The sequence below is a fragment of the Mytilus californianus genome, unplaced genomic scaffold (genome assembly GCF_021869535.1).
Source record: "Mytilus californianus isolate M0D057914Y unplaced genomic scaffold, xbMytCali1.0.p SCAF_1, whole genome shotgun sequence".
Lineage (NCBI taxonomy): Eukaryota > Metazoa > Mollusca > Bivalvia > Mytilida > Mytilidae > Mytilus > Mytilus californianus.
Window position 1 is genome coordinate 119,203,042 of NW_026262581.1, and position 144,179 is coordinate 119,347,220.

Here is a 144,179-nt window from a genome sequence, read left to right on the forward strand (position 1 = left end):
TTCAATTATCTCCCAAAAGAGCAAATATTAATAAACATTAAACCCTGACCACATACACACCTTCAATATATGTACAAACAGACAGTAAAGAGAAACTTCCTAGGCTTCAAACTAGGAGGAGTTATGCGGAATAACTGTATATTCATAATGGGACGGACAGACGGACGGACGGACAGGGGAAAAACAATATGCCCCCAACTTCCAGTTGCGGTGGCATACAAAACAGTTTCATTTGGCTGACTCAATAGATTGGTATGACTGGGTAATATAAATCCATCGGGGTGATCTCGGATGCTCCAGAAAGGCACCCGTCGTGTTATTCGAGAAAATACAAACCCAGTGATTTGGTTTTATTTGGTAGTTCACATTCAAGGAAAAGATGACTGTATTATGGTTACGACCACTGGAACATGTCCGTCCCCCCGTTTCCCTGTAACTTTAGTGTGAGTTGATTTGAAGTGTTTCATTTGTTAACAATAAAGTTCAAGTCTTTTGATTTGTGTCGAGCCTGCGACATCAATGTAGCGGCAGTGAAACACAACAAACCTATATTTCGTCGTCGGTAGTGACGTCGGCGTCTCCATCTCCATTTTTAAAAATTTCTAATGAGTTAAACCTTTTATTATACATGTTACTAAACATGTATGCCATCATAATTTTGTACTTTTAGAATATCATACTGTATTTGTTTACCTCAACTATACTATCTGTATTTGTATTGTATGTTTCTCTGTAAACTTGTAATTAGTTTTTAGAGAATACAGTATCTATCTATCTATCTATCTATAGATCGTTAGGTTTCTAGTTTTTTACATTTTTCATATTGGGACCTTTTATAGCTTACTATAGGGTATAGGTTTTGCTTATTGTTGAAAACCATACACTTTTGTTTTAGTTAAATAAAACCGAATTAAACTGTTTTGACATGATAAATTTGTAAACCTCCATGAAGTGTTTTAAAACTTGTATAGGAGTTATTCCTCAATTTCAAGAAAAAGCATCTACAGAAAAACATTTTTTTTTAATTTTGTTTTTACCGATAAATGTATAGATAAATGTACAGCCGATCGACATGACGCTTTTACACTTACAGCAGCAATATCAGGCGAGAAACAGGGTTCCGTGGAATATTTTACAAATTTATTACAAAAATACTGCTTCCGTTTGAGAACTTAGGATAAAAACAACAAGACCAAGTGGTTTGGGGATATCCCAATTATGTCCGAAGTACTGTAAACTTTTTAATACTTTTTTTCTTATTATTGTCCGCCGTTCCCCTTTTTCATACCAAATAACTCTGAACAACCACTCGAACTTTAATTTGAACTTTAACTCAATGGATAGCGATACCCATCCAAAGCACATTAAACAAATGATATATTGAAATCTGTTTAAAAAAAGAACATATTTTTTTCCGAATTGGTCACGTGATTTTACCACATCAAGTAATGGGATAACCACATCAAAGAATGACAGGACCACATCAAATAATGAAACAAACACATCATGTAGTGTAAAATCATCAAATTTTGAAACATCATTACGTAATGTTAAAACCATATAAAGAATAGGCAAATCATCATTACAAAATAACAAAACCACATCATATAATGAAACAACTACATAACGTTAAGTCACATTCAAATCAAGTAATGTTAAAACCACATTGACTAATGACACAACCACATTAAATAATGGTGAAACCACATCGAGTAATGACAAAACCATATTGAGTAATGACAAAACTATATCAAGTCAATACGAAACCATATCGAAATATCATTAAGTAATGACTATTCCATATTGAGTTATATCAAAACATCATTACGTAATGTCAAAACCATATTAAGTAAAGACAAAATATCATCAAGTAATAATAAAACAACATAAAGTAATATCAGAGTTCCACATAAGACAGCTGTGGCGTTCCATATAATGCATACTCTTATATTTTATTTGAATACAAAGGTAGGATGAAAGTTTTTGAATGCATTTTTTTTTATTTAAAGCATGAAATTACAGACGGCAGTTACCAAATTAACTAGACGATCGGAATGTTCAGATTAAAATGGCGAGCTAAAACATGTCTACTATTGTTATGCAGATGAATTTAAATGGCGACAAAATTAAGTAGATGTGGTATATTTGCTGAGACATTTATCCACCAGAGTTAAAATGACGTGGATGTAAACTATAGGTCACTGAACGGATTCAAAAATGTCCAGAACCCATACAGTATAGATATAAAAGGCAAATATGAAATAATTCAAACGACAAAACCAACGATTTGATTTATGACAATAGAATCACAGAATTAAGGTTCTGACTTGGAACAGGCGCATATAGAATGCGGCGCGGGGTAAAATATATTTGTGGGCGCTCACTCTCCTGACCTCAGACAGTGATGCACAGCATATAAGAACCAACTGTGAAAAATAACTTGTAATGGCTTGATTTATCTGATTGACACGAAACACAGAAAAAACCCAACTAACTTACATGAAACATAAAGCACCGATCTAAAAGTACTCGCCGTTACTGAAAGCTGTTTCAAAGCTAATTACAACTAATATATAAAGCATGTTCTCCCAGACTTAAGTAACAAATTAGTTCACATCCAACGGATTTAGTTTAAAGACATCATTAACAGTCTGAGAAAAGCGACCTTGTGCAATGCTAACATATAAGTACATAATATCGATGTAGGATCATTAGTTATTACAATAAATAGGAAATTAGAAAAAAAATAATTCTTATTACTCAACTCTTTGAACCAATTTCCATCAGATTGATTGCAGATGGTTTTCTTTCAGAAATCCATATTTCGAAATGATTTTTGTTTTTTATTAATGACTACTTGACAGGACAACCCTGTTTATATCATATGATTTACAACACCAATTTATATTTAAAATAAGAAATGTTGCATCCGGCCACAATTAAAAAAATAGTTTATCCCCTTTGGCGACCATACCAGTGATTCCTGGAATGTAGGAAGATGAAATGATAAACAACTTAAGGACCCAGAAATAAAGGATTAGTAAAAAGGAAAGTAAATATTGATATGATTGGAATCAAAATATAATCTATAAATTTTTTGTACATTTCGGTTCAGGTGAGAGATCTTTGGTTCCTTTATAGAATGTGTAGTATATATGAGCATTTTATTTATATTAGAATTAAAAAGACTAGTGTATACTCGATTACACTTCAACACACATTATCATAACCCAAAAAAAGGCAACTTTGATTCAATATATTGTATTCATATAAAGACAAAAGAGGCGAAAGATATGAAAGGGACATTCAAACTCATAAGTCGAAAATAAACTGATAACGTCATGTCTAAAAAAGAAAAAGACAAACAGACAAATAACAGAACACAAAACACAAAACACAACATAGAAAACCGAAGACTGAGCGACACGAACCCCACGAAAAACTGGGGGTGATCTCAGGTGCTCAGAAAGGGTAAGCAGATCCTGTTCCACATGTGGCACCCGTCGTGTTGCTCATGTTAGTACAAACCCGGTAATAAGTCTAATTCGGTAGGTCACATTCGGGGAAAAGGGGACGGGATTGTTGTTACGACAATTGGAACATTTCCGTTGTCATCTGTGAAACAGATATTCCTTAACGGTCAACCCACTCGTGATGGCGTCCGTCAAATGTACGAAGTGATGATTTCAACTTCACCACTGATTGGTTTAATAGCTTCCTTGTGAGCAGCAACCCTCTATCAAGAAAATCATGATAGGAAATACAAGCCGGGAAATAGCGTATCAACTGGGAAATATATACTCCGTATGCAGGCGCTGTTGGAATGTTGCTTCGTAGAAATGGAGAGTTCACAATTGGGAGGCTGAAATCATCTCTTTTGTCGTAAATTGTTGTTTTCAACCGACATTCATTGTCAATTTCTAGATGTAAGTCTAGATATGAGTCAGACTTAACTGTATCTATTGTATCTTTTATCTCAAGTTCGATGGGATAGATGCGTTTAACATAGTCACCAAATTCTGAATTATTCAGTGAGACAACATCATCTATATAGCGGAAAGTGAAGTTAAAGGATACTGCTAACTTCTTTTCTTTCTTCGTAAGACGTTCCTATATGAAGTCAGCCTCATATGAATAAAGGAACAAGTCGGCAAGAAGAGAAGCACAGTTGGTATCTAAGGGAATGCCGATTATTTGTTGAAAAACACGTCTTCCAAACGTAACAAATATGTTGTCAATAAAGAAATTAAGCATCTTGATGATGTCAGTTTCAGAGAATTTTTTTTTAATCAGAGTGATTTTTTTACAAAGTACGATTTATCCCTCCCTAAGACAAGATACCTGTATCTACGTTGGCCATTCTTTGTTATGAAACAAAGCAGGACCAACTTTTTCAATCTGTCTTTTAGTTTGAAATGGGGAATACTTGTGTAAAGTGTAGAAAAGTCAATTGTTTTAATACTACTGCAAGATGAAAGAGTCTTAGATTGTGTGTACTCTAAAAGATCTTTGGAATATTTTATTATCCACATCTGATTAACGCAACTTCTTGAATAGAAAGTTTCCAATAACTTTGAAGCCCGGCTTTGATTGCTGATACAATTGATGTAAATAATTTAGAAGGAGGTTTCTTGGAGCACTTGGAAGACCCAGCAATATAACGTGGTTTGTAAGGGCACTTATGTAGTTAAGGTATCTAATACAATGAAGGGAGATCCAGTTCTTCATCTTTGGTTCAAATTCCAAAGGAACATAGAACAGACCTACGATTATCCAGGATTTCTTAAAACATTCGGAAAAGTATCTACGTCTTCTTTCTCGCGTTTATTCATTGCCTGGCATAATCCTCAATCGATGAATTTAGGCTCACGATATTTCGGGTCTTTGGATAACACATTTCGCTGAGAAGTGTTACTGACAAGTGTCCATACCAAAATGCCAAGCTCTAAAATGTCCAAACCATATTCCAAAGTCAAATTTGTCAACAGTATAGACAAGTATCCAAAACAAAGGCCAAGTTCTAAGTTATCTAGACAAATGTCCAATTCATATGCCAAGCTCTTCAGAGTCTAGACAAGTGTCAAAACAAAGTGCAAAACTGTCTATAGTCTATACAAGTGTTAAATCCAAATGCCAAGTATTTCATTACCAGGCAGCAATATAGTGCATAGATAAGAGTATAATTCACAAACTAAAATCTAGACACGCTAAGAGTTATTAAAATCAGGGATCAGAAATTTCACATATGCAAATAATTCCCAATATTGACTGTTTTAAAAAAGTTATTGACAGCTTCAGTCATGCAGCTTATTCGATATCACAGCTTGATGACCATGTTCCTGGTTACAGGTTCGGTCTACAATATTTTTTTAACATAATAGACAATGCACTCATCAGTTTCTATCTATCAATTGTTATCAAGAGAGCAGATAACGAAACTAAACATTGATAGGAAAGATTACTGTAGTTTAGTCTTTAATTTTACCAAACCTAACATCCATTGCATCAAGTATGATAATAACACATGAAATAAAGTAAACGTTCAAAAATTTAATATATAATTTTATATGGAGTGGAAAAAAAGATAAAGTTAAACGTACTATATTATGTAAACCATATCTTGACGGAGGATTACAAATGATTGATTTAGATTGCTGTCTAAAATCATTACAAATCAGATTGGTTTTAAAACTAATAAAAAAGGAAAATGATAACTGGAAAATTATTCCAAGATTTTACCTTGATAAATTTGGGAAAGATTTTCTTTTATTCAGAATGAATTTAACAAATGTTAATTTGCTTAATAAAATAAATTTAATGTTTACCTGAATTCTATAAACAACTAATTAAAACATGGGTAGAAGTAAAAGGAGGTCAAACTATCATACCAAGAAACTATCTTGAGGTTAGAAAACAACTTATATGGGGAAATCATCTTATCAAAGACAATGGGAAATGTCTGATCCTTTAAAACTGGATTAATAGTAATATTTTGTACATCAATAATTTATTAGATGAAAACGGATACATCTCATCAGAAACTGAACTAAAAAATTTAAAGAATAACCGAGACTGGATTAGAGAATTTTCATTAGTTTAAAAAGCTATAACAAAGCACTGGCAAAATATTTTAAAACAAGAAAGCTCTAACAAAACTGTTGTCAATATAAAAAAATCGGTGAAGTTAACAAATTTAAAATGTTTAAATGGAAAATAAAACATTATATATTAGCCTGTAATGAATTATTTTATAAATGGACAATAGTACCAAGCGGTTTGTGCTTCCAATGTAAGCAACAGGATGATTATAAACACTTCTTTTTTTCCTGTTCATATAATGTTCATTATTGGCATAAAGTTGACCAGCTATTATCATTTTTAAGAATTGATAAGCATATACTTAGTCTTAAAAGTTTAGTAACCGGCTATAAAATTGAAGATGAAGCTTATTTTGATAGTTTTCTTTTCCATCTATAAAGCATATATAGTATATGTCTGACAAGAAAGATAAGGTCATTGACATCTTTAAAATCTTCAGAAATGAAATCTGGGACATTTAACATAAATAAAATCAGAAGCAAAAAAAAAAAAAAAAACAACAAGAAAATAATACTTAAAACATAGGAATATTTCGAATTCCTTTAAATGAAATGATAATTATTAGATACATGTACATAGTCTAGCTGTGACCTCGTTAATACATGACTGCACATGTGTCCAGTCAGTTGGTGTGCATTAACTGAAATTTGCAATTTTACTCTTTTATAATCTATTACAGCTACACTGAATTAGTATTGTTATTAAATATGTTTATTCCTGTTCACAATGCAAAATTAAAATGAGCAGGAGAGCGAGCAGATTACACAACACAATGCAACGTTAATAGATATAAGAAGATGTGGTATGAGTGCCAATGAGACTACTCTCCATCCAAGTAAAATTTTATAAAAGTAAACCATTATAGGTCACAGTACGGTCTTCAACACGGAGCCTTGGCTCACACCGAACAGTAAGCTATAAAGGGCCCCAAAAAAATACTAGTGTAAAACCATTCAAACGGGAAAACCAACGGTCTAATCTATATAAAACGAGAAACGAGAAACACTTATGAACCACATCAACAAACGACAACTTCTGAACATCAGATTCCTGACTTAGGACAGGTGCAAACAAATGCAGCGGGTTTAAACGTTTTAATGGTACCAAACCTTCACCCTTTTTTTGAAACAATAGTGTAACATCACAACATTGAAAGACACACTATAAAATATCAACTGAAATAGCTTAACTCAATCAAAGGACATATTAACACCATTGAACATACACTGAACAAATAAATTTGACCTATGACACAATGTAAATACAAAATAAATAAACTAAGGGAAGAATAATAAAAGTAACATGTTATATCGGTAAGAAATGTTAAACAATTAAAGAAAAACAATATGCTCGAACAAAAATACCATCCATTTGCAATAACTTTAAACACAGGTAAATGAAAATAATTTTGTTGTTAGGTATACATGTACAGTACCAATAGAGAAAGAAAATATTTTTACAAAATAAATAATTTTGAATACAAAATAAATAAACTAAGGGAAGAATAATAAAAGTAACATGTTATATCGGTAAGAAATGTTAAACAATTAAAGAAAAACAATATGCTCGAACAAAAATACCATCCATTAGCAATAACTTTAAACACAGGTAAATGAAAATAATTTTGTTGTCAGGTAAACGTGTACAGTACCAATATGCATACATGTATAATTTGAAGACCACGTGTACTTTCGATCAACTTTCGATCTTTGGCTTGATCATAGAAATTAACATTTACTGTTAAAAAAGTTGTACACATAATGTGTAAAAAAAAAAAAAAAAAAAGATAAGTTCAAAATTCCATTGTCGGCTGGAGAATCATGCTATCAGTATCAAAGATCATCATCAATTTCGCGGTTCAGTGAAGCTTTAATAAAAAATCATATACAGTATAGGTTAAGAAACGTACCGTATTCCGGTAAAAAATTGTATTACGTAGAACTGTTCTAATGTATTAATATAACTAACTTTATAGATATACTTTATTGAATATTTTCCCCTTGATATTCAATAACTAATTTAAAGGGATACTTAATTGAAGCTGTTGATTGAGTAAATTGTTAACAGTAAAGGTGCAATAAAATTGATTAATTTGTGTTAAAAAAATGAAAGCAGACAAAATGCTTAGATTGTTAAAAACAATCGCCATTTAAAGGTAATGCGTCTTTAAAGGAGTCAATTGATAGTTTCATTTGCTAAGTAATGTATACTCGATATTATATTTCTATGGAAAGGTAAGGTGAAAGTTTTTGAATATATTTTTTTGAAAAGCTTACCCTGTTATTAATATAATTACTTTAATACGACGAAAATACCTCCGTTTTTTTATTCATGGAAAGCTTGAAATGACAGACGACACTCGTCAAGTTATCTGGACGTTGGTCGGAATGTTCAAATTTGCATGGTGATCTTAAAATTGTATACCATTGTTATGCAGATGACCCAAAATGGCGACATAAATAAGGAGATATGGGATGATTGCAATGAGAAAACTATCCAACAGAGTCCAAATGACGTTGATGTATGCAACTATAGACCACTGAACAGCTCTACTTCGTGCAATTACCACATCGTATAGTTCGCTATAAAAGAAAATGTAAAATGATTTAAACGAGAAAACCTAACAAGCACCCAACAAATTAAGACTACTGACTTGGAAAAGAGGGGCGAAAGATACCAAAGGGACATTCAAACTCGAAAATAAACCGACAACGCCATGGCTAAAAAAGAAAAAGACAAACAGGCAAACACATGGGAGATGCACATACAGAATGCGGCGCGGGGTAAACTATGTTTGTTGGCGCTCAACCCCCATTTCCTGGGACAGTGATACACAGTTTATAATAAGAACCATCTGTAAAATAAGTTGGAAATGGCTTGATTTATCAGATTGATACGCACCACAGATAAACCCCAACTAATTTAAAGACATAAGACACAAAAAACGATATTAAAGTACACTCCGTTACTAAAAGTTAATTCAAGGCTAATTACAACTGATATAGAAAGCAGGTTCTCCCAGATTCAAGTACCAAATCAGTACACATCCATCTTTAGTTTAAAGACGTCATAAACAGTCTGGAAAAGCACAACCTTGTGCAATACCTACATATAAGTACATAGTATCAATAGGATGCAGGACCATGAGTTATTACAATGAATAGGAAATTAGAAAAAAAAGAATTCCTATTTCGCAACTCTATGAATTAATTTCCATCAGATTGAGTGAAGGTGGTTTTCTTTCAAAAATCCATATTACGAAATTATTTTTGTCTTTGATACGGTTATTTCTGATCGTCTCCGAGTCATTTCAGTAGTGAGAACTTTGGTACTGACATGATTTAAAGCGAACCATTCTAAAATTGTCCGTATATAAAAATAGAAATTATAAAGAAACTAAGGTTTCAACTCCCTTAGACAAAGTTGACTTCATATTGATTGGATTATGTTTACGTAATGTATATAGTTTACCAACACCAGTTCAGAGATTTTAATGTAGAAACAATGTTACAAAATTGAAAATACTTTGTTTCCTCTATGGCAACCTTACCGGCCGTAACTTTTGGAAGGTGGAAAGATAAACACATTTAGGCCCCAGAAATAAAGGTTGAAGAAAGTTTAAATTGATATGACTGAATTCAAAATGCAACCTATAATTTTTTGACAAATTTCGGTTTAGGTGAGTTGTTTTAGGTTCCTTATAATTTGCAGTATACATGAACATCTAATTTGTATTAGCAATGAGAAAAATTTGTGTAAATTCGATGACACTACAACAAACATTATCATAAACCTAAAAATTAGCATCTTCAATTCAATATATTGTCTTCAAATAAAGACACGTGTCCATACCAAAATGCCAATATCTAAAATGTCCATAGTCTAGTCAAATGTTCAAAGTATATGCCATGGGGTCCAGAGTCTAGACAAGCATCCAAATCAAATGCAAAACTGTTCCGAGTCTAGAAAAGTGTTATTCCATATGACAAGCTCTTAAGTATCCAGAATCTAGACATGTATCAAAACCAAATGTTAATCCCTTAATTGGAAAGTACTAGTATACATACCAAATGCATAGCTCTAAACTGTCAATAGTATAAACAAGTGTCAACACCATATACCAAGATATGAATAGTTCAGAGTCTAAACAAGTGTCTATACCAAATGCCGAGCTGTAAATTGTTCAGAGTCTAAACAAATGCACAAACCAAATGCGAGGTCCATAATCACCAAGAGTCAGTACAAGTGTTCCAGCCATATGACAAGGTCTAAATTGTCCAAGCTGTGTAGAGCCTTGACAAATGCTCATGCCAAATATCAAGTCGTCCAGAGTAAAGACAAATGACTATACCAAATGCCAAGCTGTCCAGAGTATAGACAAGTGTCCAAACCAAATTCCAACCATATAACTTGCTCTAAATTATCCAGTCTGGAAAAGTATCTAACCATATGCCAAGCTCTAAATTGTCCAGAGGCTAGACAAGTGTCCATACCAAATACTAAGCTCTACATCGTCCAGTCTAGACAAATATCCACACCAAATGCCACGCTCCTAATTTTCCAGTCTTGAAACATGTCCAAACAAAATGTTATACTCTGAATTGTCCAGTCTAGACATGTGTTCATACCAAATGCCAAGCATTGAATTGTCCAGTCTAGACAATTATCCAAACCAAATGCCAAGCTTTAAATTTTCAAACGTTTAGACAAATGTTTAATCCGAATTCTAAATTATTCAGAAACTGGATAAGTGTCCATACCAATTGCTGAGGTCTATATTGTCCAGTTCAGACAGATGTCAAAACCATTTGTTAATCTATACAAAGTCTAAAAAACAAGTGACAAAACCAAACGCCAAGCTGTCCAGAGTCTAGACAAATGTCCATACCAAATGGTTAGCTGTCCAGAGTCTAGGCAAGTATTCAAACCGAATTCCAAGCATCTTAATTGTCCGGTCTAGACAAACATCTAAACAGTATGCCAACCTCTAAATTGTCCAGTCTGGACAGGTATCCAATAAATGGCTAACTCTTCATTGTCCAGGGTATAGAAAAATATCCAAACTAAATCCGAAGATTTAAATTGTCCAATTTAGGCAATTATTCGCCAAATGCCAATTCTTAAATTGGCCAGTCTAGACAAGTAATCGAACCAATTGCCAAGCTCAAAATGGTCCACAGTTTACACAAGAATCTAAACCATCGAAACAATTAGTCAAACCAAATACCAATCTCTAAATTATCCAGTCTAGACAAGAACTTGTATCCAAACCTAATGATAAGCTCTTAATTGTCCAGTCTAGACAAGAACTAGTATCCAAACTTATTGCCAGAATCTAGTATCTAAACCAAACATTTAGCTCTAAGTTGTCCACAAGTGTCCATACAAAATGCTAATCTCCAAATTGTCCAGTATAGACAAGGGTTCAACCATATGCCAAGCCCGAAATTGTCCAGAGTCTAAACAAGTGTCCAAACCATGTGCCAAGCTCTAGATTGTCGGAAATCTAGACAAGATTAAAACCAAATGCGTATCCCTTTTTTATCAAGCACCCATCACAAATGCCAAGCTCTAAATTGCCAGGGGTCTAGACAAGTTTAAAACAAAATGTTTACTCCCTAATTGTCAAGTATCAATACGAAATGTCAAGCTCTCAATTGTCAAATCTAGACAAGTGACCAAACCATATGCCAAGCTCTAAATAGTCCAGTCTAGAAATGGTCCAAACCATATGTCAAGGTATCCAGAGTCTTGGTGAAGTGAAAAAAATATTCATCTCATTTAACATTTAAGCTAAGTTTCCAGGTGATCACACAGAATTATTGCATTTTCGAGTATAAAACTAGAAATCTTCCAGGAATACCATAGAAACTGATAATTTTGTAGATTCACAAACTAGAAAATTAACCAATTTAAAAAACAGAAATTTATAATACTAGATATTCCTCTTATATTGATTGCAATACTAGTTTCATTATTGCATGCACTGTCAGAATATGACATTGTAATTCTATATCAGAAAGTGCAAGACATCCATTAACTTATTCAAATAGAAATCAATCAACTTTGATCTATTGTCAAGATATTCATTACAGTTCTTTGCATTCCTTAACACACAAAAAATTAAAAAGAAGCATTTGCATTCATTTGACATTGACATAAGTGTACAGTTGTGTTGATAGTTTATTAAGTAGTCAACTTAAAGATTTTTTTTAACAGATTTAAAGAAGTTAAATAAAACAGTTACATTATAGTTAATTCATACATATATTCATTTTGGTCTGATAAACACCACCAAAAGTTTTATAACACGAATTTTAAGGCTTGAAAAAATGAACCTAAGTGTTACAAGCGAATATGACAAACCCAGTCTAGTTTGTCAACTGTAAGTAATGGCAATCTTATATAAAGTGATCAAGGAGCGTCAGTACACATTATGTCGGAGCTGTTCAGAAACAAAAAAATCAATCCATCAAAAATGTTGTAAAATCATTGAGAACAACATTACTAAACCGATTTCCATTCATTTAAAAAAAACGTTTCATTGTAAAAACATAACTATGGTATTAATTAAATACATTAAATGACTACATTTATAGTTTCTTCATTACATCTGCGGCAAGCAAGAACATATATTTCCATCAAAAAAGAAAAGGCATCCATTCCCTTTTTGGAAAAAAAGAAATAAATCTTTACTTTTTAAATTTTATAACACATAGTATAATATTACTAAAAGCATAAAAAGGTAAAAACACATATTGTTAAACTTTAATACCCAATCATAAATCTTTTTTGCAAATCAATCTTTTAAAACAGGCTGAACAAATAAGACTAATGAGTTTCGATCGGTTTATTTTCAGGTGTGTAAACTAAAGTTTATTAAATTCTTTAAGGTTTTAACTATTCTGTTAAGGCATGTTTGAAGGTTATGCTGTCAATATTCAATGCTAAAATCTTATGACATCTACCGTTCTAGATGAACTTGAAGGTTATTCATGTATTGTGCTGTTTATTTACAGTAAAATATAATCAAAAATTCTTTGTTATCACTAGGTTGGTATTGTTTAAACCTTTAAAAAAAAACTATTTTTAGACAGTGTTACTCGTTTTTTTTATGTCTATTTGATTTTTATCCTCCTAATAATTTAAGTGTATTTGTATTCTCTAACTTCTGGTAATTCCACGTGTTTCTTCTATGAAATTGAGCTATAATTATTAACTAAACTTTCATCAAACTACAATATGGATTTGATATCAAACTTTACTAATCATAGCCCAGTGGCAAAGTAAACAAATTATTATACTAATTTTTGTTAATATTATATCAGGAACAAAGCCTGCAGACGAGACTGTAATTTACTGCTATGTGTACTTTAATGTGATCATAAATATCCGACCTGATCCAAAAATCGACAAAAGAAGTTAACAATCCAACCGTCAGTACATTGAATCTAAAAGTAGTAAACAACTCTATTGCTAATATATATAACCAAACAATGGTTTAAAAGAATAACAGAAATTGAAATAACTACAACAAAAATTAAGTTTCATCTTAGCTGAAATGTCAAATAAAAATTACAGAAACTGTTTTAAAACAATGCTTCATTACTGGATGGAAATATTTCAGTGATTAGTCGAGCAATAATATTCTTTGCGAACGCCAATATGAACATATGAACAGTGTTCTACAATTCTGTTGCGAGTATTCCCAGAACTATAGGAGGTTAAATAGTACGTTGACAAAAACATGGACAATCACGTTTTGGTTTGCTTAAAACGTTTACACTACAGTACCTGGAAATTGTTAGAAGGTAACAGTAATTATTATTGAGGAAAAGTCGCTAATATTTTGATGAACATAATAAGTCTTCTAAAACTTGTCATCGGAGAGTGAAGAATTATTCAAGTTATATTCTACCAATATCTACAAAGACAAGCAAGAAACCTTGACGTGCTTTTGTTGAACATTTGATTCATGAAAAGATAAAAGAAAAACAAAGACGCACTGTTACACACATTCAGGTTAATGCAAAATTGTGAGACACGTCGTTGTTAATTTAAGCTCATTTTACATGTCTGAACGTCAGAACTGTGTAAACAGATAACATTTAAATAGTAATGAAGAATTAGTAAATAACACTAAATGACTTAAGACTTCCAAACCCTTTGAGCGTGATTTCCCTGTTGTTTTGCTTTACTGATTATTTGTTCTTCATCTAGTTATTGATGACCTAACTTCTTTTTCACATGACGGTAACATGACAGTTTCTGACAAATTTGAAAGCTGAGAAAATAAGTTGACTTTTAATTGAATGCCATTTCTACTATACATCAAAGACTGGAGATTTGCAAATTAAATTTGACATGTTAATTAAAATCATCCCTGTGTTTATGTGTTTATAGAAAACAATCTTATTGTGTTAACCGATTTTATGGAGTTATATTTATGGAATTAAATTAGAGTTAATAACCTATTAAGATGATTTGTTTGTAAAAATAATATTATAGCATAAAATAATCAAAGATGAGAAAATGATTCAATAATCATCCACCCAAACCTTGCACAAGAAACAAAAAAGAAAGCACTGCAAACCTCACCTTAAACCGTTGGTAAATCCACTTTTGAAAAAGAATGTAAGGCTATTTGTAAATTGTTCCATAAAGTGATGTCTGAATAATGAAGTGTTTCCTGTGATATTCAATTCTATTCTGTAAAGTTAGTCAACTAAGTTGTTAAAGCAGTTAAAGAGATGACACTTCATGTTTTGCATTAAGAATAATTCTTGCAGCTATATTTTGCACTTTGTATATTTTTGTGGGAATTTGAAATAGATGTTTCGCTCTATATTGTACTACAATTATCAAAAATAGGCAAAATATAACCATCATAATATGATATAATGCCCTCATATTGCAGATAATTTCTTAATCGACTCATTAAACCCAGTCTAGTGGAAATTGTTGGATCACTAGCATTGATTTGCACAGACAGAGAGTTTCAATACGAAGTAGCTGTTCAGACTTGACTTCATCTCTCATTCCCATAAAATTTAGCCTGTGGCAACCTTCCATGGTAGCCCCAGTTGTAAACTGTACACTATTGTCAATCTTTCATCACCTGTCTAATGTCAAAAGTAAAATTTTATATTCGATTAATGTGCATAATTGCTGTACGTATGGTAATAAATACTAACAAATCTAAATTTATGTTAATGGCTTCCAGCCGTAAATTACAAATCATTGATGGTACTGTTGATATATTGTTTAATGATTTATAGAATCAAACGAAGTCAAGTTTGAAAATCTACTCGGAATAATTATTGATAACTCTCTGTCATGGTCTGCGCAAAATAATGCTAGGGTTTCAACCATTTTCTCTTTTGTCGTTAATATTTTTATTCCACCGACCCTCTTTGTCAATTTCTGGATGACTACGTAGTCACCAAAATTTGAATTATGCAGTGAGAGGGCATCATCTATATTGCGGAATGTGAAGTTATAAAAACCGAAGTGTTTATTGAATTAACCTTCATCAGGAATGTTCAAACCTAATGTTTTTATAACCTATTTCAATAGATAGTTGCCTTTAGATAATTATTAATTCATTGACAGGATGTCGTTTATATAGCAACATAAAAACATTTAAAGGTTCGGGCTCCCATTTTTGTTTTTTTATAAAACGTTTTGCAAGAGTGTCGCTTCACATGAATAAGAATTGAGAATAGAAGAACAGTCAGGTACCCATAGAAATGCTATATGTCAGAAAACAAGTCCACCTGCCCAAATAATATGCTAAAACGTATTTTATTTGAAAAGCAGCCGTTTTAAGATAGTTGATGTTAGGTTTATTTTCTGTAAGTTATAATTTGAAAAATAATACGCTACATTAATATTTTCATGGAGCAAAACACAATTAATGTTAAGATCATACTTTTTTAGTTCAGTGTGAGAAATAGATGTAAAACGGTAAAGAATTCAATTTTTACGAAGAAAGAGACAGTATTTAAAGAGATCCCTCTTATAAATACAAATGAAGCGAATGGCTAGTTGCGTTCAAAACAAGTACGTCAATATAGTCAAACCAATTTATGGGTATAATATTTCTTTCCGTGTTTGTTGTCCATAAACCGATAGTTTCCTTTGATAACTTAATGAATATCCAGAAAATAATGAGGAAAATATTTGACCATAAAATATTTCTCGGAAATGAGTAATACAGTAAATGTATCGCTAATTGATGAGTTATACCAAATGACGTATGTCCAGAATGAAATTCATACAAATGTTTTCTCTCTAGAAAGAAAATAAGAATTTACAAAATGCTTAGAGTATATCACAAACTAATTTCGGAGGGAAACATACCTAGTTACACCAATTAGACTCTGAACCGTCTTCTATTATATTGTATGATAACTTCACCACCAACCCAAGTAATCGTCACATCAAAATTTTTAGCTTTATATTTCATATATGCTCTTATATCTCACTCTTTATTTCAAAATTTAATGGGAACATAGAATGATAAATTAAAGGTGTCAATATATCATGGATTATACATGTATTAACTCCATTCACATTTTCAACCAACGTTTTATTTAAAGTCTTGTAGTGACACATGATGTTGCGGGAGTCATCTACTGCTAAAAGTAGCAGTCTGGTATCTTAATATGACTACTATTTATCACATCCACCCTTAAATTGTGATGCGAGTTCATGCACAAGTAAATTTGACTTAATAAGATCAACATATATTTCTAATTCCGAAAATGGTTTAGTCAGGTAAACACCAAAATCACCATTTGTTAGAGCAGGGCTACTTTTACATATGTTTTAAATGTGTGTGTGAATTGGTGGTGTGACACTTAAAGCTAGAGACATCCAACGCATAGATTGAAAATAGTTTTTTTCAACCAATCTGTTTTAACTAGGAATCTGTATGTCAAAATTATACATGAAAACCGAAATAATGATTTGTTAATAATATGATACTTTGGATTGATTTTTTCTCACTCAACCAAAAGCTATGCTCTTTATTTATCTAAAAGTTCACTGAGTCCGATATCTTCCATCTTTTTGGTTATAAACAAGATTCATTACTTTCCACCGGCTGTCCAAGCAGAACTAATTAATCATTGGATAAATTTAATGAACGTAGTGAGTAGCCAGACATACCACTACAAATAGTATATAATTATTATGTAACAAACATTCGTTATGTTCAATTATGTGATACAGTAATTGTTAGATTAAAACTGATTTCTACAGCATAGAAAAGGGTTAATCCTAATTGTTTCCGCGATATCGTTTATCATTTGGCTTTTTCATTCAGGTAAACAATGTCTGCCAATTCATTTGCCAATCAGCTTAATTTTTTACAGACTTCTAATTCTATTATATGTTTCTGTTCTCAACAAGATACACAACTGAGGCAGATACATAAAAAGTTTGTAGAAACAGGTCGTCAATCAATGCAAGTAAATATCGTATGTACAAAATTTATATATTTCAAAGCGAACTGGTTAAAAAAAATGGTTTAAGGAGTTACAACAAAAGATGAACAACCGGGATAATCAGATCGAATCAAGAAGTACGATTTGAAGTTAAATTGGTCAAATAACATCTGATATTTTCCAAAGTTCCTCCAAGCAGAACGTCCGATTGTTGATCAAAAAGCCCTGAAATAAAAGAAAATTTTCTCATAATTCATCCTTATGTTGAATCATGTACTTATAACGTTGCAATCATCATTTTAAAAAACTAGTAAAGAATAATATCATACTCGGGAATATATCAAAAATATTAGTGCAAATTTATAGAACTTTGTTTAAGAATGTCCTTGTTATTTTTCTTCAAACATTACCACTAACATATTCATCAAAACTGCAGTTTAAGATTTGTAATTTGATATTGTGTTCAAAAATATGTCAAGATGTTGTCAGAACAGCATAACACAAAAGTAAGGCTGCTGTAAAGATTCAAGGATTCTGCTGGTGATATAACTCATGAAAAATTGACCCTAATAACATAAACGGTACCAATTTTTCTGCACCAGATGCGCATTTCGACAATCAATAAAATTGAGAATGGAAATGGGGAACGTGTCAAAGAGACAACAACCCGACCATAGAGCAGACAACAGCCGAAGGCCACCAATGGGTCTTCAATGCAGCGATAAACTCCCGCACCCGGAGGCGTCCTTCAGCTGCCCCCTAAACAAATATGTATACTAGTTCAGTGATGATGGACGTCATACTAAACTCCAAATTATACACAGGAAACTAAAATTAAAAATGATACAAGACTAACAAAGGCCAGAGGCTCCTGACTTGGGACAGGCGCAAAAATGCGGCGGGGTTAAACATGTTTTTTGAGATCTCAACCCTCACCCTATACCTCTAGCCAATGTAGAAAAAACAAACGCACTTCAGTACGTAATGTCTCTTCAGTGATGCTCGAGGCCAAAATATTTGAAAATCCAAAGCTAGTAAAACGATGAAGAGCTATAAACCAAAAAAAAGACAAAAAATTATAGCCAAAGCCGGACAAGGAATCAGAGCTTTGCATGAGGGAGATACATTACTTAATTTTAAATAATTTCCAAAATTTTGTAATGGCAAATTTTAATAACACAAACTCCGTATTTTCATGCCAGTACCGAAGTACTGGCTACTGGGCTGGTGATGCCCTCGGGGACTATCAGTCCACCTAACTATTTTTATTTTCGATGAATTTACACGGCAAAAATGTCAAAACTGTACTATTTTGTATTAGACTGACTAACATTGAATCTGCAATTTGATTCTTAATCTTTATACTATTGCAGTGATTTGAACCTCACATGGTTGTGATATAGACCGTAAAAATCGGCCATGATTGAAGTCTTAAACGTGAACGATATAGCCATTCAACAATACAAATGAACAAAAACTGACGTTATTGTAAACCAAAGCTATTATCATCACAGAAAAGATAAGTCACATGTCTTAAATCCGTCATAATGATAAACATCTTCATATTAACATCTTCTGACATGTCATAGTGCTGGGGAAAAGTGACATTTCAAGTTCAAAGGTTAAAGTTCTGGGATTATTTGATCGATTTAACGACATGGTTTACGTATCGTCTGGATTTCAGCAACAATTACAAAAGTTTTTCGGATACAAGTTCACGTCTAGTCTCGACCTATTGGTATAAGTGACAATATCAGTATTGTCAGAACAAGCAGCTGTCAATCAGACTTTCAGACTTCGTCTTTCACTAAACGCCTTATTAATCATCATAGGATTTGTGTCCTATCTTTCCATTAGTGTAGAGTGCAATAGTGGTTTTGAAGCCTGCACTATTAGATGAAAACACATATTATCTTGACTATCTATATGACTTAAAGGTAGGTCTATAGATTTAATCAACAGAGAAATTGCTGCATTGTTCTTCATAAGAACTTGAGGAGATGGTATAATTAAGAGTACAAATAAAATCTCAATAAACGTTTGAAACTAAGATCTGTTTATTTTATTGTAGCCTTCAATTTTGTACTGATAGTATCTTCATCCACGTTATACCAATGGATTAATCAATGCTATTTTCTATATATAAGAATAAGGGGAGGTATAACTCGGTTGATTTATACTATGATGAACAACTATTGTTTATTTTTTCATAACAAGAAATATCCCAAATATTCAGCTTTATTCAAGCATTTAACGCTAGACCATATCGTTAGAGAATCCAGTCAATATGTTGAAGGAGACTTATTCAAAATAAAATACATATTAAATAGGTGTGCAATACCTGTTACATATAATTGAAAAAAATAAAAAAAAGGGTTTCTTTTTTTTTAACTGAAAATGGTAATTAACATTCCCTCAAAAATAAGGAAAAAAACAAAATAAGAATTTAGTGAAGAATATATAACAATACATATAGACAAATTATTTTGGGAACTTAAAACGCACTCTTTTACAAAGCAAGTATGGAATAATCTCTATAATTTGAAATAACTAGAAAGAAAAATCTACAATGAATTGTCTCGTTTTAAATAAAAATTATTTCCCTCTTTCAGATTAAAATAAAATCCATTTAAAAGACAAAGATATTCCCAAAATATCACAGAAGGTGGGAAGATCATCATCTTGAATAGAAATGAGGATTAAACCATCTAAAAAAACAAGGAAAACGTTGACTTAATCATTAACTAACTAGGCATACTTCACAAATTCATTTTTATATTATAGCCATTTGTTATATAGAGTTTAAGCAGTTTGAACGTGTCAGCTGCTAAAATACTTTAAATGTAAATATCTTAAATTTTATAGGAAAGTCCCCTCCCAACCCCACTCAGTCTTGTGCAGAAAGAGTCACTTTCCTTCGTTTCTGGAACCATATGAAGTGTTCACAAAATATTTTTCGATTCATGTCTGTGAAGTATGAAATACTGTGTAACTGATAATAACGCCTTATTCATTTCGTGCGTATGATGAGTTTTTCTGGAGTTACCGTCACTAGGAACGCTCAAACCCAATCATTTGTAAGCCAAGGAGGTATAAGACACAAACATGTGAAGAGCTGTAAATCATTGACCAACAGACCTAAAAAAAATAGCTCAATTCTTCTAAGATAAACTCTGCCCGAGATAGTTGGAACCTAATTTTCTTTATAATTTTTTCATTTATCAACGGTGATTTATTTCGTGCGTCGGAAGCACTTTTTTAGATTAACCATCATCAGGAACACTCAAACCCAAATATTTGACAGCCCCTTATTTGTATAAGGCCTAACCACGTGATTGGATGTATAAGGCCTAACCACGTGATTGGATATACACGAATTACTATAAAGGCACTCTAAAACATAGTTACCGAAGAGACATTAATTGTCGAAATGCGCATCTGGTTCAATAAAATTAGTAACGTTTATGTTATTACCTATATGAATACATATCAGTATTATATATGTCTACATTCGAAAAGTTAGTACATATCGCACATTCCTTTTTGAATAACTGAAGTTGTCTCATTGACGAGAGAAGATCATCAGCATGTTATCACTTACATGATCTAAATAAAAGCATAGTCCAGGGACTTAGGTGTGATATTTCATTTAAAAGAAAAATGCCAGTTGACTCCATTATAAACTAACATGCTTAAGTGATCAATGAAATTCAATAAACATAAATCTTACTGAGTGCAATGTCCGGTTTGCTTAAAAGTGTGCCCTAAATAGCTTCCGAAAGTCAACATTTTATGACTTTCAGAGAACATCGACTATAAAAAATCTGTACAAGGACAAGTTTTCAGATACAATGTTTTTGTGCTACTTCCCGATAAACAGTAATCAAGATTAATCCTTGAAATAAATTATTGTCCTTAAATTAGAATCTCATTACAATTGTATGTTTAACATGTTCAATCAAAGTTTAATTTTGATAGTGGTGTAATATAAAAATTTATCGACGATCTGATTTCTCAGTTGGTTTTTTTCTGTTTAAAGTAATTTATTAAAGAGTTCTGTCGTTGCACCCGATCTCTTACATGCGGTTTCTTCGGTATTTTTGTCTTTGCAATCAAAATGGATTCATCAGTTTTAATATCGGTAAACTAATATTGCCTCTTATTGATACACTTCGTATTTGATTTTGCCTTTTTAACATTTTTGATTCGAGCGTCACCGATGAATTTTTTGTAGTCGAAACGTGCATCTGGCGTGCACAATTTCAAGCCTAGTATCTATGACGAGTTTATCTAAATGATGACTCGTATATGTATTATTAATCTCATAACTTTTTTTACGTCAGTGTTTCAATGACTATTAGTTTTCAACATGCATTATATCTTTGTTTATTACATCCGCTTGCAGAAAAAAATAGGTAGAAGCTACTAAAGGGACAATATAAAATCATAAGTGGCAAACAAAAAAAAAACAAAAAAAAAACGACAACATCATGTCCAAAGAGAAAAACGACAATAGACAAACAACAGTATACGAAAAGTACACAGAAAAATAAGGACTGAGCAACACGAATCATACCAAAGCCAGGGTGATCTCAGGTACTTTATATAGAAATATACTCCACATGCAGGCGCTCCTGGAATATTGCTATATAAAACAAGAGGCTCTCAAGAGCCTGAATTACTCACCTGTAATTGTTTGCTTAAATCTTTCATCAATGATTATTTTTGCTTTTCTATATATATTAATGAGTGGCTTGAAAATGCCATTTAAATGTTCTATGTATCTGTCATATTTTCTTCAAAAGCAAACAAATGCATTTTACCCCTATGTTCCATTTTAGCCAAAGTGGCTATGTTACTTGACGTAGAAGGAAATAAAATACAAAATTTATACAAGATACTCTGAAACTCATTCAGCCCAAGTGTGGCTGAAATTGATTCAGCAGTTTCAAATGAGAAGATTTTCAAAGTAAGCAAACTAGATTAGATGAACAAACTGTGAAAAATTGTCTTTAAAAGACAATAACTCCTTAAGGGGTCAATTGACAATTTGATCATATAAACTTATTTGTAGATCTTACTTTGCTGAACATTTTTGCTGTTTACAGTTTATCTTTATCTATAATAATATTCAAGATAATAACCGAAAACTGCAAAATTTCCTTAAAACCATCAATTCAGGGGCAATAACCTAAAAAATCAGATACCCGATTTGGCTGATAATTTCAGAGCACGTAGACCTTGACCTAATGAATACTTTAACTTCTTGTCTGATTTGCTGTAAATGCCTTAGTTTTTGAGATATAAGTCAAAAACTGCATTTTACCCTATGTTCTATTTTTAGCCATGGCGGCCATGTTTTCTGAGGAAACAGAAAATAAAACACAAACTTTATTCAAGATACCTTAGAATCATTCAGCTTAAGTTTCGTTTAATTTGGTTCAGTAGTTTCAGAGGAGAATTTTTTTTTTTTTAAGTTAGAAAACATGATAAACAAATTGTGTAAAATTGTCCTTAAAGAGCAATAACTCCTTAAGGGATCAATAAACAATTTTTGTCATTAAATTTGTTTGTAGATCTTACTTTGCTGAACATTTTTGCTGTTTACAGTTTATCTTTATCTATAATAATATTCAAGATAATAACCAAAAACTGCAAAATTTCCTTAAAATTACCAATTTAGTGGCAGCAACCCAACACTGGGTTGTTAGATTCATCTGAAAATTTCAGGGCTGATAGAACTTGACCTTATGAACATTTTACCTATGTCAGGTTTGCTCTTAATGCTTTGGTTTTTGAGATATAAACCACAAACTGCATTTTACCCGTATGTTCTATTTTAAGCCATGGCGGCCATGTTTTTTGACAAAACAGAAAATAAAACACAAACTTTATTCTAAATACCCTAAGGATCATTCAGCTTAAGTTTGGTTGGAATTGGTTTAGTAGTTTCAGAGGAGAAGATGTTTGAAATAGTTTACACCGGACGGACGACGACGGACGCCAAGTGATGGCAAAAGCTCACAGTTCCTTCGGAACGGTGAGCTAAAAATGGAATATTCACAATTAGGAAGCTAAATTCATCGTAAAGTTTAGTTCTTAACCAATCCTCAATGTCAATTTCTAGATGTAAATTAAGATATGAAGCAGACTTAACAGTGTCTTTGGTGTCTTTTTTTTAATTGGTGTCCTTTTTTTAAAGTTTGATGTGATAGATGCGTTCAACATAGTCTCCACACTTTTATTTTTATAGTGAGAGGACATCATATTTATTGCGTTACGTGAATATTGCGGAAGATAAAGAATAGCGCTACTTTCTTCTCATTCTTTCTGAGAACATCCTGAATAAAATCTGCATATCCAATATAAGAACAGGTCGGAAGGAAGAGACACAGCGTTTGGAAATGCCGATTGACTGTTGAAAAAAAGAACATAGAATAATAACCTGATCCAGCTAAGGTCAACTTTGTACATACCAAGTCTCATTTATCCCTTTATAGAACAAAATATGTGTATCTACGTTAGCCATTCCTTTTTATTAAACAAAATTTTATTCTTCCAATCTTTCTAGTTTAGAACGAGGAATACATGTTTTAAAAAAAAACTCAATCAGAGATACCAGGCTTTTAATTTTGTACGCAAGACAAAAGACTCATCAATGACGCTCACATCAAAAAAGATAAAGAAAAGGCCGATTAAATTACTGAAATGAAGAGTAAAGGGTAGAAGAGTCATGAGGAAAGACTTATATGGTATCTTTGGAATGTTTTAGTACATAGCCTCAGTCGTATTTGGAACAACTTTCAGTATTTTAGGTTTTCAGTGCTCTTTAACTTCGTATCTGATCTGGCCTTCCAGCTGATTCGAGCACCACTGATGAGTCTAATGATCCGAGACGCGCGTCTGTCGTACCTAAGTTTGGTATCTTTGATGAGTTTTTATGATTAGTGCCACTCCTAATGTAGTTACTTTCACAGTTACTCTAGAGCTCGAATGTAATTACTGATACAATACATGTTATTAATTTGGAAAGAAGTTTCTGTAGGTCTTCTGGAAGACTCAGCAGAAGGACGGTGTTTGCAAAAAACAATTGGTTGAAATTCCAGAGGAAGAACAGATCTACGATTGTTCAAGAATCTGAAGGCATATGTTGGGTTTTCCATGTGAACTGTCAAATCCTTATCAATTTATTAAGTACTAGTGGTCTATATAATGTGATTTACAACCAAACAACTAAAAAATCCGATATTGTTCGGGGCTTTGTTTGTGTTATCAAACAATATATTTATCATGGAGTTATGACCGGTGTTTACAAACAATTTAGTCGTTGAAAAAATACGTAGCAAGAGAGTTAATAAACCCACTAAGTTTTTAATTCTTGTTTGTGTTAACGGCCTTACAGGCTTATTCGGAAAGAGTACCTACGTCTTCTTTATCGCGTTTAACTCATTGTCTGGCATACTCATTGACAGAATCCATAAGTATTGTAAAGTTGTTGATCCAGTGTGAAATTAAGGTGCACGGTATTTCGAGCCTTCGGTTCACAAATTGCGCAGAGAAGTGTTGTTGATAATGCTCACTTAATGTATCTTATTGTATTGTAGCTTTTAGAGGAGTTTGAAATAGAAACATACCATAGGTACACCATGGTCTGTCATATGGAAACTGACGACGAGAACCGATCATAAGAGCGTGGGTTTACATTAGTGGTCACTTCAACTTTCACAGAATCGTTTTGCATGAAAAGGTAACAATACAAGACTTGTTCCCAAATCAGTTTCCAAACTGGGCATATAAACAATGGCTATATGTAGCTTACCAATAAACGGGTTTAAAAATCTTTCCGCACTGTCTATAAAAATATCTATTGGAACGCAATTAAAATCTTGAAAGACGTAAAGGATATCAATAATTCGTTTACATAAATGTCATGTTTTGTAGAGAAATCAGGAAATTACAGACGCTTCGAAATGAAAAACGGATGTCAAGTTATTCATTGCATTGTTTACAAGACGTCCTATATCATACAAAAATTTGAAAAAGTTTTATTCTGTATTTTTGTATTAAGATTTTACGATTGACAGTTTGGTAGCCAAAGGTCAGTGCTTTGCTTTTAGCATTATCTAGTGGCTACATTTTGCCTGTACACTCCGATTCATTAATCTTTTTTTTAAACTAACGTTGGACCTTCTTAAAGCCAATTTTCTTACCTTAGACGGTGTTGGCTGTTCTGTTTCGGCGGTTCTAGGTTTTATGATGTCAATCTGTTTAATAATGATTTTTGCATTTCAAACTGGCGGTTTCAAGTTTATGAAATAGAGTCCAGGTTTTGGTATAATACTTTGAGGGAAACGTTCATTTTCAAGTAGTCAGTTTTTTAACAGCAATATGATGTACATGTATTAATTAATGAATATAATGTGTAATTTGCTTGACTTTGTCAGGCAAGGTAGACTTTAAACCTTCATTCTTATTAGTTCTTTGATTGTAAATCTAACCATCCTTTTAACGTTTTTATAATCTAATGGTCTCTTAGAATTCCATTCCAGGAGAAACTGAACTTGTTCATATATTTATGATTTTCATCATTTATTCTGTTTTTAAGTCATTGTCTTTTCTATTCATTTTAAATCTCTTGGCGATTTAGATCATTTGTATGAACACTTGTATATTGTTAAACATCATTCGTTGACCTCGGAATGTCTATGTTTTCAGTATCATTGCCGACTTATTGGCTTATACCCTTCATCTCCCTTTATTGTTTTTCGTTTTCAACTGAATGTGAAGATTTCTGCGCGATAAGATAAGAAGAATAGTGTCCCAATAAAAAGTTGGTCTTAAATACGATTTATTTTATTGTCGAACGTTGCTATCGTTGTATTCATTTCTAAAGTAAATGAAAGCAGTGAGACGTCACGAGACGTCAGTATTTAAGCGTTTTAATGATGGGAAATTAACCAAATATTCAAATAAGAAGTGGAAATTGTTTAAAACAGCCATTGAGGTGTGAATTTGAAAGTTTTCAAACCGTAGACCATAAATAAAGAAGCTATGATCGATTCCAATGCGCATTTGATGTTTGGAAGTATCAATATTATATTAATCAATTACAGCAAACAGTTTAAATAACTGTTTAAGACACTTTTAAAACAACAATCCACAAGTTATTGTTAATTCTTTGCTAATATGATGACGATAAATTATCAGGATTCTAATAAAATAAATATTTGTTCTTTATAACGAGCAGTTTGCAAATCAATTGCTAACAGTAATATATAAATTTGCGTGATAGAACGTTATAAAATGTGCGATTTCAAATTATCACATTTATTCAAAACAGTAAATCTTATATTGATGGTGTCATGTAAACCTATTTAGTTAATTACTATTTCCAGGACGTTAGTATCCGAACAACGTTGAAAATGAGTGCCTATTTCGTTGAGGAGAAAGTAACAAAATCAAAATTAAGTCTGTGAAGGTCCGACATTTCATTCTACCTGTATGTTTTGTTTTATAACCTTTTGCACCAAGTGATACAAAAGGATAAAAAAAAAAGAAAAACTGAACAAAAATTCATTTAGTGCAACTAATTTGGTATCTTAATTTTTTTAAGTGAAAGGATATAGAGAAACAAAAAAGGCAGACAATTGATTTACAGTTCAGTCTTCTGAAATTAATACACGCTTTAAAAGTTGTATCACCACTAATTCTTGAGGACGATTCACAAGTTAAATGAAAAGGACAAAATATCATTGGATGAGATTTCAATAGTAACGTAAATGCAAATAAAATATATTTCTTTTATCTTTATTTCCAAGGTAAACTCCTCCTTGATATTTGGATAACATGTATTAGATTTAAATCATCATGACAAACGTTATCTCCGAATATTATCTTTAAATCACTTATTGATATTTGTTTTTATCACGCACAATATGCTTTCATTATTTGTATCAATCCACCATCGCCTGCATGTAAAAGAGATCTCTCCCAGTTGATACGATATTCCAGAGTTTGCGTTTCCTATCATGATGTCTTTGATAGGGTGCTGCTGCTTACAAGGAAGCTATATAACTCGGGGTTTCAAGTGGTGATGTTGAAGTCATACCTTCGACAATTTGGTTAACCGCTATGGCGATAGATATGTTCCAATTGTCGTAACCACAATCCCGTTCTTTTGCCCTCTGTACTTACATGATCAACACGACGGGTGCCACATGTTGAGCAAGATCTGCTTACTCTTCCGTAGCAGATGAGTTCATCCCCAATTTTCAATGAAATTCGTGTTGGTCAGTATTTAGTTTTCTATGTTGTGTTTAGTAGACTGTTGTTTTGTTTTCTTCGTTTTCGTATTTTGCCATGGCGTTGTCTGATGAACTTCGAATTATGAGTTTGAATATTCTTTTGGTATGTTCTACCTCTCTTTAATATAGTACAAACAAATACAAACTATAATTTGAAAATGAGTTTATTTAAAAAGTGACAACTGTACAAACTAAACTATCAACAAAAATGCTTTTAAAACTTAAATTGTTTTATTTGATATTTTGATTTTGTAACTTGTTTGTTCAAAGGGTGAATAAAAATGGATCATACTTTGCTTTCGGCTATTTTTTTTTACCTATGTTCTATATGCGTTATCTCTAGCATGGCTATAGATAACATTGTAATGTGTTTACCTGTACAGCATTAGTATGCCCTTATCAGCCTGAAAACACAATGACATCACTATGAGCTTTAATATCGTTTTATTAAAAAAATAATTCAAGAATGATCACGTATATATTAGATTTCAATTGATCGCTGTGATAAAAAGGTTAATAAATTGCTACTTTAAAATATATGATTGGCAATAAGAAAACTATCTATCAAACACGGAAGGACAAAGATGTAAACAACCACAGGATACTGCACAACCTTAAACAATTAGCAAAACCTGTATTGTATAGTAAGTCACATAAAGCATGTAATAACAAAACTTACTAATAATATTAAACGAAAGACATTTAAGAATAAGTGTATGCAAAGACCAATAAGTTTACAGGGACCGTATATTAATTACAGAACGTTACAAGCAACATCACCGTAAAATTATCATGTGCTATCCTATTTGTCATAACTATTTAGAGATATATGTTAACTTCCAAACCCAATTTTTGTACGATATCATCAAGGTAGCGTTAACGTTTTCTACTAAATTGACTTTAGACTTATTTCTTTTAAGTTTGGCAATAAGCTTTTCAATTGATTCATACAGGATAAAGTCTCCTATTAAAGGGGCACAGTTGGTGTTCATCGGAATATCTACAACCTGCAGATCATTGTCGAAAATTCAATAGATATATTCCAGAAGAAAATTAACAGCATGCATCTCATCACAGTTCTAGTAAAAATATCTTGCTTTTTTCAATACAAAAGAAGGCTTTATATGGGTTGCAACAGATATATGTGCACTCAGATTTATCGAAGGTTGTATGATTAAATAAGAAAACTTCTCTTTGAAATCTTTTTCTTCAAATGTTCAGAGGGGGGCCTTAGGTTGTGATGCCTTCCGGAGCACCTGCGATCACCCCCAATATTTTGGTGGGGTTCGTGTTGCTTTTGGAATTCTATGTTTTTTTGTGTACTGTTGTTTGTCTGTTTGTCTTTTTCTTTTTTAGTCATGGCGTTGTCAGTTTATTTTCGACGTATGAGTTTGAATATCCCGTTGGTATCCTTCGCCTCTCTGTTATGAGATGAGTGTTAACTATATGATTCCCAATAGATCATTCTAGTTTTGTTTCTGCTTTCATCAATTTAGTCTAAATGAAGATTGAAAAGAGACTTGGGTATTTTCAGACTTTAAGAAGAAACGAATTCCCTATTTTGATGGTTTGCTGATTGATAGTTTCTTTATCCACCGTCAAAATTATGCAATATAATTCAAATGCAATAAACCAAGAGCACTAGAAGCCATCTACATCTTAATGGTATGACGGAAAACTTCATTCTTTGCCTTAGAAGACTTCAAAAGCAATCAAGTAATAAAATGAAATAACAGCTTTGGAATGTAATTAAAAACCAAATAATTTCTTAGTGTTTCACGAATATCCATTTACTAAGAGGCAATGTGGCTGTTGATCTCTTGTATTGATATGAAATGTAAAAGTTATGGAAGACATAAGAAGGGTTATGGATTACTCGGTCTACCTGTAGTCTTAAAACAAATGTAAAAAAAAACTTTTTTAGTCAAATTTCAAGTTTCGAAATCTTAGATTTAAATAATACAAAATCTAGGATTCCTGCTTCCCAATTAGTTTGATACATATGCAACAGATATTGTACTCATGCTGTATGATTTTTGTTTTATTGCAAACTAAACTTCATTATGAACTTAACGAAAGTAACTTCAATAATGTAGTGGAACAAAACTTGATAAATCTCCTGACTGAAATAACTTTAATGTGGTTATTGTTGTAAATCCATTCGTGATTTCAGCCTGATTAAATCTGTTACAAATAAATCAGTTTACATTAATTTAATCCAAAGGTGGATTTCATGTCAATTTAGACAGATTTCATCTATAAAGGCTATCAGTTGTTAATGTATGTGATAACATAAAACATCTAAGGCTTTCTGCTATGGTGGGAGTTGTTTGCTCGTGAACCCTAGTAACAATTTAATAATGACAGAAAATTTGTATTGGCAGTACTTTATTTGCTAACACTGGTTTTGAATGACGTCGGTATACAACCTTTATATATGTCAAAAGAGAGAATAAATTACCTTTTCCCGCAAAATAGCGAGCGCGGTGAGCATTCTTCAAAATATAGCGGGAGTATTGTCCGCAATTTATCGAGCAGCGAGCATTAATGACTAAGTCACCATAAAAAAGTGAGCTCACAAAGTTACATGTTTGTGGGGGGAAAGTACGGAAAGTAACGTTCTTTTTGTTTGGCGCAAATAGTCTTCTAGATACGATGTCTTGAAAGAAAAAATCTGCACCGAAATATTGCTTTCCTTATTTTTCTATTAACGTTATCAAAGCAAATATTTAGACGCTAGATTTTCTTTTTTTTTTTTTAATTTCTTGATCCAATATATCATTTCCTATGGAAGGGTTTGTTCTGGATTTGGACCAGATTCACCTTTGCCAAAATATGGCTTTGATTTTAAAATTTATCATAAAATATCAAAAAGGCCACAGTTTGGTTCTTGAATGGAACTTTTTCAAAAGCATTAATACTAAGTGAAAAACAAATATCTGCATAAAGTAAAATATAGGCTCCCAAAGTCCGCACGTTTTGAAAATTTGTCAAAAAACGATGATTTGGGAACATTGTTTTATAAATATGACCAAATATGATGTTATAATATAAGTTATGCATAATTTAGATATTTTTATTTCCTAATTTATAATTGGATATGCCAAAAAATATATTATTGGTTATATCACATCTTTTCTATTTAAAGTTTGTAGAAGTATATTGTCCAAAAAAAAAAACACCCATGAAAATCCTAGGGCAAATGTTAACCCTTGGTGAACCTACTGCTTAGCTCGCTTTGTCTAGAAAAGGCTTATTTCAGATTAATTGCATATTCAGGGAACATTTCGTTGTTATTCAAATGCATAACTACAATATCGATAATAAAATAGTAAGAACGTATCAATTCAAGAGGGACGAAAGATACCAGAGGGACAGTCAAACTCATAGATCGAAAACAAACTGACAACGCCATGGCCAAAAATAAAAAGACAAACAGACAAATAATAGTACAGATGACACAACATAGAAAACTAAAGACTAAGCAACACGAACCCCACCAAAAACTTGGCGTGATCTTAGGTGCTCCGGAAGGGTAAGCAGATCCTGCTCCACATGTGGCACCCGTCGTATTGCTTATGTTATTACAAATCCGGTAAATAGTCTAACTCGGTAAGTCACATTCGAGAAAAGGGAAGGGTATTGTAGTTACGACATAAGGAACATATCCGATATCATCTGTGAAACGGTTATTCCAGCTCGTGATGGCGCCCGTAAAATTTACGAAAAGATGATTTCAACTTCACCATTTGGAACTCTTGGCTTAATAGCTTCCTTGTGAGCAGCAATCCTCTATCAAGGAAATCATGATAGGAAACACAAGCCCGGGAATATCGTATCAATTTGGAGATATATACTCCGTATGCAGGCGCTGCTGGAATGTTGCTACATAGAAATGGAAAGTTCCCAATTGGGAAGCTGAAATCATCTCTTTTGTCGTAAAGTTTTGTTTTCAACCGACCCTCATTGTCAATTTCTAGATGTAAGTTAAGATATGAGGCAGACTTAACTGTATATGTAGTATCCTTTATCTCTAGTTCGATGGGATAGATTCGTTGAACATAGTCACCAAATTTTGTATTATTTAGTGAGAGAACATCATCTATATAGCGGAACATAGAGTTAAAAGATATTGCTAACTTCTTATCTTTCTTCCTAAGAAGTTCCTGTATGAAGTCAGCCTAATAATAATAAAGAAACAAGTCGGCAAGAAGAGGGGCACAATTGGTTCCCATTGGAATTCCGACAGTCTGTTGAAAAACACGTCCTCCAAACGTAACAAATATGTTGTCAATCAAGAAATCAAGCATCTTGATAATGTCAGTTTCAGAGAACTTTTTGTTTGAATCAGAGTGATTCTTTACAAAGTAGGATTTATCCCTCCCCAAGACAAGATACTTGTATCTACGTTCGCCATTCTTTTTAATGAAACAAAGTTATACCAACTCTTTCAATTTGTCTTTCAGTTTGGAATGGGGAATACTTGTGTAAAGTGTAGAAAAGTCAAATGTTTTAATACTATTGCAAGATGAGAGAGTCTTAGATTGTATGTACTCTAAAAGATCTTTGGAATTTTTTAGTATCCACATCTGATTCAAATGTATTTAGGAAAATTGGCTTTTTACTTGAAAGATTTTTAGAACATCGAAAAAGGAAAATTGCATTTACTCCTTTTCGTTTTATAAAAATAAGACATCAAATTCAATATTTTTTTTATAAGTTTTTATCTAAAAATAATTTGCTAGATCAATACCTGTTAAATCCCCCACCCTCTTTTTTTAAAGATGTTCTCTTAAAATATATTTGGCGTATAAGAGATTGTCATACTTTCGTCCTTGCTGATATTTTAATACGAAGAGTAGTCAATTCACGATTTGAAGCAGAGCTTAAACTTTCATCATCTATAATCGTCTCAATTGCAACGCCCAAACCACAGCAAACTTATTTATTTATTTTGTCTCAGATTATGTATCACTCTGCTCAGCTCTGCATAAAATTGCATATCATGGCTTTGTGACGTTAAATACGTTAACTCGGCTTAAATAACTTTGACCCAGATATATCACCGTCGTCATAAAGAATGAACCGGCGTTGATAAGTTTGACCCGAACTTATCAAGTCATGTTCCAAACCGCTGGTGAAACAAAGAAAAACACCATGCAAACTACACAAATACAATCCGATAAATCGATTATCATATTTTCAACCTTTTATATTGTAAAATATCAATATGCAGACAATCTGACAATCGGTACATATTGTCGACTCTAGAAGTGATAACACAGCAAAATCGCAATTTTGTGTATTTAAGCGTTAGGAAACATTTATTGAAATACATGGTTTTCAAGCGCAACCAGCACAGCCAGTTCATATTGCTATATACATAACTTTTAGCTTGACTCAGGTGATACTTGCAATACAATTAATTCATAGCATAAAAAGGGTGCATGAAATGAGTAATTTTGCAGATCCAACAAAAAATTCTTATTTACATTCTTTACAAAAATCTACTAATGAGTAGCTATTGTTCAGAAGCATAAAAAGGATCCAGTTTCAATGAAGTTGTGCAACATGTTTTCATAAAGAAGAGATTTTTTCGTTATTCGAAAAGAATGTTTCTGAAATATGGGAATCTTTCAGATGTCAATTTAGTATAAATTTGATTTCCTCTTTAGACCAATTATCCGTTCTAAAAGTTTGCGTTTTGTTAAAATATACTTTTTCACCTTTTTGGTCTTTTGGAAAATGTTGTTTGTGCTGTATTTAGACCACTCTACCAAAAAATTTGTTTTGCATGCTTACGTATACAAATTGCGGTTTTTATCCAACGCAATCATAGGTTTAAACGTTGTTTTCAATTTAGACTTGTTTTTATATATATAAAAGTAAGAAAAGAAGTTGATTTAAATTCGAATTTAATTAACTAGACCAAAAAATTACCTCTTTGTTCCAAAATGTTTTAAATGTTCAATTTTAACGACACATTAAAGTAATTTTAGTTAATGGTTTTTGCCCGCTGTTGTAAAACGTTGTCTATCCGGATACTTTTTTGTTAAAAAACAACCAAGAAAAGGAAAACATATAATTTAAAGTATAGCTCAAAGTTGTATCACGATGCAAATTTGAAAGGACCTTATCAATAATTCATCATTTCCATAACAAAATAAATAATGTAGTCTATGTGTTTGGAAAAATCATCACAGTTTTTATTTTACTAAAGCTGATAAAAACGAAGTGTGATGTCAACGACAGGGAGAAACCTACTATTTTGCTTTTTAAGATGTGGATACTAAAAAATTCCAAAGATCTTTTAGAGTACATACAATCTAAGACTCTCTCATCTTGCAATAGTATTAAAACATTTGACTTTTCTACACTTTACACAAGTATTCCCAATTCCAAACTAAAAGACAAATTGAACGAGTTGGTATTACTTTGTTTCACTAAAAAGAATGGCGAACGTAGATACAAGTATCTTGTCTTGGGGAGGGATAAATCCTACTTTGTAAAGAATCACTCTGATTCAAACAAAAAATTCTCTGAAACTGACATTATCAAGATGCTTGATTTCTTGATTTACAACATATTTGTTACGTTTGGAGGACGTGTTTTTCAACAGACTGTCGGAATTCCATGGGAACCAAGTGTGCCCCTCTTCTTGCCGACTTGTTTCTTTATTTTTATGAGGCTGACTTCATACAGGAACTTCTTAGGAAGAAAGAGAACTAGAGATAAAGGATACTACAGATACAGTTAAGTCTGCCTCATATCTTGACTTACATCTAGAAATTGACAATGAGGGTCGGTCGAAAACAAAACTTTACGACAAAAGAGATGATTTCAGCTTCCCAATTGTGAACTTTCCATTTCTATGTAGCAACATTCCAACAGCGCCTGCATACGGAGTATATATCTCCCAATTGGTATGATATTCCCGGGCTTGTGTTTCCTATCATGATTTCCTTGATAGAGGATTGCTGCTCACAAGGAAGCTATTAAGCCAAGAGTTCCAAATGGTGAAGTTGAAATCATCCCTTCCTAAATTTTACGGACGCCATCACGAGTTGGTTGACCGTTATGGAATAACCGTTTCACAGATGATATCGGATATGTTCCTTATGTCGTAACTACAATACCCTTCCTTTTTCACGAATGTGACTTACCGAATTAGACTATTTACCGGATTTGTAATAACATAATCAACACGACGGGTGCCACATGTGGAGCTGGATCTGCTTACCCTTCCGGAGCACCTGAGATCACCCCCAGTTTTTGGTGGGGTTCGTGTTGCTTAGTCTTGAGTTTTCTATGTTGTGTCATCTGTACTATTATTTGTCTGTTTGTCTTTTTATTTTTGGCCATGGCGTTGTCAGTTTGTTTTCGATCTATGAGTTTGACTGTCCCTCTGGTATCTTTCGTCCCTCTTTTACAATCATATTGACTGGAAACTTAGTCAAAAGATCAAATGTTTGCAATGCCAAAATTAATATCATGTGTCCAGTATTGTACATCCTAATTCAAATCAAGGTAATACGAACTTTCATTTTGTCAATTAATTGACGGTACGTTTATATATATCTTACACTGTTAATTTGGACCGTTTGTGTAGATTATTTTAGCAACATTTTGGGCATTCTTTTATTTTAAGTCCATCTTTTAAAACCTTGTGAAGTTCTTTAATTTCATTTTCAGATATATTGATGATATGTTAACCTCATATTTCTCAGCTGTAATAAACCCTCTGTCTAATTATATGGCGTTTACATATCTAAATTGATAGGTTACGCTCGTGTATGTTCATATTATATGGAGTTAATTAACAGGGGTGTGTTCTTGACAAAAAACTGCGCCAACAGAAGTTTTACGGTCACCATCACGAATTGGTTATCCAATACGATTTGTCTGTGTCACACCTCACTAACGACACGTTTTTGTGGTCTTCGATCTAAAGGTACCAGAATAGTCTTCTGATCTGTAGATTTACCGATTATGTCCTATTCCCGATTGCGACATTTTAACTGAGTGTTGATTCGCATTGTGCATGCTGTATGAAAAGCAGGGGTAGCTTACCCTTACTCACTCCTTTTGAAGTTTACCTTGATTTGTATCTTAATGAATTTATAAGATTTGAACACCGGTTAACTATTGTTGCCTCTTATCTGTTACCATTTATTTGACAATGGGACGGACAGTAACAGGTTAGACAAGTTTGAACACAATCCGAATCCGTTTTAAAATAGTAGCCTATGAAACGTGTGTATAGTTTAACTAGTTCATAGTAATGTCTACGTTACGTTATCAAACAATTTACCATTTGAATTCAGATAAAAATTATTGGCCTCTTGGTAACGCTATAGGCTTTGTAAAATGGTACGCATTCAATAAAATACTGTCCGATTTCCTGATTCTGCTCACACAGATGATTATAATTTGACAATTTAAAACCCTATTATTTCAACCTGATTCTACGCAATTGACGTCATCACAAGAGAGTTAATTTTGGACGGGAGACCCAACTATTTTCAAAACATCTTTTTGTTTGTCCAATAAAAGTAGCTGTAATGAAAAAATACACTGATGTTTTCGTTTTGACAGACTTCTATGAGATTGACTCTTTATATAAATTTTGTATGTAGATTAATGACCAATTATCCCCGTATTTATGATTCAAAGATATCATATGACAACGTAATATGTTTTATATAATTCATTGCAGTAGATTGAAAACTGTTTTAACCCTACCATTCGTAATAGCAATAGTTTGATACTTAATAATAGGTTTCTTGACAAAAAATAATAGGTTCTATACATATTTAAATATTTGTCTTGTACATACAGTTTCGTCAATCTAGTAGATAAACGCACAGCTGGAAAATCTGACAAAAGACAATTGATATAAATGAACTTTGGAATTAAAGGAATGTTACGAGCGAATATGGTAGTCTGTCAGTTGTTAATAGATTAAATACATGAATTTCCCCACGTTTCGGCTAGTAAGAGCGGGAAAATAGCTGTATAAATGGATTGTTATAAGCAGGTATTGTCCAATCAGAATTGTTTTGTTGTCAAAATTTAGTACAACTAAAAGGTATTCAGGTACATGTAATTCCCTTTCAAGCCGGTTTTTGAAGCGTACATATCAAAACTACATTGTTGATATTTTTTTTTATAAATCTATAGGAGTATGATATTGTTTTCTTCTTAAAGTATTAATATTATATACAAAATAGATTATAAGTCTTTATTACACTTAGCTTTGAAAGTTTAGCATATTCAAACGCAATGCAAGTTCTCGTGTTGTCCCCATGAGACGATCTGCCGAATGTTAGTTTTCGCAGATTTCTAGAGTATTTAAGGTCATTGTATACTACACGGTTTTCTCTATGGGTTTTCCTTAGCGTGTTTCGACCTTTGGTAGAGTGAAGAACTTTCTTAGTTGTTTGTAAACGTTGAGGGAAGTAAATGTATGGAAGTTTCTCAAATAATATATGAAATATCCTGAATATTTAATAATAAATTCCAATTCCAGCGCCCAGCATACTTGTCGGGCTAGTCGGCAAAATTAGTTTCTATTTAATTTGTACTATATTGTGTAATATATTGCAAAACGTACATGACGTGTATGTACAAAGGGTTTAGATATGTCAGTTGTTAATAGAGTAAATATATAAATACATACGGAGACCTACATAATGTCTAAAAATATTGATTGAGAAACCATTTTACCAACAAAGACAAAAGCTACCAAAGGTAATTGTAAATTAGAAATATGATATGACTGTTTTATGCTATAATTCTACGAAACTTCTTATCTAATTAAAAAATATTAGTTCATTTAAACTCGTTGTGATAGAAATTTTTACAGCTTTTGCAGTTGTTGGTTTCATATTAAGAAATAACACAACGCAGTTCATGTTGACAGGCATATTTCCTTTCGTTCATCTTTCGCACTATCAAATCTTCCACAATCAGCCCTTCTAATTGCATTCTTATACAAAGTAAACACCGCAGATACCTTCATTTCAACACGATTTACATTTTTGTTTTTAACTTTACAAGAAAAGTAGTTGATTTAAAATCAAATTTAAATAACTGGACCAAACCATTACCTCTTTTTTCGCAACATTTTCAAATGTTCAGTCTTGACGACACATACGAGTAATTTTGGTTAATGGTATTTTTGACGCTGTTGTAAAATTTTGTGTAAAAACAATCAAGAAATGGAATACATATTATTTGAAATATCGCTCAAAGCTGTATCGCGATGCAAATTTGAAAACACCTTAACAATAATTCATCATTTCTATTAACAAAATAAATAATGTAGTCTATGCGTTTGGAAAAAAATCATCACAATTTTTATTTTACTAAAGCTGATAAAAACGAATTGTGAAGTTGACTAGAAACTTAGTCAAAAGATCAAGTGTTTGCAATGCCAAAATTAACATGATGGACGAGAAAGTAATAAAGGACAAAAAGTGTCTGAATGATGTTGCTTTTTCATGATAATTTGTGTATTATTTGATATGAACTAAATACAGATCATAAACCGTAATTGCTTTTTTTATAACAATTTGTGTATTATTTGATATAAACTAAATACAAATCATAAATCGTAATTGCTTTTTTTATAATACTTTGTGTATTTTTTTATATATACAAAATACAAATCATAAATCGTAATTGTTAATTTTTTCTCGTCCTGAGTATGCATGAAATATTTGCAACTACACATTTAGCAAACAACAACAACCAATTAATTTGTTTTCTATGATATCGTATTTCAACAGAAAAACATATTTAAAAGTTAAATAATTACAATTTTTACATCGTTTGTTTCTGGATTAAACTTCTTCATATGCGCTTTAAGTAGCCCATATCACGCTTATAGACATAAACACAAATCATATGTATAAGTAGAAGTCCAATAAAAGAATGTATAATAAAAATATATACACTGATCTTTTCGCTTTTGACCGACTACTTTGAGATTGACTTTTTAAAATTTGGTATGAAGATTGATGACCCAATTATCCCCGTATTTATGATTCCAAGATATCATATGACAACGTAATATGTTTTATATAATTCATTATAGTAGATTGAAAACTGTTTTAACCCTACCATTCGTAATAGTAATAGTTTGATACTTAATAATAGGTTTCTTGACAATAATTAAAATGTTCCATAAATATTTAAATATTGGTCGTTTACATACAGTTTCGTCAATCTAGTAGATACACTCACAGCTGGAAAATCTGACTAAAGACAATTAATATAAATGAACTTTGGAATTAAAGGAATGTTACGAGCGAATGTTGCAGTCATGGACCGTTGTGTCAACGAGAGACTTTATTGCCTATAAAGCTAATGGAATTCCGTGTAATTATCAATAACAATTAAAATTCGTCATCTCTTTGTAGTGATAATGCAAACTGCTATTTAACTTCCGCATCGAACAGTGAGCATGTTAATTGCACAACAGAAGAAATCATCATTGACTAGATTTACTCTTTAGTGTAAACGATTTTGCGTCTTTGTAGAGAACCGGAAAAGTAATAAGCCGTCATCGCATGGAATTAACAGTTTCTAATTTTCAATTATCAGTGTTTTTAAATGTCAGTGTCTGTAGAGCACATCCAACAGAAGACACATGACTTTAGAATATAAAGTATGAATCTAGACGGTAGGAAATACAAATGATACTTTGTAAAACTTGTACAGGATTCAGCAGAACTAAATTTAAACCAAAGAACATTTTATTTTAATTCCTTGAATCTAAAACTTTATTCGACAAAAACTATGTTGGATTTAAATGGAACAAATGAGAATAATACTAGAAACAATACAACCTGTTTTGATATATTGGATGATGGTGACTGTAAAAATGAAGATGACGTCCGTACATATTTGGCAACTTATATAATTCCTGAATGGTATGAATGGATTGTTATAACGGTTTACATATTAACATTTATCATCGGGATGACTGGAAATGTTTTGGTATGTTTTGCGGTGTGGAGAAATCACCAAATGCGGACTGTAACTAATATGTTCATAGTAAACCTTTCCGTCGCCGATTTGGGTATTATACTCATATGCTTACCTCCAACGTTACTTGTTGACGTAACTGAAACCTGGTTTATGGGTCTTGTAATTTGTAAACTGGTTTATTTTTTAATGGTAAGTTGCATTATTTTGTAATCAGTTCATTCTGTTGTAATAATCCGATGCATGTTAAGGACACATATGGTATATCAAGTTTTTTAAACATTCGATATTTAGTTTTACGATATTTAGCGTTTACTAAAATATTTTTTCTTATCTTTAATTCCTAATAAATAACTCGGGTATGAAAGGAATTGTAATATGAAAACAAATTACCCAAAATATATCAAATTATTAAATGAAATTAAGTTTCCAAATTTTGCGACCATGTAAAAAAGACTGTTTATAGAACTATTGGTAATATTTTATTCTTTGTTTTAAGTTCTACTTATCAAGGCACGTAGACGAATAAGAACAGGGAGTCGTTTGATTGTAGTCAGAATAATGTGTCTTTGTAGTGCGACATGTTGTCATGCAGGTTGTTACTTTGCAATCTAAAATGCTAAAAATCCCAACTCATCTGGTCCTATTTCATTTTTCCTTCAATTTGCTTTACATTCTTAATGATAGTAGAACTTCAATGCATTAATGCATGCTACTGTTGAGCACACACAAACAAATATATATTTACACTGCTAATTACAAAATGTATATTACATTTAAGTGTGCAGGTAATTGATTATCAGTTATTCAAGTACCTTGAGACATGTATATATCAACACAATTTATAAGTCATTAGAAATATATATTAACAATAAGGTTTTGAAGAGTCATTAAGCATACTTAGTAGAATAAATGAAATAATGGTGGGGGGAAAGAATAAAAAGAAATTAAAAAAACCAAACAATGTAAAAACATTTAAAAAACGAGGAAAGTCACTGATATATTTCTGAAAATATTTAAAAATTCATATGTTGTCTGCTCTTTGGTCGGGTTCTTGTCTCTTTGACATATTCCCCATTTCCATTCTCAATTTTATATCATACAAAAATAAGATACGAGCTGCCCAAAGTACAAAATGTATTGTCATGATAAGTTCAACAATAAAAAGAGAACAACACAATAAAGTCATACATGTAGCAAGCACAGAACTACAAATATTTTGTTAATATAATCTGTAATCTTAACTACCATGCGTATTAAGACATTTACACAATTATTCGGTTAAATTCTTTGACCTAGCTTGCAAAACAATTACAAGGTTCCTATTATTTGGCCATGAACAATAATATTAAGGTAAAAACTGTAGCCTCAATGATCTAAAGGCATGACATACTAATATGCATATTCAGTTTTAATGTTCCACTACGCAGTTTAGTGAGTAAATTACTATTAAAATGATATTTAAAGTAATCATCTAAACAAAACTCATTTTTTAATGTTCTATATAAACACAGTCTTTCACAATCGTTCAAAATAACAAACCAGTTCTGGTAGTATTGATCGTTTGTACGACATGTTTTTTATTCAAAAGATGCATTAATGTTTTCTTGATCAATCCATACGTAGTTTAGACCTAAACTAGATAGTAAATCGTGCACATTTCAAGCCCAGTTTCTCTTACCATTTGAAGCATCAATGCGTGGGAGGTTATATACATTATATACAATATTACAAAACAAGATAAGGGCGGCTCAGAGTACTGGCATGATAAGTTCTAGGAGGAACTAAAACGCTCACAACATAACTAAGAAACGCGCGGCCCAAAGTGTTGTCAGATAAGGGCGGCCCAGAGTATTTCCATGAGAAGTTCAACGACGAACTAAAACGCTCACAACATAACTGTGAGATAAGAGCGCCCAAAATATTGGTATGATAAATCCAATGATGATCTTAACTACTCACACCTTACAGTCAGTTACAAAATAAAATATCACCTTATAAACTATATGCGTTCAAAGCGCTTTTCTGGATTTACCTTCACCGGGAACGATCAAAGCTAAATATTGAAAAGACAAGGACGGCAAAAAATATTGGCATGATAAATACAACGATGATCTAAAATGTACAAGCAACAATACGATAAGAGCCGCTCTAAGTATTGGCATAATTGTCAAACGATGAACTCAGATGGTTACAACGTACTGTAAAGAAAACCGAGCGATCGAGCCTTAGTGTAATGCTATAAGAATATGGTTTTACAATATCAGTCATACATAGGGATTAAAAGTTTACATCCAGTTACTCTTTCTTTGGTAGCGTGGTACTGTGGAATTCCGTATACACCCTAGTGTGGTTGGTTCCTCTGGTAAGGTAATAATTCAGATATAAAGGGTAGATTAAGGTATAGGGTTTTGGCCTGTGAAATTTTGTGATTTTGCATGGTAACTCTCCGTATAGATGTTTGAATGAATAACAGACTCGTGAAATAAAATCAACTTATATTAACTTTAATATGCATTAAATAACCACAACACATATATATTTTAGATAGATTTATAGTGTTCAAATCCAATAAATAGACATTTTATCGACATTCTTTCGTGAATTAAAGAAAATGGATAGCGGAAAAATATACCCCGAAAGTTTACTAATTGTTATTTAGTAATCAGCAAATGGTAAAACTCGATACCAAAAGATTCGTTATAAAGTTTTACTTACGAAGTTATTTTCTAAGTGTAACTTGTAAAGGAATTAACAAACCCTCATTTTACGGACATAGTCTCCTCGGATATTGTAATATGTTGTCTGCCTTGTCACTACTTGGTCTGGTAACCGGTATCTATACTTATATTAAAATTGCTTGGAATTAGCGAGGGTTACTTGCACAGGTTAAAATCGTGCTGAAGACTTACTTGAATTCTCCGCCGTATTTATACTTAGGTAAACCAATTTACCGATTTGGTTTACCATTTACCAATTAGGAAATATCTAAATTACCAAAACTGGAACTGGTAAAACGTTATTGTACCTCAATTTAAATAAACAGTTAAGAGGTGTTCCTAATGTAAAAACAAAGGCAAGGCCCGGATAATAAAGTTTTAGAGTTAACAATGTTTTAACATACTTATATAAGAAATATATTATAACAAAAGTCATTTATCGGTACGATTAAAACAACGTCAACACAATTTTAGGGAAAACAAGTTCCATTTCAGGGAACAGACATTTCGTCACAATACAATAAGATAATGGCGACCCAAAGTATCGTCATGATAAGTTCACCGATACACTAAAGGCTCAAAACAAACAGATAGATAAGGGCGACTCTAAGTGGTCAAAATACATCCAACATAGAAACTTAAATGCTCACAACTTACAGTACAATAAGGGCGACAGTAATTATTTTCACAATGAACTAAAACGTTCAAAACTTATACAGTTACATTAGGGCGACTTAAAGAACTGACATATAAAAAAGATTGTTCGAAGAACAGGAGTATGACGACTTTCTTCCTTTAAAATACTTAGTGAACAATTAAAAGTGTTTTGAAGTCTCCTAGCTATTATCATAATCGGAGAACTTAATTTCACCGAAATATTAAATACCCCAAAGGGAATATTTATTCCATGTGTTTTATTATATGTTTATGACACAAAACTCTTTAAGGAGGATTATAAAATATACACTTATCATCTTTGTTAAGCCACAAACATATAACATATTCATCAAGAAGTGTGTTATTATGCTTGCCTTTTTGTAGAAGTATGAAAGAAATACATTGATAAGGTTACAACTATAACTGAGAAAACTTTTCTTTTATTTCTATTGAAACATAAACTGTTTTAAAACAAAATAGATAAGAAATAAATATGTCTTTAATTTTTTATTTCATATTATAATAGATATCTCTATTAGTTATCAATGCAATTTATATCAGTTTATATAGAATCAATAATTCATATCTATTGTAACGTATATCATAACAAAAATATAGGAAACTGAAAATTACATAACTAAAATGAAATTTATATGTGCTTTTGCATGTAAATTCAGTTTGAAATGAACAGTGTGATAAAAATGAGGCCCTTAAAAAAGGTCCAAATATTAAAAAAATCATTTCTAATGAGAAAACATATCACTACAAACCAGTAAAAGTCTGAAATGGCTTATATCTGTACTCGACTGTACTGATTTTTACTCGACCAGTCTGAATTGGTCTGAAATTTACTTGATAATACTCGACTGTAGTCTGAACCATACTTAACAGTCTGAACTTGTACTCGACCAGTACTTAACCATTTTATACGCGTCTGAACCATGCTCGACCTAGTCTGAACCATACTCGACCTAGTCTGAACCATACTCGACTCGACCTAGTCTGAACCATACTCGACCTAGTCTGGACCATACTCGACCAAGTTATAACCAACCTAGACCTATTTTTTGTATCTATCTATTGTATTTCATCAATTTAGGAACTGTTTTAACAACAGCTATTTCCCCTGGCTAGAAATTTGAACAACAATTTGAAACTAAAAATGTATTCAGTATAGCATTAAAACCAAAATTTCACAATAAACATAATATAACTTCATCACCATATTCATCAACACTTATATACATACATATATATCACCTTTAAAATAAAATTAAACAAGCTGATCAAATAATCTCAAAACTGAATTGTGACTAATATTTTCAATGTTATTCAAAATTTTTTGAATGTTTCAGATATAATTTATGGTTACTGGACAATTTTCACCATTAACTTAAGCCTAGTATAGATTTATGGTGTCAGTTGAGCTTAGTTAATAATGCAGTGAACATTTTTTTTTATCAAAATATATATAAAATAGCATATAAAGCAACTTAATAAATTTAAAAAATGACACCTTTAATTTGTTAAACCAAGAATTTAATATAATCATGATAATAGAACTTCCATAGTAGTCCTGTGATAAACTTTTAAAAAAGGAAATGTGTTCCAAAGTTACAGTAAAAATTTATTTCAATTAAATTTAAATAATTTTTGTCAAAATTACATGGCATACAAGAAGCACTTTAATAAGGTTTAATTACCTTAGTACATTAGTGTTTCACAGGTAAAAAGAAAGCCCTATTTTTCTTAAACTCGTGTATTACTTATCTAGTGAATTCAAAAGGCCTTGCGATTTAAGTTTCACAGGATGTTGCAATTTTGAATGAATGTTATTTAGAATTTAATACTCTCTGACCAGGTGTGGTTTGCTCCAAGCAGGAGGTATTACTTTATACTTCACCACTAATCAGAAGAACAATTTTATTAATTTCTTTAATTTTTATCCCTTTTTGATATATATTGTATATACTATATCCCAAATTATAATAATAGATATATTTCTAAAATAAGGTTAAACAATTTCAGTGATTTTGTTGGCTGTTGTTACCTCATTAAAAAGATAATTATATAACTATTGTACATTTTTTGTATGTAACCATGAAACATATGTAGTTTTTATTTAGGAATTTAGGAAAATGAATTAAAAAAAAAAACACATGCCAAACAAGAAGCACCTTAATAAGGTTAAATTACCCTCAGTATAGGTGTGGTTTTTAGGTAAAAGAAAATCTTTTTTTAACAAAACTCTAAAACTTTAAAATTAATATAACTAAATTATTATATAAGATAATTTGATTTAACTATCTCTATTCGATAAATCTGAGAATCATGTAAAAATCTGTTTTTATAATATATCTTTATTCTATTGTGACTGTTGTCATGTTAGTTAAAAAGAAATTTATTTTAACAGTTAAGATTTAGAAAAAGTAGAGGTTATTTGGTCAAGTATGGTTCAGACTGGTCGAGTATTGTTCAGACCTTTGGTCGAGTATGGTTTAGACTGAAAAAAATAGGTCGAGTACAGGTCGAGAATGGGATAAGACTGTTTCAGACTGGTCGAGTAATAGTTCAGACTATTTTCAATGGCAAAGATAAGGGCCAAGTACAAATCAGTACAGTCGAGTATGGTTAAGACTGGGGTCGAGTATAGTCGAGTAAAATTCAGACCAATTCAGACCGGTCGAGTAAAAATCAGTACAGTCGAGTACAGATATAGGCCATTTCAGACTTTTACCGGTTTGTAGTGTATTCACAACCTTACCAGCCTCGTGCGATATGCAGCTTGATATATATTAAAGACCACCTAACTTTACCAGACTTGGGCGATGTAGAGCATGATATATTATATAAGCACTATTCTACTGTCCCAACCTTACCAGCCTCGTGCGATATAGAGCTTGACATATTATAAAAGCACTATTCTACTGTGGAAGACCTGCAACTTTACCAGACTTGGGCGATACAGAGCTTGACATAATATATAGACTATTCTACTGTGGAAGACCACCAAACTTCACCAGGCTTGTGCGATATAGAACTTGATATATTATATAGGCACTATTATGTTGTTGAAGACCTGCAACTTTACCAGACTTGGGCGATACAGAGCTTGACATAATATATAAACTATTCTACTGTGGAAGACCACCCAATACCAGGCTTGTGCGATATAGAGCTTGATATAGTATATAGGCACTATTATATTGTTGAAGACCTGCAACCTTACCAGACTTGGGCGATATAGAGCTTGACATATTATATAGGTATTATCCTACTGTGGAAGACCTGCAACCTAACCAGACTTGGGTAATATAGAGCTTGACATATTATATAGGTATTATTCTACTGTGGAGTACCTGCAATTTTATCAGACTCGGGCGATTCACTGTTTGACATATTGTATAGGCACTATTCTACTGTCTCAACCTTGCCAGACTTGGGCGATATAGAGCTTGACATATTATATAGACACTATTCTACTGTCCCAACCTTTCCAGACTTGGGCGATATAGAACTTGATATATTATATAGGTATTATTCTACTGTGGAAGACCTGCAATTTTATCAGACTCGGGCGATTCACTGTTTGACATATTGTATAGGCACTATTCTACTGTCCCAACCTTACCATACTTGGGCGATATAGAGCTTGACATATAGACACTATTCTACTGTCCCAACCTTACCAGACTTGGGCGATATAGAGCTTGACATATAGACACTATTCTACTGTCCCAACCTTACAAGACTTGGGCGATATAGAGCTTGACATATTATATAGACACTATTCTACTGTCCCAACCTTGCCAGACTTGAGCGATATAGAGCTTGACATATAGACACTATTCTACTGTCCCAACCTTACCAAACTTGGGCGATATAGAGCTTGATATATTATATAGGTATTATTCTACTGTGGAAGACCTGCAATTTTATCAGACTCGGGCGATTCACTTTTTGACATATTGTATAGGCACTATTCTACTGTCCCAACCTTACCAGACTTGGGCGATATAGAGCTTGACATATAGACACTATTCTACTGTCCCAACCTTACCAGACTTGGGCGATATAGAGCTTGACATATTATATAGACACTATTCTACTGTCCCAACCTTGCCAGACTTGGGCGAAATAGAGCTTGACATATATACACTATTTTACTGTCCCAACCTTACCAGACTTGGGCGATATAGAGCTTGACATATTGTATAGACACTATTCTACTGTCCCAACCTTACAAGACTTGGGCGATATAGAGCTTGATATATTATATAGGTATTATTCTACTGTGGAAGACCTGCAATTTTATCAGACTCGGGCGATTCACTGTTTGACATATTGTATAGGCACTATTCTACTGTCCCAACCTTACCAGACGTGGGCGATATAGAGCTTGACATATTATATAGGCACTATTCTACTGTCCCAACCTTACCAGACTTGGGCGATATAGAACTTGACATATTATATAGACACTATTCTACTGTCCCAACCTTACCAGACTTGGGCGATATAGAGCTTGACCTATAGACACTATTCTACTGTTCCAACCTTGCCAGACTTGGGCGATATAGAGCTTGACATATTGTATAGACACTATTCTACTGTCCCAACCTTGCCAGACTTGGGCGATACAGAGCTTGACATATAGACACTATTCTACTGTCCCAACCTTACCAGACTTGGGCGATATAGAGCTTGACATATTGTATAGACACTATTCTACTGTGGAAGACCTGCAATTCTATCAGACTCGGGCGATTCACTGTTTGACATATTGTATAGACACTATTCTACTGTCCCAACCTTACCAGACTTGGGCGATATAGAGCTTGACATATAGACACTATTCTACTGTCCCAACCTTACCAGACTTGAGCGATATAGAGCTTGACATATTATATAGGTATTATTCTTCCGTGGAAGACGTGCAATTTTATCATACTCGGACGATTCACTGTTTGACATATTGCATAAACACTATTCTACTATCCCAACCTTGCCAGTCTCGGTGATATACTGCAGTGTGATATATTGCATAGACGCTTTTCTATATCGAGTTTTCTAGTAAGTTTCTGCATAGTAAGGATGTTATCTCATTAACGTTTATCCTTTATTCCTTTTATTCATATAAGTTTATTAAACCCCAGGTTACAATGTTTATCCCCTTGATCCTTTTTTAAAAGCAATAATGGAGTTCATGCATGGTAGATGACAGTATGAGTTACTATACATAATTCCAAATTGGGAAATAACTCTATCCTTTCTCAAATTTTGGAAGCAATTCGTCTTGATACATGAGATACATAATATAGCATATGCCCAAAGTTAACTAACAATGATTCTTCTGAAATTATTATTGAAGTTTGAGTCAAATTGTCAACGTTGTCAGCCATCTTTAAAAACGGATCAGCAATGTATTATATTTTTTCAGCAGTTTCTGAGTTTGGCAACTAAACGACTTTAACGGGATATTTAAAACATATGGTGTATATTAATGTTTTATATATACTCTTTTTGTGGCATTGTGGCTGTTTATCATACTTATCTAAGGAATAAAAATGAAACGAATTACCTGCTTTGAAACCTTTACATAAATATATACTGATTTTATGTCCGTTTATCGAAACAAGTGCCATTTTGATAACCGTTACTAAAAGCTGAAGCAAATCAATGATTATAAATGTCGTCTTCAAGATAGTGTTTTTAACAGCTCTCAGGCTGAGCCTTTATGTTATTTGTAAGATTTTGTAAAGCAAAGCAAACAATTTCCATCCTATGAGATCATTTATGACGTTATTTTATTGGCTGATTTCAAAGTTTTACAACATAGTATAAAGATTCGAATCTAGTCTGATCAGAAATGAAACAGACACTTTATGGCACATTTTCATATTTATTACCATTAGAGTAGACGTTTGATAAATAAATAAAAAAAACTAACATGTCTCATTCTTTTTATGTAAATGGACAGATGAAAAGAAAAGAACTTTTATGATGTGATGATGGCATGATATATAATCTTAACAAGACCTATCCATCAGGAAGTAAAGATTTTGTATTCCTTAATCTAAAAATGATTTTATATTCTTTTAATACAATTATTATCCATAAAAAAATAATTTATGGCCACAAATTCGTACCCACATTCCTTCTCCGTGAAGTTGATATGACAAATGTTTTTTTATAAAGTCAAAATATTTAACAGAATGTAGAAAGTCGAGACACTAGAATTTAAAATATATAATATATTTTCACTTGTTTATATTTGTTTAAATTTCGCTGAATGAGAGTTAAAATTGTATAGTTACATTCAAAATACAGGTCACCGTAATTATTTTCGACAATTGTGGCGTTGTACATGTATATGTAATAGTTATCTCATGATGACGCGATTTGTCATTGTAAGATCACCCCGATTGCCGGAGGCCGGAGGGTGATCTTACACTGACACACCAAGTCCGAATGGGATAACTATTTTACATCCCAGCTGTTCTAGATTATATAAAAAAAACATTTACGCTTCATAACAGCTAATTTAGAAAGCCACACAATCCTTATAATATACTTTATATATTAATATAGTATATACCCTTTATGAGCCACGGACACAATGTTTAAAAATGTTAAATTAACAGAGAGTTTACATCCAATCGTCCTGGTGTAAGGGGTCTATATGCTAAAGGTCTTGAGTTCGATTCCCAGCATAGACATTGGATTTTTCTACATACATTTTGATAGTTAGTCTTTCCGTAAAATATTTCTTTGTTTTATTGTGGATTTGACATCTCCACCAAAACGTTGCAGAACAAATGGTCAGCAAGCTAGGTTGATCTGGTAGGGGTTATCCGGCTCAGTTCACCCCTGGTAGAACAAAGGAGCTGGGATGTAAGTTACAGTACAAATTGGAATTCAATAGCATCCAGAATTCTCCTAGTACGTATACAAATTGAAATTCCAATATCTGCTAGTAGAAATTGGAATTCTAATTTATACTTACTAAAATCAGAACAAATCAGAATTCCAATATTAACCATAGGTGGATTCTGGATTGTACTAAATTTCAAGTAGGACCAGAAAATTACTTGAAACAATAGTTAGTATGATTCTGGATTCTACTGGATTTTTTTATTAGTATTGATTAATTTTACTGGTGCATGTGCTAAGCAAAAAACAAAATAAATGATGCTATAATTCCACTTTAAATACTTTTTTACAAACAAAATATGGTAGAATATATAAAACTTTCGTTACTTTTAATAACAGTTACTAATATTTTGTTATGATATTTTGATAGCAAACAATTTTGACTTTACAACATGAACAGGGTTCAGGAAAACTATTTTTTTTTAAATTTTGTATGTAAAAAGCATTAACATAAATGAATAAGTTTCTATCTGATAGACAACATTTAAAACAATTCCAATAAAATTGTTCTGGTAGATATTGAAATTAGAATGTGCACTAGGAGGATTCTGGATCCTACCGAATTCCAATGTGTACTGTAACATATACATTTTTCAATTATCTTCTATAGACAATGAGGGGCAGAACTATTCTTCGAAGAATAAAACAAAAACATACTAGATACATATTGATTAGATTTTTTGAAGTATATTGTTTCATCAATCTCTTTTAGAGGAAAACGTATAGAGAACCCATTCCTGTTTTCTTGATATTTCACAAAATAAAACAACTACTAGTTGAATTACCGGAATATGTCACACCTGAAAAGATCTTCCCCTTGGAATACTAGAATTGTGATGGATTGTGATGTATTTGTAAATAATTTTTTGAAGAGGCCGTTTTCACAAAAAAAATTGGTTGGCATTTTTTTCAAGATTATTGTACATTTTGTATATCAAATACATGTGAAAACTATTATGGTGCAACTCTTAACGTTCTTTTTACGATATTTTACTTTTTATCAAACAGTTGAATGATTTATTGGTCCAACAAAAACTCATTTAATAACCCTCCGTATATTCATATAACCCTGATTTGATCTAATAAATGCACAGGCGTACAAAGTTGCATTTATTAAGAAAACAATTTTCCAAAACAAAGCAAGTTTGGCTGAAAAAAAGAGATCGTAGAAAATAAAGGTAAAGCGAGATATGACAGGACCACGATAAATATATGGAAACAGTGTACCTATATTTTGGTATTGCACAATGTCATGTTTTTTTCTGACTGTTAATGACGTCTTTACACTTAATTCATTTGATGTTGGATGTGTACTGCTTGATATTATAGTCTTAGATACATGACTTCTTTATTAGTTTTTATTGGCTTTGAACTAGCTGTCAGTAACTGCGAGTACTCTCAGATCTTTACTTAGTGTCGTTTTTGTTGTAGGATGTATAGATACGCTGTCACGTTCGGTCTGTGTTTTCGTGAGATGTTTATGCTTTTTATCAATCTGATGAGTTAAGCCCTTTTCAACTGATTTTTGTAGTTTGTTCTCATGTTGAACTGTTAACCACTGTTCCAGGTTAGGAGAGGGTTTGGAGCCAGTAAATTAGTTTAACCTCGCCACATTCTTTATGTGTCTGTTCCAAGTCAGGAGCCTGTAGTTCAGTGTTTGTCGTTGGTTCATGTTTGTCATATTTGTTTTTGTAAATTGTTTTGTTATAAATTACGCCGTTAGTTTTCTCAGTTGAATTGTTTCATATTTTTCATGTCGGGGCCTTTTATAGCAGACTATACGGTATGAGTTTTTCTCATTGCTGAAGGCCGTACGGTTACCTATAATTGCTTACATCCACTTCATTCTAACTTTGGTGGAAAGTTGTCTCATTGGCAATCATGCCACACCTCCTTATTTTTATATCACAAGAAGACGAATTTAAAGTCACATGGAGCAAGTTTCTTGTATTTATAATGTTGCGGAAATTATTGAACCAATGCATGCATATATACTAAACTAAGTCCGCAGAGCACTTTTTTTACATTTATTACGAACCCATAATGTATAATCGACAAACGATATTTCTTTCAGTGAGTGTTGGTCGAAAACTTTAGCTTCTAATAAATCTTCGATTTTGTTGCCGAAGTTTACCGGGTCGTGACATTGATAAACACAAATCATGAAGCACGTGAATTAGCGAATTAGAGTACGGGAAGACCATTATTCAATATCATAAAATTAAGAGTGGAAATGGGGAATGTGTCAAAGAGACAACAACCCGAGTACATTTCTGAAAATTTTGATAAAGATCAAGGATTTTCTTTTACAAAAAAGTCCATGTACACTTGTTTTATAGTAAAACTTAAAACATTCAAGTATATAAAACTTTTATTTTCCAATTTGAAGTTTCATATCACTTTTAAGGCCTCAATGAACTTAAATTGGTTACACAGTTGCAAAAACTTACCTGAATGCACGCAACGGATTAATGACAAGCAAGTAAATTTAAGACTTCTTTTAAGTGAAACGAACCAACAAATGAGATTGTGAGAGTGTATTGGGAGTCATATTGATGACTTGTGCAGTGTTATAATTTAAAACATGAAAGTGCGGAAAAAAAGATTTTACTTAATTTACTTATATTCTATGAGCTGTATTGCTTACGAATAAAGTTATTATCATTATGAAACCAATATGGTCAGCCGAGAGGCCCAATAAAGGTTACACCGTACTTTGACCTATAATGGTTTACTTTTACAAATTGTGACTTGGATGGAGAGTTGTCTCATTGGCACTCATACCACATCTTCTTATGTCTAACAACAGAATAAACCATAGAAATGCCCGCCAATTTTTAACAATTTTACTGTCATACAAATTAGAGGTTTATCTAGCTATAAAACCAGGTTTAATCCACCATTTTCTTCATAAGGAAATGCCTGTACTAAGTCAGTATTATGACAGTTCTTTTCCATTCGTTTGATGTGTTTGAGCTTTTGATTTTGCCATTTGATAAAGGACTTTCCGTTTTGAATTTCCTTGGAGTTTGGTATTTTTGTTATTTTACTTTTAGATATATTTTTTTAAAACAAAATGGTTTTAAAAACATCAGAAACTGTTACAACAGGCATAAAAATGTATTGTTTACATAAAACCAACTATTTTAAGATTATCAATTCATTTTTCAATGGGTTTTCAGTCGATAACACTAACTAGCGTTTGTCTACAGCCAACTCTAAAATCATGTCTATTGATACAACTGGTTATTTCTGAAACGAGATGGCATAAAACTAAACCAGAGCAACAGTATGCGATAAACATGAAACCATCAAATAGTAAAAAGAAGGAAATTTTAATTCAATCTACTGAGTATTAAAATTCATCATTTTAACGGTGATATAGTTGATTTATTTGTCTAGATCGTGTCTTTATAATTTGAAAAGAAATTGTCTTTTCTGTCAAATGCATTTTTGATGATTTGAAATATTTCTGTGGTTGCTTAAAGGGTGAAGTGACGTTCTAAATCTCTTCCACATTACTTCCTCCAAACACTTCTCTGTCAATTACTCTCTCAGGTCAGTCTGGAACATTTTTCTCTTTAAAACTCTTCACTTCAAATAATTCCCAAGTTGAGTCTACAATGGTGTTCTGCAAACATTTCACTATAAGGAATTCCGAAATTCAATTTGGGCATCAATTTGGCGATCTTTTAATAAAAATAAAAACATAACTGATCAGTTATTTATTCATCATCATCTCGCCTGGGCTTAGTCATAAAACTTTCGAATACGATTATCGTTCTCAGACTTAGAAATCAACCAATCAAATACTGAAATTTGTTGTTTCAAACACAAATTTCGTACTCCGAGTACTAAAAAAAGTTTTTTTTACGACCGAAAGGCCTGCTTAGAAATTTTCAGAGATGTGAGCATGAAAAACATAGAGAATTTCCAGTTGCATTCATCGAGCGGCGCCAAACCTGAGAGACATAGAGGAAGGTGAAACAGTCTGTTCCTGAGGCTTTTTTATGATATCCTTTTCACAAGTTTTGTCCAAAATTTAACCCCCTCCTAAAAGGAAGTGTCCTTTGATATTCAGTCGTCTCATACGGCCAACGTAGTCTAGCTTGTTTGACTGTAAATTTGTTCCTCGAAATCTTCTAATACTAAACTACACTATGCGCATTTAACATTTTATGGCCGTCGCCACCACTAAGAATGTATTATAAATGTCATAATCTTAAGTCTTCTTAATCTGATATTTTCTTTTGTCAAGTATTTAAGAATAGTAATTTAGTTGTTATCCTGAAAAGATCAACAATCAAAAAACGTTTTATACGTCTTTACACTAAACCCTTTGTATGTGCTCTGATTGATACTTTAGTCTGGGAGAACATGATTTATTCATTAGTTATTATTGGATTTGAACTAGCTTTCAATAACTGCGAGTACTTTAATATCAGTACTTTGTGTCTATTGTCTTTATGTTAGTGGTTTAAGTGCTTCGTGCCAATCCGAAGACCTGAGTTCACGCCTGTTTTTATGAGTTCGTGTTGATTAATCAAGTTTTCTATAAAGCCTTGTACATTATTGCTTTCTTTTCTTCTGTTTTCCTTTGACCTTTATGTCTTTTTTCCTTCGACTCATGTTTCTTTACATTCTCTTGGTATCGGTCTCACTCCCGTTTTTACACACGCATGTTGAAACTGTTTATAAGAAGCTGATTTCTGTTGTATACTATATTCAATCAAATTTCAAAAAAAGTTTTTTTTGCTAGCTTCATGATCATAAAGATATGTTGAAATCAATACATTTATGTATATGCTGGCGACAAAAGTTAAAGAATCAACAGAACGTTGCTAACTACGATGTTTCTTATGACAATAAATTCTGTCATGCTGACTGATTAATGTCGAACTAATCTAGTCAGTTCAAAGACCAGAAAGATATTTTTCATATTTCATTTAGATTTAAAAATGATTACAACGGATATAGATGTATAGCAAAGTAATGAAATGTCATATGTTATGTATACATGAGCAAACACGAACTTGTGGTGATAATTATCGACAAAAGTCTTTCTCAATGATTGCATGCAAATTTAACATGGAAATACCTTCAAAATACTGTAGACTGACCACGCCACTTTAATCAAGACTATCTTCTCATTTATAAGATATTATTAAACATATTTGTATGTGCTTCATTTGATCGATACCACTCCGACCCAGTATCTGCCGGAGTAATTTAGAGCACTGACTTAACACAAAAACATATTGGATACTTATTAGTTCATATTCATGTAAACTTACCAAAACTAGATTAACCTAGTACGTTCTTGTTGTCAGAAAACCAGACAAAATAAATGGGCACATTACATAAATATAATGAATCGATCATAATAATGGCTACCAGGTCCAATTTTATAGTGGTTTTTAATATAATCCTATTTGCTGCATTCATTGATATTACCGACGTTTGCTACTGGACATACATTTCTATGGATATTGTCTTATCTTTAGTAGAGTAGTAATGATGAACATTAGTGTGAAAAGTTCATAAAGTTGAGTTGTCCTCTAAGGTATTGAGTAAAGATAACAGATAACGAAGTGCAGCTGTGGGTCATATTTAAAGATAATCTCTAATATTATACCATTACAGCTATAATCGTATGAGTACTATCAGATCGGTACATTGTATTTATAGTTTTTGTTTTCGTTGTTATTTGCGTTGATGAGTCCAGCCTTTTTCAACTGATTTCCATAGTTCATTCTTATGTTGTGCTGTAACACCACTGTTCCAGGTTTGAGGAAGGGTTGGGCGCTCGCAAACATGTTTAACCCCGCGTATGCTCCAAGTGAGAAGTCTATTATAATTCAGTGGTTGTCGTTTGTTTTTGTATATCATATTTGTTTTTTGTTATTTATTATGAATATAAACCAGACTTAATTTTCTTATTTGAATTGTTCTACATTTGTCATGTCGGGACCTTTTATAGCTTGTTATGAGTTATTTGGTTTGATCATTGTTGAAGGCCGTACGGTGACCTATAGTTGCTTAATTCTACATCATGTTGTCTCTGATGCAAAGTTGTCTCATTGGCAATCATAACACATATTTTTATTTTTATATAAACTATAAACGTATGCTCTCATCTCTTGTTAAAACAAAGGAACAAGGAAAACATTGAAAGCAGAGAAAAAATTTAACGGATTCATTTTAAAACGTCATCAATTTTTTTAACTTTACTTTAAGGTTTCGTTTCATGTAAGTACTTTAAGTATGATAATGGTTGAAAAGTTATATAGCTTTTGTTTCGCCGATTGAATACAATTTCCTCTAGGTTTGAAAGTATATTTCTTACTACAATATTACAGCCTCCTGATAAATGTACAATATGATACTAAGCTGTTGTAAACTTTGCGTTTGTGAAAAGCTAATCACAACAAACAAATGTCATAGTAGAGATGACCAGGCGAACTTACGAAAGCGTAACTTGACGAATCGTACGAAACGGGAGCTGCTGTTTTATACATAGTAATGTATAAATCTAACATAAAAACGCTGGTTGAAGTATAGTAATTTGCATCTTCTGCATGTAGTTTAAAGAAGATATTACCTGTATCTGTATCTAACTCCTCACATTAATATTTCAATGTTGTCTACATTACCAAAAAGGTGCACTCAATATCAAAGACTCTGCTTGAAAATTGAGGTTCCAAAATTTTTGGGAGTAAGAAAAGGGTGATAGCATAGATATTGAAGTTTACTATATTGATATGATTGATGATCAATACGTATATAACTAAACGAAACCGTTTCAACATGTCAAAAGTTAAAAATAATGACCTAATATGTGTTATTGGAGGCTGGTCATTTTCTTTCATTGGTGGGATTGGGGGGGGGGGGGAGGGGGGGGGGGGGGATAACATTGTTTTTTTCTTATTTTTTCAAGTCCTCAACTTGAAGAAGGAAAATAAATTCAAAAGACATGAAAATTATTCATGTTAAGATGTATTAAAAATGCCACACTTGACTCCTAGATATCATCTTGAACCATCGAAATATATGATCAATCATGAGTTTTGTGATTAATCATGCAAGGAAACAACTTTTAATATCATCAGTGTTTTCTTATTATATGGAAAGGGGTATAATATTAAGAAGACTTTCGCGAAAAACCTAAAAAAAAAAATGAAAGACATCACACCATTATTCTAACAAACAAACAGACGTTGGTGATGACTCACATGAATAAAACATTTAACATTGAAATGAAGTTTGAAGCCAAAAATTATGACACACACAATAGTTATAGATATGACATCTGAATCAAGTGTTAGACACTTCTGTTGAGTAATCAGCATGATCAGATACTGATTTAGAGTATATTCATCAAATTACCTGTAATTTGTTCATGTTTAAAATACAGAACAACTAAAATCTTGTAAATTTTTTTTTCGATGCCCCCATCTGAAGTATTGAAAAATTGAATACCTCCCCTTTCCATTCCCAAAAATTTTCGAGGATCCCTTAATTTCACCCCTCCCCCTTTTCATGATGCAAAAGACCAGTCCCTTGGGAAGGACAGAACTATCCTGGTTTCCCACGTGAGTTGAGCAAAACTGAAAGGCAATATATATGAATTCCGAAATAAACAAAGGTTGACGTACCATCATCTAAATAATATTCTTATCTATCATGTTATTTGCTTTATGAGTATTTTGTGAAATCAATGATATTTTAAATACTCAGATCGGTGAAATGTACTGCAACAATCTACGCAATTGCATGTGTATCAAATAAACCATGTCAGACGAAGTATGTTGAGGTCCATAAATTTTCCCAAAGTAACGGGTCTTTGGACTTTATAAATTTTAATCCTATCCTTTATGCACTTAATCATTACATCTCCTCTGTCATGGTTTGATATCCATACTAAAATGTTGTTTAAGTATGGATAGTAAAATAAGAGGTTGTAACAGAGCTGGTAAATTCACTCGAAACTAGGTGAGACATACACAGTAGTAATGGATAAGTTGTATAAACATAGAAAATTGAATGTTTTAAGCAAAAATAATAAAAGGAAATTAAATTTTAAAAAAAGGGGAGTGTCTACCCTACAATCGCATGTGGTCATTTTTGACATATATATTTTTTTCTTCTAAATAGTTGTAAGGCTTTAAAGTTATCTGTAATGTCTTCGTATGCGTTATTAATGGACCAAGTATGCCTTTAGTCTAGTTAAATCCCTTAAAAAAGACTTTACTCTTATGACACTAAAAAAGTTTGCAAGGGTCAGAGGTTGACAGGTATAACAAAAATTATTTGCAACAGAAATCTTTTTTTTTTTTAAATTGGTACAAAAACAATAGATTTTCTTTCTTATTATAAGCTGATAGATTTGTATGTCTGAAATTTGAATACCCAGTTAAAACCACAGAGCACACATACGATCCGACAACAATAATTTTATAAATTATTTCAAATAATCAAAATTCTGCATTCATATTTGTTTGAAAATTGCAAAAGTCGTCGGGGTACTCGAATAATCCTATGTGCATGTGATGTACATTTCATCATGCTTTCAACAAAAACAAACAGCCATGCACATTGTATCGTAAGATATGTAACACTTTCGGAAAAGTTTTAAACGTCTTTCATTTATATTTTGAAAACATTTTTAAATCGGTATATTTGATGCATTTCTATCTATAAGTTTTAAGTACGTTTGTAAACATACAATTACCGCTCCTATTACGTTCGTTCGTCGAGATATGTTCGTTCGTCAATATCCTGGTCATCTGTAGTAGAGCATTACCAAATACATCTGTAATTTACAGCTACAACAGGAAAAATGCTGAATGTAAAGTATTAGCATGACCGTTCATCTAATATTCTATGAAAACGTACTCTATTCTATGGTCTGTAATCACGTTAGTCTAAGAATGGAAACGCCCAGATTTTAGATTTAAGTGAAAAAATATCAGACTCTTTCATTGTCTGAATAATTCAATTTTCTTATTACCTTTGTGTTTTACCCTCGTAATTCAACGTCCCGGGTTTTATTCGGGACTGTTTGAAAGTTAAAAATCCAAAATACATTTGTAACAAGAATACGTTTCTGTTGTTATTTGTTTCACATTTCCGCAATCCCTCTTTCACATACCAAATATTTCGTAAATTTTCCGGAAAGCATACATTTGCCTCCATGGTTTCCAAAATCCATAGATATTACAGAAACTTACACTCACAACAAAAAACCCAATAATTTCGTCAAAATATTGACTATGATGCCCTCTCTTGTTTCTTTATTCCTGTGAAAAAGAAACCATCAAAAGAGTAGAAAACGTGTTTCTATTTTCACATTCAAATGCATAGAAGGTGGTCCTTTGCTGATAATCTAATTTGGCAAATGGGAAGTATGATACACTCCTTGTCCTGAATAAGAATGACGCACTTGTCACCGTACGTAATGCGGCAATCAATCAATATTATCTAAGACGACAAAAGACTCCTACAGCTCAATGTCTATAATTATATAGGAAACTTTAGTTTTCAATTTCTCTTTCCTTGAGCAACCGACAACCCCTACTTACGCTAAGAGATATATACACTAAAGATTGTTCCCTCTACAAGAGCTTTTTACAGATCAATATGGCCATTGCATTATCAACTATGACTCTGAGACACTCAACTTTTATCGAAGAAAAATATGTCACAACATTTTAACGAAACTTAAAAAGCTGTAACCAAGGTTTCTAATCTAATATGCACTGGTTCAAAAAACCAGACAAAAATTTAAAAACTTTCAATCAATTTCATCATCTTCATCTTTTGCTCATATGTTTACCAAGAGCTATGACAACCATTAACAAGCAATCGATACATTGCATAACACAATGTGGCAATGAAGGTTTTAAATAACACAATGTGGCAATAAAGGTTTTAAATAACACAATGTGGCAATACAGGTTTTAAATAACACAATGTGGCAATAAAGGTTTTAAATAAGACAATGTGGCAATAAAGGTTTTAAATAACACAATGTGGCAATAAAGGTTTTAAATAAGACAATGTGGCAATAAAGGTTTTAAATAACACAATGTGGCAATAAAGGTTTTAAATAACACAATGTGGCAATAAAGGTTTTAAATAACACAATGTGGCAATAAAGGTTTTAAATAAGACGAAAAGCAATTAAATGTTAAGAAATGTTTCTGATATTTTTGTTGCAATACTAAACCTAAGAAATAAGAAAAGTATTTTTTTTCATTGCATTTTTTTAACTAGTTGTTGCATAGTTAATAGTTTCTTCGTGTTGGAAACAACGTCATTTTTTTAAAATCAAAACATTGTTCTCATATCATTTAGTTTTTTCTGATCCGACCAAACATGGCTTTGTTTTTTTTTGTGAAATTAAACTGCCTGCCCTTCTCTTTGCCCATATATTATAAATATGGTCTTGTCCTTAAATTCACGAAACAGTTGTATTTGGACGATAACACTCACTATAGGAGACGACTAAGTTGTATTAACTGTCCGATCCTATTTAGTATATCTAATAGCAAATAAAGTTGTTTCAATGAGAGAAAAAAAAATTTAAAAAAACAACAACATAGAAAACAAACTACAAATCTTACAATGTACTTTGTCGTGAACTCTGTAATATCTGTCGCTGTCCGTTTTGTTAAATATACTTTAGGTTTTATTTTGTTGATGAACTGTTCACAATATGTATAAACAAACTGCAAGTGCTCATGAGCTGTTACAGTAGTTAAACTACAAGGAATGTTTACACAATATAATAATGACATAGTTTGTTCTATTGTAAAAGAAACAATTGCATTAAACTTTGAAATGCAAACACTGCAGACACATTAAATATATAAGCCGGCATTATGTTTTTATGTATGTATTGGAAGAAAGCCAACTGAATGGGAAAACCTGAAAAGTTATAAAACTATTATAAAAGTCTATCACATGCATCCCGAAAAATATAGATTCCATCACTGCAACAAGTGTGTTAAGATATTTCTCCACTCGAGACTGTTAAATTTTAATATTTAAAGCGCGAGGCTTGCCGAGCTTTTTGAATATTTAAAAATAACTGTTGAGAGTGGAGAAATATCGCAATACACGAGTTATAGTGGTGGAATCTGTTTCTCTAATGATTTTTATCCTTCCTTTTCAAAGATTTGCAGAAAGTTGTGTTCTTTATACGTGACGTCATCAGGCATGGTCGCCTTTTTTCACTGAGGACGTCACAATAGGAAATTCAGAAGAAATCAAGAAAAATTTAACGTCATAATTAAATTTCGACCAATCATTTGCTGAGAACCGAAACTTCACTAGTGAGCAGAAATATTTTTCTCACACCGCTCAAGAAATTTGAAAATAGCACAAAAATTAGAGAAACGTCTTTCTTATCTTTCGACAAAACGTTTATTTGTATATTGTTAATATGTATATGTTCTCTGTAACGTGTTTTTGTTTTTATGAGAAAATAAAGTATTCATTCATATTCCAGTATTTCTAACCTACTTTTTGCAAATATAAAATATATTCGAGTCCATGTGTTATTAGATTTGTGTCTTATATTAAGGTTTACTGCATATATATTCTTAGACATTAAGAATAATTTGTTCCTACGAAATTTACGATCCTCTTCATAGCTATTAAACATTGCAAAGTCCTAGCTCAGGGACGATGGTATCTTTGAAGATTAAGGAATCTTACTTAATCCGGATTTGCTATCTTAAATTTGGTTATGAGATCGCATGACAAAAATGCTAGCGGGAGATTTTTTTTCTCGTTCCTTTGTGAATTCGCAGTATTCATTTTGCGAAGTTTATTCAGTGCAAGTTTCGTGTTAAACAGCAAATCATGCTGTTTTACTCCGCTAAAGAAATTACTTAGTAATATCTTTAACCACAAATATCCATACCTTTCAATCAGGTTGCACTCTCATGTTAGCAGTTTCATAATCGAAGGAACAATGTCATTGTTCGTACACCAGTAAATACGGAACGACCATGGTTTACCGATCGCAACTTTTTTGATGTACGAATGTTTTAGATATTAAATAGTAAAATTAATTACGAATAGAACTAACTACATCTTTATATTAAATCTGGAAGATTTTTTTCCCCCGCTTCTAATATTTTTTTCAAATTTCTCCGGTATGTTTGTTTGTTAAGAGTATGTTTGCAAAAAGCCTGTTGGAGAAAATTTAAGGAAAATTAAAGTATTTCGTGACAGTACATGTTTCCTAAAATGAAAGCTGTCATGTAGTGGTATAATATAGAATTTAGAATGAACTTGGAAAAACTAAACGGTATTTTCTCAAGCTTTTATCGCTTTGCAGCTTATGTTTACGCTTTTTATGGTTTCAAATCAATTGAAAATATACTAAAAGTTATATAATCTAGATCTTAATCGATATTCCACCCCTTCAAACAAGCTTCCTTCGTCTTGTGGAATGGTTATATATCAGAAAGCCAAATATTGCATTTTTAGAACAAGAATATTCATGGATACTGCTGTGACATTGGTTGTGTACGGTATGTCTCTCATGTCCTTGGTTATTTTTTTATGTTTGTAACAAGAAACTAAAAAACATTTAGTTTTCATTCATTATAAAGTTATCAAAAAATACGTAATCCGCTTTTTTCAGTTGAAATAAGTCAGAAAAATCAGCTATAACAATTTTGGAAATTGCACGCGAAGCCATTTGAATTAAAATAAACGAATTTCAGAGAAAGTTTTATACAAATCTAGTATATAAGACAAAGGATACTTTTATTCCCAGACGGAACAACCACACTAGTTATTACAGAAACAACTTTAGTCTATAAAAAACAAATCCGTTATATATCGAAATCAGAGATTAATCCTAATCAGGATTCCAGATGTAATCTTACAAAAAGTAGCCTAAAACGCACAATCGCAGTTTATCATATGTGTTATGAAAGTCTGTTTTAGATTTTGCAAAAATAATAGACCCTAGTCAAAAGACAACGAAATATTAGATGACAGCTAGTGGATTTCAGCCTGTGTTCAATTGTTGATTCTCAGTTTGCTAAACCCTTCTTGAGCACACGAGCTCGCGATCATGAACGTGTCGTTATCACTGAGATATGCACTATCCGTTTATTTTACTTTATGATCTATGTGTTTGGTTTTCTTTTCTTTCATGACTTGCTGGAATATATCTGTTTTAAGAAGGACTCCTATGTTTTTCAAATTCATGTGATCTATTTTGTAAACTACTATTTACCTTTTTGTCTTCTTTTTGCTTTGGGTCGTGGAAGCATGTCCTTTGATTTGCGGTAATTTGTTTTTTTTTTATTTTGCAATTTCCAGTTTTGTTTTTTCTGCAATCACTTGAACATGAAATAAAGAAAGTCTTTTTCCCGGGTCAATGGATTTTCTTTTATTTGTAACGACTAGAGTATAAATCTGCTAAATGTATTGTTTTCTTCTTATCAAAACGATTATTACAGTTACAGCTCAGTCATTGTAAATAGCAATCAGGTTAAAAATTCAAGTTCAGTCAGAAACAAAACAAGTCAATAAAATGAACGGTTTTAAGCCCCGTCTTAAATACATTTACAAAAGAAAAATAATTTCCTGTCTAGGAAAACGTAAACAAAGTGTCGTTGTAAAATTTCTATTCTTGGTATAAGCGATTATTTTTGATAGCCGAACTACTTTACTTTGATTTTATTTGACCATTGGCGATATGTGAAATGACTTGTTCTAATTAATAGACAGACAATAGAACGGTGGTTGTGTTCGATAAAGATTATGCTTGGCGGTTACGATATTAATAGGAAATCTTCTGTATGTGGGAAACATGTTAAATGTTTTATACATATTTGGTAGTTCGCTATTTTATTTACAGAATTGTCTATCGAATGTAATGGATAAAAATTTCATCAGAAGATTAACATTTGAATTATATTCCGTCCGCTGTCACATGAAAAGACATTAAATCTCTGTTCGTGTTAGTAACAGGTCTTCAAAAATAACCTTCATCAGGTAAAATCGGAACTGACAGTCTGTTGTAAGGAATTCAAATGCTGTAAATTCAGAAATTTTTGTGTGCATTTATTATTGCGATTCTTGAACGATTGACATAAAAATGCGAGATCAATTTTTGAGATTTCAGGAAATCAAGCATACAAATAATGCTATCAAAATTTAAATTGAGAAAACAAAAATTGTTCCGTTGTAAGAAAACTTTTTTAAACTTGATCTCTTGATTCATCAGTTTAGAGTAACGCCCAATAAATGTTCTTTAACATATATCAGATATATACATCTGTTCTGCAGGTGATAAAACTTAGTAAACGGTTTAGCTAACAACGATATTTTTAAACCACGAACAAAATTCTTGAAGCTAGGGTACTAATTAACAAATTTTCTTTAGTAGCTTTTGAAAATGTTTTGGAGATGTGGTATGCTGGATGATATTCGACTATTCGACATAACTTTACTAGTGCAAAATTCTGTTTAACCAGGTTGACTGGATTCAAGACGTCGAAAGTATATAAAGAGAGAAACCCTTGAATATCCATAACCACGGCTATCCGATTAAGCAAATAAACCAGACAGTTTTCGCAAGTAAAGAGAAGTGTATTAAACCAAATAGTTGTGTGACGGTATGACAAGTTACAATTTACTATCATTTACGATATATTGAAAAGATGAACTGCATAGACTTACGATGTCCATGCAATTATACATGTGCTGGGTAGTCATCACCCGACTTGGCCAAATTAGAAATCTAGAAAAATTATGAATAAACTTAACAGAGACTAACAAGTTCTTCCATTAAAAGTTCATACAAAATTCCCTAAATGACAAAAAAATAACATATTATTTATTTGCAACCACTGGCGAGGTTCCTGACTTAAGACAGGCACATGAACACGTGTAAGAGATCAAAGACATTAAACTTTCTATCACTGTGACATCAAAACCAAAATACTTCATTAGAGCAGTCAAAATTTCTATGGTGTACTTTCCTGGTTTAGTTGTAAAATACGTACCAAACATAATTTTCTCCTTGACAACATTTATGTACATTTCTGCAGTTAAGTTTATCGAGAGGTTGTAGGTATTCCTATGGGTACCAATTGTGTCCCTTTAATAGAAAACTTGTTCCTATACTGTTATGAATTACAGTTTATGGCCAAACTCAGCAAAGAATCGTCTAAATTCCATTTAAATGATAAATTCAACAACACTTACCATTTTCTTGATGATATTTTTTCGTTAAATAATCAAGAATTCTCTAAATATACTTCTGAAATTTACCCAAAGGAGATTAGTTTAAATAAATAAATTAATCAAATAATAAAAGCAATAACTGTACTTTCCTAGATTTAGATATTTCAGTATAACACCAGAAACTCTTCACAAAAATTTACGACAAATAGGATGATTTTTCTTTCCCTATTGTTAATTTTTCTTTTTTGGACGGTGATGTTTCTTTGGCATCGTATTATATATCCCAACTCGTTCGCTATGGCCGTATCTGTAGTGGCTAGGATTTCAATGAGCGTAATCTATGATTACTAGTAAATTAAGTCAGGGATTTCGTTACCACAAGTTACTTAAAACCTTTGCTAAATTCTTCAATAGACACAAAGATTTGGTTTACAAGTTTGGCTGTACCTGTAGAAAACGTATTTCAAACGGAATAGCACATCCTAAATTTTACGGTGATGTTGTTAACCGTACCCGGAAATTTAGATACGATCCGTGTAAACATATCAATCCTTTAAATAAACTTATTCTAAAAGGTTACCAATTCAACACTGTAATGAAATCTTTGAATATTGTTTTATTGGTATAACTATTGATTTTGTAATCAGTAAATTAAAACCATACTACATAGTATTGTTATACACATATGTACTTTCACGGTAATACAATCTGTCGATACCTATATTTTAGCATTGCACAAGGTCATGTTTTTCTCTGACTGTTAATGAAGTCTTTACACTAAATCCATTAGATGTTGGATGTGTAATGATTGATATTTTTGTATTAGATGCATGCATTTTTTTATTAGTTGTTATGGGCTTTGAACTAGCTGTCAGTAACTGCGAGTACTCTCAGATCTGTACTTGGTGTCTTTTTTGTTGTAAGGATGAAGGATGGATAAATACCCTGCCACGTCCGGTCTGTGCTTTTGTTTGATGTTTTATGCTTTGTATCAATCTGATGAGTTAAGCTCTTTTCAAATGATTTTTATTGTTTGTTCTCATATTGTAATGTTACACCACTGTTCCAGGTTAGGAGAGGGTTTGGCGACAGTAAATTAGTTTAACCCCGCCACATTCTATAGGTGCCTGTTCCAAGTCAGGAGCCTGAAGTTCAGTGGTTGTCGTTGGTTCATGTCTGTCATATATGTTTTTTCGTAAATTGTATTGTTATAAATTAGGTCGTTAGTTTTCTCAATTGCATTGTTTCATATTTTTAATGTCGGAGCTATTTATAGCCGACTATACGGTATGGGTTTTTCTCATTGTTGAAGGCCGTACGGTTGCCTATAATTGCTTACATCCGCTTCATTTGAACTTTGGTGGATAGTTGCCTCATTGACAATCATACCACACCTCCTTATTTTTATATTATTCGCATAAAAGACATGTGAAAAAATCTTTGTCATCAAATTAATAAATTGCGTGTGATTTTAGTGTTGTAAATGTTTCGTTACATTATACAAAAAACCTCTCTTGTGTAATGTATGAGCGAAGGAAAGACACACGCTGATAATGCGTATTAAGCATACTCATATATTATAGACAATAAAAGTAAATAGTCACATTAATGAATACTATAAAGAACACGTATTCCTCATAAGTCTTATATTTGCACTCGTAATATTACCTTAATTAAGAACATGAAGACATAAAAACCAAGCATGAGGCTATATCAACGGACTAAGAAAAATATATTATTAGCGTCAACTTATTTGATATTTTAGGGCAAACTGTTGTATAGTGCATTTTCCTTCTAAAATAATAAATCAGCATCACGTTTTTAATCTACATCTTTGCACTGTTTTTTGTAGGGTTTTATTTTGTCTTGTTTTATTTTACTTCTGGTAAGGATGTTGTATGTTATTCGTCTGTCTGATTACCCACTCCATCCCGGTATCGTTTCGCACTTTTTTAAGTCACATTAAAAAAGTTAGGTGCTTTCATGAACATATTTTATTGAACATAACTAAAAAAAACATTTTAGCTCCGACATAATCTTCAATTTGTTGAAGGCGGTCACTTTATGGTAGAAGTATGTTCATGTGTCTTTCGTTTAACAGTGACAGCGTCAGCGGTGGTTTTAAATAACACTTTTAGTAACACTTTGCAAATTAGTCACGTCTAAAACGTTTTCTGGATTTATCATCATCAAGAACGCACAGCCAAACAATTGAAAACCAAGGATGTAAAGGTATTTGAAAACGTAAGGGACTATATGACCAAACAAGACCTTAAAAATTAGACAAATCCTTCGAAGGTCAACTTTGCCTGGAGGAGTTTGAACCTTAGTTTCATACTATTTTCGAAATGTATGAAACATAATTTTAAAAAAGGTATGCTTCAAATCATGTTAGTACCGAAACACTGATTATTGAGCTGGTGATACCCTCGATGGATTAAATTCTACCAGCAAAGGAATCGACCCAGTACATGAAAATAACACTTTATAAATTAGTTGCGCCTGAATCGCTTTCTGTATTTACCCTTATCAGGAACGCCCGAAGCCAAAATATTGAAAGTCCTTGCATGTACAAGTATCATAAAACGTGATGAGCTATATGACTAAAAAAGGACCCCAATAGCCAAAATTATATCCTAATGGATTTATTTACCCAGATAGGGAATTCGACTTTCATAGCAGATCATTCTGTGGTCTCTGTGGTCTCTATTCTCAGGTTTTCTCGGACCATTTTAAAGGTTGAAAATGACCACAGAAAACCATTATTTTATTATTAAAGACCGTATGTTTACCTCTCTAGGCGTGTGTTTGTTTTAATATACCCAACATTTGAAATTAAATTCAATGAATTTTTTGCTCCTACTTGAAGCTGGTAATGAAAAAACATTAAGCATTAAATTTAACCTTATTATCTTGTGACGCTGAACCATACAAAACTATGCAACAATACAAACATGAATGGAACACAATTATAAAATGCTTTAAACCCGCCACATATTATGTCATGTCTAAATGATTATTTGGAGAATTAAGTGTTGCATAGTTTCTCATTAGTTTGTTCACATGCTTAGACTCGTGATTATTTTGATAGAGCTCGACGTCACTGAATGTCTTTTGATTATTATTCAGTAGTCGTTGGGTTGCCGTCTCATTGACGTATGTCCCCAGTATAAATAAAGGCAACCGTAGTATACCGCTGTTCAAAAGTCATAAATCGATTGAGAGAAAACAAATCCGGGTTACAAATTAAAACCGAGGGAAACACATCAACTATAAGAGGAAAACAACGGAACAACAGAAACACTGAAGTGCAACAAAAACAAACGCCAATGCAACATACATAGAAACGAACTATTTGATAACAACTGCCATATTCCTGACTTGGTACAGGAACACAATTATAAAATGATATTTATAATTGTGTTCCATGCTTTTAATAATTTAGAATAAAAGATTGTTCATAGAAATTTCATGTCAATAAAAATACTCTCAATATACTAGCGACTCATTCGATTAATGGACTTCTATCGAATGTTACTTCTGCAAACGTAGATAAACGGATTTATCCTACAATCACCCAACAATTATACAAATATGAGGTGCACATATAAATTTTGATTTATCTGAATTTGTAAAATGTTAACCCTTGATTTTCATTTTTTGATTATTACATATATATATATAGTATCGTGAAAAATGCCACAATTGCAATCAGTAATGTTATTCATTATTGATGTAGAAATGTATCTGTAGAATCCAAAATGTATATTCTATTGTATTTTTGGTTATTGTCTCATTGGCGTATATCCGAAGTTATATTCATACAAAAGTTTCTCATTTGACAAATTATACTCATATAATCGTCAATTTCCAGAAAGGATATTAATAGCTACAATTCACATATTGCAATTGCAAATTTGATTATAGATGTGAGGCTGTTGCAAAAATTGAATTATTATAGATTGTTGTTATCACGGAATTTAATAATTTAGAATGTAAAATATATAATACAATAATCTTACAGGTAATCAAATAGATAAACAATCGTGCCTTTTTTTCAAAAACTGATAAGAATATGTAACATTGTTGATTAAATTTTTATTCCAAATCTTCCAACAATCTTTCGCATATATCTAATCTGTGATATTATGTTGCTCTTTTGTTCTGAATGTAGAATTGATAAATATCAAATCAGTTTATTCTTAGTTCCACAAACCTTAGAACTGGTATTTTGATGGTTTTAAAATTCAAAATAAAGTCTTACATGAAGTATTTTAGGCATTATGATGTTCCATTTCATATTTAAATTCGATACTTCCTACACTTAAACATAGCTGCTAATAAATCTTAATGCATATCATATCACAAAGATATCATAAATTTTTAGTGTGGATAAGTTCGATTCATCATAAATGTTTTTAGTAATTTGAAAAAAAAATTAAACTGTGGAATTAGATTACCGTTCATCATTAGAATTTTTCTTTTTTGTTTTGAATATACATAACAGAATCGGATATTCTGTCCTCTCTGTTAAAAACAATTTATTCCAAGGCAAAAGTTCCTGAACTCTCCCGAGATTAAATCTTATAAAAATGGAATATTTAATTGTTCACTGAAAACCAAGTTAATGTGACAGATGCCTTTAAATCCATTCCAATACTTCTATTGAGCTTTAGTATCAAGGGAAATGAGGATTTCCTGGTACGATCATTTCCGTTTTGTTTCACCGTCATCAGAAAAGGCTTAGTCAAACGGTTACCTGACTTCGATACAAAATGTGAATATTGGTCTAATTTATCAGTAATGTATGCTACACAGAAAGAACGTGAAATGAAGGATAAAACATTTCGTATTTCTTTATTGTGTTTTGTTGTGAGACGAAGTCATGACATCAAATATAAATTTAACATTTCCCCCTTAATATAGAAAGAATTGGCAATTAACTAGAAAATATAAAAACGGTAAAGCATTTATCAATCAGTTACATGTTTTTCAGATCAATTACTAGAGAAGAAGTGGAAGAAAAAAACCTAGATAATTATCTTCCATTTGTTATACATAATATATCTCATGCCTTGATTGATGACATAAGAGACATCATATGAGTTATATTGCCTTTTTCGTCCTGAGGAAATCTTATTCATTTCCAGTTTTTCATCTGCATTTTATCAACGAATATATCTCAAATTGCATTTCTATGAAGTTGAAGTTACATGTTTAGCTGGGATTCGATATACGAGTAGAATTCAAAACTTGACCTTAAACGATTTTGACTGTCTGTTAAATTGACCATAGACGATTTTGACTGTCTGTTATGTTGACCATAGACAATTTTTGATTCTGTTAATTTGAATATAGACAATTTTTGATTCTGTCAAGTTGACCATAGACAATTTTTAACTCTGTTAAGTTGACCATAGACGATTTTGACTGTCTGTTAAGTTGACCATAGACGATTTTGACTGTCTGTTAAGTTGACCATAGTCAATTTTTGACTGTCTGTTAAGTTGACCATAGACGATTTTGACTGTCTGTTAAGTTGACCACAGACGATTTTGACTGTCTGTTAAGTTGACCATAGACGATTTTGACTGTCTGTTAAGTTGACTATAGTCAATTTTTGTCTCTGTCATGTTGACCATAGACGATTTTGACTGTCTGTTAAGTTGACCACAGACGATTTTGACTGTCTGTTAAGTTGATCGTAGACGATTTAGTGTTTTATGGACTTTTTTGTCTTTTCGTCGTCTTTCGTTTTTTGCCATGGTGTTGTCAGAATATCTCGACTAATGAGTTTTGAATGTCCCCCTGTATCTTTTGCCCAGGCCACACAAGAACCCCTCATAGAGTTGTTGCAAGGGTTCTCAACGTGAAAGAGAGAGACACTCTCTCTGCACGATGCATCGGATTTAATGTCCCCATTCTGACCGAACGTAGTTGCGAATTTATAGTTCCCGCACAGCCAAACGGACTCCCCTCATTTGCAAGGGATTTACTTCCGATCGGCGGAAGACGATGGGATTAACATATTTCTAAACCCCAGTCAACCATTGGGGTAGTTGACGTTAGATTTTTGTCTGTTTAGTGGAACTAAGACGGTTTTAACTGTCTGTTAAGTTGACCGTAGACAATTTTTGAAGGTCTGTTAAGACCCTTTCAATATTTTGATTATCTTAAATGTTTTATGTATATGGCTCCGAAACTGTTTGTTAACCTGAGCGTACCTGATGAAAGATAAAAAACAAAAAACGTGTTATGACCACTGAAATATGTAAAATAATACTTTTTATATTAGTGTCGTCTGCGAAAATCACAAAGTAGTTTTAATTATATAATTTCTTTTCTGTCTTTCAGACTGTTTCGATTTCGGTGTCAGTATTGACTCTAGCAGCCATTGCTGTGGAACGATGGTATGCGATTTGCCGACCACTAGCTTTCAAAAGTACACGCAGGAGAGCAAGAATTATAATATTTGTAATATGGATGGTCTCCGCATCTGTTGCTCTTCCCGATATAATTTTCCTACGATTGAAGAGATTTGAACGAGTACCAGAAAATGTTTCTGACTTGCTTATGTCGTGTCAGCCAGGTTTAGACCAGGAGCAGCAGACAGTTTATCAGATAGCGTTAATTGTACTACTGTATCTATTGCCGATGATTTGCATTTGCGTCGCGTATATACAAATTTCGCATGTTCTGTGGAAAGGAGACATTCCTGGAGATGGTGACTCAAGATCAGGTGTGTACGCTAAATATGTTATTTAATCTTTATATGCTGGTAGAAAGGGTTATGGTCACATGCTTTGATAATTATATATATTATATTTTCTTTTCTTGCAAGTCGAAAGGCTTGCACATGTTGATCCAGCCAGGCAAATATACTATTTCTGAAACGTTCTGCGTCGTTTGTAATCATGAAACTATTTTAAAAAATAAGAAGACTATTTAATGAAATTTATATATATGTATATATATAACGCGTCTAAATATGAGTCAACGATCTTTCTTTCGAGGGCGCTGATCGTTACGAGTAATGATACCTGTACACAATAAATAAATTATATAAACGCCTAAAAAGTGCACAAAACAACACTAAAATTAAAAAAAGGAAACATTAAATGTAGGTATTTATAGATATTTCGGATAACAGATATCCTTCATCAGTATGATTATGATGTAAAATGAATCATATCAATCTATTCTGATTTAACTATAAGAATCTTTAAATTTATACAATTATAACCGAACAACGCTTGTACAATTCTAAAATTTAAAAAATGACGTAGGTTAGGTATTTACAACAGAGACTGCATAGATATGCTTCAAACAAAAATAGTAGTGTGCGATATGAACTGGTACATTTCTAAAATTTCAGAGATGACGAAAGTTGACAAAGACTACGTAGAAATACATTCCTAATAAATAGAACTGACCGATTTGAGCTGGTATAATACTCAAATTTTAAATTTGACGAAGATAAAGTAATTACAACAGAGGCTCTGTTGTGGTCGAGTGTTCTAGGGCGCTGGATACGGTGCAGGCGGTGTTGCCACGATGTCACAGAAGCAAGAGTTTGATTCCCACTGAGGGAAGAACAAAAATTTGCTAACGCAAATTTGAAGATCTAACATTGTTGGGCTAAATTTGAGACGAGTTATACATATATTATGGTGTAAGCCCTGTATAACCACGTGTTATCCGATGTAGAATGTCTGTCATAAAGCTATCACATGTTTAGACGTGTATAATAGAATTAAAATTTGATGTGGCGGAATGGTAATTAACATTATCATCCTTTACGACAGACAAAATAACTGATCTGAAAGGTAAACCATCTATATCTAGTACTCTCAGATCTGTACTTAGTGCTGTTTTGTTATGGGGATGTATAAGTACCCTGCCACGTCCACTCTGTGTTTTTGTTACTTGTTTTTGCTGTGTATCTATCTGATGAGTTAAGCCCTTTTCAACTGATTTTTATAGTTTGTTCATATGTTGTACTGTTACAACACTGTCATAGGTAAGGGGAGGGTTTGGGCGCCCGCTAACATGTTTAACCCTACCACATTCTGTATGTGCCTGTCCCAAGTCAGGAGCCTATAATTCAGTGGTTGTCGTTTGTTGCTGCATATCATATTTGTTTTTCGTTCATTAATTTGTACATAGATCAGGCCGTTAGTTTTCTCGTTTGAATAGTTTTACATTTGTCATTTCGGTGCCTTTTATAGCTGACTATGCGGTATGGGCTTTGCTCATTGTTGAAGGCCGTATGGTGACCCATTGTTGTTAATTTCTGTGTCATTTGGTCTCTTGTGGAGAGTTGTCTAATTGGCAATCATACAACATCTTCTTATTTTTTTTATATTGTAAGCAATTTAGTGTACCAACTTCGTTAATGAAAGGGGGATGCTATGTTGTATTTTTTTTCGTGACATTTTTATCGAGGAAAATCAGAATAATTTTTTCAACAATTTTTAATGAATTGAACTATTCAGAATTATTTCCTTTTTTGAATGGCAATTCAGTTTTTCTTAATCTGAGAATTAGGATTACATTTTATACTCCTCCCACCCCATTATAAAGTAGATTACTGTTATTCTATATAAAATAAGAATATTTGGTCATTTGATAGAGTAAAAGGTATATACAGACGTAAAAAGTTAAGAAATGGCACGAAATCGTGATACATGTACATGTAACCCGAAAAACGAATATCCATACATGTAGGTCAAAGTATGATTTCCAATACAGTGTGAATCAACAAGATTTTCAAAATCCTACACACGAATGTGTTGAATCTGGTTGTTTTTAAAAGTGTTATGTAAGTTTGCATTATTAAATTCATCTCACATAATGTCCCTTTATTTTATATACCTATATGGAGTTATTTTCTTTCAGAACGATAGGTTATTCTTTCTTAGAATATAGCAAAGTGCTCTCGACCAATGAAATTGTAGAATTTGATGTCTCTTAATTGTGAAGAATGAATGTAAACCATGTTCTTAGTAAGGGGTTATCCTATTATTTGGGTATTTACAGTTCAAAACAAAGAGTTTCTATAAATGAGTTACAACTGCCCCCGAAGCACATTTATCAGATTGAAAGGATTTATCACGCAGTGATTGAAAATGACTAAAAGTTGAATTGTGAAACAAAAAAATCAAAATAAGTTGAAGTCTACTGGTGCAGTAAAACTGGTACCTTTAATGTTATTATGAAAATATTAATAACTTTAAATTACTAAAAAATTAAACAATATCAAAGCAATGCAAAAAAAGAAAAAAAAAGTTTTAAAATCAAAAACAACCTAAATCTTTCCAAAACTCTGATAACTGGACTAGCGGTTGGGAAGAATAGTTATTTCCGATATTCCGTTAAAATAAAAATAAAAAGGAATTTAATTTAAGTTTTGAATATATTTAAAACTTTTATAGGCATTTTATTTGAACATTCCCCTGCTATAATGAAATAGTATTTGATTTAAGAAGCCGGACCAAAATATTGGCTGTGAAAATAAAATTAGTTGTAACTCAAATATAGTTATTTATTTAAACTGTAAATAAAAAAAGGATAATTCCTCACTAAAATATTACATGATATACATTCATACTCACAATCAGGAAACATATACAATTCCTACCTTTTCTTTGGACTGTTGTCACCTAATGTCTATTACGCATTTTTTTTTTTAATATTTCCCAAATTATAAGAATGTCCTTACATCACTAAAACTAATCCATAATGAAATGCCGAAAAAGGAAGTCATGCATCAATTATAAACATTGCAATGACAAAGACACTAATTCCTTGAATACAACCAATCAAGAGATCATTTGAGCCTTGCGCACTTTACAATATTCTAAGTTTGTAAGAGAATGATAATCCCTTACTTCATGATAAGTACTCGCTAACGCTCGTACTTAATCATGAAGAAAGGGATTATCATTCTCTTACATATACGAAGAATCTACCCGGACGATACCATGTTTCAATGAAATATGCTCTAAGGCATAAAATAATGACCTGTGTGAGGTCATTATTTTCCTTGATAAAAATGCAAACTTTAATTTACTTCAAATTATATTCGTCTGATAGTTTCTGTTGCCGATTTGGGAATTTATTTTTTAAAGTTCAATCTATGATAGGTGTAAAAAAATCGTCATTGCCCGAATTCTAATTTTAGAAACAAATAATGTGAAGTTTTGTTAATTTATCGCTACAATACAGTGACATTATTATATATGCGAGATGAATTTTAATGTAAAACTTTCATAACACTTTAAAATAAAGCCAGATTTAACATATTCGTGTGCAAGATTTTGAAAATCTTATTGATCCACACTGAATAGGTTGATTGATTGATGGTTACTTAACGTCCAGTGGCAAATATTTCATGCATGTTTAGGACGATACACACAGAATAGGAAATCATAGTGTGACCTACATGTATTGATATTCGTTTTCGTGTAACATGTACATATATCACGATTTCGTGCCCCTTCTTGTCAGTTCTTAACTTTTTTACATTTATGTATACCTTTTACTCTATTAAATGATTAACTAATAAAATATTCTTATATTCTATTGAATAACATTCAAGTATCTCACAATGAGGTCGGGTGGGGGGAGGGTATATAATTATATCCTGATTATCTGTTAAAAAAATGTATTGCTATTCAAAAGAAAATCATTCTGAATATTTCATTCGATTCAATTAAAATTGTTGAAAAAATAATTACTTTTCCGCGATAAAATGTCATGACAAATTTTTATAGCACCTCCCCCTTTCCATAAACTAAGTTGGTACAAAAAATTACTTACAAAGTGTCTTGTATTTTTCATACACCGTTATCAGATGGTAACAATTCATTTGTGTCTTACTTCATCCAGTTACAGTAATATTTTTATTGTGTATGGATAATAATTTCTAAGGTTTATATCTAGATTAATTGGTGAGTTTTATTTCACATTCTAAATGACCCGTAGGGCGTATTAAAACCTGAACGCATTAGAAAGGAATATCCCACTTTAGTGTGGTTGGTAAAATAGGATGCTAAATTTTGCAAATCTTTATAAAAAACAATATTATTTTGACGGTATATAAGTCAGATAATGCATATTTTAAGGTTTTTCTTGTCGTAGAACACACATCGAGGTGTCAGGATTGCCCAAAGAAAGACCTCCCTACGGTCGGTCTTTCATTTAATCAATCCTGACACCCCTCGGTGTGTTCTACGACAAGAAAAACCTTAGTATATGTAAGAGAATGATAATCCCTTTCTTCATGATTAAGTACTCGCTAACGCTCGTACTTATCATGAAGTAAGGGATTATCATTCTCTTACAAACTTAGAATATTGTAAAGTGCTCAAGGCTCAAATGATCTCTTGATTGGTTGTATTCAAGAATTAGTTTCATTGTCAGTGCAATGTTTATAATTGATGCATGACTTCCTTTTTCGGCATTTCATTTATGGATTAGTTTTAGTGATGTAAGGACTTTCTTGTCATTTGGAAAATATTAAAAAAAAAGGCGTTATAGATATAAGGTGACACAACAGTACACGGAAAAGGTAGGATTTGTATATGTTTTCTGATTGTGAGTATGAATGTAAATCATGTTATATTTTAGTGAGGAACTATCCTTTTTTTATTCACAGTTTAAATCAAATAACACATTTGAGTTACAACTAAATTTTATTTCACAGCCAATATTTTGTTCCGGCTTTTTACATCAAATACTAATTCATTATGTCAGGGAAATGTTCAAATAAAATACCTTTAAAAGTTTTAATATGTCCAAAACTTAAATTAAATTCCTGTTTTTTTTAATTTTATCAGAATATTGGAAATAACTATTCTTCCCAACCGCTGATCCAGTAATCAAAGTTTTGGATAGCTAAAGATTTAGGTTATTTTTTTATTTTTTTGCATTGCTTTGATATTGTTTAATTATTAGTAATTTGAAGTTATTAATATTTTCATAACATTCACGGTACCAATTTTACTGCAGTAAACTTCAACTTATTTTGAGTTTTTTGTTTGTTTCACAATTCAACTTTTAGTCAATTTCAATCACTGTGTGATAAATCCTTTCAATCTGATAAATGTGCTCCGGGGCAGTTGTATCTCATTTATAGAAACTTTTTGTTTTGAACTGTAAATAGACCCAAATAATAGGATAATCCCTTACTAAGAACATGGTTTACATTCATTTTTCACAATTAAGAGGCATTAAATCCTACAATTTCATTGGTCGAGAGCACTTTGCTATATTCTAAGAATATACATTATCTATAACGTAGCGATAAATTAACAAACCTTCACATTATTTGTCTTGAAAGTTAAAATGTGCGTCAACGACGATTTTTGGTATTGTAGTCTAATAAATGGAGGAAAGGATTGTTTCTGCCTTAAACCTATCAAAGATGGAATATTAAAAAGTAAACACCCAATTGGCAACAACACACGATAGCTATCAAACTAATTTTAAAAATGTTTAAGTAAATCAAAGTTTTCATTTTAACCAGGGAAAATAATGACCTTACACATGTCATTATTTTATGCCTTGAAGCATATTTCATTGAAACTTGGTATCGTCCAGGTTGATTCTTCGAAAGAATAGGTATATAACAATGAATAGTGCGGACCGATTTGAACTGGTATAATACTAAATTTTCAAATTTGACGAAGGTAAAGTAATTAAAGTAACAGAGGCTGCGTATTTATACATCCCAATTGAATAGAACTGTTCGATTTCAAACTGGTATAATTTTTAAATTTCAAATTTTAAATTTTGACGAAAGTTAAGTAATTGCGTATTTATACATCTCAAATGAATGACACCGTGCGATTTAAACTGGAATAATTATAGAATTTCAGAGTTGACGAAGGTAAAGGAATTACAACAGAGACTGCATAGTAATACAATAACCCAAAATGAAAAGCACTGCGCGATTAGAACTACACCTTTCTTTTATCCCATTTGACGCCAAAGTTTTTAATTTTCTTATCCAAAATCTTTCCCGAGTGAGTCTGTCCTCCCATGACCTAGCAGTGTTGTGGTCTATGATGGTAACATTCAGTCGATTGACGATGGCATTGAAGCCTATAGGGAAGTCTGGTACTCTTGCAGCACCTTACACCCACCAACATAATGTTTAGTCCAGCTTCTAACTTTTGTATTGAAATGCAATAACTTTACATTCAACGGTGAACGCTATCTCCAGGTTAATGGAAACAAAGATGGCCCCGTCTGATGCCAATATTTTTATGGGATAGTTAGAACAGCAAATTCTCAATTCTTCCCTTTATCAACCTCTCTCTTGGCTCCGATTCATCGACGATATTGACATGAAGTGGGATAATACTGAACAAGAACTCAGTGTGTTCATTCAACATGCCAACGATGCCCATTCTTCAACAAATTTCACTTTTGAAATATCTGACTCTAAGATCACATTTCTTGACACCGCTACGCAAGTGAAGGATGGAATCATATTTACATATCTGTATTGCATGCCCACAGACAAACATCAATATCTTTTTCCTTTGAGCCAGGCCATCCGAATAAAACGGACATTGATAGAGGTTTCTCTCGTGCTAACAAAATCAGCCGAGATGAAATTTTACAATATAAAGAAAAAGGTCAACAAACGAGTGCTGTTTGTGCCAACTTACCATCCCAAATTTTACAAGTTATCACATCTTACCCGCGAAAATTGAAAAGAAATCGAAAAACATGATAAACTATCCAAGATCTTCTCTGAGCCACCTGTACTGGTTTTCCTTAAAACCAAAAGCCTAAAAAACTCTTAAAGATCGTTGACTAATATCTAAACGTTTTATATATTTATATATATATTTAAATATTTATGCAATGTATACCGTTTCGATTCCTAACATCACTGAAGAGACATTAATTGTCGAAATCCGGATATGGTGTACAAATGTTTGCACCTCATGTTTGCGGTATACCGCAAGTTTATTTTTTCAATTTGGTATTAAATTATTAATTAAATATTTTATTACATCTGGTGATCCGTTTATTTGGCAATCGCCATGGCACTCAGCAGGGTTTAAGAACATCCGTTGTTCTACCTGCTAGTCAAATGCGTTTTGTTAAAATATACTTTTTCACTTTTTTGGTCTTTTGGAAAATGTTGTTTGTGCTGTATTTAGACCCCTCTACCAAGAAATTTGTTTTGCATGCAAACGTATAAAAATTGCGGTTTTTATCCAACGCAATCATAGGTTTGAACGTTGTTTTCAATTTAGACTTGTTTATATTTTTTCGTTTGGGCTTGTATTATATTTGCCTTCGGGTTTATATAATCCGTTCATCCTATTTCGACTCTTTAAATTTCAAGAGTCTATCCTAAGGTAGCAATACACAGTTAAGAGTTTGGTTTCGCATTTTGGCCCCGGTGGATTTTTCAAATATGAAAGTTATTGTGTAATAAAATTCATTTTTAGACAGCTGAGTACTAATTTAGCCTTCAAAGGTGGTTTATAAGAACATCAAGATTATTTTTTACATGTTTTATTGGCTATTTTCTGTTTGACTCTCCGTATTTTCATAGCTAGACCGGTCATCGGTCCAGAAATTAATGTAATGTTTACAAACACTTTTTTTCTACACGAAGTTTTTGACGCAATTTTACAAAAAAATGAGACGAAAGACATATGATTTTCATTGGATTTATTGAAAGATATATGTAAACACTTTCAGAAAAGGTATTACTTGAAGTGATTGAAATTCTACTTTTGGTCAAATTTTGGGAAAATATGTGACATCTTTTCCCCCCTTTTTGCTATATTTTATAACAAAAGAATGCAGATTGTTGCCATGGATACACCAAAAAGAAATTATATTTAACCATTTTATAGACTGGATATGAAATCTATGGAAGATTCTGATTACATACATATGCACATATATGACACAAACAGTAAGCTTAATATTGCAAGAAGGCAATGAAAAGGGGATGGTAAAATTTATGAGGGAAAATTTTAACATTTTTTCCTAACTGTTTATTGCTACCTTATGGCATACTTACCAAGCTCAGAATTGTATAATTTAAGACTTTTCATACCACAAATCTATATATATTTAGATTCTAAATCAACTTCTGAGAGGATTAAGTGTTTAAGAATGACAATATATGTCAATTTTATTGTTTACAGTCCTTAGCAACCAAACTTAGACATTTTGACACAAGGCTTATAAGTGTACTCTATTTGCTTAACCCTTGCTTCTGAAGGATTGTGCAGTATGTAGTAGCCTAAGTATTGAATGTTTTGTATTTTTTCTTGCGAATATATCAAATTATTATTTTTATCAAGATTTCATGTTACATTTTGACAAATATTAAATGTATAGTTGATTCAGCTGTAAGAAATTGATTCCCCATTACCAAGTTTTTTAATCAAGTCTTTGGTATACATTAAACATAAAGATTAACATTTTCATGCTTGAAATTGTTAAATTTTGTACAATTTTGCATCATCAGAGGTCTTATAAAGATTTTCAACATTAAAAAACTGACAAAAGAGGTATAGTTTTTAAGATTTTGCCAAAAATTGAGGTAGAAAAAAGATTTTACACTTTGACTTGGCACCTTTCTTTAAATCAGTTTTTGTCGCGTTTCAGTGTCAACTGCTAACCTTCATAAAATATTCATTACTCAACCAATTTTCAAAAATAAAAGGCCATTTTACTCGTTTTAGCTAGCAGAACACAGAAAATTAGTTAAAAGGGAGAATTTGAAGAAAATATTTACTATTAAGGTAGCAATACACAGTTAAGAGTTTGGTTTCGCATTTTGGCCCCGGTGGATTTTTCAAATATGAAAGTTATTGTGTAATAAAATTCATTTTTAGACAGCTGAGTACTAATTTAGCCTTCAAAGGTGGTTTATAAGAACATCAAGATTATTTTTTACATGTTTTATTGGCTATTTTCTGTTTGACTCTCCGTATTTTCATAGCTAGACCGGTCATCGGTCCAGAAATTAATGTAATGTTTACAAACACTTTTTTTCTACACGAAGTTTTTGACGCAATTTTACAAAAAAATGAGACGAAAGACATATGATTTTCATTGGATTTATTGAAAGATATATGTAAACACTTTCAGAAAAGGTATTACTTGAAGTGATTGAAATTCTACTTTTGGTCAAATTTTGGGAAAATATGTGACATCTTTTCCCCCCTTTTTGCTATATTTTATAACAAAAGAATGCAGATTGTTGCCATGGATACACCAAAAAGAAATTATATTTAACCATTTTATAGACTGGATATGAAATCTATGGAAGATTCTGATTACATACATATGCACATATATGACACAAACAGTAAGCTTAATATTGCAAGAAGGCAATGAAAAGGGGATGGTAAAATTTATGAGGGAAAATTTTAACATTTTTTCCTAACTGTTTATTGCTACCTTATGGCATACTTACCAAGCTCAGAATTGTATAATTTAAGACTTTTCATACCACAAATCTATATATATTTAGATTCTAAATCAACTTCTGAGAGGATTAAGTGTTTAAGAATGACAATATATGTCAATTTTATTGTTTACAGTCCTTAGCAACCAAACTTAGACATTTTGACACAAGGCTTATAAGTGTACTCTATTTGCTTAACCCTTGCTTCTGAAGGATTGTGCAGTATGTAGTAGCCTAAGTATTGAATGTTTTGTATTTTTTCTTGCGAATATATCAAATTATTATTTTTATCAAGATTTCATGTTACATTTTGACAAATATTAAATGTATAGTTGATTCAGCTGTAAGAAATTGATTCCCCATTACCAAGTTTTTTAATCAAGTCTTTGGTATACATTAAACATAAAGATTAACATTTTCATGCTTGAAATTGTTAAATTTTGTACAATTTTGCATCATCAGAGGTCTTATAAAGATTTTCAACATTAAAAAACTGACAAAAGAGGTATAGTTTTTAAGATTTTGCCAAAAATTGAGGTAGAAAAAAAATTTTACACTTTGACTTGGCACCTTTCTTTAAATCAGTTTTTGTCGCGTTTCAGTGTCAACTGCTAACCTTCATAAAATATTCATTACTCAACCAATTTTCAAAAATAAAAGGCCATTTTACTCGTTTTAGCTAGCAGAACACAGAAAATTAGTTAAAAGGGAGAATTTGAAGAAAATATTTACTATTAAGGTAGCAATACACAGTTAAGAGTTTGGTTTCGCATTTTGGCCCCGGTGGATTTTTCAAATATGAAAGTTATTGTGTAATAAAATTCATTTTTAGACAGCTGAGTACTAATTTAGCCTTCAAAGGTGGTTTATAAGAACATCAAGATTATTTTTTACATGTTTTATTGGCTATTTTCTGTTTGACTCTCCGTATTTTCATAGCTAGACCGGTCATCGGTCCAGAAATTAATGTAATGTTTACAAACACTTTTTTTCTACACGAAGTTTTTGACGCAATTTTACAAAAAAATGAGACGAAAGACATATGATTTTCATTGGATTTATTGAAAGATATATGTAAACACTTTCAGAAAAGGTATTACTTGAAGTGATTGAAATTCTACTTTTGGTCAAATTTTGGGAAAATATGTGACATCTTTTCCCCCCTTTTTGCTATATTTTATAACAAAAGAATGCAGATTGTTGCCATGGATACACCAAAAAGAAATTATATTTAACCATTTTATAGACTGGATATGAAATCTATGGAAGATTCTGATTACATACATATGCACATATATGACACAAACAGTAAGCTTAATATTGCAAGAAGGCAATGAAAAGGGGATGGTAAAATTTATGAGGGAAAATTTTAACATTTTTTCCTAACTGTTTATTGCTACCTTATGGCATACTTACCAAGCTCAGAATTGTATAATTTAAGACTTTTCATACCACAAATCTATATATATTTAGATTCTAAATCAACTTCTGAGAGGATTAAGTGTTTAAGAATGACAATATATGTCAATTTTATTGTTTACAGTCCTTAGCAACCAAACTTAGACATTTTGACACAAGGCTTATAAGTGTACTCTATTTGCTTAACCCTTGCTTCTGAAGGATTGTGCAGTATGTAGTAGCCTAAGTATTGAATGTTTTGTATTTTTTCTTGCGAATATATCAAATTATTATTTTTATCAAGATTTCATGTTACATTTTGACAAATATTAAATGTATAGTTGATTCAGCTGTAAGAAATTGATTCCCCATTACCAAGTTTTTTAATCAAGTCTTTGGTATACATTAAACATAAAGATTAACATTTTCATGCTTGAAATTGTTAAATTTTGTACAATTTTGCATCATCAGAGGTCTTATAAAGATTTTCAACATTAAAAAACTGACAAAAGAGGTATAGTTTTTAAGATTTTGCCAAAAATTGAGGTAGAAAAAAGATTTTACACTTTGACTTGGCACCTTTCTTTAAATCAGTTTTTGTCGCGTTTCAGTGTCAACTGCTAACCTTCATAAAATATTCATTACTCAACCAATTTTCAAAAATAAAAGGCCATTTTACTCGTTTTAGCTAGCAGAACACAGAAAATTAGTTAAAAGGGAGAATTTGAAGAAAATATTTACTATTAAGGTAGCAATACACAGTTAAGAGTTTGGTTTCGCATTTTGGCCCCGGTGGATTTTTCAAATATGAAAGTTATTGTGTAATAAAATTCATTTTTAGACAGCTGAGTACTAATTTAGCCTTCAAAGGTGGTTTATAAGAACATCAAGATTATTTTTTACATGTTTTATTGGCTATTTTCTGTTTGACTCTCCGTATTTTCATAGCTAGACCGGTCATCGGTCCAGAAATTAATGTAATGTTTACAAACACTTTTTTTCTACACGAAGTTTTTGACGCAATTTTACAAAAAAATGAGACGAAAGACATATGATTTTCATTGGATTTATTGAAAGATATATGTAAACACTTTCAGAAAAGGTATTACTTGAAGTGATTGAAATTCTACTTTTGGTCAAATTTTGGGAAAATATGTGACATCTTTTCCCCCCTTTTTGCTATATTTTATAACAAAAGAATGCAGATTGTTGCCATGGATACACCAAAAAGAAATTATATTTAACCATTTTATAGACTGGATATGAAATCTATGGAAGATTCTGATTACATACATATGCACATATATGACACAAACAGTAAGCTTAATATTGCAAGAAGGCAATGAAAAGGGGATGGTAAAATTTATGAGGGAAAATTTTAACATTTTTTCCTAACTGTTTATTGCTACCTTATGGCATACTTACCAAGCTCAGAATTGTATAATTTAAGACTTTTCATACCACAAATCTATATATATTTAGATTCTAAATCAACTTCTGAGAGGATTAAGTGTTTAAGAATGACAATATATGTCAATTTTATTGTTTACAGTCCTTAGCAACCAAACTTAGACATTTTGACACAAGGCTTATAAGTGTACTCTATTTGCTTAACCCTTGCTTCTGAAGGATTGTGCAGTATGTAGTAGCCTAAGTATTGAATGTTTTGTATTTTTTCTTGCGAATATATCAAATTATTATTTTTATCAAGATTTCATGTTACATTTTGACAAATATTAAATGTATAGTTGATTCAGCTGTAAGAAATTGATTCCCCATTACCAAGTTTTTTAATCAAGTCTTTGGTATACATTAAACATAAAGATTAACATTTTCATGCTTGAAATTGTTAAATTTTGTACAATTTTGCATCATCAGAGGTCTTATAAAGATTTTCAACATTAAAAAACTGACAAAAGAGGTATAGTTTTTAAGATTTTGCCAAAAATTGAGGTAGAAAAAAGATTTTACACTTTGACTTGGCACCTTTCTTTAAATCAGTTTTTGTCGCGTTTCAGTGTCAACTGCTAACCTTCATAAAATATTCATTACTCAACCAATTTTCAAAAATAAAAGGCCATTTTACTCGTTTTAGCTAGCAGAACACAGAAAATTAGTTAAAAGGGAGAATTTGAAGAAAATATTTACTATTAAGGTAGCAATACACAGTTAAGAGTTTGGTTTCGCATTTTGGCCCCGGTGGATTTTTCAAATATGAAAGTTATTGTGTAATAAAATTCATTTTTAGACAGCTGAGTACTAATTTAGCCTTCAAAGGTGGTTTATAAGAACATCAAGATTATTTTTTACATGTTTTATTGGCTATTTTCTGTTTGACTCTCCGTATTTTCATAGCTAGACCGGTCATCGGTCCAGAAATTAATGTAATGTTTACAAACACTTTTTTTCTACACGAAGTTTTTGACGCAATTTTACAAAAAAATGAGACGAAAGACATATGATTTTCATTGGATTTATTGAAAGATATATGTAAACACTTTCAGAAAAGGTATTACTTGAAGTGATTGAAATTCTACTTTTGGTCAAATTTTGGGAAAATATGTGACATCTTTTCCCCCCTTTTTGCTATATTTTATAACAAAAGAATGCAGATTGTTGCCATGGATACACCAAAAAGAAATTATATTTAACCATTTTATAGACTGGATATGAAATCTATGGAAGATTCTGATTACATACATATGCACATATATGACACAAACAGTAAGCTTAATATTGCAAGAAGGCAATGAAAAGGGGATGGTAAAATTTATGAGGGAAAATTTTAACATTTTTTCCTAACTGTTTATTGCTACCTTATGGCATACTTACCAAGCTCAGAATTGTATAATTTAAGACTTTTCATACCACAAATCTATATATATTTAGATTCTAAATCAACTTCTGAGAGGATTAAGTGTTTAAGAATGACAATATATGTCAATTTTATTGTTTACAGTCCTTAGCAACCAAACTTAGACATTTTGACACAAGGCTTATAAGTGTACTCTATTTGCTTAACCCTTGCTTCTGAAGGATTGTGCAGTATGTAGTAGCCTAAGTATTGAATGTTTTGTATTTTTTCTTGCGAATATATCAAATTATTATTTTTATCAAGATTTCATGTTACATTTTGACAAATATTAAATGTATAGTTGATTCAGCTGTAAGAAATTGATTCCCCATTACCAAGTTTTTTAATCAAGTCTTTGGTATACATTAAACATAAAGATTAACATTTTCATGCTTGAAATTGTTAAATTTTGTACAATTTTGCATCATCAGAGGTCTTATAAAGATTTTCAACATTAAAAAACTGACAAAAGAGGTATAGTTTTTAAGATTTTGCCAAAAATTGAGGTAGAAAAAAGATTTTACACTTTGACTTGGCACCTTTCTTTAAATCAGTTTTTGTCGCGTTTCAGTGTCAACTGCTAACCTTCATAAAATATTCATTACTCAACCAATTTTCAAAAATAAAAGGCCATTTTACTCGTTTTAGCTAGCAGAACACAGAAAATTAGTTAAAAGGGAGAATTTGAAGAAAATATTTACTATTAAGGTAGCAATACACAGTTAAGAGTTTGGTTTCGCATTTTGGCCCCGGTGGATTTTTCAAATATGAAAGTTATTGTGTAATAAAATTCATTTTTAGACAGCTGAGTACTAATTTAGCCTTCAAAGGTGGTTTATAAGAACATCAAGATTATTTTTTACATGTTTTATTGGCTATTTTCTGTTTGACTCTCCGTATTTTCATAGCTAGACCGGTCATCGGTCCAGAAATTAATGTAATGTTTACAAACACTTTTTTTCTACACGAAGTTTTTGACGCAATTTTACAAAAAAATGAGACGAAAGACATATGATTTTCATTGGATTTATTGAAAGATATATGTAAACACTTTCAGAAAAGGTATTACTTGAAGTGATTGAAATTCTACTTTTGGTCAAATTTTGGGAAAATATGTGACATCTTTTCCCCCCTTTTTGCTATATTTTATAACAAAAGAATGCAGATTGTTGCCATGGATACACCAAAAAGAAATTATATTTAACCATTTTATAGACTGGATATGAAATCTATGGAAGATTCTGATTACATACATATGCACATATATGACACAAACAGTAAGCTTAATATTGCAAGAAGGCAATGAAAAGGGGATGGTAAAATTTATGAGGGAAAATTTTAACATTTTTTCCTAACTGTTTATTGCTACCTAAATTGAGGTAAATTATATGGCCTTCCAAATACCGTTTCGATTCCTAACATCACTGAAGAGACATTAATTGTCGAAATCCGGATATGGTGTACAAATGTTTGCACCTCATGTTTGCGGTATACAATCTTTTCCGCTAGTTTATTTTTTTCTGTTTTGTATTAAATTAATAATTAAGATCCATTTTGTTACATCTGGTGATCCGTTTATTTGGCAATCGCCATGGCACTAAGCAAGGTTTAAGAACATCCGTTGTTCTACCTGCTAGTCAAATGCGTTTTGTTAAAATATACTTTTTCACTTTTTTGGTCTTTTGAAAAATGTTGTTTGTGCTGTATTTAGACCCCTCTACCAAGAAATTTGTTTTGCATGCACACGTATAAAAATTGCGGTTTTTATCCAACGGAATCATAGGTTTGAACGTTGTTTTCAATTTAGACTTGTTTATATGTTTTCGTTTGGGCTTGTATTATATTTGCCTTCGGGTTTATATAATCCGTTCATCCTATTCGACTCTTTAAAATTCAAAGTCTATCCTTAATTGAGGTAAATTATATGGCCTTCCAAATACCGTTTCGATTCCTAACATCACTAAAGAGACATTAATTGTCGAAATCCGGATATGGTGTACAAATTTTTGCGCCTCATTTTTGCGGTATACCATCTTTTCCGCAAGTTTATTGTTTTCTGTTTTGTATTAAATTAATAATTAAGATCCATTTTGTTACATTTGATGATCCGTTTATTTGGCAATCGCCATGGCAGTCAGCTGCGTTTAAGAACATCCGTTGTTCGACCTGCTTGTCCAATGCGTTTTGTTAAAATATACTTTTTCACTTTTTTGGTCTTTTGGAAAATGTTGTTTGTGCTGTATTTAGACCCCTCTACCAAGAAATTTGTTTTGCATGCACACGTATAAAAATTGTGGTTTTTGTCCAACGCAATCATAGGTTTGAACGTTGTTTTCAATTTAGACTTGTTTATATATGAGCTGCGTCGGATAGAAATCGACCTTATGCAAGTGCACGTATACATGTACATGTATAAGATTTTTGTTGATTTTGGAACATTCAAATACGAAATTAAAGATAAATTTTGGTCTGTTTTGTAGGGTTCTTATAACAACTCAATTTTTTAAACAGTTACAGACTTTCCGTAGAGATTTTTTCAACCAGATGTATTGATATTAATTTGCATAAGGTCGATTTCTATCCGAAGCAGCTCATATATATATATAGTTTTAACACATTTGAAAATAATGTTTTTATTGCTAAAAATAGGTTGTATATGAAAAATGTTTACCACATATAGAGATCACTATTCATCATACCACACTTTTGGTTTGAAGAAAAGTAGTTGCTTACTTTCGAAGAATTTCTAGAACAATCTTCAGAAAGTACCTGCTAGAGGTTTAAAGTTTGAGAAGGCAAACACATTAAACACTACTTGTGAAGTAATTAAACGATGGAAAGGATTTCTGAATTACATGTATTGCTTTGATCTCAATAGCATACGAAAAACTCTTTAAAATTTGTTTGTAAGTAATCCCAAATCGACCATTTCGACGAGACATGAGAGGTTGAAGACACTTCACGAAAATGGTAAAAACTTTATGTGCAATAATTCAGACATGATTACAATAAAGAATGTCGAGATTTCATTACAACTACAAGGCTCAACACATCATGCTTAAGCAAATATAAAAAAAAGTATGAAGAGTGAAATCTTCAATTAAAAAGATCCGTTTCATATACGATACGAATGAAAATGTAAATATGAGAATTTTCAACTTCAAAGAAAAAACAAAAAAGGTTTTGGCACATATTAGGTTATCGGTATCGACAGTGAAGAACAACCTATCGTGCTTTAGGTATTATGTCTATTTCAAAACAATGTTTCGTTTTAATATATGAAGATAACAAGGCCATATGCTCAATATTGTCAATAATTTTCTAAATGAGTTTTGTTTTTATTATATATAACGTAATCTTTTGTGTATGTGTACAGAATTCAAAGAGATAACAACTTTAAGTTGGAATAATTTTTCAAGTCATTTTGTTTTTTTACGATGGAATAATAATAAACTAAACTAAACTCATCAGAAATCATAATCCAAAAAAAAAAAAAAAAAAAATTGACCACACCATGAAAAATAAGGCAAAACAAAAAACAGAGAAAAGTACCAATTAGGGGGGTTTTCTTCACTTTTTTTAAAAGTCTTAAACATTATAATTTCACGATATAATAATTTAATGACAGTTTTTGTCATTACACGGATTTTCTGATTAAAATGAGACACAGACTTGTAGTAAGGAAACTGTCTACGGGATCAGAAATCTACTCAAAACTTGTATTTATCTATACAGACGACGTCTTATATGTAATTTTTTACAATGTGATTTCAGTTACTCAGCCGATGATGGATACACGAAGGATGAATGTTGCCAATGAACAACTTGCTTCAAGACGTAAAGCTGCTAAGATGTTAATCACAGTTGTTTTAGCGTTTGCTGTCTGCTATTTCCCAGTTCATCTGCTTAATATTTTAAGGTATTTTTTTAAATGTACGAAGATTGCTCTTAACAGTATTTCTATCTACAAAGAAACTTGTATTCACATCAAAAATTGCAAGAAATAGTTTTTGTAACTTCTGTACAAAAGAAGATTTCTATCACTTCTTTATATTGTGTCAATTTTTAGAAATCTATTGGAATAAACTACAACTAGGCTTTCTATACCTGATCCCCCCAAAAAATGTTTTTCCTAAGATCATTCTCGCGATGGTTTTTCTCTGAATTTCTTATGAATAAAAATCATGTTATGATATGTCAAACAAGTTTGCTGTAGGCCTTACTCTTCATAAGGGCGAATGGCTGAAAAGTATTCTTTAACATGGTACAAAGGAGTTTCATTTTAGTGGTTTGTTTTCGTTAGGTCACTCTTGGTTTTTTTCAAAGATTTGGTAACAAATTTTGGGACACATGCAAGCTTAAAAAATGCTATAGGGCCTTTAAACCAAACTTCTAAGTTAAACATATAATTGAATCACTGTGTTTAACATATTACTGTATAAGTAAAATACTGTATCCATTATCGCTCTTGATATACAATATTAAAATGTTTCTGAGTCGAATTATCTTGCTGCAAAAATGGTTGACTTTTATTATAAAATCATGGCGTTATACACCAAAAATAAATCAATCAAATATTATCAAATCTCGCAATTATATTTATTTTAGAAACTCACTAAAGAATATATAAAAAAATCACCCACTCAATTTGATAAAAAGCAATAAACATTCATGTCTTTGTGTGAAAACTACATATATCCATCGAGATTCTCTCTTTGTCATCCTATTTTTGAACATTTAGCAAGGCGGTCGTTAATTTCAACCTATATACTTGTAATGAAAAAACTAACTGATAAATCCTTGTTCATGTATCAAGTTAATGTTGATCTCTTATATTTGTTTATTGTCATCTGATGTAGCCATGAGACTAATTATTTTTAAATGCATAAAAAATACAAAGCATCAGTAATAAATCCAAAGATACAATTATCACTGATGTTTTGTTCATATCTATCAGCTAACTATAGTATATTTCAGGATGATAACAGTTTCTTCCTAAGCTACTTTAAAATTGAACAAAAACATGTCGAACATGCACAAGGTCATAAGGTCATGTTTATTTCTGACTGCATGTTAATGACGTCTTTATACTAAATTCATTGGGAGTTGGATGTGTACTGATTGATATTTTAGTCTTAGATAAATAATTTTTTTATTCGTTGAAGTAGCTTTCATAAACTGCGAGTACTCTAAGACCTGTACTGTGTGTCTTTTTATTTTAGCTCTTTTTGTGCTTTGTATCGATGTGATGAGTTAAGTCCTTTTCATCTGATTTTTATAGTTTGTTCTTATGTTGTGCTGTAACACAACTGTCCCATGTAAAGGGGAAGGTTAGTGCGCCCGCAAACATGTTTAACCCCGCCACATTAGGTATGTGCCTGTCCCAAATCAAGAGCTTGTAATTTAGTGGTTGTCATTTGTTGTGGTATATCACATATTGTCTTGTACATAATCAGGTCGTTGGTTTTATCGTTTGAATTGTTTTACATTTGTCATTTCGAGGCCTTTCATAATAGCTTGCAATGCTGTATGGATTTTGCACATTGTTGAAGGTCGTACTGTGACCTATAGTTGCTAACCTTGTTCCTCGTTTGGTCTTTGGAGGGATTTGTCTTATTGGCAATCATACTATATCTTCTTATTTTTATATCATTAATCACGTAATCGTGTCTAAAAATTTTCTTATCTTTAAACAGTTTATAAATTCCGGATTATCCACAATGTTGGATCCTGGTATATCACACATATCGCGTAGTCAAGTGTTATGACAAATGGGTCTGCAGAAAAGTAAATATATTCTCCAGATCCCGTATACCTACACAAGAGTCTCTTATCTTGTGGGTCTGTAGATTTTCACTTGAGTATCTCATCTTGTGGGTCTACCCGAAACACCAACTACGACAACAACAAAATGGCTAATAATGCACAACTTGCACATATTATACCAACTGCGGTTATGCTCCTAGTAGCTATCGGCTACATCCTCTGTCTGACTGTTACACCAAGAATTCTTCTTAGTATCAGCCTCCTTTAATTAGGAGCACCTCCAAATATATATGGAGTTTTTCCTTAACTTTAAAATTTAAAAGGATAAAACAAAAATGTTCTTTTTCCAACATATGTACAGCACATATAAATAAACAATAAAAGTGTCATCCATGTCATATTTACATGGACCTTTTTATTATAAATTAGTCTACCATACATGTAGATTCACTTATGTATGTAACTCAGTTTAATTTATAATTAGAAATATGTTTCATTTGAATTTGCTTTTTAATATGCATAAAAGATACATTAAAAGGAGGTTTTATTTAATAAGATCTCTGTATTAAAATAATAAGTTAAGATGTAAGAATTTAGTAAAATCTAAAAAGGCAGATTTTCTCAGTGGAATGTTATATGTACTTCATGATCAATGTATATAAAAATCATAATAAAGTTATAAAAGCTTGTTTTGTCACCATCAATAAATTTAAAAGGGTTATATACATGATATGGACCCTATCATAAATGTATTAGCGAGTTAAAAGATAGGAATGCTTATTAATTATTTAAATTTCTTACAATTATTAAATGACGGACTCTGTGTTGGTATATATATGTCACTTATGATAATCATTCTCATTTGATTGTCATTTCCTCCACTTAAAGATATATGTATATTTATATACGTATATGCAATATGTATCTTGCTATTTGTTGTCCATAATTTTCAATCTTTCTATATGCAGTTGGAATAACATATTTCTGGTTTTGTTTTCAATATTTTCCATGAATTTTTCACAGTTATCAAACAGCTCCTTATATTTTAAACAGTCTATTAGTAATTGTACTATCGCAGTTTTGTTCATGAAGGTGCAGTTCCATTATTCTGGTGTGATTTTATCAGTGATCTCTTTTCTTATATCAAGGAAATATTTTTCTCTCGTAGTACTAAGTATGGGACAGGTTGTCAGGAAATGAGTTATGTCTTCATTGTCAGTTTTACATAATTGGCATATTGGTTCTACTTTATAGGGAGTGAATTTATGTTTGTCTGCCTGAAGTATGTATGTTCCAGTTATCATTCAAGTCTTGATTATCTTTTCTAAGTTCAAAACGAGGCAAATGCTTTACTTTCCAGACTTTATGATGTTTATTGATCTCGAAGTTTTCCGTATTCATAAATTTTAAGCTAGATTTTCTTTCAGATTCTGTTAAGGTCTTGTCCTTCCAAAATTTGTCTACTTTCAGCTTGGTGGTTCTTTTCCATTGTTCTTTCTTTGGAACATTGCCTTGAAGTTGTGTAATGGTTGGAAGTTCATACAAATCTAATATATCCATAACTCTTGAAAAGAAGCTACTTTTGTTATCAAAATTTGTTGTTATTTGTCTTTCCATAAGCTGATGTATTTTTTCATTTTCGCATGTTAGTAGTGCAAGTAGGAGAGACAAAGCTCTTTTATGAATTTCTGCATCTATTAGTAGAGCTCCTAACAGTAGTAACACTGCCGAATTAGCGGTTCTTTCTGGAAGAGATTGTAACTGGCGAAGATTTTTTCTATGAAATTTTTCCCCAGTTACAATAGCTCACCATGATCAACTTACGTCTTCAGAATTTAAGCATACATTTTATCTTAACATCAAATCTTGGAATAGTTTAACACCAAGTTTAAATCTATGTATGCAGAAAATAAAAATTACATACTTAAATAAGTATACCAAACCAACCAAGTTATTCCTGCTACTTACGCTTATACTTGCAAATGACATACATGCTAATCCAGGTCCAATACGCAATCCATGTGGTATATGTAAAAAATATGTGGCCATAAACCATAGATCAATACAATGCGATGAATGCAACTTCTGGATACAAATTAAATGTTGAGGTATCACACCGAAAATGTATAACTCATTTATGAACAAAAAAGTTTTTTCATGGAAATGTCCATCGTGTTCCACAATAAACTTGTCAGATACATCAGTGCAAATAGAAGATGGTCTTGTCCAACAAAATTCTTTTAACGAATTGGAAAATATATCTGAATCTGAAATAACAAGTCAAATTGAAACATCACTTGAAACAGCTGATATAAATGACCCACCAACAAGGCAAAGAAATAACATCCGAATCATGACAGTCAACTGTAGAAGCTTGAGAAGTCAGCAAAATATAAAAACGAATTTACCACACTTATAGATACACACGAACCCCATATAATACATGCAACCGAAACACACCTAGATAAAACAATGTCAAATGCAGAACTCATTGATACAAATATGTATGAAGTATACAGAAAAGATCGTGTATTCGGAGTAGGACATGAAGGTGGAGGGGGTTTAAACTTGGTAAGAAAAGACCTGTTATCTACAGCTGAAATCACACTGGACACCGACTATGAAATATGCTGGAATAAGATTGAGATAAAAAGGCAGTAAACCACTTTATACAGGCTGCTATTACAGACCACCAGACAACAATATAGCATCCATTGAAAGCTTAAATACATCGCTAACCAGGCTAACACATTCAAATAATCTACCAAACCTAGTGCTCACTGGTGATTTCAACATGCCAGACATTATATGGGAAATAGATGAAGACAACAACTTCCAGTAAAAAATCAAACAACTATAGTATGGAAACCAATAACAAGTTCATAGAAGCACTTGAAGAAAACTGTCTAACACAAATAGTAAAAGAACCAACACGTCAAGATAACATATTAGACCTTGTACTACCAACAAATCCGTCAAGCATTGAAAACATATCAGTCCAAGATGGAATGAGTGACCATAGCATAGTCATCACTGACATAAATTTAAAAGCAAAAACCAAAAAACAAGTACCAAGGAAAGTATATATTTATAAAAAGGGCAACATGAACGGAATAAATGAACAACTAGATATAGAGGCTATAACATCAAATATTCCAACCAAAATGCTGTCAACCAGATGGAATGTACCTTGGATCAGTAGAGAGACCAAAACAATGATCAGAAGAAAACAAAGGATTTACAACAAGGCAAAACGTACTAACAATGAAACACACTGGGAAGAATTTAAGCTCCTGAGAAAAACAGTAAAAACTAAATTAGAAGAAGCACATCAAAACTATATCTCACAAATATTGGAAGTAGATGAAGAGGGTGAGAGAAAAACACCTGTTGTTGGAAAAAAGTTTTGGCAATATGTTAAATAAAAAAAAGAGATTCCTGTGGAAAGCATCACTTAGTTCAAATGGAAAACTAAAGGAAGACAGCAAAGGGAAAGCAGAAGAACTTAACCATCAATTTGTATCTGTTTTTACTGATGAAAATACATCAAGTCAACCAAAACTGAATGGCAGCCCATCGCCTGATATAGACCATCTAGAGATAACAGTAGAAGGAGTAAGAAAGCTACTAAGTAATGTCAACCCTAAAAAAGCAAATAGACCAGATAACATACCAAACAGAGTCCTAAAGGAATGTGCTACAAGTATCTCGCCATACATAACAACAATATTTAAGAATACATACGATGAAGGGTCTGTCCTAAACGATTGGATTACAGCTATCATCACAGCACTTTTTAAAAAGGGAGACAAAAGCTTGCCAGTAAATTATAGACCTGTTTCATTGACGTCAGTAACATTTTCAAACACATTATGCAGCATCTTGAAAAATATGAAATACTAGTCGATTACCAACATGGCTTCAGACAGAAAAGATCATGCGAATCTTAATTAGTAACAACAATTGAAGATATAGAAAAACATCTAGATAAAAACGAGCAAGTTGATATGCTAATATTAGATTTCAGTAAAGCATTTGATGTAGTGCCTCACATACGGCTTCTGTGGAAATTAGAGCACTACGGAATAAATGACAAAATAATAGAGTGGGTAAAGGCCTGGCTCACACAACGACAACAGTGTGTAGCAGTTGAAGGTGAAACATCTACAAACGCCTTTGTAAAATCAGGAGTACCCCAAGGTACAGTTTTAGGCCCATTGATGTTTCTATTATATATCAATGATATTGGGGATGACATCAAGTCAATGTTGCGTCTCTTTGCAGATGATAGCCTATTATACCTGACAATAGATTGCAATGATGACTGCAACCAATTACAAAAAGATCTGGATAAATTGGTTGACTGGGCATCTAAATGGCAGATGAAATTTAATGCGTCAAAATGTTATGTTCTAAGAATAACCAACAAGAAAAAACCTATAAAACACAACTATCACATGCATGGCCAAATGTTAGAAAATGTAAGCCAAAACCCATATTTAGGAGTTCAGTTCACTAACAACCTTAAATGGGATATACACATCAACAACATCACGGCAAAAGCAAATAGATCATTAGGCTTTCTGAGGAGAAACATCGGCAAATTCCCAGAAGAAATTAAGAAAAGAGCATATCAAGCCATTGTTAGACCAAACGTTGAATATGCAAGCAGTGCCTAGGATCCATATCAGGAAAACCACATCAAACAGATAGAAATGGTGCAAAGAAGATCAGCACGTTTCATAAAACATCAATACAGCAGAGAACCTGGGTCAGTTACTAGCCTATAGCCATAAATATTCCAGATTATGTAGAACAACAAAGCAGGACAACACGCTAATATCACCAAAGTAAATTTAGAAACCTTCAAACTTCAACCAACACCTACAAATACAGCTTCTTTCCACGGACCATCAAAGACTGGAATACCTTACCAAATAAGACTGTTAAATATAGAAGATGCAGAGGCATACAAGAACAGCCTCACACATCTTATTTAAAAGAGTAGTCAAGCAACAAACACTAAATTTTAATTTCACATGTAAATATGTTTTTAATGAGCACCATATTGAATGACTCAATTAGTACTTACGTGATGGGTCTTAGACCCTTTGCATTTCAACGATGTAGATGTAGATCCTTCATCCGGAACGCTTTAGCCCAAACATTTGAAAGCCAGGGATGTATAAATACCTCCACACATGACTGTATGATAACCAAAGAGCCTGTGTCGCTCACCTAGGTCAATGTGCATCCTCAATAATTGACACTCACTCTGCAACATTGTAAAATGGAATAGAATTCATGACAAAAATCTCTTGTTCATTGATCATGTATTGTTGGTCCTTATTTCTGTGTACAGTTTCTCTCTATCTTCTTAAGTTTTTGTCCGAAACACAAAAAAGGTAAAACAATCGTCAGTTAAGGACAATCACTCCCATCAAGAGTCTACTTTCGGCAAAACTTGTCTGAGTTCTAGATTTTTACTTGCTGATCATTATGCTATTTAAAGGATCTATCCTTCATAGTTTTGAAGATAATATTACTAGGCAAAACGCAAATTATTGGTGAACATCGTCATTAAAGAGATTAAAAAGGATTGACAATTTTGGCCATTTGACTTATTGTAGATCTATAATCTTGCTGATCATTTTTTCTAACTAAAGTGTCTATCTATTTATTATAGTTTTCAAGTAAAGAGGCAGAACACTAAAAATTGGTAAAAATCACCATTAAAGAGCGATAATTGCAATAAAGAGTGAACAACTAATTTTGATTGATAGCATTGAAGCGCTTCGCGTGAAAAAAAAAATCTGACTCAAACAAAAAACCATACCAACCTCCTTTGAAGCTAAATGGTTGCTCCCTTATGGTCCATATTATTTACTGCTGAAAATGAATTTATTGGTGATTAACATAAATGACTGTAATTTCTTACATTCATTATCTTGTGCCATTTTCATATCTATTTTTCTTTCTTTGCAGATTTTACAAAATTTAAAACAATAAGACATTTGTTTAATTTCAAAACTATGAATACTGTATATAATTATTATATACAATCCATAACTTTATTAAATTATTTTTTTGTTGATTTTCATGAAGAGGTGGAGGATTTGGAATATCTTTTTCATCAATATTTAAAAGTTGTAGCTGTTTTTTTTATTTTGTATTGCTGCTGAGTGAAACAACTCTTTCTGTTTGTTGAATTAGTTTTACTTTCTAAATTAGCTGTATGTTCATATTGTATTTCCAGTTTCCTGCATCTCATATATATGTGATCAGCAAGAGGATCATACTGATTGTTAAAAATAAGTTTGAATTTACAGTGAGCCTGTTTAGTATATTGTTTTGATCAGGTTTTTCATTTACATCTAAGCCTATAGAACCATAAGTAGGATTGTAAGTTAATAATCTAAAGATTTTGCTGTTTTCTGGGATGCTATTTAAAATTTGAGGGGAGAAACTGCTCAGCAGTATAAATGTATTCCTGATCAACTTCTGTTTTTGGGTTTTTACATCAATTTCATGTACTAATTCAGAGTCAGTTTTTATCATTTCTTGCATTTTGGTTTTTTAGCTGATTTTTATGTGGTCATTTACTTTTTAAGTTTATATACAATGGCAAAATAAAATTGAGAATGGAAATGGGGAATATGTCAAAAATGTGCTTTATATAATTCTATCATGTCGTCATTGTTCTGTATTTGTACTGGTACATTTCGCTGATATAGGTAGTAGGCTGTCACTCGTTATAGGAGTGATTGCCCAGCCCCTTAAATTAGGATTCTGTTACCCTCTTTTGTGTTTTGAGCAAAAACTAAAGAAGATAAAGAGAAACTAAACAGACTAAATGATCAACAATACAAGATCGACAAAACAGATTTTCTTCATGATTTCTATTCTCATCTACAATGTTGGAGAGTGTCCTTTGTTGAATATGCACATAGACCAAGGTGAGCGACACAGGTTCTTTAGAGCCTCTAGTTTTATATAATAGCCCTTCACGTGTACAGGTAGAAATACATTTGTGGCTTTCAATTTTTTGGCATAAGCGTTCCTTATGAAGATAAATCAAGAAAAACGCTTTGGACGTTACAACTTGACAAAACAAACTGTCTCAATTGATGCCCACTCTTACAATATATTTCAATGTTTAAACACTTTCCCATTAATTTCATTTATCGTTTTTGGTTATTCTTTTAGAACCCTTTTTATATAATAGCCCTTCACGTGTACATGTAGAAATACATTTGTGGCTTTCATTTTTTTGGCATTAGCGTTCCTGATAAAGATAAATCAAGAAAAACGCCTTAGCCGCAACAAATTGACAAAGAATTATTTTCTTAAAAAAAAAATATTATAATTTTGCACGAAAAAAAGTTAAACGTCGACTGCTGCTGAAAATTCACATCTGAAAATATATTTCTCCCTCAACACAAAGCTCTTCCTCAGAAGAGCAGAAAATGAAATATTGCAAAATAATATATTAACATTTTATTTAAACACGGTGTATGACCGGTTGTTGTTTTTTTTACACCAAAAGGTTTTTTTTTATCTCTTTCTTAACAAACGCAACTCATTGTTGCTTAATGTAAATGTTCAATATTCAATCCAATTTCCAGTTTAAAACCGAATGCAGCTTAAAAGACTTCAAACAGCTTATCCTCTCGGTCTCAATGACAAAATATTGGGACAGGGGAACATATCTAAAACATCTATCGATGTCATGAATATTGTCGATAAACGGCTAAGAGATAATAGGTCTCATGGTAAACGTAAAAACCGTAATCTACGTATTAAACATCGTATAAAGTATACACTTGCTGATCTGTTATCTATAATAAAAAATAATGGTAGACATCAATTATTATGAAAACTTGATCATATACCAATAAGTAAACTACACGTTAACCTTGGGGCGGTAAATTTAGTTCGAGTCAACCGAAATTTCGACTCATCCAATTTCGACTCATCAGGAGTTGAAATACATACATTTATATGAAACAAAGTTCGGGATCACTGGAAAACTTCTAACAATCTGAAATTTCGAGTCAACCGAGTTCGAGACAACGAGAGTTAACTGTATATGATATTTTTCTGGAGTGTGATAAATTTCATTTTTCAGCCCGTAGTATAAATACACCCGTATTATTTCAGCCTTTTGTCATCACAGGCTGTTTCCTAGTATCGATAAACCTGAAAATCATAAACGGCATTTTCTTTATATAATATAGAAATAGAGGTATTGATTTTATTAACTTATCTAGTATATTCAATGACTCTACCATCCATAGCCAAATACCTCCATATTTTGATAATACAGAACCACCGATTATTTCGTATTCGTACAAAAAACCCAGCAGAAGTTTGATTTTTCATTATACGTCATTAACATCAGACGTCAATATAGAAAATAATGCTCCTTCTACTTGAGACTGTGAAACATATAGTTTTAGATATGTTCCCTATGATCATGTCATTACAGCGGACCTCCACATCGTTGAAGACCGTGAGGTCAAAACTTTTCGTAATAAAGGACCTAAATATCGTCCTCCATCTATTATAGATTGGAAACAGTGTCGTCAGGTCATTAAAGACGCTCTGTCTGCCTACTGTTAAATTTGGTGTAAACGTGTAAAACTGATAAAAAATCTCGACAGTTATTTGAATACAATTATGAATACTATGATATTTTATATCTCATTTTGAAAACAATTCTTAAATTGATAAAAGGGTTCATGATATACCCATTTCTAGAATAAAAAATAAACTCGCAAGGTGTTTGTGTTCGTACCGGCAGACAAAGCAGCCAATAATGTAGTGGTGGTGTGACGCATATACTACACGGAAGTTCTCCAAAACGAAATTATCAATTCTTCTACATTCCGGTCCGTACGCTCCACAGAGAGTCAAATTGTAAACAAGCATATCACTGCCACTACCCAGCTTAAAGCCTCTTTCGAAAATTTGAAAGTCCCGACTATGTACTGGTTACCTAAATTACACAAACAACCATTTAAATTTCGTTTCATCTCCGCATCCAGTAAGTGTTCTACTACTAATCTGTCAGTGCTTCTAACTACCTCCCTTACTATTACCAAAGAACTTGTTATTAACTTTTGTTATAAAGTTTATGAAAATAATCGTATTAATTATTTTTGGAGTGTTAAACATTCTTTAGAGGTTTTAGATAAAATATCCTAATGGAAAACTCCATACTAAAATTTATGACAAAAGACACGATTTTTCATTCCCTATTGTTATTTTCCTTATTTAGACGGCGATATTCCTTTTGCTCCATCATACGTTGCTTATATATCCCAACTCGTTCGTTATGCCCGTGTTTGTAGTGATGTCATAGATTTTAACGAACGTAATCAATGCATCACTGGTAAAATAATAAGTCAGGGATTTCGTTACCATAAATTGCTTAAAACATTTACTAAATTCTTTCATAGATACAAAGATTTGATTAGTAAATTTGGCTGTACCTGTAGAAAACTTATTAAAAACGGTATTTCACATCCCAATATTTTCGGTAATATTGTACTTAAAGCGCGGAAATCACTATGTGATCTGTGTTTACTAAACTCATCGAACCTTTAAACAAACTTATTAGTAAAGGTTATCTTTTTAATGTTGTTATAAGATCTTTGAATATTGTTTACATTGGCACTAACATCGATTTTTTCATCAACAAATTAAAACATAACTAAATTCGTATCCTTTACGAATGGTTTTTGGGATGTATAAATACACATCAACGTTTATTTTCTATTTAGAGATTGCTTTATCTATATATAACGTAATACATATTTATTATAAGGTTAAATCCTAACGATCCTACTGCCTGTCGATACTTTTATTTTGGCTTTGCACAAATCATGTCTTCTTTGACTGTCCATGGCGTTAAAACACTAAATCCCTGGGATGTGTTTTAATTGATTTTAGTCTCTGATGCATGATTTTTTTATTATTATTATTTTTGGCTTTTAACTAGCTTTCAGTAACTGCGAGTACAAATCGTACTTTCGTGTTAATTTGACCTGTTGACACAATTTGTAATGCATTTCTGTAATTCAATGTTTACTTATTTTGTGTTATATCTCGTCTCACTATTTTTAATATGTACCACCTTTGATAAGTATTTAGTATGACGACATTTTCACTTCTGTACCCGTACTGTGCACATAAAATTTATTAATTTTTCCGTACTTACAACAAAATTATTATATTTAAATTTACCTGTGTACGTTGTTTTATTTAACGCCATTTTGTCCCCTGTTGGAGTTGTCTTTTTGACACTGTTTCTACATCTTTTTTATTAATATTGTATTTGTGTTGTGTAATAGATCAAACTTATTCGTTCAGCGTATGTTTACTTCTTTTTGTTTAAATGTCTTTCTGATCGAGTCAAGCCATTTCAATTAATATTTTATAGTGTGTCTTTTTATGTTGTGATGTTACACTACTGTCTCAGGTTAGGGTGAATGTTGGCGCCTGTTAAAACGTTTAAACCCGCTGCATTGTTATGCACCTGTCCTAAGTCAGGAGCCAATTGTTCAGTGGTTGTCGTTTGGTGGTGTGGTTCATACGTGTTTCTCATTTCTCGTTTTTTTATATAGATTAGACCGTTGGTTTTCCTGTTTGAATTGTTTTACACTAGTCATTTTGGGGCCCTTTATAGCTTGCTGTTCGGTGTGAGCCATTGCTCCATGTTGAAGGCCGTACTTTCACATATAATTGTTAACTTTTTATACATTGTGACTTGGATGGAGAGTTGTCTCATTGGCACTCATACCACATCTTCTTATTTATATAAACCCTTCGATTTAACCGGAAACTGTAATAAAGTTTATTTTATTCATATTTATTTGTTCCGGATTCTTAAATCTAACAATTAAAGTGAATTTGTCTAAATTTTTCCATGAAAGCATGTTCAAACGGAAGGGGATATAATTCAATCTATAAAGGCTATTATTCCTCTCTGAACATAAACACCCGCTCTTAATATATATATTCATTCAATATATATTCGATATGCAATTCTACTAGAATATGAATTCATTAAAGAAACAAAAATCTGTACTTCAATTATCATGAATAAAATTTGGGGAAATGCTGGGTCCCCATTCCTACTGTGGATAGAACCATTTGAAAACCCACGGTAGCATTGATTGCTCAAAAAGGTGATTTTTTTTCAGATTTGAACCTCCCCTTCCCAGAAAAAAAGGCACGATAGTTTTGTTTATTTAAACGTGATAACGCTGCATTTTGATACATATATTCCTACGTATTGTTTTCTGGTGTAAACTTTATATTTGTTTATTTATTGGCAGATACGCTGGGGTATTGAAATATATAGCTGTTGATGGAATACGTGCATATAGCTATGTTGCTCATTGGCTGCCTTATTTAAACAGTTCAAGTAACCCAATCATCTATAACTTCATGAGTGGTGAGTAAACGTCATTTATAGTCTTTGATGGAGAGTTGTCTCATTGGCAATCATACCACATCCTGTGATTTTTATAATGATACGCTATTTAAATATTATCTTGATATATTCATCTACAATCAAATGCAAGTAACATATAAATTGTCATATTAAACATATTTAGCAAAACTATAAATAAAGATTTAATTCTGGGATTTTTAACAGCCAGGAGAGTTTGCATTTAACAGCGAAGTTGCATTAATGTAAATCATTTTAAGTATCTTGACAGTTTGAAACTCTACATAGATTTATTTTCAAATTCCATTAAAGGCATCTGATACAATTCTGATGCGCACCTTTCTATCCATCGAAATTACAAGTGTTTCGGTATTTAAACCCTAACATGACTGCAATACAAGCAAGCAACAATATAGATAACGCATACAATCTGGCAATACAATTTTGAAAGTTGGCCATCCCAGCATCAATACTTCTTTTGTGACTTTTAACAGTTTCTTCATGTAAAAAAATCGTGATTATACATCACATTTTATGGCATTCTTATCTTAAGATCCAATAGAACACTTCATGCATTTTCAGACATGATCAAATTAACAATGCATCTTATAGCGTAGGCTCTATTAAGTTAGTCAGCCGGGATGAAGGTCGGGAAATATGGACTGTCACGCGAAAATAAGGGCATTATTAATAGGGGCATATATTTTTAATGCATCAAGTCACCTTCGGGCCCTTCTAAGAGTTGTTGCAAGGGATTTTCAACGTGAAAGATAGCGTGACACCTTCCATACAAGAGGCATTATTTTAACGTCCCAATTCCGACCGCATGTGGCTGCGTATTTATATATCCTGCACAGCCAAACGGACGCCCTTACAGGGACAGTTTTGCTTTTTACTGTTGAGTAACGACAGTTGATAGTGACTGTTTGTTTATTGTAATCATTGATGTTTGTGAAATAAATCCAAATGACACTGTTTCTAAATTTTCTAGAACGGTCCTCAAATCGAATTGCAAACCAAATCACGAAAATATACAAATTTAAATCAAACAACTGGGAAGGTTGATGAAGATACTGATAATTTGTAAATACGTAATGTTTCAAGAAAACTCATTAAAGATACCAGGCTTATCAATTTGTATGCCAGACGCCCGTTTCGTCTACACAAGACTCATCAGTGACGCTCTAATCAAAATAGTTTTAAGACCAAAGCAAGTATGAAGTTGAAGAGCACGGAGAACCATAACCAAAATATGTTTTTTCGTTCATTACAGCTAAGTTCAGGAAGGAATTCAAGATGGCATGTATATGCTGTTGTGGACCACCAGAAAAAGGAAAACAGGGCTTCACTTTTACCTCAGCGACGCATTATATCTCACCAAATAATGTTGGGACGGAGCAAACATCCTTGACAACATTGAAGTAAAAACTGTATCTTAGCTTCGTCAAAAAGGGTTAAAACGGAAGAAAGACATGCAATGTAACAAAGGCGAATATATCAAATGTATTTATGAGGTGGGGTAGGATGTCTCTTTGAACGAGCGAATATATTAAATGTATCACTATGCGGTAGAGTATTAGAGTATATATATCACAGACAGATGGTGGAATGGAGCATACAGCTTTAACTAGTCAGGGGGAATAAAAAAATCAAACATTGGTTTAGAATATATCTGTTTTAAGGGGGCATTATCTGTAAAATTCATGTTCACCAATTTGACTTAAACTCTCATATTTGATTTAAACAATACTGAAACGTATATCCAATTCACAAAAAGTCAAAAAGATCAATTAACAATGCATGGACTCGTTATCATGTATCAGCTTTTCGTTTATATTTTAGACTAGAAGCAATCTAATTAAACCCCGAGATGTCCTTCCGAAGACTGCATATGGTCTTATCACCAAATATAAACATTAGTATGAATAGATATACTAGCACAAGCAATCATATATAATGTTTAGGTCTGTTTGATTTCAAGTCATAGATTAAAAACTATTTAAGTCTTTGCTTTATCTGAATAAGAAGGCTTTTTTGTGGGTAGAAGCAGTCAAATAAATGATTCTTCCTGTTGGATCCTTTGTTCGCTTTTCAATGTTGCCGTTCTTTTCATATGCTTAGCACATGCGTTGTGTAACTCATCTCTAGCTTAGGGTTAAATTGAAGGTCGCATGAAAACGAATCTAAATGAGGTTGAATTATTGACTTGCAAGCCCATTATACATCATCGATGTTTTTAGCTTATATTGACCAAATTGAACCAAACTGACTGTTAATAGAGAATTATTATTTCAATATTCCGCTTTTATTAATGTTTGGGGGAAAAAAAATCATATTTTTATTTTTTTTCGTCTATATCATGTATATCGAAGCTAATGTCCCTTTAAATAGATATTAAAATTAAGTTTTCATTTGATAAATTGAATGTGATCTATAGTATTATTTAATAATTTGGTTTTTCTTTGTTATGTTTCTGTGTAAGTTGTAACTGTATTTTCCATTAAACATGATATAATTTTGTACTATTCATCTTAACGCAAACGCTGTTGCTTAATAGCAGATAATACAAATAAATCCGTGTAATTTTTCCTTCAGGGATACACTTCACCAGTTCTCGAGCTGACATTTTCTTAATGTAAATTATATTCGATGATTAAAAACAGATTATGCGCCTGTCTCATAGAATTAGCAAATTCGTCTTACATTTTTGTAAGAAGTAAGCATTTTTTAATCTTCTTAATTCTCTTTCAATAGCAAAAACACTATTGGTTACACAAGGCAGTTTGAATAGACTGCATTACTATACTGAAGTACCAACCTATTTCTTCGAATTAAAAAAAAAATAAAGCGTGTAATATATTCAACTTAATACTACAATAACACTTTGTTAATGAAAATGAATAGTTTTTTTTTATAATGTTAGTATATTGACAAGTTAGCCTGCTTGTGTGTATTTAATTTACATCAAAATAAAATGGTTTATGCAAAATGGTAGATTTCATAAATTTAGAGTGGTGACGGGGAGAGTTGTTCAGCAATTTTTGCACTTATGGAAGGAAAAATATGATAAATGCAAAGAAATGACATCTTGGTGTTCATATTTTAAAAGGACAAATAATATTGTTAAACGATAAAAAAAAAAGACCACTCACCAGTATACATGCAAACTATAAAAATATCAAGTTCTATAAATGATTTATGTCTAGCAGTGATTTTTACAAGATTTTGCACACAGATTTTTTGACACGTTAAATTTGAAGTAAACATCTTAGTAATAATGCATTTAGCTCTCTTATTTCCTGCAAAATTATTAAATAAAAAAAACCTAGATGTATAGTTACTATGAATATACACATAATCGATACAAAAAAGTTCCTGGAATCGTTCTCAGTATATTTATTAAAACAATCCTCATACTTTGCCTCAATAATAAGACTATGCTAGTTTAGTCCATGTTTAATTCATACGAAGTAATTATATGGTCACCAAATGTATTAACCATTCTATAACTCATACGAAGTAATCATACGGTCACCAAATGTATTAACCATTCTATAACTCATACGAAGTAATCATACGGTCACCAAATGTATTAACCATTCTATAACTCATACGAAGTAATTATACGGTCACCAAATGTATTAACCATTCTATAACTCATACGAAGTAATCATACGGTCACCAAATGTATTAACCATTCTATAACTCATACGAAGTAATTATACGGTCACCAAATGTATTAACCATTCTATAACTCATACGAAGTAATCATAGGGTCACTAACTGTATTGACCATTCTTTAACTCATACGAAGTAATTATATGGTCACCAAATGTATTAACCATTCTATAACTCTGGTCGTTGTACATCTATATATACAAAGTGCTACGCTTATTTACATTTTTGTGGTATTTTTACTTTGAAAACTCCACTTCTGATTCATATTCATATAAAAACGAAGCAGGTGACCCAATAGCTATTTTACATCTTTAACGTGAGTTATCAAACAAAAGCGTCTCGAGGTTTAAGATAATTCTACGATTTTTTTTTAAAGAGTATGATATTTCAAGATAATTTTGCGGTTGTTTTCGCCGATTTTATGTTCATTCTTTACAAATGTTAATGTATTCTAAGATTTTTGTTCAATCATATTTATAAAAATAAAACAACAACATTAATTATTTGTTTAATTTTCAGTTACATTCAAAATGTATTCAAAATCTTACGAATATGTGTGACATCGCCAAATTAGTGTTCTTTGACGGACATAGATATTATAGGCCATACCTTGACCTATAATGGTTTACTTTTATAAATTGTAACTTGGATGGAGAGTTGTCTCATTGGCACTCGTACCACATCTTCCTATATCTATGGATAAATGTATAAAACTAGATATTCACAATATGCTAGAAAATGCACCATACAATGAGTTCTATCTTAAATGTCAGAAAAAGGATTTATGGTACTACATTTTTGTAGAAACAGGAAAAAGTAACAGTATTTTATCTATGTTCAAATCTGATTAGACCATTTACAAATACAAATCAAGATTTATAACAAATTAGGGAATCGTATGAACTCCAAACAGAACGTGACATGATGCACATACAGGGTCTATATAGGGAAGCGTAACACATTGCAAAATAACTGTTTCTCGATTAGGCCAAGACTTTCAAACTTCTTTTGGAAAGGCAAAGCGAATCTATACTCAGTCAAAATGTTACAATAAGGATAGGACCCAATCGGTAAATTAAACAGACCAGACGACTTTTCTCGTATCTAGAAAATGGGAAAACTTGTCTCTTGTGAGTTGATACAGACACATCGTATTGATCAATTAATTCGTGATGATGACCATAAAACTAGTGTACTGTCGATGGTATGTTACTGCTGAGAAATGGGAAAGCTGAACTCGTTAGATAGATCCTAGTTTGAAGTCGCTAGTCTGTGTCAATATCCAGAAAAAGATTCAGATATGACGCAGACCTATTAGTTTCTGTATTATCCTTATTTAAGGGACATATGAGATGCAAGCAATAACTTGAACGTGAGTAACTGAGTGACAGGATATCATCAATAGATCTGAATGTCAAATAAGAAAATTTGGCAAAATCTTTTCTTTTTGTCTTTGTAAAGCTTTTTAAAAAATAATTCCCTTTCATTTGAATACAAGAACAAGTCGGTCAGTAGGGGTGCACAATGAATATATATTGAAAAACCGACTGCGTGTTGAAATATCAATCCATAACTCATGATCAACAAATATGGTGTCGATTTAAAAGTGCAGCATTTTAATGATATTGTCCTCGATATATTTAGTATTGTAATCCGTATGCTTCTTCACCAAGTAAAACAAAAAAAATGAAAGTGTTGATATCATTGCAAAATTGTAATGATATAAATTGTGATTTTGGAGTAGATCCTCAGAAAATCAACACCTGATTGACACCGCTGGTTGAGAATACCTCATCACAATATTCTTAAATTTCCATCTTTCACTGTAGAAAGAATTGTCATGAGAATTTCAGAAAGATTTTTAGTCGAACATCTAGAAGAGCCGGCTATGTATCGCATTTGGTATCAATTAACAGATGGGAGAATTACATACTTTTGTTTTTGATGTTTATTCTAAAGCAGAGAAAGACTTATAATTTTCAAAAATCTTCTCTGTCGTGCATGAGGTATTTGTTTAAGTGGGTTCCCAAGATTTGTTTGAACTCCCAGGATCTTTTGTTATATAATCCAAATAAAGACTTTGCATATTAACCAATATTGTTAGAAGCTTTGACTGCTGGAACAACAATATATTTGTGATTAAGAGATGATAAAGCATTCACAACCTCGGGCTTCTTGACAGGGAAAGATTGTATCAATATACAATTAAATTTCCATCAAGACATGTCTTTCTGCCGTAAGGTGTATATCCAGGTACCTATACATCTATATCTCAGCTACCCTCAAAAGTAAACAGGTTCTGTGTAAAGTATTACATAATAAAATATCAAACATATAGGTTTACTAAATAAAGAGATCGGCATTTTTATTTTTTTGAAAAATGCAGTCATTAGAACGCGATACCATAAACTAAATCTTATGTTGTGCTGTAACAGCACTGTCCCAGGTTAGGGGAGGGTTAAGGTGCTCACAAAAATGTTAACCCCGTCCCATTCTTTATGTGACTGTCCCAAGTCAGGAGCCTGTAGCTCAGTGGTTGTCGTTGGTTCATGTCTCTCATATTTGTTTTTTCGTATATTGTTTTGTTATAAATTAGGCCGTTAATTTTCTCAATTGAACTGTTTCATATTTTTCATGTCGGGGCCTTTTATAGCCGACTATGCGGTATGGATTTTTCATATTGTTAACGGCCGTACGGTTACCTATAATTGCTTATATCCACTTCATTTGAACTTTGGTGGATTGTTGTCTCATTGGCAGTCATACTACATCTCCTTATTTTTATATACACTACATTTCCATTTTTTATTGTTTCTGCAATAAGTCTGACAAAGTTGCAAAAAAGACTATTTGGAATAATTTGGGCCCTTTCAGACCAATAAGTAATCATATATGGAATGTTAGCAGAAAAAGAATAACCACTCGTATACAACGTTATGCTTAACTCCAGAATCTAAATATTTTATCAACCTTCTCATCAACAAATACATGAATCAAAATGTATTTCTATGTCGTTATCGATGGTGGTGGACTTAGCTGTCAGTCCTTTAAATTACAATCCACCCAGTAGTCTTTACTTCTATACTGTTTAGATTATACATTTGATTTTACATTTTCAGTTTATAAATATGATTGTACTTCAAACCAAAAAGAAAAACATTCAATCACCAAAATCAAGGGTAATCCAATGAGGTACGGAAGGGTCCTACAAGTAATACTCGCCATTTTGCTCACTACAAGTAAACATCCGGTAATTAGTCGATTTCATTGGTAGGTCATAAACGAGGAAAGGAGGACGGGATTGTGGCATTGATATCCTTTTACTGCCCTGATATTCCGTATCAGTCAACCATTATGTCAACACGGAAATGATTTATTTATAATCACAAACCCACCAAAAATCACGTAATAAAGGTGTTCGTAATACATTCGAAGGGATGACCTCTTGAAGTCCTGATCCTCGATCAAGGAAATTCTGATAGGAACCACGAGACCTAGAATAATACATCAACAGGGAGATATATACTCTAAATTTTGGGTGATGATGAAATACTGCTAAACAAAAATCGAAAGGTCGCAATGGAAAGTAATATCGAATAGTTCTATTTTTTTAAAAGACCATCACTGTCAATTGCTATGGTAATATCAAGCTATGTAGCACACATAAGTGTATCTATGATATCTTTTATTTCAAATTTAATAGAATGGATTCGAGAAAAAAAGGCTTGAAAACTGAAATATTCATTGAAAATATATCATCTACGTAGCGGAACGTAAATTAAAAGGATAACGCTAGCTTCTTTTCTTTCTTGTTATTCATTGATAACAAAAACAAGTAACAACAAAATAACAAAAAATATCATTATATCATATACAAGAATGGTCACAGTTTCTGAAAGCTAGCTCAAAGAACTTAATAACTGTTTATATGAAATCATGCCGCCCTACACTATAATATCGGTTTTTGCACTTCATAGAAGATTTCATACAGCAATGTTAAAAATAAGTCGTCCGATGTTCTTAAATTTTTCGTATGATGATTACCCTGGGAATAAATTAAGATATAAAAGGAGCATTGATCTACACTATTTCTAACAGACTGTTCAGTGGTTGTCGTTTGTTGATGTGGTTCATAAGTGTTTCTCGTTTTTTTATATAAATTAGACCGTTGATTTTCCTGTTTGAATTATTTTACACTAGTCATTTTGGGGCCCTTTATAGCTTTCTGTTCGGTGTGAGCCAAGGCTCCGTGTTCAAGGCCGTACTTTGACCTATAATTGTTTACTTTTTACACATTGTGACTTGGATGGAGAGTTGTCTCATTGGCACTCATACCACATCTTCTTATTTCTATGTACAGCCTGTTATGTTTGCTCTTGCACCACTGTCCTATGTTAAGAGAGGGTTTAGCGCTCATAAACATGTTGAACCCTATCACATTCTTTATGTGCATATCCTTAGTCAGGAGTCTGTAATTATGTGGTTTTCGTTGGTTGCTGTCTGTCATATTTGTTGACCGTTTCTTGTTCTGTCACCATACTGCATGCAGGCTAAAACAGTCTCCTGAAACAATAATAAGAAACATATCAAAGAGACAACTACTTGTGATGGAATAATTTGAGAAATCAAATTAAAGTACATAAGGAGGACAACAACTATACAGGATAGCTTTTTATATCATATACTGTATTATCAAGGTATGTTTTACCTGTGATTTTGTCCTATGTAATTCCGATTGGTTGATTGATTGTTATTTGCTTGATATGCAGTGGCAAATAGTTCATGCATATTCAAGACGAATACATATCAAATAATAAATTAATTTAATACTTTTAACAAAATTGGTTTTCTAAGAAGTGCGGAAAATTTAGTCTGCCACTGGAAAATGAGGGTATTTTCTTCATGTCCAAAATTTTGCCTTGATAATGGTCTCCTACGCATTCCTCAGAGTTATTGCGAGGGATCTTTTTCATATAGAAACTGGTTGTCTTGTTGTTATATTGATCACAAAAAAAAACCAAACTATTTAACCCTGCAATCTATTAATATGTCTGTGCTCTTCTTAAAAGTAAGTCAGATCGAAACATTTTATCTTTCTGAATATACATATTCTGCAGTATTTAGAAATGACCACGCAGGAAGTTACGGTAAGACTGTTAACAGACTATCAGACCATTTATTACTATTCACCTATTGAATTGTTTGCACGGTTATGGTGTGATAGAATTTATTGGGCTCCAGTGTTTATGCAGGACATACTGACAACAAAATATCCAATAACGTCCCCCCAAATCGATGGATATATTAAATCAAAACATAATTTAAAAGCAACCACCGAACTATAAAATCATAATCAAAACAAACAATATTTAAAAAATACATTTACTTTGAACTTAACATTTTTTTTTATCAATCAAAATACAAGCGGAGTGATCTCTCTTTTCTCAATCACTTTTCAATCACAATTGTGAATGAATGAATACATTATTCTCATAAAACAACATATACATATTTACAATATACAAATTTGTAGTGCATGTGTGAATTACATATATAATAAACACAAAAATTTCTAACCTGGAGGAACGACCTTCTCTTGGACGTTCTTATTAAATTTACACAGTTTTTCTAAAATGATTACATTGTTAGGAGAAAATAGTTGTTCAACCTTATAAATATTAACATTTTCATGACACAAAGGGGGAAGCAGATTTTTTCTAGCATTATTAAAGTAACTACATGACATAATATAGTTATATTCGCCACAGATTTCCATCTAGTCACAGAGAGGACACACTCTTTCTCTTCTTAGTTGAAGTTAGTATAGAAACAATATAATACAAGTATCATATACGTCCATGAGAGCTTTCCTACATTTTTACAAAATATACGAACAAACGTAAGGGGGCATGTATTGCATTCACACGATAACGCTGGTAGTCTTAATTTAATCCTATGAAACGGAATTCTTTTCTGAATTAAATGCATCTTTAAAAAAAATAAACATATCGCAATTAAAACACGCAATTAATATATAACATTAAAATAAACTTACGTCCGATTCGTTGCTTATGTAAATAACGATAACACACGTTTGCGCGGGAATTGTTTAAGCACGCATTTCTTAAAATGTTTAAACCATTAATATTTTTAAAAAATGACATTTTTGAAGTATGATACTCTAAATTCAACGACAAAATTCATTATTATTTTTATTTTTTAATGACTATGCCATCATCAAATTGTGAAGGTGAATCGTCCGACAAAAATGCTACAATTTATGGAAAATTTATGAAATAAAAATCTGGGAGAAGAAAAAAAAATGTTGTGATGAAGCTTTATCTATTTTTGTGAACAAAAAAAAATGCGACACCAAAATAAAAAAAAAACCAACAAGTTATACATGTACGTATATGTCTTAGCTGTGTATATAATACACCAAGGTGGATATCCTGAATAAGAGGCAAAGAATGTGTCTGCCTTAAGCTTTATTATTAGAACAACTTGAGGACATTCTTTTATTTTAAGAGTATTTTTTCTTCTTCGGACGAGCTTATTCTTAGCAAATTTTTTAAAGTTATCTCCTCCTTTACCCTAATGGCATTACATTTTTACCTCATACGTCCCGAAATTCACATGTTACACGAAAATTCAAGTTTGACATGTGTCGTTGCATACAGTGTAATTGTCCTTGAAAGGCAAACATTGAGGCGAAACGCCATCTCAATCCCATGACAGCCTTGATTGAGAAACATTCAAAAGTCAAAATAAAGGATCCCTCAAACGGGTCTTACGTATGATTCGTCAAGCGTACGTACCTTTCGTCAATTTGGGTGTATCTCATTTACACCAAGATATTATTGTCAGATACATTTGAATTATTTAGGAGGTGGTCTTCAGCAATTTGACATTATTTTATGGAAAAGTATGATTGATGCATGTTATCCAATTACTTTTTAAAATGACATATTTGTGTAAACGTTTAAACTTTAGCTGTAAAAAAGGAGCCTTGAGTTGAATTTCCTTTGATCAAAGATATTAGGAGACACTAAATTATTCATGATAGTTACAATATAGATTATATTTGTATACAATGTAATGCTTTCTCGAATTATTGAACGTACGGCACAGAGGTCAACTTTTGTATTTGTTATATACTTTTGTAACTTATTAGCACGTATACAGGCCATATGTCTTTTGTTTTGTTACTTGTGTTGTTTGGCTGCTGTCTTATTGATGTAAAATACCCCAAAATCTCCTTTAATGCATGCTTAGGATACCAGAATGTCTCAGTGTATTTAAATATTATTTTATAAGTTTATTTTAAGATATGTCGAAAGAGTCCCTTATTTAATTGCTTTTTTACAGTAAATATTCTTTAATATGTTTTGCTTTTGTCACAGAGTTAATGTGTTGTTTCTCGTATTTATACGATATATTAATTATGGTAGTTTGAATACGTTGCTACTATATTCTCATTTAAGCATGTAGAAAATAAGAATAAAGGGGCATTAAGTTGCATTGGATTTAACGTCACCGTCCCGAACAGACATAGCATAGTATGTTCACATTCCGCACAGCCGAAGGTACGTTTTAACTGCATGACAGAAGAAATCTAAATAGCAATAATTGAATATCCCATTGAATCCTAGGGGTGTCCAACGCTGATGTAGGTATATGATGTACACGTATGTCTGTTTTTACATGTCATAGATACGCGTTCAAATAAGATGATATTTGTGATTACCTTTATCAATTGAGTGATAATGTACAGAATATCTTGTCAATTGTAAAACCAGATTCGCCCAATTAACAAAGTTTAAACAGATACACAATTTGGCAATTAACAGACGAAATATAACGCATGCTTGATCACATAAAAAATAATTAGGAAATGAATTGTAAGTCAGTTGTCAGAAATTCGTGAAGAGAAAAAATGAATGACGTGCAACTGTCCTGCTATCTGCACTTTAATCTTTGTAAATGTTCCTTCTTTATGTAGGATTTTGTTAACCAGATTGTCTATATAACGACATCTGGTGCATGGAGAGCTGTTTCATTGGCAATCATACCAATTCCTCTTAGATTAATATATCTTTGTCATAAGCGAGGTTGTTGAAAGTGTCTCTTAGGTCAGGATAAATCATAAAATTCATCGTAAAGTTACGACACAAAAATACATGTCTTATGCAGATTTCAGGTTTATCATACAATTATTTCATTTTACAATAAAACTTTAAATTTGCTACATTTGGTCGAAAGAGGGTTAACAAGCTTGATTTGAACTTTGGTGGATAGTTGTCTCATTGGTAATCATACCACATCTCCTTATTTTTATATTGGTATGTTTTAAAGTGTTATTAGACTAAATTGTGGTATGAAAATAAGACATTACGTCCTAAAAAACTTATGTAAGATTTATTATCCGTTACATCTATTAGGGGAGGGGGTGTTTAAATAAAGAGTTGGATACTTTTCTTGAAAATTATTGCTAAGAAGAGAAGAGAAAAAAAAAAGATTTTTTTTTTCATTAGGTAAACATAATTGCTTTCCGTAAGGAAACAAAATAATTCATCTTTGAGATTAAATTCTTTGCATACTCCTGTATCTTGTTGATTTCTTTTTATTTTAAGTCTAAAAAATTGTTTGTCCGGATACAAAAAAAAACATTACCTATCCCCTCTCCGTTACAAAAGTTGAAATGTCGTTGACTTAAATATGTGACCTTCATATTTCGTGTAAAGCGTACATGTAAAGCGTGGCTACGCCGTTAGTTTTCTCTTTTGAATTGTTCCACATTTTTCATGACATTTATAGCTTACTGAATGGTTGGGGTTTTGCTTATTGTTGAAGGCCATACAGTGACATTCATTTAATTACATCTCGTCTTTGGTATTTAGTGTACATTATTGTCATTAGCAATCATACCATATCTCCTTTTTTTTATACCAACTAAATGTATCTAACTGTTCAAGATGAAATGTCAAACACACCTAAAAATTACATTCGCATTCTATCAACACTATAGAATAAGATTTTAACCAACATGAATTTCGTTACAACCAATTTTAGAATGCTCGATAGAGAAAAGCTCAAGATAAAAGACGTAAAACTGTTTATTCTGTAAAACAGTTTATTCTAGATTGATTTGCTGGTCGGTGAAAAATAAAAGAGAAGAAAAATATAAAAAACTAAGACTGAAAAATAATACATTGTCAATGTTTGACAAAACTTATCTAAATACTGGAATAAGAACCACTATTAAAAATTAGTCCCGATGATCATTTATACTGTTTAAAGTATTCCCTATATTTTTTTATAATGACATACATAATTTTTTATCCGAAAATTGAGCTTACTGTCGAAAACATTATGTCCTCACTTTTATATTTATTAAATAACATGAAAGCTTTTTTAGAAGTGTTTCCTTTTTACCTCTCAATAAGTTATATTGGTAAATAAACCGAATTGCAAAGTATTGACTTAAATAAAATTGTAACATAACACTTCATTCTGTAAGGACGCTGTTTACCACCCTCCGCCACTATTCAAGAATTTTAGATAGTTTTTAATATTATTCAAATATCTAACATTATATAATGTTTTAATGAAGTTTGAAGTATCTTAAGGGTCTATAATTTATCATAATTTTGTCTGGTGCATTTGATAATTCTATACCATGATAACAATAAAAATAAAACATCATTGCACTCAAAAATATGAACTATGGACATGGTAATTTCCGGGTGCAATTAATAAACGCAAAATCTTTCTAACGTGATGCCCGTAAAGTGATTGCACTAAGTGTCTAATTATTCACTTCATCGCAGCAAATTTGTTTTTATAAATGGCGTATTAATTATTCCTGTTCTCTTCCTTTAGATTAATTCTAACACAAAAACATAATTCTTGATATACGAAAGGCAGATACAGAAACTATTTATGGGAAACTTGATTTACACATCAAACCACACCTGTTAAAATAAATACTCAAGATTGATTTCTTAATTATTTTGTATTTATATATAACAATCAGTGATTAGGTTAACATTTAATTCAATTATACTCTCCTACATTTTTAATTAAAACACCTTCCTTAAATTCTTAATATTGAAGAAAACACACCATAAAGGTAATAAGCAAAAAAAAAAAAATCGAAACTGAAAACCGTCCTAGAAATTAATAACGAAAAGTCAATCTTTCAATTTGGAACATTGCAATCCGGAAGAATAGCCTTTCTCTTCAATTATTCTATAATTCCGGCCATACATAACAATGAATAATGAATATGTTTTTGGTTACGTGGTTATTGTAGCATCCAATGGAGAAAGCAGTGGCAAAGCTTCCTCACATTCAAACACTGAGAATTGGAAATATTCAGTTTTTGCACGTTCTCCGAGCGGACGTTACTGATTATAAACTCAAGATGAAACGTTCTGGAAAATAGTAAAAATGAAAAAAAAATAAATAAAAACAGAATTATTATGGGAATAAACTCCTCAAGTATCAACCTTGATTTATTTTTCTACTTTCTATTCTCATGGAACACGCCGATTCCCCGTAAATATAAACAGTTTATCAAATGAGATGAGGAGAATATCAACATCGATTGATATGCAGCCGGCAAATACACTTTTGAATTAAAGTCACTAATAGTCTTGGCAAATAATTGTGCAAAAACGTTTCCATTCATTCACTTAAACAAATCAAAATGCAAATAAATTTACTTCATAGTATACAGCATATTCAGATTTTTTTATTCAAAGGGAATGGGAGGGGTGGGGGCAAAAATGCCACTTCTGTTTTTATGTTCTACCTAAGAATTTCCTGCAAGTTAAGGAGTCAGGCCACTGATTTATGGATTCAATGGACATCTATGATTCCTAAACAAGATTCCGAATTTATCGTTTCCTTGAAGTTTGGTCCCAATGAAATCGTCAAATGATTTTGCACGATTTTTTATTCAAAATGTTCGGATGTTTTAACACGTAGAAAAAAAAGAGAGAGGGTAGGCACATGTAACCTGCCCCAAAATAAGATCGTTTTTACGATAGCAAAAACATAATATTTTTTTATTGAGAAAATAAATAAACGGAATACAAAAGGTTGGGTTTACCCCAACCCTGTTATACTATCCTCAGTCCAGACATATCAGTGCATGTTCATAGATCTCCGTTGTAGTAGAACTTAGAAATAATGCATCCAAGTCTATTTGATTTAGTTGTTTTCCTGTGAATTGTTGTTAAATGTTTTGCCTCCATTGATACTGGTAAAGGTAATAGGGTAAAGCAGCAATTTCAGTTTAATTTCACGTTTTATTCCTCTCAGTTTACGTGCTCACGCTATTGTTCTGGAGTCTGTCATATATAAATTTGTTTTTAAAGCAATCACATTCTCTCTAGTTTTCTTTAGAACATCTTTAAATATCAATCATGATCTCCAATTCTCAAAACGTCCATTGCATACGCGCGTTTGCAATCTGACACCTCATCCTGGACACTTTCCGCGCCACATGACACTTCTGTTGATATTGAACATTTGCGCATCCGCAAACGGATGGCCGGAAAAATAGAGATTTTTTAACTACTCGTCCGGCTAGCCAGAACAATAGACACTCCGTTAGAATAAACCTGGTCGTTAGTTTCCTATGGAGATTGTTTCACATTTTGTCATGCGGCCCTTTTATATCATACTATATGGTACGAGTTTTCTCATTGTTGAAGACCGTACAGTGACCTATATAGTTGTTAAAATCCTGTTCCTTTGGTGTCTTGTGTTTAATTGGCAATCATATATCATCTCCTTATTTTCATTCATATATGTTTATGATGACTGAACATCCAATCACAAACTGAAAAGGAAAAAGAAAAAGAAAGAAAATAGTGCACAAATGTAAAATTAACGAATGATCTAAGACAATTAATTACAAAAGGATACATTTTTGTACGTTTAAAATCATGAAGGAGGAGCTATAGTTGTCATGGATAAGACATTTTATAGGAGATTAAATATTAAAAATTGTAGAGAAAAAACACACGATCCAATGTCTTACTTCTCGTTCCTGTAACTCATTTTATATGAAAAGAAACATGCTATATGACAGAACGTGTTCATATTGTTTTGATTGATGTGGATTTTTGAATAACACGGCGAGAAAACTTCTAATATTGCTTTCATGACAGAAATATTCATAGAATCTGAGTTGTATTAGTAAAATTGACAACAAGAAAGACAAATCAAAGTAAATGTAAGTAGCATGGTCCTGAAGACCTATTATAACCTTACAATGAAGAAATACCAGACACTCTAACTAGTACATTAACAGATAGGCATCTACAAACCAGACAAATTCTGTTAATTGGACACTGTCAATATGTTGCCAAAGCAGTCTAAAGTAATTCAATTTCATAAAAGCCTATAGACATAATGAATATTACTGAATAGAGCAAAAAATGAGCTTATAAAATTATTGGACGCTCAACAGAATACTACAAATGCAATAACTTTACGCCAAGTATATACTTATAACATACCCAATAACCTCTACATATCTTCACTAGTTACATGAACATGAAAGGTTGAAAACAAAACTATTATTTTTTTGGCGAAAATGACCCTCCTCGTTTGGAATTTGAAAAACACATCATTGAAAGTCAAACAGTTTCTATATTATTTTTATGTATGTAAATTCATTTTTGTCAATGAAATGCTGAACGTAGGAAACATTTCAAAATAAAGAATTTTCCCATCATATGTGATGACCTGATTTAATTAATCCCGTGAAAAAAAAATCTGATATTTCATTTTTCACAAACTCGTATGTTATGGTTTAAAAATTGAACTTTTTAGTAAAGGAGAGGTTATTGTGAGAGCAATTTTTTGGTAACTGAAATTGCGAAAATAGTAAAATTAGGCAAGACTTCTTCTTTATAATTAATTATCAATTTTACTAATAAAAGAGGAGGGCAATATAATCTGGACACACTTATAACATCCATATGTCGTCATAAACGTGTCCAATTTGATTGATTGATTAATTGTTGTTTGTTTAACGTCCAGTGGCAAATCTTTTTTTTATTTTTCATATTCAATAATGTATTATTTTTCTAGTCAATATTTTCCAATTGGTTGATTTGTTTTAACAGACAAAAAGGGTGCGTCTGAAGTTAAATTAAATCTTGTTCGGTTCCGCATGCTGCACCCGTCGAAATGTCCTATGTATGGTTATCTTCAGAGGTTATCTTATAAGTGTTTAAACCCTGTGAAAAAATGTATCATTCGTTCGTCCAATAACACAGAATATTTGTGAGAAATTGGTCTTAATACTCATACTTTCTGTAGCAAATAATGACCATTACGGGTCTACATTTAGATTGAAAAAGTTCCAGATTCGACAACTTAAAGTAATTATGTTCGATCAACGAAAAATGTAATGAAAATTACGCTACACTGCAATCTAGGCTTATATGTATTGATTAAGAAAATAAAAAATGCAGAAATTTTCATTTATTTAGATGTTCACTTCGTCATTCCTGTTTAAATGTAAATTACTCAAATAATACCGTTGACAATCGGAATGTTTTCACGTTGTGCTTCATATACTGCCGTGATTTCAAGCTTTTTGGAATTAAGGGAATTTTGATTATTTGTATAAATATACTTATGCTTGGAATTCGGTATTTTTTTAAATATATATTTTTTAACGATAAACGGACTATCGGTGTACTTACTACCTTTGTATTTTTACTCATCATTCTTGATGAATTGCTATCTTTCTGATAATTTACTGTAAACATAAACATTTTCCTGCCATCAATTTTTTGTTTATATTGTTTTTGTTGTTGCTATGAAGTAATAAGTAATATATTTTTATGCACCATTTTTAAGTTTTTGTGGATACCACTAAAATGATAAAAATGGTAAGACACATGGACTATCACGTTGTGGTTTATTGCATACAACCCTATATCTTGTAAGCTATAAATATATATACATCCTTATTTCGTCGCCATTTACTATGTCTTGCAAATGCCAAATAAGTAGTCTGTATGCAAATACTTTCAATTTCCCTACAGACTTCAAATGTTTACACATTTATGTAATGCCTTACTATGAGGCAATAGACTTTATAATTAGAATTTGACGCTGCTTGTTTCCTGTAATCAATATAAGAAAGGAATAAATTTCACATGTTACTTGTTTCAATGGTTCTTGTTTTAAGATTCCCTCATTCTTGAATGATTTACATTCACCATAAACACAGAAATACAATTAAAGAAATTAACTGAAGGAAAAGTTCCCACAGAGATTAATCTGGTCTAATGAAAATTAACTTTTTAACGCTAAGCCATAGTTTTCATCATGCAATTTTGACCGGGACGAACAGGTGCCCGTTTCCGTAATAGAAAAAGATAACAGGTGCCCGTTTCTACATAAATAGGACAGTATGATTTATACCGATTCTTCGAATTCATTACACGACAGTAAATGGCGGAACAAAAAGGTTAATCAAAGTCATTTATAAAAAAAATGATGAATATGCCATACAATGTTCTGCGAAATGACATTATAATTCCCTCAAAAACCAAAACATAAACGTTTTCTGTCAAAGTAAACGGAAAATTACCCTACAATTGATCACTTTTCATCGTGGACAATATCATATGTTTATTACCGCCGATACAATGTATGTCCCAGGAGTCAGTTCTCGGATAGCCATAGTGAAACATCACAGTCGATACATGACACTAAACCTATTTCCCTTAAATCGTTTCGGCTGAAATGAAAGTGGCTGCCATGCCGTTTGATTAATGAACATAGAAAAGTCATACGTTACATCATACGATACATTTTATCTCTACATTATCAACGTAAATAAACGTTAACTTATCTTTTAGCTTGCCATTTTGATCTCAAGTGACCAATATGTAAAATCACGCAATTCCGAGGAAGGATAAATAGATCTTATTTGATATGTTGTTTTACATGTTACATGGTAATAGCCACGTTACCAGAAGAAAAAAACAATTGTAAGCATTATATATATATGAGAAAAAAGCGAGACACTAGTAATTATCGTTTATTATCCATTTCATGTAGGCAAAATAATTTTTTTACAAACAAGGTCACATCAGGTTGGGTTCATATTGCTCAATCTTTAGTTTTTTGTGTTTTGAGTTTTGTCTGGGACTATTATACAAATATATAGTATACTAGTCCCAGGTTTTGTGGACTCTTTTTTGTGGTTAATTTGTTTTTTCTTTTAGTCATGGAGTTGTCTATCCTTTTTTTACTAATGGGCTTCTGTTGTTCCCATTTATACATGTATCATAACATTGATATTAGCCAAAATCATATGATAAACAGACAAGGTGATATTATTTACAACGCAATTCAACCGAACACTTTAAGTATACTTACACGAAACTAAAGGATGGCGGGATAATATACATGACAAAATTGATATATCCATGGTCATCTGTGACAAATGTTCACCAACATTCAACAAAGTCATGACCGAATGACTTGTATATGTACATTCTGTAACACAGGAGACGCAGTTTCGAATATTATTATTATTGTTAGTAGTAGTAGTAATAATTTAATATATTTGGGGGAAATTTTCGAACATCCAATGGCAAAACCCTACCAAAATATAAGGATAGTTATCTAGAAACTGCAACCTCCGAGAATGAGTTTTAAACAGAAAAAAAAAAACATACTTCTCTAGATAGGCAAGAGTTGAGTTAAAGTGTATTTGTATATATTTTGTTGTTGCCTCTAAAGTGTATATTAAATGGTTACGATATGTTTTGGTCTTTTTTTGTGGTACAATCAGTTATCTAAGTTTATGTCTGCCATGCCGTTTATACGCTATGACATCTATAAACTTTTTCCAAAACCAAATTTCCCCCAAAGAATGTCATTTCTCAACTGGAATCACATTATTATGCAAGATTAATTCAACAGTTGAAGATCACACAATGATGATCTTTTCGTGAAGCAAAATTAATACAAGATCACAGAATTGTTATAATATCTTTATTTTGCAGAAATAACGCCAATACAGAAATGAGGTTGGTTTTTCAATATTACCTACAAACGACATTTTCTTTCCAACTAATCCACATTTTTTTTTAAATATACCAATAATGTTTTTTTTTCGACTGAACTTTTTCATAAACCAGATATTTGAATTTCTTATGGTTATCTTCATATAAAAATTTATGAAAAAATGGATTTCTATTGCCTACATTGCGGACGTCTGTTATGTACAATGTAACATATACAAGACCATAGAAGTGCTATTATATCTTTATTTTGCCGATATTACCGACAAAACGGAAATAAAGTAAATATTTCAACAATACCTGCAGACGACATTTTCTCTGTAAATAATCCAGATATACAAAAATAGAATACAACCTTTCCCAACTCTTACTTAACCAGCGTTAACAGTGATCGTTGTTGTTTTTTTTAAAACGTTGATATTTGAACTTCCCATGGTCGTCTTAATACACAAATTAATGACAAACTGTACTATTTAACCGTACAGTGATCTAAATAAAAATAAGAAGATGTTGTATGATTCAATCACCCAAAGTTCAAATAAAGTGGATGTAAGCAATTTTAGGCAACCGTATGGCCTTCAAAAATGAGAAAAACTCATACCGTATAGTCGGCTATAAAAGATCCCCGACATAAAAAATATGAAACCATTCAATTGAGAAAACTAATTATAACGGCCTAATTTATAACAAAACAATTTACGAAAAACGAATATGACAGACATGAACCAACGACAACCACTGAACTACAGGCTCCTGACTTTGGACAGGCACATAAAGAATAACAACTTATAAAAAAAAATCATATATCTAAGACTAAAATATCAATCAGTACACATCCAACAACAATGGATTCAATGTAAAGACGTCATTAACAGCCAGAGAAAAACATGACCTTGTGCAATGCCAAAATATAGGTATCGACAGATTGTAGTACCATGAAAGTGCATATGTGTATAACAATACTATTTAGTATGGTTTTAATTCACTGATAATAAAATCAATATTTATACCAATAAAAACAATATTCAAAGATCTAACTACAGTGTTAAGTTGGTAACCTTTTAGAATAAGTCTTTTTAAAGGATTGATAAGTTTACCCGGATCGTATCTTAATTTCCGGGCTCGGTAAACAACATCCCCGTAAAATTTATGATTTGCTACTCCATTTGAAATACGCTTTCTACAAGTACAGCCAAACTTGCAAACCAAATATTTGTATCTATGGAAGAATTTAGTAAAGGTTTTAAGTAATTCGTGGTAACGAAATCCCTGACTTAATAATTTACCATTAGTACATAGGTTACGCTCATTGAAATCAAAAACGTCACTACAGACACGGGCATAGCGAATGAGTTGGGATATAGAAACACCGTAAGATGGTGGCAAAGGTACATCACCGTCCAAAAAAGGAAAATCAACAATAGTGAAAGAAAAGTCATCCCTTTTGTCGTTAGTTTTTGTAGAGTTTCTGGTGTAAAATATTTGGTAAATTTCGGCAGTATATTTAAGAGAATTCTTGATTATTTAACGAAAACATATCATCAAGATAACGGTTAGTTTGTATAGTTGGTTTCATGACTGGTGGATAGTTGTCTCATTGGCAATCATACCCTTATTTATATATGATACCCTTATTTATATATGGACTAATTTACCTTCCCTGTTGCCTATACGTCTTTCCGTTGGTTCCTTCTAATGAAGTCAACATTTCTCGGCTGGTAAGATATGCTCGTCTTTGGATTCACGTCGTAATTGTCAATGAAAGTATTATTACATAAATTATTGTATCTCAGAATGTTTTTACATGTAAAAAAGTAATATATTTGCGTTGTTTCATTCCATAATGCGTTCCGTTCACGGACTATTTGATAATCAATACTTTCAAAGATTTTATTTTGAAACCACATTTCCCAAACTTTTTCATAACTCTTTTTCATTGTACAACGGTTGACTATTCGCTTTGATTAAACTTTTTAGCATAGTAAAGTAAAAACTTTTTGGACGGTGATGTACCTTTGGCACCATCTTACCGTGTTTATATATCCCAATTAATTCGCTATGCCCGTGTCTGAAGTGACGTTTTGGATTTCAGTGAGCGTAACCTATGTAAAATTCTGAAGTAACTGCAAGTGTTTGTAGTCGTCATTTTCTAAATCGGTTTTTATACGATAAATTACTTAACATGTATGAATTCGAATGGCCAAAAACATCGATCATTGGTTAAAATAATACATTAATTATTGTTTATGGATATCTAAAACATACCGTTTTCTTAATTTCCATTTTGTCCTCGACTCCCGTTGTTACTCAATTAGACACTTCTAAAATGAAAACTTGGTTGCTCAATGATTGATAGGTTTTCAAAAACCCGTATTATTGAATCATGAATGTGGGACACCCGTAGACTATAGCAACTTCATGGAACCTGTAATTACTACATTGTTACGTTATGGAAAGTTTTCATTATTTGTTGAGGCTGCAATGCCAATTAGACGTAGGTCGATCTCAAGATTGTCTCAAAAAGGCGTGAGGGGTTTGCAAATTTTAGCCGAAGATCCAAATTTATTTTTAGAATTAATTGAAAACTTGTACAGTAAAGTTTGCTAACCTGTTCCCCACGGACAGATTGTGTCAAAATGGGCATGTTGAGCATTAAATAAAGGCAACAGTAGTAAACCGGTGTTCAAAGGTCATAAATCGATTGAGAGAAAAAAAATCCGCGTTACGAACTAAAACCGAGGGAAATACATCAACTATAAGAGGAAAACAAAGGAACAACAGGAACACTGAAGTGTAACAAAAACAAACGTTAACATACATAGAAACGAACTATTTGATAACAACTGCCTTATTCCTGATTTGGTACAAGACATTTTAAGAAAAAATGGTGGGTTGAACCTGGTTTAATGGCTAGCCAAACATCCCACTTTATGACAATGTTAAAAAATATTGCTGAAATGACAACACTACGTGACAGAAATACAGCACAAACAAATAATATAATAGTCGACACAACATTAAAACTCAGAACAACGAACATATTCCATCAACGACAAACACCACTGGATATAAAAAAACAGTGACGCGCTTACGTAACTAACATGCAACTCGATCTTTATACAATTATTTCCACAATACTCGTCCAAAGAATTTTCATGACAATGATGTTATGGAAAGGCAATTTTATAATTATTTAGACTACAAACGATAAGACATAACAGATTATCCAACCGAAGCCATAACAGAAACATCAACAAGAGTGCACACGCTGAAATGTCTCGCCTTCTTTACTAACCATTGATTTTATGTTGATAGTCCTAAATACAAAGCTTTACTACAAGTAACACATAAACTTAACATGATCCAAGAAAATGAGGTCAAGGTCAGATAAACCAAACGAGAAATACATGTACACCTTACAATCATTCAATAAACCAAACATAGTTGACCTATTGCTTATTGTTTCTAAGAAACAGTCTTAAACAAGAAAACTTAACATTGACCAACGAACCATGAAAATGAGGTCAAGGTCAGATGAACCATGCCAGACAGACATGTACACCTTACAATCAATTTAGGCATTAAATATAGTTGACCTATTGCTTATAGTATCTAAGAAACAAACTTAACCATGAAAACTTAACATTGATCAATGAACCATGAACATGAGGTCAAGGTCAGATGATACCTGCCAGACAGACATATACACTTTACAATCCTTCCATGATACATCAAATATAGTTGATCTATTGCTTATAGTTGAAGAAAAACAGACCAAAACACAAAATCTTAACACTGAGAAATGAACCATGAAAATGGGGTCAAGGTCAAATAAAACCTGTGAGACTGACATGTACATCATAAAATATTTCCATACACCATTTATACAGTAGTTGACCTATTGCATATAGTATTAGAAAAAAAGACCAAATCTCAAAAACTGAACTTTGACCACTGAACCATGAAAATGAGGTCAAGGTCAGATGACACCTACCAGTTGGACATGTACACCTTACAATCATTCCATATACCAAATATAGTACACCTACTGCTTATAGTATCTGATATATGGACTTGACCACGAAAACTTAACCTTGTTCACTGATCCATGAAATGAGGTCACGGTCAAATGAAAATTGTCTGACGGGCACGAGGACCTTGCAAGGTACGCACATACTAAATATAGTTATCCTATTACTCATAATAAGAAAGAAATTAACATTACAAAAAATGTTGACTTTTTTTCAAGTAGTCACTGAACCATGAAAATGAGGTCAAGGACAATGGACATATGACAGACGGAAACTTCGTAACATAAGGCATCTATATACAAAGTATGAAGCATCCAGGTCTTCTAGCTTCTAAAATATAAAGCTTTTAAGAAGTTAGCTAACGACGCCGCCGCCGCCGGATCACTATCCCTATGTCAAGCTTTCTACGACAAAAGTCGCAGGCTCGCTAAAAATGAATACAAGAATGTTGGATGTACAAAATACCGAGACACGTCGTATATCAATGCAAATTCACACTCGGGAATATGACAATGATGGTATTGAAAGGCAATTTTATAATTATTTTGACACGAACCGATTAACCACTTTTTTTTGGGGTATTATACATGCGATGATTTTTTTCGAGCTATTACCACATATTCGTACAACGGAACCAATATAAGGTCAGTCTGTTTAAGCATTGATTGGGCAATGATGTAAATTATTTCTGTCATTACATCAAATCGGGTTTATGTGCCTGTCTCAATTCAGGAGCCTGTAGTTCAGTGGTTGTCGTTGGTTCATGACTGTCATATTTGTTTTTCGTAAATTGTTTTGTTATAAATTAGGCCGTTAGTTTTCTCAATTGAATTGTTTCATATTTTTCATGTCGTGTCGGGGCCTTTTATAGCCGACTATACGGTATGTTTTTTTTCTTCTCGAAGGCCGTACGGTTGCCTATAATTGCTTATATCCACTTCATTCGAACTTTGGTGGATAGTTGTCTCATTGGCAATCATACCACATCTCCTTATTTTTATATTGATTCAAGGATTTAACCAATTTCCAAGTTTTGTTAATAATGAACAAAAATGTAAAACATGCTACACCGAGGAACAAGTGATCAGTATGCTAGAGTTTGTCATTGACAACATATTTGTTAAATTTGGAAGTAGACTTTTTCAACAAATTGTCGGCATTCCTATGGTATCGAACTGTACACGCCTCTCCTTGACGATCTCTTCTTATTTTCATATGAGTCGGAGTTCCTTTAGACACTTGTCAAAAACAAGAAAATAAAAGAATCCAGATCATTTAATTTCACATTCAGATATATTGATGATGTTCTTTAAATCAACAATCCAATTTTCTTGGATTAGGTTTATTGATATATCCCCCAGAATTTAAAATTAAAGAAGCAACAGACACGGCTTCCTCCTCCTATTTTTAGACTTATACCTGGAATTTGACATAAGTGGGAGGGTAGTACAGAATTTTAGTATAATTTTTAACTCTTAGAATTTCGGGGCATATAAATGTTGAAAATTATGCCGCACGGCCCTATATTTGGACCTTTGAAAAATATTGTAGTGCATATGAGCTTTCCATTCTAGGATACATTCTAGTGGTACAGTTTTATCCGTAAAAGGAGTTCCTACGGGAAATTGCAGTGTCTATATTTACAGAATTGCAATCTATATTGGGTGAAAAAAGAGAACATGTAGAATTTCACCAAATCTCGTTTATCTTCAGAGTTTTAATGGAATTAACTCAAATATACGGTTTTATAAATATTTCATGAAGATTGATAAAAGCCTTGGCCTTTACTATGCTGACTCAGCATAAATTCAGAGTTTACAATATGCATAGTTTACCTTTAACAAAGTAAATGCATAATATATACACATTTGTAATTAAAATTGTTAAGCAGTGTTTATATTTATTCTTCGCAGTCATTGAACCTCATCGATCCTTGATGAATATTGGTGTTGGGGGGGTTTTTGTCCTGTCGAAAACCCAAAAGTAAGCCGTAACACCTGAATGAGCTTTCTTTTGACCGCGGCTTAAAAAAATACAAGCTAGAGATACAAAATACCTCAATGAAACTAGAAATAGTGTGCTCTATCCTAAAAATGTACTAAATATATTCCATATTCACAGAAACAGCAGAATTAGGGGATAAAAACGGAGAAAATTTCTCAAACCCCTTGGTCATAAAACAGATAAATTCAGCATGTAAAGGCTATGATTATATCATTATAAAGGTCTTTTGTATAGAACACAATAACTGTGCTTTGAATTTATGCAAAAAAACAGATTCCATCACTCAGTTCTATAAAACTTTTAGTGAATTCATGTATCAGACTGGTAAAGGCATACATAAAATTTTTGCAAATATGGCTTTGTTTAAACACTTCTAGTCATATATTAGCCAAATTATGTTAGATATATAGTGAGAGATAATATTATTGCGACAAGACTTCTAACCTGACCATTTGAGGCAGAAATTGTGAACTTTCATAGATAGATAGGCATACAGTTAGATGTGGACTAGAGACAGATGCAGGATTGGATACTTTAAACAATCTTGAATGTTGTAATGATTAACTACTAATTAAAACTTTGTACGGTGACCTATAGTGGTTAATTTCTGTGTCATTTGGTCTCTTGTGAAGATTTGTCTCATTTGCAATCATACCACATCTTCTTTTTTGTATTTACATTTATAGTATTCTGAAATGTTTTGAAATTGTTATCAGAATAGATTCATACAGGTTCTAGGCATTTCATGTCAGAAAACAAGCACATAGGGTAAGCTGACATTTATTAAAGTCTTGTTTTCAAATTTCTACAAAATTGAAACAGTGGTGGGGGCATATAATGTACTGTATAAGAAAAGTTAGAGCATATGCAGTATTTTTTTTTAGGCTATGATTCTGATCAATAACTATTGTTGTGAAAAAAAATGTTTTTGAAGATGTTCTATTTAAATAAAGGTAACACTTTGTAAATACAGCTGTTCCACAAACCACGCCTCTTTTGGGGAGATATATTAAATTCATAGATATTTTGTTTTGTTTACCTACAGGTTCCCAGATATGATTTCTATGTTTCACCTCGTAGAGACATGACTTGGGAATATTACCAGTAAATACACATGAAGAGCCACCAAATTTAATTTTCTCAGTACCGGAATCTATGACAAACGAGACGATTTTAATTTTGAAATTATAAATTCAACCCCTACCCCCACCTTAGCAGCAATATACCAACTTCACCTGCATATGAAATATTCATTTACCAACTCATTCGATATTCAAGAGCTTGCAGCTACTCAGACTTTATTAAATGTTACCAGTGTCTGAGCAGACAGTTGATGAACCAGGGTTATGTCAAACAACGTCTCGTCCTTTTCTAAAAAGGTTCATCGGAAGATACCAAGACCTTGTTGTTAAATATTCCGTATCAACTTTACAAATAATACACGATGGTATTGAAGTATAGACTCTTGGTACTGACGTTATTTATCATTTTAATTACGTGTTTTAGTGCTCTTTTTATTTGTTTATTTTCAACCTTAACTGTTTAGTCCATTTTTTGGTAATATCATTTTGGCATGGCTCGGTATTTATACATCCCGCCATTGTGTTATTGTGCTTTGGTCATTATTTGTATTCTTGTCTTTCATCTTTGCTTATGTGCTTTGTCTATAGAGTGTCTATAAGCCTTTTTGTTTTTCTTTGTTGACAAAGTTGTTTGTTTTTATAGTGATTAAGATTATAACACAATGTTGACTGTTGTACTCCAAATTTTGACATTTTTACCTATTATGTCTGTTTGTTTTGCTCACACATTATTGTCAATTTAATGGAAATCTATGCGACTGTCATACAAGTGAGAGGTTTAGCTAGCTATAAAACCAGGTTTAATTCACCATTTTATACATAAGGAAATGCCTGTACCAAGTCAGGAATCTGACCGTTGTTTTCCATTCGTTTGATGTGTTTGAGCTTTTGATTTTGCCATTTGATAGGGACTTTCCGTTTTAAATTTCCCTTGAATTCGGTATTTTTGTTATTTTACTTTTCAATTATTACGACGGTAGCACTTCCTTCCTTCACTAATTTGAGTCTTATCCATGCCATCTCTTTTCAAGGCAAAGTGTGATTTCCAATGAGACAACTATTCACCAGAGTCCAAAGGTCAAGGACGTGAACCACTACAAGTATATAGGGCATATTTATTACAAACGTGACTGAAAATGTTCAACCAAACCGTGTTAGATATATTGAGCTGACATTGGAATAGGTGCTGTAAGTTACGGCCTATTTGGTCCCAAATATCGAGCCAATTATTCAAGGATAAATAGTGTTACAAGCTGATGCATAACACGTAAGAAAGTGAAATAAGAGAGATGCGAACTATACTAAAGGGACATTCAAACTCATACGTCGAAAACAAACTGACAATGGCATGGCAAAAACGACGATAGGACAAACAACAGTACACAAAACACAACATAGAAAACTAAAGACTGAGAAAAACGAACCCAACCAAGAAACCCACCAAAAACCGAGGGGGGAATGAACTCAGGTGGTCCAGAATGGTAAGCAGATCCTGCTCGACATGTGGTACCCGTCTGTTGCTCATGCAAGCATAAACCTGGTGAAAAGACTAATTCGGTCAAATTCGAGGAAAAGAGGGCGGGATTGTGTCCGTAAAATTATCGAAGGGATGATTTCTAATTTACTACTTGGACGCCTTGGTTCAATAGTTTCCTTGTAAGTAGCAATCCTCTATAAAGGAAATCATGATAGGAAATGCAAGTTCTTGAATACCGTATCATATGAGAGCTATATACTTCATACACAGGCGCTGCTGGAAAGTTGCTACATAGAATGGAAAGTTCACAATTGGGAGGCTGTAATCATCTTTTGTCGTAAAGTTTTGTTCTCAACCGACCCTCATTGTCAATACCTAGATGGCAGTCAAGATATGAAGCAATTTGTATTGTATCTGTTGTATAATTAATTTCAAGTTTGATGGGATAGATGCGTTCAGCATAGTCACCAAACTTTGAATTATTTAGTGAGAGGACATCATCTTTATAAGACTCGATTCTTTTTTTTTTAACATTTTTGTTGAACTTTTCTAATGAAATGTTGACATTCACAACCCAAAAAGATCAAAATTAAAGATGTTAGGTAAAGGACGTATAGAGTGTAGGGTTCGACAAACTAAGTAATCAAGTCTTATACTTATCATGTGATATAAAACAAACATTATGTTACAAGATTTTTTTGTCGACGCTATATTTTCCCGGTCCTGAATACCAAACGAAATTAATCCGTTTTCATTAAATTTGATGGAAAATTGAAATTGATGTTCATTGTGACCTCGTATAAAGAACGCTTAAACGTAAAGAAATTCAAAAATAGGTAAGTTTCTTTACAGTCTTTGTTTCAAGTACAATTAAGTTTGATTTTGTTTTTAAATACTATTTGAAGTTTTGATTGGTTTTTAGCTAGAGATAGGGACCATAATGGCAAACCACTGCTCATTCTTATGTGTGCTGACAATTTTTATTGTGTTCTACTTTTTTATTCAAACCCACACAGTGATACATTACAGCTATGCTTGTCTAGTCTTAGTCCACATTTAGACTACTCAGACACATTATGCACCCTAACCACTGGAAAACTGTTAATGGATTTCACTGCACAAAGTACAAGCTCGAATATATTTTTGTGTAGGTGCAATAAAATCTTGCATACATCCATGTTACAGTGTATAACATTTAAAAAAAAAGAACATTAATATAAGCATGGTGAAAATTCTTAGGTATTTCATTTTACACAAAATCAAGCTGATGAATATACCTAGAAATAAGATGTGGTATGAGTGCCAATGAGACAATTTTCCATCCAAGTCACAATTTGTAAAACGTAAACAATTATAGGTCAAAGTACGGCCTTCAATACGGAGCCTTGGCTCACACCGAACAGCAAGCTATAAAGGGCCTCAAAATTACTAGTGTAAAACAATTCAAACAGGAAAACCAACGGTCTAATCTATATAAAAAACGAGAAACACATAAGAACCACACCAACAAACGACTACCCCTGAACAACAGGTTCCTGACTTAGGACAAGTACAAACAAATGCAGCGGGTTTAAACGTTTTAACAGGCGCCAACCTTCACCCTAACCTTAAATAGTAGTGTAACATTACAACATAGAAAGACACACTATAAAATATCAATTGAAATGGCTAAACTCAATCAAAAAGACATATCAACAAAAACAAGTAACATACACTGAACAAATAAATTTGATCTATGACACAATATAACTACAATATTGATTTAAAAAATGGGGGATGTAAATCAATGTCAAAAAGACAACTATAACCTTGGACAAAATGGCGTTAAATAAAATAACGTACACAGGTAAATTTATTTAAAATAATTTTGTTGTTAGGAGTACGGAAATATTTTTTTTTTTAATTAATACATTTGTTGTTCATAGTACGAGAACAGAAGTGAAATTTATCGTCATACTAAATACTTATCAAAGGTGGGACATATTAAAAATAGTGAGACGAGATATAACACACAATAAGTAAACATTGAATAACAAAAATGCATTACAAATTGTGTCAACAGGTCAAATTAACACGAAAATACGGTATGAGAGTACTTGCAGTTACTGAAAGCTAGTTAGAAGCCAAAAACAATTAATGATAAAAAATCATGCATCAGAGACTAAAATCAACAAAAACACACCCAAGGGATTTGGTGTTTTAACGCCATGGATAGTCAAAGAAGACATGACTTGTGCAATGCCAAAATAAAAGTATCGACAGGCATTAGGATTGGATTTAACCTTATAATAAATATGTATAACGTTATATATAGATAAAGCAATCTCTATATAGAAAAGTAATTTCTGCGCTTTTAGTACAATATTACCGTAAAATTTAGGATGTGAAATACCGTTTTTAATAAATTTTCTACATGTATATATATCGGTCAAGTCGTGAACCAGAGCAAGTATAAACTAAATGATGCAATCCTGGAGAAACTGTAATTATTAACATTGAAATCATGTTATAGTAATTTTTGTTCACTTGTTACATTTTGTAACCATGGAGAGATGGACGTCGGTTCAAGTGTCACTTTTTGAAAAGATTGGACGTGGTAAACATTCACCATATATTAATATCCGACGATCTGTGCATGTGTTGACTACTATTAACTGCAAAGTCAGATGGTTGAAGCAGTTTGCATGATCACCATAATAACTGTCAGTATAAGGTATAATTGAAGCATAATATGGGATATTAGAAGGCGAGATTTAAGCATTGTGTTTCCATTTGAACCGAATTTTTATCATGAACTATATTAAACCCACAAAATTGACAAGGAAACTGCAAAATGTAATATCATGCAAGTTGTTTTTGAAGCGTGTTTTAAACATCTGTACTGCCCACTGAAGAACCCTAAGTTTACACAGTCTTTCTTAAATATTTGCGCAAAGGGACGAAATTCACCTGGCCTAATTGACAAACTTCCAAACTTATCTTCCATTGTTTAAATTTATCATTATATTATATTCTAAAACATAATTTGTGTTAATAGTTATTACAATACTTTTCTATTTAAACCACTAATTAACATCTGCATACTACTTATTTCAATAACACCTTTGTTCAGAATGTTATTTATACATCACAAACACTTCAACAGAAAAAATTCTGCACTACCTTCTTCATCTCAAATTCAGTTAAAATATCATTCTTCTTGTAATCAACACAATTCAGCAAAACCGACGTTTTCTAGGAATCAAGAATCATGAATATATATATCTTTATTAGCCTCCCTTAGGAGAGATAGTGATACGAATACAATATTAATGAATAACACAATATAAATAAAGTTTGAACTGATAAACACACACACAAAAAAAGGAGAAATTACTTTAACCTTATTTCACATTGTTATTTAGGAATGAGAAAATGTTTTGCAAAATTTGTAAACGTATGTGACGCATAAAAATTGAAAACGTTTTTTCTGCTCACAGTCTAGTTCAAATTCTGTTTCGCATGACAGTAAAATATAACAGAAATCTTCATCAGCTAAGGAACCAAGAAAAGCACTAAAAGTTATTGGGTTTATACATAGTAACTCGCACCAGAATTCATCCCGAATGTCAGATTGGTAGTCACACGACGAAATTGCGTGAATACACGGGTCGGTGAAAAGTTTACCACATTTATCACATAAAATAATATCACTTTTCGTATTGTGGACCAAACAACACAGGGAAACTATATAATTTGCCTGTTTACGCAAATATGGAAAATCTAATGCAACAGTCCATGCAGGATGAGTCTGGAATATTTTATGTATCTTCTTGAATATGTTAAAGTCACTATCTATATTTATACGTTGCTGCCATTCCTTTAGTTCATATTCAAAAATAGATCTGTGAACTATTCGTTTTCATATACGCTGAGACGGAAAAGTTCCGCTAGTCATAAACTTTGTTAAATAGTTCGATAAATGGTATTTGTAGAGTAAATCTACACAGTCCTTTGAAAAATCTGATGCACAATTGATGTTCTGTTGATTATAATACTTTAGTTCGAAAAGTCTACGTACGAGAATACGGAATGAAATTGCTGTTTGTGGTAAATTACAAATTCGTCCGAAGAACAATAACTTACGTTCATTAATAAAACTGTCTAGGTTAAACCAACCAATAAGAGAAAGGCACATATCAGTTCTTGTACGTCTAGGCAATCCCTGAATGAACTTGCATACATAGCGATGCGTTCGTTCTAGCATAAGTGTTTCTGTTTTAGGCAGCTTGCCCCAGATCTCGCATCCGTAAAGAGCTTTCGGGTAGCATACTTGGCGAATAATCTTTGCACACACTATAGGGTTGAGTACAGCAGGATGAATACCGGAGCGAATCACGGACGCAGTGGTTGCTCTTAAGGTTCGACACGCTTTTAATGTACGATCCGTGGTTTTCATCGAAGTGTCCAGTGAAATCCCAACATGTGTTGCGCTTTTAACTGGTACAATAGGTTCGTTGTATAGGAATATATCTTGTCCTATTAGTTTTTGCCGAATTGAAGAAGTTTGCTTTTCGCGGGTGAAAACGAGAAGCTCCATGATTCGCTGTATTGTTCACATATTGATACCATTTCTTGGGCGGACTCGTGATTTGTGGCAATAAGCGAAATGTCATCAGCCTGAACAGGAGAACTACTATTAATGTCATATAAGAATGCTCCTTTGTTGCTAGATTCAAGTTCATTTATCAAATCGTTAATAAAGATCAGATATAACTTAGCAGATAAAGCACTGCCTTGACGCACACCACGGTTCAGTTTAAACCATGTCGAAAGTTTTCCACCAGATAGAATAGCACTTGATAAATCTGTGTACATGTTATCTAATAGTAACCATAATTTTCCGGTCGCACCATATTCAAAAAGTTTAATACGTAGTCCATCAGGAGGTACTGTGTCGAATGCTTTAGTGCTGTCCAATAAAATAATTATAACTGTTCCGTTCTTTTCTATGTGATGAATTAAAGTTACTTCATTAAGGTTGAATGAAGCATTTACGCTAGACAGGAGTTTTTGGTAAGCTACCTGTTGGACATTCGGAAAGTCAGTACGCAATAAGGTAAGTAGCAGATCAACCATCTTCTCGAAGACCTTTGTGATACTAGGCACTAACGAGATGCCTCTGTATGAGTTTGTATCTGTTTTTGGCTTGTTACCACCTTTATAAAGAAGTATTATCATACTCTTTCTCCAGTCGTTCGGAATGTACGCACATTTGATACACAAGTTGAAAAGGTGATGTAAGTGTTTTATAAGTAATTTACCACCATATCGTATGTGCTCATAAAATATATATATAAACATGTTCAGAGATAGAATAAAAATTGCCCAAGAACAGAAAACAGACTACTCATAATTACGGTAGGTACATAGTGTCCGGTTAGGATCGTGTTTTTTCTCTCGAGTGAAATGATAGATTTCTAAGCATTTAGGGACTGGTCATTTGTGACCTGAAAAGGGGAGGGATGGGAGGAAATTAAGGGTGGGGCTAGAAAATTTTTGGGAATGGAAAGGGTGTCTCTGTGTTCAATTTTTTAATACTTCAGAATGGGGGGGAGGGGGGCATTGGAATTTTTACAAGATTTTAGCAATTCTGTATTTCAAACATGCAGATGATTTGAGGAATTCTCTAAATCAGTATCTGTATGATTATTCAACAGAAGTGTCTAACACTTTACTCAGATGTCAATTCTGTAACTATGGTCATGTTTTTTGACATCAAACTTCATTTCAATGTTTAATATTTTATTCATGTGAGTATTGACCATCTGTTTGTTTGTTGGACATAAATAATAAACATTATAGGGGATAATAGTTTGATGTCTTTAATTGTTGCGGGTATTTCTGGAGGGTTTTCTTAATGTTATACCCTTTCCATATAATAAAAACACTGATAATATTAGTTGTTTCCTTGCATGACTAATCGCCAAATTCATGATCGAATAGATGATATCTAGGAGTCAAGTGTGGTTTCGATGTTTTATTCAAAGCAATTCAGAAAACTTATAAACTGCAATACTGAAGCACATGAAAAGTAATATTTGTGTTCAACATAATGAAAATATTTTTTGTTTTTAAGTCATTTTACTTTTATAAAGTTTCAATTGTTTATCAATTTTATCATCTATAAATAAAAGGAGACGATGAACGACATGAACAATCAAAATGAATATAAAGGCCAACATATGGTCTTAACGTTAACCTCAGGGGTTCACTGGGGGTGAATCCGGCAATAAAATCATTGCTAAAAAATTAATAAATCAATACTTTATTCAAAAGCAAGACGGCATACATAATATAAATTATTACAAAACATATTTTGTGGCGTCTTTAAGGTTGTGCTAGATGTATAAATACGTAGACACGTCCTGCCGAAATTGGGACATTGAATCCGATGGGTCGTGTAGGAAGAGTGCCACGTTCTAGGCTGATGCAAAAAACTCCTTAAGTAGGGGGTCTATTCTGACCTGTTACAAGGAAAAATATTTATATATTTGCAAAGAAAATTTACCACTGGACGTTAACCAAACCAATTACAATTAATATTGCAAGTTCTGAGTAGCCCGAAGTTTAGGAAAATTATCAATAAATTTTACCGAGACTATCAAAGACAAGTGATCAACACGAATTCCTTAATAGAATTTAGTTTGATTGTCGTATAATTATGCTTTTCTTTCTTTCTTTTTTATTTTTACAATTATGACAATTTTGTCCCAATTTTTATTTCGAAAACATTTCTTTTATTACATTTTTTTAATTTCAAGATGCACCTACAAAGGAAACAAACCAGAACATTATTTCTTGGTTATACTTCACATTGCTTTACAGATCTTTTGAATAAATAACGATCTTAAAAAGATTTCAATTTAAGGTTAAGGAACTTTGCGTTTTTGTATAATGACCTCTTTTTCGGACTTATGTCTTCCTGTAATATATCTATAATACATTTACAAAAGTGTGTTACTTTTCAGAGAAGAAAAATGATAAAATCGAAAATATGTCTATTAAGGGAAAATACGCCTCCTCTTTACGTGTTACACGACACATCAAACATATTTTGAACGGACATGAAACCTTGTCTTTACATGTGCAATCATTATATATCACTTCAAAGAGAACGCTTTATATCAAAGTTGTTAAAATAATACCATACTTATAAAGACACTATGAATAAAATATGTTTAGATATATATAATGGTTTATGTGATAAAAGGCGGGTCATTTACCGAACAAAGAGCTTATAAGTAATCACTTTTTCATATCCAGTAATGGATGTATCATTTACCACAAGAGAACCGGATGCCATCGCAGTAGTTATATCGTTGTTTTATCGGCAAAAATAGGAAATGAAACGGTAGTCAGTTTAAACTTATATTCTAACATACTAGATCAATCTTTGGTACAAGTGAATACGAACATTCTTAGTTTCAAAAACAAACTTCCCAATAAACGATAACTTATCCGAAGCCAACGCTTGCAGATGTCAACTATTCACACTTCAAAAGTGGGGATCTTCTTCTCTTATGAAAACATTATAGATCATTATCAATGTTTTTCATAAAATGTTATCTTACTTTTTGCAGTTGAATTAACTATGTTTATAAAATATTTACCAATAACATTGAAATCTCCCCTTCATAAATGAATTTGCAATTACTTAATTCCTGCACCAATTGCAACAAACAGCAAAAAAATAAATAATTATATATATATATATATATATATATATATATACATATATTGAGTAGAGTGTGTCAAATTATCATAATGAAATTGAACCTTAGCTGGAACTTTGAACAGTGTTAACATTTTTATCATGATCCATGAGATTCATAAGATGCGTGTAACAAACAAATATTCGGTTCGTTTATTTTGTATCGGTTTAAAGAATGTAGGGGTACCTGTCGTTTAATTAATTGATACTTATTAACGATTTCATCCTTTTCATAATAGTACATTTTTGTCAAATGTCCAAATAAGCATATTCAAGTCAAAAAATTATAGTGGTATGAGATTCAAAGTATGATTTGGAGCAAGTTTGCAGAGACACATTCATAAATTGTTGATATACACGAAGACCCTCTCAGTCAGAATTGTGCAGTAGACTATTGGCGGTAAATCTTCTGTTGCATGTCGATGAAAAATCAAACTGTTGAGTACCAATGCAATAATAGAACGCAAAAGTACGTCTTTACAAACTCACAGAAAAACGTCAACTTTCTGAATTTGAAGATGAAAGATCTTTAAATGAAAAAAAAATAAATGAAGCGACAACGAACATCATATTTTTGTGCCTAGACAATACCCTAATAGCAATGATTATCAAACTGTCAAACAACCTTGATACCATGACGGAAAGACTAGAAAGATGATTAGTGATATCGAAAGCACTGTTGAACGTAAGTCAACAGTTAAATTAGATACGGTGATTTCGGACCGGGTAAAAGGGGAAGTACAAAAGTTGCGTTCTGAATTAAAAATAGAATTGGATTCAATACAAGGATTGATTGATTGCTGGTTACCTAACCTCCAGTGGCAAATATATTCATGTACAGGACGAAAACAAATTAACAATAAATATAAAAGGTTGTTCCTGTAATAGAGGCCACCCGGGATGAAGGTCGGGGATATTTAGACTGCCACTGGAAAATGAGGGTATATTGGATAGGGACAAACGTTTGCATTGCAACAGACTACCTCAAAAATTTGTTGCGAGAGTTTTTAACATGCAAAGAGCGTGGCACTCTCTCTACACGAGGCATTGGATTTAACGTCCCCATTCTGACCGGACATCAATACAAGGAATAGGTATTAAATAATTAGATAATTCATATAGTGAATTGTTTCAAACGGATCTAGTAAAGAAGAAAAAAAAAGACATTTGTAAAGTATTTAATGCAGAAGTGAACAATATTTTGTTTGACAAACAATAAATTTTGAACAATAATGGAATATGAAGAAGAAGAAAAAAGTGGTTGTACTACTTTTATTTTTCACAATAACAGTGTTCACATGCAGTGTTCAAAGTTCCAGTTCTGTTTTTGTTAAAAGTAATTTTCTATTAATTTCTATAAGCAGCAAGCGTGCTCTTCTTTTAAAATAAATGAATCTTAAAGTTCTTCTTACAACCATATAATTGCTATTTTATTTTATCTGATGAAGTGGCAATCAACGATAATTAACACTTCTTTTCAAAAACAGTTTTATGTGATTTAAAATTCAATTAATTTAATTAATAACAATTGGACAAGATTACATTTGTAGTGTAACTCGAAGGAATGAAAATATTCATTTGACAATCTATATTTGATTTATTTTACGTCGTGTTAAAATGCGATTTCATTGGTTTATATACGAGGGAGACATTCTACTATGAAAATGACTCACCGGATAGCAGTTTGATAATATTACCCTCTCGTCTTAAACAATTAGATAATCAAGAGGCACCATGAGTAATACTGAACATTAGCCGAATCTTTATTTCTTTGTAGAAGAACCAACAGTTTTCTGTGATGGTTACTGTTTGTTGGTTTGTTTTTGTGGTAAAAATTATTGTCGAATGATGATTAACAAAATATTGCTAAAATGTCCTTTTATTTCTGTTCTGACTCTACCTTTGACCAATTGATCTCAAAATCAATACGGATCTTTTACAACTGAAGACGCATTATCTATAATGATTTGTAAAGAACTGAATTATAGCTCAAAATATGTTGTAAGGAAACAAAACTTTTCTGAAATTTCAAATCTACTTATATGCATTGTGAAATTTGAACTTTTACCTGCTGACTAAAAAAATAATACGGGTATTTCTAAAGGACATTGTCAAGCTACATTTATCTTAGGTTGGACTTGATGAAAAAAATATTATCGGGAACCAAAATTTTGCCCAAATTTCAGCCTACCAATAGTTGATGTGATCTTGAGTAAGGGACCACATAATCTTTAATTCGAAAGCCATAATAACAGAACATTCAGTATAATCAATCGAATAACAAAGCTAAGGGCGATAGCGAAATATATATTTCTCCGCCTCGATTACAATCTCACCTTCTAAACGATTTGTTATCTATACAAATCGAATCCAAAAGAATACTGGAATTTAATCAAGTCACTAAAAGATGATAAAAAGGAGGGTCCAGAAAAACAGTAAATACAAATGTTTGGTATACCTACTTTAAATCACTTAATAAAATAACAGATAAATATAAATCTAGAATTAATCAAATTGACAAGATACTCAAAAACATGGAATTAAGCCACTCGTTCAATGAACTAGATTTTAGGATAACCTCCAAAGAGGTGTTAGACACTATTTGTAAGTTAAAATGTGGAAAGGCAGTCGGTTTAGATGGCCTCCCAAATGAAATACTGAAGAGTGGTGCTAGTATTTTGGCTCCATTATTTCAAAAACTTTTTAATCTTGTATTTTCTTCAGGAATATATCCCAAAAAATGGTCATCAGCATATATTTGTCCAATTTTTAAAGCTGAGGATCCATCTAAACCTGAAAACTACAGGGGTATTGCAATTAATATGTGTATAGGAAAACTATTTAATTCAATACTAAACAAAAGGCTTGATAAATATTTAGAAACAAATAACATCATAAATCCATGTCAGATTGATTTTTCAAGTAAAAGTAGGACATCGGATCACATGTTTGTATTAAGAACTATAATGGATAAGTACACCAGTATGAAAGGTGGGAAACTTTATGCTTGCTTTGTTGATTTCAAAAAAGCGTTTGACAAAGTCATTCATTCTGGTTTAAAATATAAGCTATTAAAACATAATATAGGTGGTAACTTTTATGCAATCCTGAGAGATATGTACAATAAAAGTGAATTATGTGTTAAAATAGATGATGTGCTTACTCCTAATTTTTATTCTCAAATTGGAGTAAAGCAAGGGGATGTTTTAAGTCCAAACCTTTTCAAGATTTTTATAAATGATTTACCGGATGTATTTAAGAAAAGCCCAGACTCTGTTGATATAAACGGTCGCAGGATTGACTGCCTCATGTATGCAGATGATATTGTTATTTTTTCTAGTTCCAAGGCAGGTCTTCAAAAACGACTTGATGGTTTATCCAATTTTTGTACTAAATGGTGTTTAGAGGTCAATCTATCTAAAACCAAAGTTATTATATTTAACAAACCTGGTAAACTTTTAAAAGATTATTTTTATTTCGAAAAAGATACAATAGAATGTGTTAATAATTATAAGTATTTAGGTTTAAAATTTATATCTAGTGGACTTTTTAAGCAAGGAAAGGAAGAATTATACAAAAAATCACTAAAAGCTGTATTCAAATTGCAAAGATCTTTATCATCTTCCAATCCAAGCATTTCTACTCTATTACATATATATGACCATACAATAAAACCCATTTTAATGTATGGCAGTGAAATTACAGGTATGTTTAAAACTAGCTCTGCAGCATCCCAGAAAGAAAGTGAATATTTATTACAGCACATTTATATGAATGATTTTTTAGATAAATCCAATTTAAGATATATGAAGTATCTATTAGGTGTAAACAAAAAGTCTTCTAACCTAGCTGTGCTAGGAGAGCTTGGTAGATTCCCTTTAAATTTTTCAGTTGTATTATCAATGCTGAAATATTGGTTTAGAATAAAAAATATGAAAGATGGTTTACTGTATGATACCTATATGTGTAACAAAAACATGTTTAATAATAATATTGAATGCTGGTATTCATCCATACATTACATTTTTAAAAAGCTGAATATTCATAATTTGGAGGTAAAGCTCAACTTTTTTATCAAGTCAGTTAAGCAAAAACTTTGTAATAGTTTTGTAAAATTTTGGAACACAAAAAGAAGAGATACAAAGAGTAGTAAATTAGATACTTATTTCAAACTTAAAACTTGTTTTTCGAAAGAAATGTATCTATCTTTAAACAATTTTCAATTGAGAAGTGCCATATGTAAAATCAGAATCAGTGCACATGATCTCAAAATAGAAAGAGACAGGTATAAAACTTTATATATAGAAAGAGACCAAAGGCTTTGTAAGAAATGTACTCTAAATCTGGTTGAAGATGAACAACATTTTATTACTAGTTGTCCAGCATACAATAATGATAGGGAGATATTTTTCAAGGAGATAAACTGTATCTGTCCCAATTTTATATATCTTTCAAATGAGGCAAAATTTGTTTGGTTATTTACTAATGAAAATTTGTCTATACTTAAATATTTAGGGAGCTATATTATTACATGTCTAGATGTTAGACGAAATGTTAATTAATGTATGTAATAACAATGATAATTGTAATGATTTTATAGTTCTGATCCTGCCTGGAATTAAATGTATGTGATTTTTTTATAGAATGAAGATAATAACATCTGTCTGAACTTTTCAATGTTTCATTTTAATATATAAAAATGTTTTTCTGTTACAAATCATGATGTATTGTTTTATGTGTACATGTTATGTTGCCCGTCAAGGGCCCTTGATTGGAATA

At 32.0% G+C, this 144,179-nt stretch overlaps 1 protein-coding gene across 1 annotated transcript; it reads left to right on the forward strand.

The window, feature by feature from the left end:
• Positions 1–39,314: 39,314 nt before the first annotated feature.
• On the forward strand, positions 39,315–105,918 carry LOC127732352 (orexin receptor type 2-like). The gene is made up of 5 exons (XM_052241392.1): positions 39,315–40,036; positions 71,728–72,112; positions 89,856–90,000; positions 103,190–103,308; positions 104,579–105,918. Exons 1-5 carry the CDS (start codon positions 39,656–39,658, stop codon positions 104,728–104,730), a joined length of 1,182 nt encoding a protein of 393 aa, XP_052097352.1. The 5' UTR covers positions 39,315–39,655; the 3' UTR covers positions 104,731–105,918.
• The last annotated feature ends 38,261 nt before the right edge of the window (positions 105,919–144,179 follow it).

Bases quoted from the DNA above. Each gene is read 5' to 3' on its own strand.
- LOC127732352 (XM_052241392.1), top strand. From the start codon at position 39,656: ATGTTGGATTTAAATGGAACAAATGAGAATAATACTAGAAACAATACA. The intron at 72,113-89,855 runs GTGTGTACGCTA...ATGTGATTTCAG, and splicing joins AGATGGTGACTCAAGATCAG to TTACTCAGCCGATGATGGAT. The intron at 90,001-103,189 runs GTATTTTTTTAA...ATTTATTGGCAG, and splicing joins CATCTGCTTAATATTTTAAG to ATACGCTGGGGTATTGAAAT.